At 43.6% G+C, this 144,179-nt stretch overlaps 1 protein-coding gene across 6 annotated transcripts; it reads right to left on the reverse strand.

Moving 5' to 3' along the window:
- Positions 1-4,454: 4,454 nt before the first annotated feature.
- ACSL1 (acyl-CoA synthetase long chain family member 1) lies at positions 4,455-65,218 on the reverse strand. Of its 6 annotated transcripts, none has more exons than XM_057696206.1 (22): positions 65,063-65,218; positions 44,732-44,958; positions 32,513-32,587; positions 32,231-32,345; positions 31,460-31,524; positions 27,797-27,898; positions 25,245-25,344; positions 24,867-25,045; positions 21,466-21,498; positions 21,259-21,310; positions 20,669-20,742; positions 19,236-19,313; positions 15,773-15,907; positions 14,310-14,444; positions 13,422-13,517; positions 12,463-12,535; positions 10,553-10,641; positions 9,484-9,600; positions 7,855-7,998; positions 6,634-6,735; positions 6,443-6,514; positions 4,455-6,066 (listed from the first exon to the last, which is right to left on the reverse strand). In XM_057696206.1, exons 2-22 carry the CDS (start codon positions 44,924-44,926, stop codon positions 5,926-5,928), a joined length of 2,172 nt encoding a protein of 723 aa, XP_057552189.1. In that variant the 5' UTR covers positions 44,927-44,958; positions 65,063-65,218; the 3' UTR covers positions 4,455-5,925. The 6 variants fall into 6 exon arrangements, with proteins under 6 accessions (XP_057552189.1, XP_057552191.1, XP_057552190.1 ...); XM_057696208.1 differs by lacking the exon at positions 65,063-65,218 and adding an exon at positions 64,245-64,265; XM_057696207.1 differs by lacking the exon at positions 65,063-65,218 and adding an exon at positions 46,629-46,678.
- Positions 65,219-144,179: the final 78,961 nt, after the last annotated feature.

Consider the following 144,179-nt stretch of genomic DNA (forward strand, 5'->3'; position numbering starts at 1 on the left):
ATCTGATTTCCTTCAAGGCCAAACTTCAAGACAGAGCTGTCCACCCTTCTTCCTGACTCCCTAGGAGTTCATGCCTTAACTTGCTCCAGCAGGCTTCTGGCCTCCCCTCTCTGCTGGACACTCATTGCCAAAGTTGACACCTCCGTCCCCACCTTATTCTCTGTTTCAACAGCAGACGACATAACTGGCCTGCTCCCTCCCTTCCTGAAACACTTTGCTCTGGGCTTCAGGGATGCTATGCTCTTAGTTCCCACCTTCCTCATGGCAGGTGACTCTCAACCCCTGTTGCTGGTACTTTCTTCAATGCCCCACTATGGAGGTCCCTCAGGGCTCCGTTTGGGACCTCCTCTATTTCCTGTCCAGGTTTCCCGGTTCCCCAGGTTGCCTGATAAAGCCCCTCGGCTTGAAATACCTTTTCTGTGCTGTGGACTTCGCAATCCGTTGTCTCCTTACCTGTCTTCTGAGCGGCAGACTCGTATCTACCTTTACATGGCTGTCCAGCAAAGAACCTCAGGTGGAAATTGCCAAAACCCAACCTCTTGATTCACTTCCCAAAGCCAATGCCCTGGAGTCTTCCCATCTCAGTAAGTACGGCTCTACCATCCACCCAATGGTGCTCACCCCCGAATCCTCCCTTTTCCCCACATGCACTGGTTCTGCCTCCAACCGCTTTTAAAGTTACTGTCTTCTACCTCCCCTGCCACCAGCCTGGTTCAGGCTGCCTCACTTACACAGGTAAGCCTGTCCTTACCAGATTTCCATGCTTCTCCTCTGATCCCTCTGCAGTCGTCGGGAGGGGTCATTCAGGGAACATCACTGCTTGTCTCAAAACCTTTCATTGGTTTCCTCCTGAACCTGAGAAAAATCCAGATTCCTTTCTGGGCTGCAAGGCCTGGTAACCGGCCCTCCTTCTTCTCTAACTTCTTTCAGTTCCACTCTTTCCCGTGTTTATGATGCTGCAGCTGCACTGGCTTCCTCTCAGTGCCTGGACTAGAGCGAGCTCTTTCTCACCTCAGGGCCTTTGCACTCACTGTTTCTTCTATTTGCGAACTCTCCAAACCTTTGCAAGGCTGGCTCCTTCTCATTCTTCAGGTTATTATCCCAAGTGTCACCTCCTCAGAGACCTTCTCTGATCCCAGCACTTGAAATAGGACCTTGTGGGCCTATAGCCCATAGTCAAGTCCACAACACCCATAGCTGTTACTATCTCTGTAAGTGATGATTCCTAGGACATCCAAGGGATCTCGTGTACCTGCCACATGTCTGTGACCCAGCTTTACACCTACTTTCCTCCTGAAATTGAGTGCCAGGTTCTACCTGACTCTTGGTCCTTGATGGACTTGGGGTTTCCAACATCACAGAGAGCAACCATGTTTAATTTCTGATGACCTGTAAACCAGAATAAAACTGGGACGTGGTACTAGCCTCTGCTATGACAAAGAACAGTAATTATGTAGGAATCAAACTGTTTGGACTGAAGCTTAGAGGCAGAACTGCTGGCACCAAGAAACAGCCCAATGACATGTTGTGTCAGGAAGTTACTGGTGCAGGCGGACACAGGGTGAGGGTGAAGGCTCGGTGTCCAGGGCCAGACTCCTCAGCTCCAACTCCATCCAGTGTGTGACCCTGACCCATGGGCGTGTGCCTCGATTTCCTCCCTGTACGATGGGGACAACAGGAGCACTTGGCTCACAGGGTTGCAAACGTGAAAGGGTCACCTGTGTACGAGGCTCAGAAGAGTGCCTGCCACGTGGCAACATTCAACAGATTTTAGTTACTAATATCATTCCGAGTAATCTAAAACTCGGAAGTGAGGCAAAAATATTGAACTACCAAATGCCAGATACTTACAAACATACTGTTTTTCGGAGTTTAGACACAGAGTGAGGGTGTGTCAGAGGGGCCTGCGGGGAGGAGCAAGGTGAACACTTGAGGGCAGCGGGACAGAGACGCCTGGGCTTGAGATGTGCTGGGGTTTTTTTTTGTTTTTTTTCTTGGCTGTACCACGCAGCTTGTGGGATTTTAGTTCCCCGACCAGGGATCGAACCCGGGCCCTCGGCAGTGAGAGCACAGAATCCTAACCACTGGACTGCCAGGGAATTCCCGAGGTGTGTTTTTGATTTGTGGGATGGAGCGCCATTGTATACAGTGCACCATGAAAGTTAAGAATTGGAGATAGTGTTTAGGGATTAATATCCAGAATACATAAAATACTCCCACTGCTCAGTAACAAAAATCAATCAAATTTTTTAAAACAGGCAAAGGACATTTCTCCAAAGAAGATATACACGTGATCAATAAGCACAGGAAAGGATGCTTCACCTTATCATCATTAGGGAAATGCAGATCAAAACCGCAATGGGATACCACTTCACACCCATTAGGATGGGCATATCAAAAAAACAAACAAAAAAACCCACCAGAAATCAGCAAGTAATAGTGAGAATGTGGAGAAAGTGGAACCCTTGTGCACTGCTGGTGAAAATGTAAAATGGTGTGGAAAACAGTGTGGCAGTTCCTCAAAAAATTAAACACAGAATCACTCCATAACCCAGCAATTCTGAATGTTTATCCAACAGAATTGAAAGCAGGGACTCAGATATTTGCACACTGACATTCATAGCAGTGTTATTCTCAATAGCTAAACAATGGGAACAAATGTCCACCAATAAATGAATGGATAAACAAAATGTGGTGTGATCATACAAACATTATTCAGCTATAAAAAGTGAGAGACAACACAAATGGACCTTGAGGCCATTATGCTAAGTGAAATAAGCCAGACACAGAAGGATAACACTGTATGATTCACTCATACGTGGCACCTAGGGTAGTCAAATTCAGAGACTGCAGGATGGTGGTGGCCAGGGACTAGGGCAAGGAGGGAACAAGAGTTATTGTCTAATGGGCAGAGTTTCAGTTTTGCAACATGAAAAAGTTGTGGAGATGGATGGTGGTGATGGTTGCACAACAGTGTGACTGCACTTAATGCCACTGAACTGTATGCTTAAAAATGATGAAGATGGTGGACTTCCCTGGTGGTGCAGTGGTTAAGAATCTGCCTGCCAATGTAGGGGACACGGGTTCGAGCCCTGGTCTGGGAAGATCCCACATGCCATGGATCAACTAAGCCCGTGTGCTACAACTATTGAGCCTGTGCCCTAGAGCCCGAGAGCCACAACTACTGAAGCCCATGGGCCTAGAGCCCATGCTCCACAACAAGAGAAGCCACTGCTATGAGAAGCCTGAGCACTGCAATGAAGAGTAGCCCCCGCTCTCCACAACTAGAGAAAGCCCGTGCGCAGCAATGAAGATCCAGTGCAGCCAATAAATAAATAATTTATTTAAAAAAATGATAAAGATGGTAAATTTTGTGTGTATTGTACTAGAATTTTTTTTTTTTAAAAAGAAAACAAAACAATGTTTTTATCGACCTCATTACAGAAGCTTGGTTCACAATTTCAAATATTTGTTCAAATGAGAGTTATTTACCAAACACCTGCTAGTTCCTAAGTCCTGTGCTGGGAGCTCAGAGAGGAGACAGAAAGGTCACGGTTCCCCAGTGAGGGGACAGGCAAGAGGGTGGCAGGATGGAAAACGATGAGATAAGGAACTTAATAACCTAAATAAAAAGGCAGACTGAATGAGGAGCCTTTTTTTTTTTTAAGATTTTTTTGATGTGGACCAATGTTTTTTAAAGTCTTTATTGAATTTGTTACAATATTGCTTCTGTTTCATGTTTTGGTTTTTTGGCTGAGAGGCAGGTGGGATCTTAGCTCCCCAATCAGGGACTGAACCCGAACCCCCTGCACTGGATAGTGAAGTCTCGACTTCAACCACTGGACTGCCAGGGAAGTCCCCTGGATGAAGAGTCTTACCAGGGAGGTGTGCGCAGGGCTTGAGCTTTAGAGGAAGAAAGCAGACATCAGCACCCCAAACCCAAGACTGAGGGGAAAGACTGATTTAAACCCGACAGGCTACAGGAGAAATTAGGAGGTGATTAACACCTCTGGAAAAGAGAATCTTTAAAATGACTGCGTAGGGAAGCAACAGAGGAAAAGACACAGTCGGCTGCTGTCGGTGGGCCGTCTTCCCCGGCAGCCTACAGGAAGAGAGTGACTGAAATGAAGCCAAGTGAAATCCACCCCAGAATCACCACCTGCAGTGATGCCTCCTGCAAGGTCCCCTTCCACCAAGAATCTGTGTTTTCAGGAATCTCTGTGTTGTTCACACTGTGACTCTCTTCTCTGTAACACAGCAGGGCTGTCGCCGGGAGCTGGCTGGGGCCCCGGGTCAGCGTCTGGAAGTGTGGGGGTGACTGCATCCTGGGAAGGAGACCCAGGAGGGAGGGTAGACCCGGCAGGGGCCTGAGGCTGAGGTCATTCTTGCTGTTCGCTAGTGCACAACAGAGGCTCCACATACAACGCCCGACGTGAAAAGGGAGGCTTCACTCATTCACTTGAAATGCAGAAATATTTATTTTGGTTTCCTTCATGGTTTTTGGAAATTCTGTTTTGGTTTATAAAACATAGAAATAGCCAACACTTAAAGCAAACATTCAAAACCCAGTGTGACAAATTATTGACTTCTTGTGCAATTAATAATACATGTATGAAGTTAGGCTACCAAATAGTGTTATTACAACGACAACTCTGTAGGGCAAACCCTGTTGTGCTTGTATAATACGGGTAATCACGTATCCAAAAACAACTGATTTCAACGTATACATGACAACTAAATTCAGTCACATGTGGCAAAGACTTGCAGTAAAGTGAAATGCTGCTAATTTCCCAAATTAACTTAAAAAAAAAAATCCCTTGAAAAGTTAATCCCAGGAAATGAGTTTTCCAGATTCCTATGTCCTAGAATTTTGGCTTGTCAAATACATTTATAGAAATCAGGTAGCATTATGATAGAAGAGCATTTATTTATCACCGTCCATTTCAATAAGTACCCTAGTGTATCTACTCCCTTAATATTTTTTAAAGACATGCCTTGCCTGAGAGTTTACTCTGGGGAGAAAAAGCCACTTAATCACAACGTACTCTTTTGATGTGAAAACCACATTGAAAACCATCACGGAGAGTGAAGGGAAAATGGACAGTTACTCAGGCGTCACAGTTGAACGTGGCTGATCCGGGTAACTGTTTCTTTGTTGAAATGCTTGTCTTCAGTGCAGAGTCTAAGGCAGATTTTTTAATAACCCCTGGGAAGGGATGGAGGGAGGGAATCGGGTCTGGAGAAGAGGGTCAGGGCATATTCTGCTTTGTGGGCGCCAGAATCCACCTGCTCTCATGAGCGGCTGTGCATCCGAGACTTGATACCTGCGTTGTTCTGAGGTCTATCCTTTGCTTCACTGAGAACCTTCTGCTCCGACAGGAATGATGGGGTTAATCAGAAGGGTCGTGTGAGATGGGGAAGGGAGCCTGGCAGGGATTAAAAAAAGAAACCTCTGGTCCACTTGCGACCTCCTGCATCTGGGACAGTTCCTGTTTATAAGGGACAGTTCCCTCCAGTGCACGGTACTCTTCGGAGCAGCAGACACCTGCAGAATTTGCAGCAAGTAGCAGACATCTCAGAAATAGCAAAGTCCTAACCCCTTGGTTAGCAAAACAGGGAGACAAGTTTTCACCCTCCTTTTTAACTGAGGAAGTCATAAATAACTTAGCACATTTACAGTTTCCCCTTTACAATATTTTAAGGCTCATTTTGGAAATTGTATATCACCGTGATCATGGTCTGCAACGCGAGGTGACCGTAAGGCAGTGTTCCATTCCCTCTAAGGTTCCTATGACGAGAATCTGAATGCATGAGGCAGACAAGGACGCTCCTTCCCTACTTGCTGTTGTCAAAACTACCCACTGAGGCCACGGGTGGAAGAAGACCACGGAGGCGAGCGGCCTCTTCCTGGCTTTCTTCCTCGCGTTAGATTTTGATGGTGGAATAAAGTTCATCAATTTGTGACCTGAAATAATTCCGAAGCTCTGGCCTTTTAGCTTTCATTGTTGGGGTCAGAAGGCCATTGTTGACAGAGAATAATTCAGGGTGGAGACTAATGCCTCTGACCTGCAAAGAAACCAGGCAGTTAAAGGAGGAAAGGAAGATGGAGGCCACCTGAGTCTAAAGAGCACTTAAGCCTCCGAAGGGATGAGGACCCTTCTGGGTGATTCAAGCCTGCCTATCAGGCCAGGCTGAGCTGCACCGGCTCAACAAAGGGCAGTGGCCTGCTGTCACGACAGAATCAGGTTTGCAGCCTGACATCCACGAAGAGAATTCATAGCCTTGGTTACAGAAATCCCCTCCCCTGCCAAACTACTCCACTATCCCTTCCGCATGGATGTCTTTACATCACCTCATCCTCTTCTATAACCTATTCACAAAAAACATTCTCCAGTCAAAAACCCGTTCCGTGGGAATTCATACACTTGGATGCAAGTCTTACCTGTTCAAATGATTTTAGGCCAAAATCCTTCCCAAGTCTCACCATGTCTTCTAGGATAGCCTTTTTGACATCCTAGTAAGGTAAGAAAAATCAGATTCTTACTCCTGTGGTGGGGGTGGGGGGACGTCCCTGAACTTTGCACTTAATGCAAAGGGAAGATCAGGAGGTAGGCTGCATACTTCAGAACCTACCTTGTTTCTGCACAGTTCTTCAAAGGAGCCTTTAAAGCCTCTCTTCTGGGCCCAGGAACCTAGCGTCTCAACGTCCGGTACCACAATTGCTATGAGAAATGCCTATAACAGAGACAAGTGAGTTATTACAGGGCTTGATCCGGATGCTCTAAAATTGTGGTTCTTTATTATCTGTATCTGGGCCCCTGGGAGAATCTGGTGGGAGCTACAGACCCTCCCTTCAGAGCATGCTACCAGCCCCAGAGTCCACGGGGCCCAGGTTAACAACTCCTGCCTCTGAAATACAGACAGCATTGGGAATTTTGCAATAAATGTTTTAAAAGAACCACTGGAAATCAAAATCTAATAAAACCCTATTTTTTACTTACTTTTCTTATATACTTTAAAAAGTAAAACAGGGTCAAATAAGCAAACAAGGGGATAGATATCAGATAGCTGCTTTATAAAAAGAGAAAATGTATGCAGATTCATTTAAAAAAAACCTCTAATACCTCACTCTTTACAATTTAGTGACAATGAAACTAAATAAAAATCAAAGGCATGGTAAGATTCCAGGTCAAAGAACATTAGGTGCATTTTCTTATAAGAAAATATCCTCCCAAAATTATTTGAAAATTTCAAGGTTTGTAGAAATATTAACCCTCAGGAAACCAGACCTCCTTTTCTTCCTTTCCACCATCTGTCCAAGATTTTGGCAAATGATATTTCATTGCAATACTGACGCTGGTTTTCAACTTCAAAATATGTTGGCTTAGAACTACCATTTGCTCAAAAATGATGCAAGAGGCATATCATAAATAAGTTGGGTTTAATATGTTTGAAAATTGTAAACTTTCTTATAATCCATGTATTAATATTTCCCTCATAATTAAATGAGAAGCTTATTTTACCCACTCCCTAGTATCCTTATCCAGCTTCCCTTGGAACAGCAGACTACTCTAGGTAAAATAAAAATATGGAAATTAAGGAGAAAAAAACTTTTCTGGACAAGAATTGCCAAGAATAAGAGGTACAAATTTCCCGTTACAAAATAGATGGGGGAAAAAAAAAGCAAACAAAAAAGAAATGCCAAGCAGCAAAAACCAATAACGTCAATAATATTCCAGCACGTCAGACACAAAAATTCACACCCATCGCAAACTTCCCACTGCACTGAAAGGCCCTGGACTTCTAGGCCTGGGCCACACCGGTCACAGAGCTCATGGCTTGGATAGTGCGTACCTGCAAGCTCTCTCCATGGACAAACACCTGCGCGACAGGTTCACTTCGCTGGTAGATGTTTTCGATCTTCTCTGGAGCTATGTACTCTCCTTGTGCCAGTTTAAAGATGTGCTTTTTCCTGTCGATGATCTTCAAGGTGCCATTCTGTTTGGGGGTGGGGATGGGGAGTGGGCTGTGAGCATGTCCCAGGGGGCCGCTTTCCCCCCAGCAGCAGGCATTTTCTGTACACTATCAATCAATCCTAATAACTTCTGGCAGGGGTCAGCTGTTAACCCATCTTACAGAGAGGCAAACTGAGCCTCAGACAGTTTAAGTAACCTCCCTCAGGCCACTAAGTCAAGTAGAGACACAGAGAAGGGACTCTGGAGCCCCCCTCACTCCAGTTTAGCCTCTCAGGGAGCACCTGGCTTGCTCCCTTCAGCTTAGGGAGCTTCACTTTGTCTCACATCCGAATCAGGTCCGGACACATCGGCCCCCGACGGGGTCAACGTCCTCGAGAGCAGAGACACGTTCACCCTCCCACGGGGCTTTGCGCCAAACAGGGGCTGCAGAGGCGGCAGCTCATGTCCCTCTGTCCCTGTGCCAGGGTGGGGGCTGTTGGTTGCCCCCTACCTTGATGACTGTGTGACCAGACTCATCAAATGCCAGTAGCACCCACCTCCTCACCTCTGGTAACCAAAACCCCCATCCCCAGCCTCGTCCACTCTCTCGCTTCGGAGAGCCACGTGCTGGAAAGTTCCTGGGGTTCCCTCAGCCCACATCAGTTCTCCTCCGTTTCCAAAAGGAGACAACTGAGGTCCAGGGAGATTATGAGGTGTGCTCCTTAGAGCCAGTCAGAATTAGAACGGATACACAATCCCTTCTGAGTCTGGAAAGAGGGACTTTATTTCTAAATAGCCTGGGTATTCTGAAATCTGAATTAATGGCGGGGGGGGCGCATTTTTCAAAGCAATAAAAATTTTGGAGTATTAAGCACCTTAAATCTGTAAGACTTGAACAATACACAATAATAAAAATTACACTAGCCATTTGAGTGCTTGCAATTAAACACAGTAACAACTTTAAAAAAAGCTGTGGTTGCCAGCACAACAAGCAAAAGTGGTGAGACCTGTGGGTTGGCTTCCTGCACAAGCATCTCACCCCCAAGATGGACTCTGCGTTTCTTTATAGTAAATGGTTCTGCGGCTAAGTTCAAGGGGTTGGCCTGATCCTCTAAGCACTTATCCAGTTTTTACTGAGATGACGATGCTAAGAAACACGTGTGTTCACAAATGCCCGCCTGTCACACATTCCTGGCAGCCTATGCAGTGCCCCCCGCAGGCTTCAACTAAGGCCTTAGCATCAAGGCACAGCACTAAAATGTGAAAAGCCAGACACAGTGTTCCTGGATTTCAAGCCAGAAGCAGCAACCGGAAAGGATGTCAAGCATCAAAACAAAACCTATTTGCTGCAGTTAGAGTGGAAATGCTACATGAGGATGCTAAGTATAAGCGGAAGACAGAAGGGTCCACGCTCCACTGCTTGGTAAGGAGAAAGAGGAGGGAAAGTTAGGGTGCCACTGCCACGTGGGGTTTTTTCTTCTGTACAGTGGAACAAAAGTGTCTGTGGACAGGGGAGGGGACCACTTACCGGTAACCACTTTCCAATGTCCCCTGTGTGCAACCAGCCATCTTTATCCAGAGCTTCCGCTGTTTTTGCTGGGTCCTTCAAGTAGCCTTGAAATACATTTGCCCCTTTCACACACACCTGAAGGAAAAAGATTGGGAGGGAGGTGTGGGCGTGGGAACTGGAAGAAGGTGGTCGAAAGGTACAGACATCCAGTTAGAAGATAGGACTGGGGATGTCACGTACAGCATGGCGACTACAGCTAGCATGGCGTAGGGAAGATTTTAAAGTTGTTAGGAGATCTTAAGAGTTCCCATCACAAGGGAAAAAACACGTTTCTTCTTTTTTTGTATCTGTACGAGATGACTCATCGCGGTGATCATTTCACAATACATGCGAGTCAAATCACGATGCACACCTTAAACCTACACCGAGCTGGATGTCAATTATACCTCAAGAAAACTGGAGGGGAAAAAAGATGAGCTGTAAAGAGCACTGACTGGGGCTTCTCCAGAGAAAAGTGTGTGTGTGTGTGTGTGTGTGTGTGTGTGTGTGTGTGTGTGTGTGTGTACCTTAGTCAGACCCTGAATGCCATGGTCCCGAGGGCCCTATCAGAGCCACATGGACGTAGTGGCGGCACCTCCAATGCCCCCACTTCCCTTCCTTAATGGCCTCAGCTACAGTCAAGTTCCAGGGCTCAGGCTCACCCTAGGCTCTGGCTCAGAGCTGCTGGAAAACCCCAAAGGGGACAAAATCACAAAGCAATTAGGCCTCCCTTCCTCCAGCCAGTGGCTCACTCACAGGCACGGAGGGCAATCAGCAGACAGGAAGCCACGGCCCAGGACGTCAGGCCCTAGAGCCTCTGTGCCGTCCCGGGCCCTCGACCCCAACGTGTCTGGCAGCAGAAGGCAGGCATTCGTGCCCCCAGCCCCCTCCTGCGAGGGAGGCCTAAATGCACCTTCAGAAGGAAGCCTGTGCGACTGCAGAGTCACCAGCAACACCAAGCTCAATGGCTCTGCGTGCCGTGGTGCCGGCCAGTGGCTGGTGACTGGAGAACACCGCCGTGAGGGGGTGCCTGCGGGACTGCACTCACCTCGCCCTCGCCCTTGGCAGCCACGTAATTCATTTCTTCCACATCGACAAGCTTTACAATGTTGCAAGGCATTGGGGCACCAACGTGGCCTGTACATCACAGAAAAGAACGATCACTCCTAATGCGACAACCATATCCTCAGCACAGAGTACTTTTATCACACACAAGCCCACTCAGGATGAGAACAGAGGGCATAAACCTCTGGTTTCGGCAATCACAGCCTTCTCCCCCTGGGAAATTAATTTAGAGAGTTTATTCTTAGAAAAGAGACAAAGACATTCAGAAGTCTCCTAGGGACCTTTCCCAAGTTTGATGCTCCAAATTACTTTCCGAAGTATAAATGGTTTGGCTGCTAATTTTCAGGGTCTCTTTGAGTACCTAGAAGGAGGTTTCCTGAAACTTTGATATGATGGCCCTGCTCTCCCTCATACAGATGTTACGTCCCTGTTCTCTATGAGAACAAACCTTGATCGGTCAGATGGTTCTGACCAACATGGCCTTATCCCCTTGATTATGAATGAACGTGTTTTACACGGAAGTTTATTAAGACAGGACGAGGTTTCTTTTCACAGCTCACTTAACTCTTTTGCCAAAGGGTGCTAGGATTGGGTTCTTTTCCCAAAACAAAAATACCAGAAATTAGATTGTTTGAAGAGTGTCACAAATCACTTTTCCTATGTTTTGTTAATTTTAGCTTAAAGAAGTCACTATTCCAAATTCCCTAGCTGGTAAGGCACCAAGGATTAAAAATTACACACCACGAAAAAGGTTCACAGACTGTTAGTGCCAATCCCAGCAGAATTATGCTACTAGAGAGTGCTTAATACTAGAATCTACATCATTAGATGCTCATATGTGTAAAGCAGCAAACATATCAGGGAATGCACTTATCACAGTGTAGAATACACTGCTGGTGTGGGACAGATGACAGCACAGGAGTTTTGCGGTCAGACCTGGGTTGGAATCCTGGTTCCAAAGCATAAAGCTGTGTAAATTCTTGTATGTTCTTGACATGCATTTTAGCCAACAATCAATCATGTCCTCTCAGAGGTAACAGGGCTTATCTCACAGGGATGCTGTTGGGATGAAATGCATATAACATGCACCCTACGTGCCTAATACAGAACCTCATGCAGGACAGTGTTTGTGTCTGTCCTCCTGTTTTTTCCCTCTTGGAAAAAAGGACTTGTGTTTCTTTCTTTCTTGGCTGCATTGGGTCTTTGTTGCTGCACACAGGCTTTCTCTAGTTGCAGCGAGCAGAGGCTACTCTTTATTGTGGTATGCGGGCTCCTCATTGCAGTGGCTTCTCTTGTTGTGGAGCACGGGCTCTAGGCACGTGGGCTTCAGTAGTTATAGCACACGGGCTCAACAGTTGTGGCTCATGGGCTCTAGAGTGCAGTTGTGGCCCATGGGCTTAGTTGCTCCGTGGCATGTGGGATCTTCCTGGGGCAGGGATCGAACCTGTGTCCCCTGCACTGGCAGGCGGGTTCTTAACCACTGCGCCACCTAGGAAGTCCCTTGTGTTTATTTCTGTCTAGAGTCTCAACACCTAGTGCAGCACACAGTGGAAATTTAATAAAAATTTACCACCAAGTGATTAGATCCCAATCAATTCCAGAAAGTTCTGTTGGGCCAAACATTCTGAACCTGGTATAAAGAGCACCATCTTTAGATGTGACCTTCAGGATCTACGTTTGTCTCTATTGCCACCTACCCAGTTTGACAGAGCCTCAATGTCACATCCCACTCTGCCACAGCAGATGTCATCCACACAGCTCCCTGGTTTCCAAGATCCTTGGCCCCAAGGCCAAGTGGAGACATAGCACTTGTTTTAGTTGGATACTTAACCCAATTCTCATAATTCCAATGCCCAAAGTAAGATCCCAATAAGGAAAGTCCCGCCATTGTACCTGCGGTCCAGTCCCCAGGCAAACTCAGGCAGCACCCGGCAGTGCACTCGGTCTGTCCGTAGCCTTCGTAGAACTGGGTCACCAAGAGATGGGACAGGAAGAGACAGGGACAGTCACACCTCTGTTGGAAGGGCTCAGTAACTAAGTTCCTCTAGCTCATTTGGTAACCTCAGCCCACACACTACAACATGCTTTATCACAGCACCTAACAACTTACCGCAGGCAGGAGACAATGTCATAACAGGTCACGCTGAGCACAACCTACCCAAGGGACACACTCACTCCGTCGGCTCCTGGCTACTTATCACCCAGTCTCTGCGGGCACCCCCTCCCCTTTAGGACAGGGTCTCTGCATGGTTTGCAGGTCGGCTTATCACTTACGAGCCATCCTCACGCCTGCACACCTGATCTAAGGCCATCTTTTGTGCCTTACCCTAGAGAAAATTACCCAGCGGTGGACACGAGCACATTTTCTGCCTGGGGTGGAAGATATATACAGGCACACCTCGTTTTATTCACTTTGCAGATACCGCATTTCTTACAAATTGAAGGTTTGTGGCAACGCTGCGTTGTCAGGTGATGGTTAGCGTTTTTTAGCAATACAGTATTTTTAAGTTAAGGTACATACACTGCTTTTTAGACATAATGCTATTGCACTCTTAATAGACTACAGACTAGTGTAAACATTACTTGTATATGCACTGGGAAATCAAAACGTTCGCGTGGCTGGCTTTACTGTGATACTGGCTTTATTGAGATATTAGCTTTATTGCAGTGGTCTGGAACTGAACCCGCACCATCTCCGAGGTGTGCCTGTACCTCTTTCTCCAAGCAGCCTAGGGATAACATGAGCTTCCGATGAAAAACACGACACACGCGGGCGAAGAAGGGTGCCTTCTGGAAAGCAGACTCCTGGGTATGACTTGGTCTGAGACACTGAGCAGAGGGAGGCTCCTCACCTGGCAGCCCAGCGCGGCTCTCAGGAAGGTCAGCACGGTAGCAGACACGGGTGCCGCTCCTGTGATCATCAGCCTCACTTTTCCTCCCAGGCTCGACTTGCAAGGCAGGGAGGGAGAGAGGGTGAGGGGCAAGCGGCTGGAAGGTGGCGGGCTTCTCAAAGATTCCTCCTTGGAACCCCGATGCTCTAGCCCACCAGCTCTCTGTCTGCAGGCTGCACAGAACTTACTGTGCATGAGAACACACAGGCGCTCCAAGAGGGACACCTGACTGGACGTTGGTTCCAGCTGAAACCACTCCTCTCCCTCTCAACGGGTGTGGAAGAGAAAGCAACACCTCTAGACTTGCAGGTTATACTTGCAGGTGTCTTAAGGAATTAGAACAAGAGTGTCATGGGTTTGTGGCAACCACCGTATAGGTGGCGATAAAAAATACCTCAAGAGTTCCAGGAAAGTAGAACAAGATGGAGACTCAGAAAGGCTATGCTACCTGATTCCTCTTCTGCCCTGGAGAGCTAAACACTGTTCAGATTTATCTTGTACGCTAAGGCTTTGCTAATGGCTTTGTCCTTAGTTTTCAGAAATGTGCCAGAAATTCTCTTTCTCTTACCCTGTCTTTTAAAAAACAGCCCTCATACAATATAGGGGTAGGGGATTAAAGAGGTACAAACTATTAGGTATAAAATCAGCTACAAGGATTGCACAACATGGGGAACAGCGCCAATATTTTATAGTAACTATGAATGGGGTGTAATCTTTAAAAATTGTACCCCTGTAACTTATATATTGTTGTACATCAACTATACTTCAATTAAAAAAAGAGCCTTCACAGAAAGTTTGAAATCCAAATTAGTTTACATGACAAATAACAGTTGTGAGCCAATGTGCTACCTGTATTTTGTGGAAGATCAGCTTATCCCACAGACTGTTGTTTCTAATGATGCCACTGCGAAGCTCAGCTTCTTTCCTCTTGGAGGCAAAGTCCAGCAGCCATCGCTTCAGTGTGGTGTTTGCCTGAGCAAAAATCTAATGAGTCAAGAAGCAAGAAGATTTCACAGTAAGTAGGATGGCGAGGTAATAAGAAGTCAGAAAATAATAAGTGTCGGTGAAAATGTAGAGAAATTGGAACCCTCCTGCATGGCTGCTGGGAATGTAAAATGGTGCAGCTGCTTTAGGAAACAGACCAGTGGTTCCTCAGTTAAACACAGAGTTACCGTATGACCCAGCAATTCCACTCCTAGGCACTCACCCAAGAGAACAAAGACACACGTCCACACAGCCCCTTGCCCGTGAACCTTCACAGCAGCATTATTCATAGTAGCCAAAAAGCAGAAACAGCCCAAACGCCCATCAGTAGATGAATGGATAAATAAAGTGTTGTATCCGTGCAGTGGAATATTATTTGGCCATTAAAAGGAATGAAGTATGGATGCATGCTATGACACGGATGGACCTTGAAAGCATACTAAGTGCAAGAAGCCAGCAACCACAGAACACTGCATGATTCCATTCATATGAAAATCCAGAATAGGGAAATCTATAGATTCAGAAAGTATATTAGTTTTTTGGGGGGTGCAGGGAGGTAGCAGGGCAGAGGATGATGCTACATTCTTTTTGAGGTGATAAAGGTGTTCTAAAATCACTGTAGTGATGGCTGCAGAACTCTGTGAATGTACTAAAAACCTTTGAATTATACACTTAAACAGGTGAATTGTATGTAATGTGAATTATAGCTCAATAAAGCTGTTTTACAGTTTTTTAAAAAAGAACCATTAGAAAAATGAGAAGGTTCTAATAGATGACAAAAGCCATGCCTCAAAATAAAGAATATTAAAACCGCCCAGTCCAAATTCATTCTGAAGACTCCTCCCACTACATGGGGTGCTGCCCAGCGGTGGGGTCCGTGCTCTCATGGCCCACCACCTTCTCTCGGTCCCTGGCTTGGCTTACCCACGTCTCTCAGTGTGGCTGGGTAGGTAATATTTGACATGTGGTGGAGCTTTACTATTTATAAAACCATTTCCTAGTTATTAGTTTTCATGTGCTATAATTAGCAACTTTATGAGATGGAGGAGGAGGTAACAGTCTATTATAAAGATGAGAAAACAGAGGCTCAAAGAGTTGATTGTGAAAACAAAGTCCCCTCCACCTCACGTGTGTACTGTGCCTTCCAGCTGATGAGGTGTGCTCACAGGTGCTTTCTCTCACAACCCTCACCCACAGCCCTGGGAGGTAAACACAATCAGCTTTAACAGAGGAGTAAACTGCAGTCCTGTGAGGGTAGGGGCAGCAGCTGTGGTCACACAGAGTCCCAAGGTCCCAAGCTCTGCCCCTGCTCTTCGCTTGGCACTTACTCGGTCAAACATCCGGTTCAGCAGTCTGGGGACCACAGGGAAGACGGTGGGTTGAAGTGCCTTGAGATCATCCATAAGCAGCCTGATATCTCCTTGGAAAAATCCTATCTTAGCTCCGTGACACAGCATCACACACTAGGGAGGTACACAGAAATGTCAAATGTGTCATCATTGCAGCAGGGGTTACACAACACACACCAGAAGGCTCTGGTTTCAGCATTTCAGACCAGTTTCCAGAAATCATAAAGTTCCTAAATGTAGGGAGCTTTTAAAACAACGTTCTCGTGTTCTCGGGTCTTTGTAAGACATGGGAATGTGGCATTGCTCTGGATCGCCCTGAAGATAAAGGGACCAGTAAGAAACCAGGGAATGCGGTTTTCAGTGATGATCAGAGAGGTTCTGCTATTTTAGCTTCAGTGATAAGTATCTGCTAAGTGAATGACATGGTATTCAATAATGCAAGTATTTTTTGCCTTCCAGAAACTTTAGGTCTAATTTATTCTCATCATAAAAGCTTAGCTACTTGCCTACAGTCCAAGCTTTTTTTTTTTTTTTTTGGCACACGGGCTTAGTTGCTCCATGGCATGTGGGATCTTCCTGGAGTAGGGATCGAACCCATGTCCTCTGCATTGGCAGGCGGATTCTTAACCACTGCGCCACCTAGGAAGCCCCAGTCCAAGCTTTTTAAAGTCTCATGTTTTCTATTTGAATCTAACTAAAAAATTCGGAGCAGTAATAATATGCTGCGGCTGAGACACTAGGCCATCCGTACCAGAGCGGCTTGTGCTCGGCTCTAACACATGCCTGCATTTTTCCCTGTCTGATGCAAGCTGCGCTGGCAAGCCACAGGCACTTGACAAAGAGTCTGCCTGTTTTAAATTTTAAAAAGAAAGAGAGATTCAAGAGACGATTCAACAGAAGTACAAACGGTCTCAGGCTTGAAAGCAGAAAACAATCAGAAAGGTACAGCTCAGTTCATCGCTTAAAAATTAAAGCTCGGAAGCTTCTGTCCAGTGTGGCCTGCCTCCTGGGCACACTCTGGAAACTAGTTAGGTACCTACGGTACACTGTCAACTCGCCTGCGATCACTCTGTAAGCTCACAAGGTCTCCTGAGGCGTGCAGGAAACAGAAGTACTCGTACCAGAGGGAAGATCCTTGTTCCTTTGGGGGAAGTAAATCCCACAGGGCGGCAGCTAGGCAAAGGGCTGGGTCTTTATTAGCCATCACTCTCTCTCCAGTACCTGCCCAGTACCTGCAACACGGCGGGTGCTCCGTGAACATGCATTCAACGAGTGAGCGGTGCTCACTGCTTCTCCTATAAGCATACAATCCAAAACTGTCCAAGAAGGAAACAACAGGGCTCTTGGTCAGTTTTGAAATTAGTCACACAGTTGTGTACAAGGAGCTCAGGCAGAGGTCAGCCGAAGATCATCCTGCTTTGCCAAGGGCGCTTGCAATACTGCTGACAAAATGAGTCGGAACTCAACTTGTGCCTTATGAACAAGAACAGTCAAAAATAGAGACTTCTAGGACTTCCCTGTGGGTCCAGTGGTTAGGACTGTGAGCTTCCACTGCAGGGGGCATGGGTTCGATTCCTGGTTGGGGAACTAAGATCTCATAAGCTGTGTGGTGTAGCCAAAAAAAAAAAAAAAAAGGCATATATATATATATATATATATATATATATATATATGGGGGAGAGGGGGGGGAGGGCGAGAGACTTTTTATAGAACTGAAGCCTCATCAGGCTTTGTGGGATGGTATTCATAAAAATCCTACATTCACAGCTCATCTTTCTGAATTCATGTCTGTATTCATGTGCTTCCAAAGTCTGAGCTTCTACCCAGAGATAAACTATAGTCAACTAATCTATGACAAAGGAGACAAGGATATACAATGGAGAAAAGGCAGCCTCTTCAATAAGTGGTGCTGGCAAAATTGGACAGCTACATGTAAAACAATGAAATTAGAACACTCCCTAACACCATACACAAAAATAAACTCAAAATGGATTAAAGACCTAAATGTAAGGCCAGACACTAGAAAACTCCTAGAGGAAAACGTAGGAAGAACACTCTTTGACATAAATCACAGCAAGATCTTTCTGACCCACCTCTTAGAGGAATGGAAATAAAAACAAAAATAAATAAGTGGGACCTAATGAAACTTCAAAGCTTCTGCACAGCAAAGGAAACTATAAGCAAGACGAAAAAACAACCCTCAGAATGGGAGAACATACTTGCAAACGAATCAACAGACAAAGGATTAATCTCCAAAATATATAAACAGTTCATCCAGCTCAATATTAAAAAATCAAACGACCCAATCAAAAAATGGGCAGAAGACCTAAATAGGCATGGCCAAGAGGCACATGAAAAGCTGCTCAACATCACTAATTATTAGAGAAATGCACATCAAAACTACAATGAGGTATCACCTCACACCAGTTAGAATGGGCATCATCAGAAAATTGACAAACAGTAAATGCTGGAGAGGGTGTGGAGAAAAGGGAACGCTCTTGCACTGCTGGTGAGAATGTAAATTGATACAGCCACTATGGAGAACAGCATGGAGGTTCCTTGAAAAACTAAAAATAGAGTTACCATATGACCCAGCAATCCCACTGCTGGGCATATACCCAGAGAACACCATAATGCAAAAAGACACATGCACTCCAATGTTCATTGCAGCACTATTTACAACAGCCAGGACATGGAAGCAACCTAAATGTCCATCAAGAGATGAATGGATAAAGAAGATGTGGTACATATATACAATGGAATATTACTCAGCTGTAAAAAGGAACAAAACTGGGACATTTGTAGAGACATGGATGGACCTAGAGACTGTCATACAGAGTGAAGTGAGTCAGAAAGAAAAACAAATATCGTACAGTAACACATATATGCGGAATATAGAAAAATGGTACAAATCAACCAGTTTGCAAGGCAGAAAGAGAGACACAGATGTAGATAACAAACATATGGACACCAGGTGGGGAAAGTGTGTGTGTGGCAGGGGTTGGGGTGGAATGAATTGGGAGACTGGGATTGCCATATATATATTACTAATAAGGAAAAAAAAAAATCAAACTGTACACTTTCAATATATGCAGCTTATTGTATGTCAATTGTATCCCAATAAAAGTTCTTAAAGAAAAAAAAAAGTCTGAGCTTCTAATTTTAAAATGAGTATTAAAGTTCAAGTTTCTGGACCCAGAAAAAAAATTATACGCTTAAATAATTAGCTCAATTTCTAAAATGGGGCTGAGCAAAGACCTCTCTACGTGGAGGACGGTATGCACACTCACACTTACCTGCAGGAACACATCAAATGCGTGTGCAAGTGGTAAATATGACATGTGTGTGTCCCTGGCATTCAAGACAACTGCTTTCTGTAAAACACAACAACTTAGCAGAACACAAACGCGTCCATGCAAACAAAATAAAATTCAGTGCCTACCTCTACAACTTTCTCAAACATGTGGGCGAGAGGCAAGAAAGAGATCAAAGTATCATCTGAGGTAGCAATGAATACATTCTGCAAGCAAAGACACCAGCGGACAGAAAAGCATTAGGATTTCCAGGAATTTTTATAAATTAAAATTATTATAAATTAAAAATTATTAACTTTAACATTAACTACAATCATTTACCTCAATGATTCATGAATTTTAAGTTTTCTTTGAAGGTCAATTGGGAAATTCAAACTTCACTTTGGTAAGGTACTAAATGTTGAACTCTGTTTATACAGTATATATCAAAAGGATTAAGAATGTGCAAGAGAACTCAACCTTCTGCAGCCACCGAAGATGCTCCCCAAAACCATTAAGCGCAGGCTCCTACCACAAAAAGCAGACCCTGCGGAGCCCTCCCAGACCCCCATGTGCCAAGGACATGAGGGAAAGACTTGCATTACCTTATTCAATAAGGACTTTTTTTAAAGGACAAGTTTGAAACAGACCTTTGGTGTTACAGACTGAACTGTGACTACCCCTCTCAAAGTCATATGTTAAGGCCCTAGCCCCCAGTGTGACTGTATTTGGAGACAGGGAAGGTCATTAAAGTTAAATGAGGCCATAAGAAGGTGGAGCCCTGATCTAATATGGCTGGTGTCCTTGTAAGAACAGGAAGAAACACCAGAACCTCTCTCTTATTCTCTGTGTGCACACAGAGGAGAGGCCGGGGGAGGCATGGTGAGGAGCCTGCGGTCTACAAGCCAGGAAGGGAACCTTCATCAGAACCAAACTTGCCGGCACCTCGATCATGGACTTTTACCCTCCAAAACTGCAAGAAAATAAATACCTGTTGTTTAAGCCACCCAATCAGTGTTATTTTGTTAACGGCAGCCCACGCAGACTAAGACACTTAAGATAGCAAACTTTAAAGACTGTAGGAATAACTAAAGTTCAAGGCTTTCATCCTTCTTATAAAGTGGAAGTCAAATCAACCATAACAAATAATAAAAACAATAATAATTCAAATAACCCTTGGCAGCATTTAACATTTCTTTATCACCTTAAAGAAATCAATTCTCTTCCACACACTAAAATAGGAGACAAAAGCACAAGAGAGTCAGTTCTTCTCTGTCCTTTCCTGGAAACATTTATAGGGCAGTATCCCAATAAACTTTTACTATATAAAATGTAATAAATTCAATCTGTCAACTCATCTTAATGGTCACAGTAGGAGTTGGGGATGAGGTCCACAGTAGAAACTATTTGGGAGAGGGTGACCTCAGGCCGTATAAAAGCTCAGACCTTATCTATATTTCAGATGGTGTTTCAAATACAGCCTGTGCTTAACATGATGGTGGGGGTCTTTATCACCTTCACTCTTGAGGCCTGATGCCAACCAATGGATATGAAGAAAGATGACAATATCCCCAAAATTTACCTCTGTCATTTTCACAAATGCTGAACAATCGCTCACTACATTTTGATGGGTGATCATTGCTCCTTTGGGGTTGCCTGGGAACACATACGAACAGAACAAAGTTAGAGGACAGAAACTCCATCCAAGAATGATGGACATGACAGCAGCCCGGAAATCCCATATCATTAGGGCCCCTGATGCCTCCAGTGTGAGGTACACCCATGAAAGCCGAAAGTTGAGTCACATTAAATTTCTGAGCAATCTGTAATCCTTTAAAATGAAGCTTATTATCTTAAACCATCTTTACTCATATGGGCAAGTTTTAGAGGGTGTGTGTAGCAATAAGAGAAGAAAACCCAGGAATTTTATTTCTGGAAACCATGTATAGTTTGTCCCAGAAAGATGGATGATTATACTGTCACCTTTCATACATGCTTGAGGACACGCTCAGATTCTGGGAATGTCTTACAGAGCCACTGGAAGACAGGTTTGAACACTTCTGTCTCTTCCACTTGTAGTCCATCTATAGTTCAAATAAGTCATGCACAAGAGGAGGCAGGGAATATACACTTCCAGATACCACTAAGAAACAATTCCTTTTCAAAACTGACCTGTAGTTCCACTTGTGAAGCAAATTATTGCAAGATCTTCAGGTTCTGGAGGCTATAGCACATTAAAAAAAAAAAAAGCCACTATAAATAGAATAGAATAGAAAACTTCAGGTCACAAGATATCACTCCAGATTTCCACTAGGCTCAGAGCTGACCAGACACAGAAGCTCACAGAGGCTGGGGCAGGGTTGCACACAGTGCACTCACCTTGGGCTTCTGTCTGTTGGCTCTTCCCAGGTCCTTAATGAGGAGAGAAAAAAAAAGTCTTACATGGAAACATTTTCTAAATGTAAAGAACAAAAGTCACATCAAGTCAGTTAGTTCAAGCTCACTTTTCTGTGGGATTCACTCACAGCCGACTCAAAGACAGCACAGATTTCAAATTAAATAAACTACAGCGATTTTAATTAACTGGAACCCAAATACTTACCCACTATTCTAAGAAGCCACTTTCTGGTTGTTTTCTCCCTTATACAAAACTATATTGATGGCACTAGGACTGGCCTTTGAGATAGGATTTATTCAAAAAACAGAAATCAAAGTCTTTTACACATACTTCTGGTCTCCACTCTCTTTCCCATCACGGCCTTTAATGAAGCTCAGCTCTTCACCATAATCAGAGAACCACAGCTGCTCTGCATCCTTCCAGAACCAGAGCTCGGCACAGATACGGGATCACCCAATTCTGCAAAACTGACATCTTCAATCTGGAGAGAGAAATCCGTCTCCACCAGATTTAACGGGGACCATCCTGGAGAGGCTCAACTCTCTGTCCTCCCCACACAGAGTGGAGAAGGATTTGGGCATCTCTGATTATAAAACAGGCCGTGACAGAAGCTCTAAGACCACTCTCGAATGGCCATGAAGGTTAAGGTTCACTTCTGAGGTATGGCATTTCCCAAAGGCGGGCTCCCAGTTACTACCAAGGGCTCATTCTGACGTTGTTACTGCATGAAGATGTCTCCGTGGCCACTTTAATATCTACTAATTTTTTTACTGAACTATTTATATGCTTTTCCTATTAAAACCAAACAGCTCGAGTGAACATATGGAATAAGCATGCAGAGAATAAATGGGAATTAGACGGGTGGGCTCAGGGCTCAGTGAGTTTCTACCCAGCATACAGTTTTAAACAGTTTTTAATCCCAGTCACACTTTCAATTATATGTATAACAGACCACTGATTAAAAATAGGAACACTGACATCCAGACAGAAGTCAACGAAGAGCTAAAGTAATGATAATTCCACCAATTTTTTTTCCAAAATAATCTTTATCAGATCCAAATTTCTACTCATCTTTTTAAAATTCTTACATAACTTCTTAAGATCTCTAATTCTTCAAAAATTGATGTTAAGGACTTCCCTGGTGGCGCAGTGGTAAAGAATCCGCCTGCCAGTGCAGGGCACACAGGTTTGAGCCTTGCCCTGGGAAGATTCCACATGCCACGGAGCAACTAAGCCCGTGTGCCACAACTATTGAGCCTGTGCTCTAGAGCCCGTGAGCCACAACTACTGAGCCTATGCGCCACAACTATTGAAGCCCATGCACCTAGGGCCCGTGCTCCACAACAAGAGAAGCCACTACAACGAGGAGCCTGCGCACCACAATGAAGAGTAGTCCCCACTCACAGCAACTAGAGAAAGCCCGTGTGCAGCAATGAAGACCCAATGCAACCAATAAATAAATTAAATTTAAAAAAAGAGTTAACTCTAAAAAAAGTTGATGTTAAGTAAAATAAAGCAAGCTATATGCAACTAGACTTTTAATTCATTAGAATAAAATTATCCAAATCAGTCCATTATTTGCCAAGAAAGTTTTATAGCCTGAAGCCTGACATGTCATCGTTTACGAAAAATTACAGCAATTATAAAAATCAAAAAGTTGCATCTTTAGGTTCCAAATGCCAAAATAAAAAAGAATCATAAACAGAAGGAAAACTGAATTCTACTTAATAAAGTATTTGGGGGTGATAAAATCTGTACCCTACTGAAAATGCATTAAAAAGGCAAACTGATAAATAAAAAGACAGAATGATTAATCTGTGATAAAGCAGATATATTAAAATGTTAATTGCAGACTCTTGGTAGGTATATAGTGGTCTACCGTGCAATTCTTTCAAATTGTTTGCATGTTTGAAAGTTTTCATAACAAAGTATTAGAAAAAAAGCAAAAATCCCAAATACCAATGTTTCTACTTTTGATACTATAAAAATATACATTAATAAAAATTATATCACATGATCAACCAAAAAGCTAGTTTTAAATTCATTGCTTAAAAATGTAATCTTTTGCTTATAAAAATTTTAAAAACTAAATATGAATGATATTATACAGGTAAGTGTAAAACAATGTCTTATATAAACTTTATATTATAATCTTTGGTCAGTTATTTATCTAAATTTTAACCTTAAAATTACTTTATATAGCAGTCAAAAAAGACCAAAAAAATGCTTGGGTATGTGTCTATGTTGGGGCGGGGGCAGGGGGAAGAGGAAAAACGGGGGAAAAAGAAATTATATTACTATGAAATGGGATTCAAGTAAAAAAACAAAAATAGGGAAATGCTAGGTGGAAAGCTAGCTAAAAACCCAATTTAACAATTCAGCACATCTATTAGTGCTTATGGACTTCTGTGGTGTGTGTGTGTGTGTGTGTGTGTGATTTCTGTGGTGTGTGTGTGTGTGTGTGTGTGTGATTTCTGTGGTGTGTGTGTGTGTGTGTGTGTGTGTGTGTGTGTGTGTAAGGCAGAAGCTCTGATAGAACAAATGACAGGTTCCCTGTGACTACTAAATTCCCCAGGAAAGCTTTCATAGATCCTTACTAGTAGCTCAAATTCTTGGTAGAAGGAGAACTATAAATAAAACAAAACCCTGTTTATAACAGTTCCAGGAAAATATTTATAACATTTTCAGAAAGAGAGTGTCTTATTCTATTGAGCCTATGACTTCCTGTGATAGGGAACATAACAAGAGCCTCCTCTTACCTACTGTTTTGGATTGAACTCTAATCCAAGAGCAACTGAGGGAACCAGCTTCTTGTATGATCTGATGTCAGACAACCAATTAAAATACGAACCACACTCCTTTTCCTAGAATGGTTACCTTTAAAGTTGTGATGATTGTGAATCTTAAATATAATACGAAAATACACCAAATCAAGCATCTACACTAGAAATTCACCAGGACCTCACAAAAGCAACCTGGGGAAAAGAATAATGAGGCAGATCTCTATGTCTGGCTCTGTTTTAGAGATAAATCAGTAAGTAAAAAGCGTTAAAGCATAAAGAGGACATACAAACTTAAATCTCCGCCGCCTGAATCTGAGTTCCCTTTTCCAGCATTTATTGGCGTGGCTTGTCAGTGCTCTGGAATGAATGTGTGAGCACTGCGACGCACTTGAGGAGAGCACTTTCTGTAGAATGTGATGGGTTAACACTGGGCATGCGTGTAGGATTCTTTTCTCCAGTAATGAGACTGAGATGTCTGCTTTCCATCTTCTCCAGGACCAGCCAGAGCTGGGACTTCGTGGTCGCACTGGACACCGCATCTGAGCCAAAGTGAGCTCAGGGAACCCGTGCAGGGAGGCGGACAGGGCAGGGGGGCTCACCTCCATCGCCGTCATGCTGAGGATCTCCACCCCGCACTTCCTGCCTCGCTCCCACAGGTTACTGCCGAAGGAGTCCATGAGAACGATCGTTTTAAGGGACGGTGTTAGTTTATTTTCTACACCTTCTAATAAGATGTTGGCCTTCTCTGGCTTGTCCACAAAAACCAGAGAGAGTTCGGCTGGAAGTGAAGAGACACAGTGAGGAACCAGTTATGGGATAGTAAAAGCTTGACTCTAGCATCTGACACCAGGTTAAGTACTACCTTTTTTGAATAGGAGGGTAGAGGTACATTTAAATGGAAAATCCCTATTAAATCATGTATCAGCAAATGTAGTTGCTGTATCTAACCAATGTGCCCCCAAAGGCCACAGACGTACCTTTGTTGATGATGTAGATGATGGCTTCAGTTCCGAGGGTATCGTAGAGGGGAACGATCACCATCGAATACGTAAAGCATCCCAGCTCAACGATCACCCACTAAAGAAAAAAGTTAAAGGTTGGGGCCAGAAAATGAGATATTGTGGAACCACTCCAGGGAAAACAATACTCTATAGAGATTCCATGTGGAAACACCAGATGTAGCAGAACTAACATCTGTGTATCTACTACTACGTGCCAGGCACCAAAGGGGTTACTAATGAGAGCAAAACGCTTGTCCACTTCTTAAAAGGAAAGTACAGTTTGCCTGAAGATTTGAGGCAAATATGTGAAAAGAGAATGAGTAACACAAGAGAGGCTGGGCTTAGAGGAGACAGAGCCTGCATGGGCCTCCTTGGTGGGGGAGGTAACCAACCGAGCTTGCGCTGTGCAACAGCAGCACAGCGTGGACAGGCGGAGAGAAAGGTAAGGGGACTCCAGGAGCGGGAACTGTGAGATCAAAGCAGGGAGGGTGGTCCACTGGTTAAGAATCTGCCTTCCAAAGCAGGGGACGTGGGTTCGATCCCTGGTCGGGGAACTAAGACCCCACATGCCGAGAGGCAACGGAGCCTGCACCACAACGACGGAGCCTGTGCGCTCTAGAGCCCATGTGCCACAATTAGAGAGACGCTCCCGTGTCACAATGAAAGATCCCACATGCCGCAACTAAGACCCAAGGGAGCCAAATAAATACGTAAAAAAAATTTTTTCAAAACACAGCGGGGTGGGGGGTGGGGGGTGTCATGGAGCCACAAGGTTGGCAGGGACAGCCCGGCAGGGCTGCGGGGACCAGCCAGGCTGGAACAAGGGCTGGAGCAAGCCTGAGGCCACCGGGAACCTTGCTCTACATCCCAGGCGAGGCACAGCCTCTGGGGCTTCTTGGGCAAACAGCGACTGGGGGCCTGCGGGAGAGCAATCTGCAGTAGGGCCTGGGACTAGGGGAAGAGGGACACGTTGTCTACTGGGAAAACTGGCCTGGACGTCTCCCCTGGAAAGGGAGGTAGGAAAGACGTGACACAGTCACTGGGCACCTTCCTCTAAAACTCACCGCCCACACGGCAAGGGACCCGCCTACAAGGCAGGTGCAGCAATCACGCGCTGGCTTGTAATCCTCAGTGGTGCCCATCGTCTGTAGGACGCACCGCGCGGATAAGGGCGCAGGGGACAGGGAGCACGTATAGCCCACTCACATTCACCTGGCCTGGAGCCGTCTCTCTCTCTCTCTCTCATCCTGCCACTCCACCCTCCACCACAGTGAAATGCTTCATCCCCCTTCACAGACATGCTGCTCCAGGCAAACATGCCATTATTCCTCTCCACCTTCACAGGCATCAAGACTCCACTTGGATTCCACCTCCAGGAAGTCCTCCTTGACTGAGCTCCCATAATCCTTCTGCCTTGTGCCCACACAACACATCACAGAGAAAATTTCGGCTTCTGGGGCTGTCTTCATGGGACCTCATGAACAAAAGCCAAGCCACTGTTGTGCCTTGATGCCTGGCATATAGGAGGTTCTCAAAAAACATCTGGTTGAACTAACTGATAAATACAGGAAGAAGCCCACTCCATCCGTGACGTAAGGAATATATGTCCTAGTCATAGACTCATGACTAGTAATATTCCACTGAAACAAAAAGTTTGGATGTGTTCACTTGAATGGGCTTCACTTTAAATGAAAGAAATGAAATCTGATGAGCCTATGGACAGCCCAGCTGTGGAAAGTGCTGTTTCTCCTTAGCAGTGCGTAAAACGCCAAGAAACCACTCTCATTTATAAAACAGTAGCACAGGGATCAAGCTAACATGTCTTTTGGAGCCAAGTAGGTCTAAGAATCAATTCCATTTCTTCAAGCCCAGTGCTTGAATTTTTCTGAGCCAGCTATGCCACTAATTTGTTTACTCACACTATAGGCAATAGCTCCAGGGGGCGTCTCATTTAAATGTGCTTTCATACAGTGGTTGACAGAAGCACCACGTGTGGGCCTGGATGGCCAAACAACAGCCTGCTTGTCTAAATTAAGGCCAGCTCCCAGTGAGGCCCCTGCCCCACGACCCTTGGGATTTTAAACTTTGTAACCTGAGCAGAGGGAGCCCAGACCTTTTAGAAAGAAAAGATGAGAGTTTGCTACTGACAAAAATGTATCCAAGTTTCTCTGTCACTTATTAATGCTATTTTTCTAATTACAGAGGCAGCCCTTAAAGTGGGAAGACTTCTCTGTTAGTCATTTGTTCTAACACTTTCTTTGCCAGTTTTTGTTTGCGGACCTGGTTTTAAAAAAACAAAACCCATAATTTTCTTTAAAAGTGATTTTTTTTTTTCTACCTAAAGGGTACGTAAGAAGGGCCTAGCTTGGGTTTTCATACATGTAACTCTCTAAGGCATAACACAAAGCCATGTTCTCAGTGGTAATCAGACCACAGAATCTGGTCTGAAGCAGAGGTAGGTGTAAATCCTAACTGGTTCTTCTGAGACCTCTCCAAACCATGTACAGTCGGTGCCTAACGGTTAATACCTCAGGTCTGTTCTGAGAAAAGATGCCGATGAACTGATCTGAGGCCGCCTTGAAGCCCTTGTGGAGCAGCGCCGAGCCCACACACTCTGACAAGTCTGCAACCTAAAACGGGGGAGAAAAAAATCAGGAAGAGCGTCAGGCCCAACTCAAGGAACACAGCTTTCTGTGATGGCTGAGCCTAACACCTCAGCCAAGAAGCAGCACTGCCCGGAGAGGGAGAACAGGGGCAAACAGCTATTCCTTTAGTCACACAGTTTCGTAAAGTTCAAGGTTTGACTCACCAGAACTCACTGTAAGGGAACTGATCGTACAGTTCCTTCTGCAAAGCAAATGAACGTCACCCCATCAGCTGCAGGTCACAGATGATACAGGTCAGAGCTTCTACTTTATACTTTAGTTTTATAAAATTCTAAAAGCAATCCAGGGACACAGAATTTTGTGTCTGTTTATAAAGAGCAACCAAGCAGCCAAAACATGTCCTTTGATATAAACACAGAAACAACAAGCTTGGGGAGATCTTTAAAGGAAAAAAAAGAACAAGCTCTTATCATTAGGCCCCACAATTCTATTCTGTTTTTTTTTTTTTTTTTTTGCCCACAATTCTATTCTGGAGAATTTATTCTTTGGAAATATCCCAATCCTAACCAGAGGTCTGAAAAAACTTTAGGTACAAAGATATGTATTTCAAAATTATCTAGCCACAAAAGTCTAGGGGAAAAAAGACCATTGGCTGGATGCTTAAGTAAATGATGGTAAATCTCTAAGAAAATGCTCCACAGCAAGTAAATCCTACAGTTATGAAAACCATATCAAACAGAGTATTTGTAACAATTTTAAATAAGATAAATGACTACAAAAACGCATACTATTATTACAAGTAAAAATAGGTAGATTCATAAAAATTAGGCAGGACTACATGCCAGCCCCCATCCCTCATCCTCTCCTCATTCCTACCCCAAATGAACTAAAAAAAAACTTTTAAAATCTTAATTTGGAATTCTTTTCTTTATTCTCAATTAATAAATTCTCGAGAGCACTTTAAAAACACATCCACACCCACAGAAAACAGAACCACACCTATTCCTGCCCCAGAAGCCTGTTGGTTCTGGCACACAGCTCCCCCCACACCCACCCCCCTGCTCTGCCAATGGCAGTGAGAGCAACAGTGGCCAGGCGACAGCAAGAATGATATTAACACACTTACTACGTCCATACCCCATGGACGGTCGCACAACTCCTGCCTGCCTGTAAGGACTGGGAACCTGAGAGTGCCTGGATGGTTTGCAGAGCTTACTGGGATTCTATATACGCACTTGTACCTCTAGAAAGAGGGTCTAGACCTTTCTCAGAAAAACCTTACAGGGGTCCCTAGCCCCCAAAGCTCAGAATCATTGGGCTAGGGTGGAAAATGATTTAAATATACAAATCCACAGTTAGCTTAAGTCTACTTTTTTATCTTCACCGGCCTCTTTCTGAAAAGTACAAAATACCTTCTGAAACCCAGGTGATGTCCAATCTGCCTTCAAACATCCCACCTGCAATGGACCTGTTTTCTCTCCTCCAGCCAACATATAACAGAAGCAATACGGGAACATATTACTATAAGTAACTGTAGGGTAAACCCCAAGGTCTGGGTTTTCTCTTTTTTTTTGTAATGCAAGTGCCTGCCTTAAGCTCTGACTGCTGACACATCACCCACCGTAGACTAGATGAGGAGCCAGGCCCCTCCCCACATGAGGCTCCTCTGTGTCCGAGGTCTTGGTTCATGTTGATAATTGACCACTTGGGTCAGTTTTTTCTCTTCCTGTGCTTTAAATTCCTGCTCTTGTGTTTTAAATTCATCAATAAGAGTAAGCCTGTGAAACCCAAGGCTTCCACCTTCGACCCCAATAAAGCAGAACTGCAGGTGCTCTGTGCTCTCTCTCCCCCTACCCGAGACCTCCCTTGTGTGTCCCAGGTGTGTTGTGTCATTTCCGTGTCCTGTAGTAAGACAGCTTTATTTTTTTCAAGTTTCCTTACGGCTATTGCTGAAGGGCGTCTTGCAATCATAATACGAACCACAAGGGCTGGCCCAGAGACAATACTGACTATTGACAGGCTGAGACCTGCACAAAACAGTAATGTGACAAGATGATGATGTAACTCAGAAGCACGGAAGATTCTGTGAGGCCTGAAGACCACTGTTGCAATGTTAAATTTCCACCACTTGTGAAATGAACTGTTTTTACACCACTCGTGAAAATAAGGGATCTGAAAACTACATTTGGCTCTGGTAAGGCAAAATAAAAACAGAGAAATCCCTCTGCCCACCGGACCTACAGCTCATTACTCCTACAAGCAAGGAACGCTGAGCTGTCTTGTCTCTCTCTGGCTTTTGCATTTCATTGATCCTCAGATAAGGGAGGACCAGCAAGCATTTTTTCCATGGGCTGGTTTTGCAGCTCCTGATGACAAGCCCCTTCACATCCACCCCCTGCCCCCGGGACACACAAACTACCCAGAGCGCCAACCCGACAGGGAAGCGGGCGGCTCCTCTGTATCCTGAATGCTGCCAGGTGACCTGCCCCTGCTGCAGGGAGCCGCTTCCTGGACAGCTCTGCTGGAAACAAAAGGCAGCAAAGTGGACGCTCCCTGTGGCTCCTGCATGTCCTGGGGGTGCTGCCCGGACTGCGGAGCAGCAGGGACATTTAGATTTGTTGTAATCATGACGCAAATAAAAATAAACAGCAAGTCTTCCTGCTCTGCTACCTACTATGCGCAAACTTCTATTTAAACAGTTGAGGGCATGGATCTGCTGGGACCACAGAGTGACAGCAGTAAAAACGCCCAGATTCCAGACGCCTCTGTGTTCAGTAACACACATGCCATCTCTGAACATCTCTGCTGCTCTCTACGCTGCCCTGGGGTTAAAGGTCACACCAGCCCCACGTTCTTCAGGATCAGTAGGATGCCCTAAAGACCCCCTACGCATGGACCTCCCTCCTGGTCCTGGTTCCGCCACTGACCAGCTGTGACCTTGGGTGAGTCCCATCCCTTCCTGGGGCCCATTTCTCTCATCTGTAAAATGAGAGGGTTACTCTACACTTGGCATCTAAATTTGTCTAGCACCCCTAAAGGCAGAGAGGAGTAACCCTCTCCCCACGTGCAGTCTAGGAGAAGAGTCACCTGCTTCAAGCACATTTCTAGAATTTTAAGAATTATACTGTAGGGACTTCCCTAGTGGTCCAGTGGGTAAGAGTCCACGTTGCCAATGCAGGGGGCCCGGGTTCCACCCCTGATCAGGGAACTAGATCCAGCATGCCACAACTAAAAGATCCTACATGCCACAACTGAAGATCCCACACATGGCAACAAAGATCCCGCATTAACAGGTAAGCAGAGCCTAATAAATAAGTATTAAAAAAAATATTATACTCCACAACACACCCACATCAGTTCTAAAATAAAGTACTTTGAGGCACCAGTTCAGTTACTTATTTAGCTTTCCCCCAATCTGAGTGTGAAACATCTCTGCTTGAATGCTGCATGTGCGTCCTAAGGCCCTGAGCTAGGCCGACACACACACTCGGTAGAAACCTTCCTGCCCATTATTCAACAGCTATAAGAACTGCCACGTTCCAGCACTACAGCTCACGTGAGGTGGCCACAGAGCAGGAAACTCACCTGTTTGTATGAAAGCCATTCATAGGGCTGGTCTGGTTTCCGGGAGCCTAAACAAGCGCCATTATCTAAAAGGAGAAAAGAATCAAAAAAACAAAGGACGGGCTTAACATGCAAGAATATTCCTAGATTCTCATTTGTATTCTTCATTCCACAAAGTGTCAGGTAGACTCTACTGCGGTCCTCAGATATGAAACAATGAATTCAGATTGGAAATGTCTTCTCCCTGGGTTTTGGTCTGAGTTTTTGTTTGTTTATTTCTGTTTTGTTTCTCGCATGGGGAAAGAGGGAGAGAGGCTGGAAGGGCGGGCAGGTACCCAGGGTCTCTCGTGTCACCCTCAGTGATGAAGGGCAGTCCCGTGAGCTGATACCCCCCGAGTGTCTCTGATGGAACCCTGTTTCCTTGGATGCTAGTGTTTATTTCTCAAAACATGGGTCTCCTGGCCAAGCAAGTCTGAGAAATGTCAGGTCAGATCCAATTAAATAGGTCTCTCTGCTGCAGGAAACATCAGAGCCTATTCTGAGCTGACGGATGTGTGACTCTCCATGAAACACGTATGTGATCACATATGGAATCCCCCTGGCCGCGGGCACACTCAGCGGGACCCGTGTGCCGTGGGACTCACTCTGCGGAAGCTACGGGAGGAGACAGGGAGCTGCAAGCCAGACTGAGTGGGAGAGAGTTTGTGAGCACATATGGCTTTCTGACGAAGACCCCTCCTTCTGAAGGGAATACGTGAGGCATCAGTCACACAGATTCAGTCAGATGCTTACTTGACACCTGCATGCCCCTCTGGAAACCATCGTATAACGTTCTGACGTCATCGTAGAAATACACCAAGGGCTCATCACTGTCCAGAAGCACGGATCTCCGGGCACCATCACTGCCCTGGGAAAAAGACAGGCAGACAGACAAACAGACAGACAGCATGTCAGGAGAAAGCATCAAAAATAAAAAGTCTACCATGTGTGCCTTCAATCCCCTCCAGGGCCCAGGAGCAGCTGCTGTGTGAACTCCAGGGCGGGATGTGCTGGCATCTGATATAAGTCATCCACCTGGAGATAAGCACAGGCTTCAGAGATGCAAGGCTGGGACCAGGTCCATCCAGGACCCTTGGGAGAAGGAAGCAACTGAGGGAGAAAGAAAAGAGGCTCACAGACCTACAAGCGCTGGTCCTGCCAGACAAGGCTGAAGAGCCCGAGGACTGGACACCGCCCCCTAAACGCGTGTGACGACGCTCACACTGTGGCCAGTAGCACAGAGGACTGATTTTGTCAGGTCCTGTAGAAGTGACACATCCTTCAGTTTTACTTCCTTCATGATATCTCTATTCTTTCTGAGATTATGTCGGCTGTTTTTTCTCTTGCCAACTGCCCTTTAATCTGTTAGGAACTTCAGTTTCTCAGGTAGCATCTACTAGTTACCATCACCAGCTATAAAATATAGGATGTATGCTGACACCTTTCCTAGTTTGACCTGCAGCACTTGTAAGGATGCAGAATTACTACTGCCGTGCCCCCTCCTCTAAGTTGTCTTCATTTGTTGGCTCAGCAAGTACATCCGTTATGGACAAGAACTCCTAACTGGCAAGTCACCTCAGGAGGCAGGAGTTTTCAACCAGTGAGCAGCTCAGCATGCTAGGGCCCCAGAGATACTGCAAGGGGTGCAGATGTATTTTTGTTTAAAATTTCTTGGGGGAAATCAGATTATGATACAAGGACTTATGGTACCACAAGAAAGCACTGTTCAAAAGTGGGAGAGATTATTTCTAGCATGAGGTTTGAAGGAAGAAAATAGGAAGGACCTCAGGAAGGGGCAAAGGGCGAAGTCTCAAAGAGAAGACAGTCTGGACAGGCAAAGCTGATGGGGAAATGGGATGTATTCCAGAGGAGAGACCAATGTGTAGATTCTTTATAAGGCAATGAGACAGCCAGACATGTTCTGAGGGATTCTTTTTCTTCTTCTTTTTTTTTTTTTTTTAAATAAGTATTTTTCACTCCTCCTCCCATAAGCTCTCTTTCCTTTCCGCATTAAGTTATCATTAATATGGGACTTCCCTGGTGGTCCAGTGGTTAAGAATCTGCTTTCCAACGCAGAGGATGTGGGTTCGATCCCTGGTCGGGGAACTAAGATCCCACATGCCACAGGGTAACTAAGCCCGCGCTCTCTGGAGCCTGTGCCCTGCAACTAGAGAGAAGCCCGCGAGCCCCAACAAAGAAACCGCATGCCACAATTAAGACCCGACAGAGCCAAATAAATAAATACATATTTTTAAAGCTATCATTTATATACTTATTAAAATTTTTAACAGTACAGAAGTATATCAAGGAAAAACATGACTAGCCCCTGTTATCAGTTTGGTGAGTTCCTTCTAGAATTTTTTCTTTGCTTATACATTTAGATACATCCTTTTAATATCTACTATGTGCTACACATGTGTGTTTAACTCTTGATCTACAACTGCTGATAGTCTTCTGGGGTAAATACCACCCAATCATATTTTCTAATCACCACACAGTCTTCTTACCTTGGCAGAAACTTTCTAAGACTTGTAGCCGTGATTCCAAACACAGTTATTAACTACAACATGCTACTTTATAAAGCAAAGAAGTTATTCTTCATGTGCATAAAGATGTAAAAATCTCTTCACTTGAGAATCCTGCATTATTATTACTTAGTCTCAGAGTCTGTTTTCTATTCTATACATTGGGGATACCATGTGTCCATGTGCAGGGTTAATTTTAGTTAAACAAGAACTTTCCTGTAAAACACAAATGTGTAGAATATTACTCAGATACCTGATAACATGTCTTAACTACAATGCAAGTCCTTCTTAGCCTATATCTTTTCTTCAACAAATATCCAGATTTAAAATTCAGAAGCAATTCGTGGCTTCATAGTAAACATCAGTAGCTTCTTCAACCCAGGAAGCCACCCCAAAGATCCAGAGCATCGTAGCTAAGATAGAAAGAGAGAGAGAGAAGCAGGAGACTGAAAGACAGAAAACGGGAAGGAGAAAACAAGCTGAGAAAAGTAAGAGGTATGCCTGGTGAAGAGGAGCCAACTGCCATTAAATAGCTGTCTCCTGGCCACCTGCCCAACCTGCTCTGCGTGTCACCGCATGGCCTGGAGGTGCAGGCAGCCTGGTGACCTGCAGAGAGGTCCTCGCGACCTCAGCCTAGCATGCTGCCACCTACACCTCTCATCAGGACACTTGCTCATCCATGGTACTACTCAGTGGTTTCTCTGCAAAAGCAATACTGCCCTCCCTGTGCATTTTGCTGAGCGGTGCCCATGGCTGCCAACAGAGCAGACGGGAATCAGGTGAATAAGACACAGGGCTTGTTCTGAAGGAGCCTGAATCTTATGCCTATGTGACCGGAGGGACTCCAAGGAGTACCGGCTGAGCAGAGGAGCATGGAGGGAGCAGGAAAGAGAGGAGAAGCCTAGAATCTACAGAGCTCAGGCTCACCCCAGAGCTGAGGCCCTCAGAGGATGGTCAAGGGAACACCTGGTCCGTGTAGGGAAAGCAGTTAGCGAGCCCTCTGCCAGATCTACTGAGTCAGAAACTCCGGGGGTGTGATCCAGCAGCCCATGTTTCAGCCGGCCCTACGGGGGCTCAGGTACACCAGCCAGGAGGCATTAAAGTGCCCAGCAGGGAAATGGTGAAGATTGGGTACTGCTTTAGAAGGAAATCAACATGAAGGGTGAGTAGTGTGCAGGCAGGATGGAAAGAGACCAGCTGATGTGGGCCTGGACTAGGGCAGGGGTACGTGTGACACGGGAGGCACTAGGCACTAATGAATGGGATTTGGCAGGTAACCGGATGCAGGAGAACAGGAAGGGAGAGGCACAAGCTTGAGAAAAATAGTAGTTCCGTGTTATCCAAAATTGGAAACTAGGGATTGGGGACAGGCTTGAAAAAAAAGAGCTTAAATTCAGCTCTGGATTTATGGAGACCCTATCTCCACAAGACAGTAGGTCAACTCCCCAGTTCCCACTTTGAGAACCACTGTTCTGGAGTATCGTTTTATAACAAACTTCTGTCTAAATAATTCTTTGGTTATGTTACCGTTTTGGTGGTATATGATCTTCAGGACTTTGAGAAATATGGTGGTAAAATAGCCAAATCAAAGTTAAAGAAGTTAACCACATCCCCAATAAAGCCATCATTTTGACAAAATCACCCAAGGACAAGATATTTATTATTATTCTAATTAGCAATTAGAATAAGTAGCAAACGTTTGGAGATGATGAAGCAGTAAACGAATTCTATGTCAAGATGGTACAATGTAAGGTACAGGTGAGACACTGGGTGACAGGTCACACTGTCACTTAAGTGTAAGGCGTTCTCTGTAATTTCAGGAGAGATGAATGAGATGAGGGTGGGCGAGACCAGGCAACAAGGTCTGTGTTTTGTTGCTCCAAGTGATCACACGAGCCTGTAAGGACTCATCAGTTTTGATGTGCATATGAGTTACCATTCATCCTGAACAAAAGTGTTATCCGTAAACACTGGGTGTTAGCAACCTTAGTTACACCTGCAAAGGCAAGGGCTTGCACGCTGAGTGCAATGGGAGCTCAAATGTACCTATGTGCTACAAAATTGAGCCATTTCAAAGGCAGGGCATTTAACTATTGGGTTATTTAAGTACATGCAGTTATTTCTAGGAACACCTACTTAAATGAGGAAATATTTTAAATCTGGCCTTTCTGGACTTCTGACATAACCTACAGACAGGGGGTGGAGGTGTGGGTGTCAGTTGTACTTAAGAAACAGGGAGAGCTATGCAGATAACCCCAATGGCATGTGCAGGAAATCAGCCAATAAGATTGAGTCAGGGAGGATTAAGGGTCTTTTATTTCCTCTTTAATGTGGTTTAAACAGTTTTCCCCGTTTAAAAAAAAAAAGACTCTGAGTCAGTGGGTAGTGACCACACTACAGTTAAAATCGAGATCACGAGGATACTCGGCAATGGTTACACAAACAAAGGTTCCTCTAGAGGTCAGTCTCCCCACGTGGGCTGAGTTGGGAAATAAAAGTTCAAGCTCCCCTGGGGGCAGTGAGGACTGGATGACCATGAACATCTGTGAATCGATGGTTCCCAGAACTAGAACTCTTGCCAATATTTGAGAAAAAGGAACACTTGCTGGTGAGACTCATTTTGCATCACTCTCACATTTAAATGCAAAAGCAAATTATTACATCCTTGAGGACTTCTCAGGGATAGAAAGGCCCGCGCTTTATAAATTGTGGTCCCATTTATCTCGATCTAGATAATGGAGAACTACAGGCCCCTACTGTCAACCACCTATTATGTTACTACTGTTTACTTCCTTAGGTTACTATCATTTATTTCCTCTAAGGAGACAGACTGGGGGAGGGCAGGAAGCAGGAGGGAGGGAGGGCGGGAGGAGGGGAAGGAAGAGACAGCAGAGAGGGAGCAGGGAGAACCCAGTACCATTTTAAGAGACTGCTAAAGACTTGGCTGGATTTCGTCTAACCTGTCTCTAGGGAGAAAAGCAGCAGGTGGACCCACAGTTCTTGGGGGTAAATGTGACTTTTTTTGCTTTTTCCAATATCCTCCATCTCCAACATCCTCTTCCAACATCCTCCATCTCCAACATCCTCTTCCCAGCATGTAACTGTCACGTGCATCTTAACCTGCCCAGACCACCATCACCTGCAGCCTTTTATGAACAGGCACAAAGCAACTTTTCCATCCAGGGATCTAGAGGCTCTCTGGCCATCAGTTCTCCTATCCAGCAACATGCGCTCTCTGACAGAACCAACCAGGGCCTTTATTCAAGAATAGCCAACAGGTGATGCCCCTGACCAGATATTTTAGGATAATGAACAGGGTATATTAAGAGCACCTAGACTCCTCCATTATGTTGACGTAAATGTAAACATGAACCCTCAGGTTCACTATTCACGTTCACCATTTAACAAGCCAACTTCCTGAGATCCTTTACACCAAGTGAGTAAAGAAGGGGCAGACGCATCTGTTACAACCAGTGCTGGGTGTTGTCATCCAAGTGCAGGGGAGATGGAAGAAAGTGAGCATTCACTTCGCAGGTGAGAAAGCAAACAGACGGCAGGGAGACCTTCCCGTCTCAGTCCTACATCTAAAATGTGGTGGAGAGAGCTTGCCCGCACGTGGTTCATCTCCGTCTTGGAGAACACAGGCCCAGATCCTGGTGGCCACCTGGGGGTCTGGTTCTCCACTGCTCCCCTCTAATCCTCAGAAGGCTTTTCCTGTCCCACCACCCCCTCACTCTCCAATTTCCAGCTTCCTGAGCTCCCCCTCACCCGATGGGAGAACCTAAGAGGTGGGGGAGGCTGACTCAGTACTTAGCAAACTAGTTCTGCGCTGCCAGACATACATCAATCTCTTCACCAGAGAAAACCAGCCAACTGCGCAAGGTTACATAGCTCCCTCCCATCTCCGTGGACGGGGAGAGAGTTCAGAGTCACAAAATCCAAATTCCCACAAACACACACTGGTCCATCAAAATCAGTCTGCCTGCAGCATCTCCGCGTGCCTGACACTTAGAACGTGCGAGGCATTTGCCCACAATCTGAAGGAAATGCGTCTGTTCCTCACCCTTGCTCAGTGTTAGAGGCTGCTGTGAAGGCGGGGTTTTTGTCGAGAGGCCCAGAGAGCCTACATCTGCCATCTTTCATTCCACAGGAGTGGACCTTGCTTGGGGGAGGCTATTTTTAAAGTTCAATAAACAGTACAGCACACACTTCCATCACGTATGTGTACACATATTCCCTTCTTCATGACACCTGTGAGCATCATTTGTACAAAATCAAAGTGTGTTTTCAGGCCTGTTTTCCCATAGTCCCACAGAGTAACTTGAGCTTTTCTTCCTGGCTGAAAGGAAGCCAGAAATAAAAAAATTTTTCTAAAACAATCACCTTTCTTTGAATTCCTAAAGGCAGCTCCTTAATACTCTCGTGGCCTGATCTTGGCACAAAGATTAGACCCTCTGCCTTCAGTTCTCTGGATCCCTGCCCCTCACCTCACAGCTCATCCTACCCAACCACAGCACTTTCCCCCACCCCGGACCAGCACGGATGCTTCTACAGCCTCATTCAAATCACCGGTTACTCTCAAGAGAGCAGACAAGTCTAACCACACTAGAAACTCAGTTAAGTTTCCCCTAATGTGAGTTTAGTTAAAAAAGTAAATTAGCAAGGTTTTTCAGAGTTTGCTATTAAGAAGCCCACTAAGTTTTAGAAATGGCGCTGAAATAACTACAGGTATAAAAATACCCCTAGAATAACATTTCTCAACAAAATCACCCCCTCCCAACACATTCTCTCCAACCCACCCTCTGTGCTCCCAAATGCTAGGACAGCTGGCTGAAAATGCCCTCAAATGTTGTGATGTTTCTGGAAAACGTGTGTGAAAATTCTCTGAAGATCACAGCAGCAAGGTCACCAGCGGTGAGGCTGAAAGGGCACATCTCTGCCCACCTCTTCACCTGACCACAGGCACAATCACATCACAGGGAGGAACCGGCCGTGGGAACAGTGACCGGAGCCTGCAATCACAAATGGTGAGTGAGTGAGTGCTAATGCCTAACCGCAGATGACACAAGGATGTCAGACGGATGTGAAGCCAGAGCCTCACGCCAAGAGACTCCTCCAAAGTCTCACACACCCTCTTCGTCGACTGTTCCCAGGCATCCCAGGGATGAGAACGAGGTTCACGTTTATGTTCGTATTTACACATGGCCGCAGGAACGAGGCTGCCCCTGCTAGTCCTCCCTTCCGCCTCGTGCGCACCTGGCTCAGCCTCGTCAGGCTAAGGCCCCTCGCAGATGGCCCTGCCAGTCCTCCGCGCGATACACAGGGCTGGTGTCCGCGGAGTGAGTGATCCCACCATCTGGCCACACCTGCCCTTCCTGGACAGTCTTCCTCCTGCTCCGGCCCTGCAGCTTCCCCAGAGGCTCTGCCCGTCCCGACAATGCTGCCCCCCGACCCTGCCCAACTCAACAACCACTCAAGGCCCTTCACTCAGGTCCAGAGGGGCATCCCCATTCTTGCTGTGTTTTTCCAGCTTTGCTGAGGTGTAACTGACAACACTGTGATATTCCCACAGTGGACAATGTGATGTGATACACACATGCGTTGTGAAAGGATCCCCATCCCCCACCGAGTTAATTAACACATCCGTCACCTCACATATTTACCCTTTTTTAATCTTTTGTTGGTAGGGACACTTAAGTTCTACTCTCTCAGCAAATTTCAATTATACAATACAACCTTATCAACTACAGTCACTGTGTCAGACATCAGATCCTCAGACCTTATTCCTCTGACAGCTGAAAGTTTGGATCCTTTATTGACCTCTCCCTGTTTCTTCCACCCCCTGCCACCCCAGCCCCTGGCAACCACCATTCTACTCACTGTTTCTAGGAGTTCAACTCTTTTTTTCCTTTCGGTACTATCATCACCCCTTTGTCTCCACAGGTCCAGGGTGAGGACGTCACAAAAACTTTTAAACAATGACCTGCTCTCTTCTCACGCGAAAACTGCTTTGCCAGTTGGCAAGCAGGTCTTTATACCCACACCGGTGTGTCAAATGTGTGATTCCACCAGCCACAGGGGAAATCCTACTCAGTGGCAGTCTCCACAGGCACCTGTGCATGGGGACTGAGAATGCCAGTCCCTGTCACAGCAGGCACCTGGGCTGGGAGGCATGAGGTTTGTCTAGATAAGCAATGGCATCAAGAAAGCTTCCAGAGGATGGGACTTTTGAATTTGAAAGCCTTGCTATTTACTGAGCGTGGCTTCTACAGGCTGGATTTGCTACATTTAGTTTGCTTCTTTCAAGTTCTTCCTGACAAGGAACCACGGTTCTAGTTTTATAGCATGAAAACAAGTCACTTGTATGACTCTTAGTTTGAGGATGGCCCTTGTCCTCTGCCAGGGCTGGAAGGAGTCCGTGGCAGTCCTTCCGGCTGGGCTGTATGCTCTGCAAGGGCAGCATCCTCTTCCTGTCTGGTCCTGTGCACACTACGCACTTGCTGAATGAATGCATCTCATACCTACCCTCTGTGACTCAGAGTGTCACAGCCTCCATATTCGACTTTCAGCAGCACAGGATTAAAATGCTAAGGCAAGCTCCTCACCATATATATCCCAACATACAAATGTTTAAATCTCAACCTCATGCAAAAGGGTCACCCAGCCAGCATGTAACCTGGATGTCATAAGGTCATTTGGGGTGGAAGTAAGTCATCCAACATGGCGACAGGCTGAGTTACACCCAGAGAACTGGTTCTGCATATAAAAAGGTAGGAACCCACGCTAAGCCAAGGCCTGGTAACAAGTCTAAACAGTGACTCTGTTATAGACTAACTGGTTGAGTTACCAGAGGTACATTTTAAACTAAGTTCTGATATTCTTCAAATGAAGCCTCTGAAAGGCTAAAGACTGGAAGGTATAAAAAAGTTTTTACTTGCTACAATGTATTCCCTTCTCTAATATTTAAGAATAAAACAAAACAGTTAACTTGGGTTTTTGTTTCAGTGCATTATAATCTTGTGGTACATCTCAAAAATCCTCCCAACGTAATTTGAGAAGATAGCCATCTCAAGGCCTGTAGGACCTCTTTCATCAATTGGAGGAATTTACATACTCATTCTGTCACCTCCTTCCAGTGGTTCTCATCTACACTTCATAATGCTTGGTTGCCTAAACCCCTTAAACTCTGGCCCACAGCCCCATCAGCACCGAGTTCCGCTCTGACCCGACCTGTGTCCGACCCGGTTCAGGGAAGGCAGAAGCTGACCACAACTCACCTGGGCTGCAGCTGCCCAGGCTCTGACGGCGCTCTGCCCACTCCCCCAGGCCCCACCTCCACCCCATCCTTGACAATTTCTGATTCTATCAGTGCAACCAACCTGTGTCCAGGATCCCAGACTCTGTTTCTTACCCTACCTGTCCCTTTTCCTCCTTCCATTTCTGTCACTGCCTTTGGACTCATTTGTCTGCAAATCCATTTTCAGAAGCGTCCACTCCTGGGTTCAAGGAGCTCTAGCCATTGACTCATCAAATTTATCTACATGGATCCAAAGTTTCCTTATTATCCCGCTTTATCATCCCCCCCCCCCCCCACAGAGTCCTAGTTATAAAATTTCAACTACCGTAATGAGGTAGCATAACAGAGCTCCAGATCTTCCACTAATGAATGGTATACTTTCACCTCTGTGGGCTCAGTTGTTTTCTTGTGTATAAAATGTGAGAGTTTAAAGAGAAGGCCCTTATGGAAGAAGAAAACTAACATTTACTGAACACTTCTGTGGGGCTGAGTGCCCGCTAACCTACATCTCTGCAGCCTCTTAACACTGCGGGAGGGAAGGTCCCGTCACTTCTGTTCTCCAGATGAGGAATCTGAAGGTCAGGCTGGGTGAGCCTGCCCAAGGCTGCCTGGTCCAAGGAGAGCGGTCAGGGCCAGCCTCGGCCACGGCTGCCCCTGCCCCTCTGGTCCCTTCTGGCTCCAACATGCTCTCCTGTGCCCTGACCAGTCCCGAAGGGTTTCTGGTCACTTGAGCAAAGTTTATCTTCATGAGTGGGACATGGGGCTCTCAATTCCAGAGAACAGGTTGAGGTTAGCTAAAACCGGAAAACTTGCACATCACTTGTGAATGTGATTTAAAACAAAAACAAAAACAGATATACACACAAAAACCTGCTTTCATCCCCTGCTCAAAGTTACGGAGCAGCAGCATCTCTGCTGCGGAAGACAATTCTTCCCCGACACACACTGATGCAAGTGGGGAGCTGCACCCGGAGACAGAGAGAAACAGCTTTCTAAATAGGGTCCTGATCCAACCAGGCTCAAAACCTGATGAGAGACTTTTGGGATTCTGTTGCCAACTCCAGTTTCTCTGCCCTATTCTATAAGCTTCTGTGTGCGTCGCCTTTTTTGCACAGGTCTATGGCACGGGAGCGAGCATCCTCTTTATTACCCTAATTTGTAAAAGGAAATGTTAGAAGCTTTAACTTATCTAGAACCTCTGTTCTGCTGCTTTATTTTTTTTCTTTTCTTCCTTTTTTTTTTTCTGGCCACACCACGTGGCATGTGGGATCTTAGTTCACCAACCAGGAATGGAACCCATCCTCCCTGCAGTGGAAGCGCGGAGTCCTAACCACTGGACAACCAGGGAAGTCTCCTCTGTGCTGCTGTTTTTTTTTTTTTTTTTAAAAAGTGTAACTGGGAAACAGCCAGTGTGGGTAGTGATGAGATGCAGCCAAACCCAAAAGGGCAGATTCCTCTCATTTTAATAGCCATGTAAAGTTTATGGGAAGAGGAGGGTGAAAAAACTGCATATGCAAAATGGGAGGGGGTGTGAGGGTGGGAACGGGCAAATGGTGCTTACTTGTTTGCAAAGTAGGAACAAAGCAACAATACTTTATTCTAGTGGTCAGTTCCTACAACAGCGCCAGACACACAGGCTCCTTATTAATACTTAATAACTTAAATTCCTCTTTCTGCCATGGAAGTCCATACGATGATGCTAGCTACATAAAAGCATCTAAAGTACTAAGTATCATAACCCCAAAGGCAATCTTAAGTTCGATATTTTAGTTCTTTTCTAGAAATGCAGAGCAAATTTTGTATCTCTTCCTAAGACCTATAAATTCTGAAAATCAGAGCTAAATCTAATGCTATAAGCAAATAGAAAAATCAGGAAGCCCATACACCAGGTAGTGGAATTAGAGAGTTTAATTTTCTTTCTGCTTATCTGCAGTTTTAAATTGTTCTACAGAGAACATGTATGATTATTTTAATAAGGGTCAGTGACTTTATGCTAAACTGGAACTTAAAAACCACATTGTAAGTACCTCTCCAATTTCTCATACAATAAGAATTTGGCTTTTTTATTTTTTTACAGTTGCTGCTAAATTATAAATATCTTAAATCTGCACTTGCCAAGTACTCTTTTCATAGTGATGGTAATGCTTCTATGAGACACTAGGTCCTCTGCCAGAAAGGAAGGGATGCTAGAAACTTCCCACATATTAGAAAAAATTAAATTCTATTCACTATTGGTGTATGACTAGCTGTTGTGAAGTACTAGAAATAAAGTACAAAGCCAACTTTCCTCAGCAGTAGTTCATTCTATTTTTACATTCTGGCATGAATTAGACTGACATATCTTTTATATATTTTAAGAGTTTCACATTAATGAATCCAAGAAATTGTCTGAAATGAAACAAAGAACTGAAACCCTAAAAATAACAAAAAGGTATTAATCAGGCCAGGGCTTTATTTGGAAGGACCCACTCTCCTCCTTGTGGCCCAGGTCCGGGGCGGGGGCGACTTTTCACCGCTTCATCTAGAAGTAAATGAGGTGATTCTGCATTTCACAACGTTCTTCTTTTGTGTGTCATAAATCCTGAGAGAATGCATTCTGCCTTGGGTAGGGGAAAGCAGGAAACTACAAAGCAGAGAGCACGTAAAGAGTTAAAGCACCAGTGATCACCTGGCTTCATCTTTTCTATTAACCTTGAGAAGAGATTTGAGAGGGAAGGAAGGTAGAGCAGGAGCACTGGAGAATCTTTCTGGAAGGACCTCCAGGTTTCCCTATCATCCACCCAGTAAGCCCTAATTATGGAACACCACTCTGGCTTGATTTTTATAACGATGAGAGCATGACCTTTCGTTTGCCCAAGTTAAACACAACCACGGCACCCAACTCGACCTCACACGCTTCTTGAATGTCCTTGTTTCTTTAACGCCCATCCTAAATTCTGTGGCCATGTTATTCCTGCAGGCTCCTAGTCTGGCCTCATCCAGTTAGAAATCCCCAAGTCCCTTTCAACCCCTGGGCGATGTGTTCCAGGTATCAGCCAGCCACAGGTGAAATCCTTCTCTCTCTCACGATTGACTACCCTCTTCTCCGCTGAGGGCAGGGGCCCTGTGCCTGTCCTCCCCTCTCGGGATCCTCCGGGCACAGCGCAGAGCCCGGCGCAGGGCAGAAGCCCCACGCGATCGCGGGACGAGCCTCTGCTCCCTGCGACGTGGCCAGACACCCCACCAGTGCCACCGCACGCGTCCCTCTGCCCTATTTTCTGACCTCCTCTTCTCATCACTGCCCAAATTCTGTCCGGGGAGCGCATTTCAGTTCACAAAGCGCCCCACCCAATATTCGCTTGTGATTTGATCTTGCTCGACGTTGCCTTCGATGGCGCCTGGAACCTGGGGAGAGAGAGACGGGCGACCTGGGGTCGGCCAGGCTCCACTTACCGCCACCTCCACCGACTGCATGGCCAGGTTGCATGGTGGCTTCAGGGCCCGTGGCCGCGTGGCGTACCAGAAGGTGGTGAGCGCCGCGAACGCCCCGAAGCCCATGAGCGTGTTGGTTGGAAGGGTGCGCACGTACTGCCGGAGGTCAACCAGCTCTGGCATCCGAAAGTACTGGAACAGCTCGTGGGCTTGCATTGTCCTGGGTTGGTGGCGCCCTACGCCAAAATCTGCCAGAGAAAAAAATGTCACGTTCATTCCAGGGTGGCGGGATGCTGCTTCAGACTCCCCAGGGCTGATCCTCAACTGGATGGCTTGCTGACCGAGTGGGGCACTAAAGCCCCAGGCTGATGGCCCAGGCCTTTTCCTGGCTGTCAAATCTCACGTTTCTAAAAACATTTTAGGAATTCATTTTACTCCTGTCATCTTGTGTAAAGTTTTGATTAGCCACGTTAAAAAGATTTCGTCACTCAGAATTCTTGCTGCAAAATGTTCACTCAAGGAGCATAAGTTACCACTTTCTTGCTTTATATTCTCTCTCTGTTCTCTTCTACCTAATCGGACTCATTCAACTCTCATTGTCACGGCCGACGCAAAGAAGAACAGAGAAGCAGAAACTAGCTCAAACCACCCGAGGGCCATCAGTTTCCATTTCTTCCCACAAAGCTCAGCACAAGCTCCCCAGCCGGTGAAACAGACCAGGCTGGGTTTTGAGTGGGCCCCTCACCTTCCCCAGGCTCTTTGTACCATACGAGCAGCCACATAAATGCAGGAGAACCTGGAGTTGGCTCTTCTGATAATACAACAGTGTCATTTATACTCCTCAAGCTATTATAGCTAAAATAAATAATAAAAGGGTGTGCATAAATATCCAGAGATATTTATCTAGCAAATATCTAGTTATAATACAGTATTTGAGAGGAAGTATAAAACAGTATTTAAGACCCCAGATTTTAGAGCCAAATCCCGCCTCCCCAGCTCATTAGCTGTATAACTGGGGACAAACCATTTGCCCTCTCCATGCCTCAGTTTCCTCATCCGTATCTCACAGGGCCTTTACAAGGACTAAATGGTTCACATAAAGACCTTAGAATGGTGCGAGGCACCAAAATGTGTTCAGTCAATGCTGGCATTACTATTATTTCCTCTACCGATATTCTGTGATTAATCCTACATGAAGAACAGTAAAGGACAGAGGTAATAAAAACTGACGCTTAACTACAAGGAGTTTACATACAAAATTAAGATGCCTAAACACACAGAAGAAAATCAGATGAACAACCCCATACATATGTGTGTGTATACATATGTATATGTCTCAAATTGAATATTACAATTTATATATATATATCAATGTAAAAAACTAATGTGCAGTACAGAGAACACATAAGAATAATTCTAATTAGAAAATGAACGATGAATAACTGCTCTAAAGTAATGTTTGCCAGTATAGAGAAGGAAATCCTAGTAAATGATCTGAAAGACTTTTCTCAAAAACTCCCTGGCAATGCAACAAGTATTCACCTTTATTATAAATTCAGATGGTATTTTTGAGCTCCTTATTACATGTTCTTTTAAATAGCTAGGTCCCAAGACTGAAAATAGTTCTTTTTCCCTCAAATATAGAAATAACTCTTCAAATTTAAATCTACATTATTGTATATATACTTTTACAGAGCTGCAGAATATCCGGAGCTTTCAGTGGCCACCAGTACTCCAGGAGGCAATGTAATGCAGTCTTGTGCTACCACAGCCCTGTGTAGGAGAGCCTATATACATACACACACAGACACACAGAAAATTCTGAGCTTTTACATGACAACAGAGAAGGAGCAGATAAGTGCATTTCTGCAGGTCATAACTGTGGAGAGAAAGCACCAGCACGTACAAAACCACTCACCATCTGTGCCACCGACAGCTGACTGCTGGGTGACGGTGACACACCACTGCAGAAACAGACCAGGCAGCGGGGTGGGGGCGGGGCAGGGGGCGGGCACGCTCAGCGGGTGCTTACCCGGCCTGCCAAGGTCTCGTAGGGCATTCGTCACATGCCCAGCCCTGTGCTGCTGCCCACTGGGCTAAAGGTAACTAGCAGACAAAATCCATACTTGACTTCCCAGGAGAACGCACGGTGGAGGATGGGCCAATGAGAAGCTGGGAGCAGTCACCCCACTGCTCCACCCATGGGCAGGGACAGGATCAGTCAGTGTTACTGCTGGTGCCAGTTCCGAAGACAGACACTGTTTTCTTTCTGCTCGGCTCTCCAATAAGGAGAGACAATGGGCGTATTTTTTTAAAACCACCAAAAGGAACGATCAGATGTTGGGTGGTCACGTCAAAAGCACATAAGACAGATCAAGAAAGGAACTGATGGTCAGGAGTACACTGACAGCAGATTTCTTCTAGATGAATTCACAGCTCGAACGGAGCCACCCCAGGCATGCAACAAATCTGAGCATCTAGTGTGGGCTGGGAGCTGGGAAGACAGTGCCCATGACCTGCTCTGGGCTCTCCGTGGGCTAACCAGCTAGTGGGGGAGATACAAACTTAAACAAGCAGCATCTGTCTGCAAGGTAGGGTAAGTGTCAGCACCCTTAGGCTCCAGGGATCAGGGAAGACCCCTCCAAGGAGGGGGTACTGACACCGAGACTTCAAGGATTTAGCAGACAAATCAAGCCCAGGTCCTACTGGCCCTGAGCAGTCAGATTTCACAAACAGTATTGCAGCTCCACGGATGCACAGAAACCTTACGCATAAAACGTGCACACCTGCCTTTCCCTCCAATCCTCCTGGCTGTCTTCATCACCCCACGGCACTTTCCCAGGCTGAATGGGAGGTACCCACCCTATTTATCTCTCTCTCTCTCTCTCTCTCTCTCTCTCACACACACACACACACACACAGACACACACACACACGCTTGCCCTTCCCTCTTCTTTCCCCCAAAGTCCCTTAAGTCATTTCCAGAAAACCTAGATCATGTGAATTTACAGGAGTTGTTCAACACTCACATCCCTGTGTGAGAATACTAAATCATTCCCCCATAAACAAACACAGTCGTAAGCAAGTGATTAATTTTTATTATCTTAAGCATCAGCAATGGCCAAGCTACAAGCAGACGGCGTTATACTAAGAAAGAAATAAGAAATAAGTCTAGGAAAGAAAACAAAAAAAACACAACAAACATAAAATTGTTGCTTCAGTAGCACCCATGCCAGAACATTTTATTAGGTACTAATCTGTAACGCTAAGGATTTAAATCCAGCTACATTCTTATCTTTACTGGGTGGCGATGGCAAGCTACTGCAGTTTAATTCATGCCTCTTAGCTGGAAGCCAGGTAACAAGCTGCAAAGCAACTCTGCTGAACAAATCGGTTAATGCTGTACATGGGAAAACTACAGTCCACGCAATGAAGAAGGGAGACAGACCCACGTAAGGGAGGAGGACTCTTAGATGTGAACGGGGAGCATCATAAATCCTTTCCCTTCTATTTCACTGCTGTTAAGGAAAAGGCACTTGGCCTATTTAGAAGTGGAGGCAGACCTATATTCAAAGAAAATGAGCCACAATAAATAGCCTTTCAATGCTCCAGGTGAATACAAACACCACGCTTTAAGACAGTCCCAGGGGGTCTCTAAGAAGTATCAAGACTCACGTACTTGCCAATAAGTGGTTAAAACCCAGATTTCATTCTTATTCCAATGATATTCTAGTTGGAATCTTTTCCCTAATTTTTTCAAAAGCAAATTTCCACATCATCATCTCAGGAAGTCTTTATAGCCCAGGCATATAATCATGGTGCTGTTTGCTAAGAACATGATTTAATCGGCTTAAAGGCTTAAGTGGCCAGTATTTCTTGAACACACAAGGCAGCCAGCTTCTCCTTCCCTAAAGCTACTCCCACACCTACAGAAACAGAACTCGCTCAGTTGAGACTTTCTAATTTCCTATAGAGCTGGAGTCTAAAACCACAGCTTGACAGGGAGCATACCAATGGTGGGGGAAGCCTGGCACAAGCTCAGTGCAAAGAACCAGAGTGGAGGACATCTTTAAATAGATCTGAGTGGACATAGATGTACAGGCAGGGGAATAGAAACCGGATTGCATGACTGTCAAAGAACAGAAATCCTGGCACCTCTCTGCCTGAACTTTGGGAAGGAGAGCAAAATGATACAATTAGCATCAAATTTGTGTTTTGGAAAGGCTTTCATGCTGTGTGTCTTATTTAAACATCATAATGTAAAATCTGATGAGGAAACCGAGGCTGGACGCTTACAAGGCTTCCTGAAGGTATCTCCTAAGACCAGGACACTAATCCAACTAAATTCATGCTTTTTCCTCTACAGGAGCAATTCTTACCCTCTGCTGGGCCGCTGACTCTCTCCACTAAGCACACACACGTACTTCTTCGCACCTCGGGCTCACAGGCCCCCTGCAGCCCACACCGCAGGTTAGGACCCATGAGAGCAGGTGGCCTCTACAGGTCCCTGCAGCACTCAGACATCACAGTATTAGAAAAGCTCAGCGTTTGAAATTCATCTCACTTTCCATGTCCTACAGAATCGCTCGCATTCACCCCTTTACCTTGGCCTCGGAGCATGTGGGTTCAAGGCCCACCGTACAAAAGGTTCACCTCTTACCAGTCTGTTTGCCCCAGGAAAAACGTGGTGCAGGGCCAGAGGTGACTCACAAGGGCATCATTCTCTAAGGACACACACACACACAAATACACACAGCTCCCGCAATTCTGCAAACAGGTACTTACATTAGCATTTTATTTTCTCCGTGTCATTCATAAACCCCCCAAATGGATGAGCTGAATGTTTTTCTCCTTCTAAAGTTCCTCAAGCTTTCATCCAGCTGAATAATAGCGGTTTGATGGACTACTTCACCAGGAATGCAGCCCTCAACAAACCCACATAAATAGCACCCTTGCCCCGGCAGCAGCAAATGAAGAAGTCCCGACATCTCGCCTTAAAGCAGCAAGCCAAGCTGGCGAGATGCTGCCATTCCTTGCTCCACCTCCTCCCCTGCACAATAGGCTATTTACAGAGGCCTGAAAGCACCCTCTTTGTCCGGCACTAGCTGGGCAGAGCTCGGCCTCGGGAGCAACAAGAGAGCAGCAGTCAGACCGTGTGCTGTTCTTTCAACAGGCCTCTCTCAACCTGTTGGATTCTTGCTCCTTAACCCTGGCTGGCAAAGTACCTAAAGCTAGATTTGCTTAAACCATCCCCTCTGGAACCAAAAGAGCATTCAGGCTCTCCCTAGAGAGTGGGAGGTACAGAAGCTCCACAGAGGTGCCTAAGTCCGCTGTCCCTACCCCATCCCATGTGGGAATTCCTGACTGCAGTCGCTGCCCCTGGACCATCTCCTCATCCTGAGCATGAGAAGGAGAAGGACCACTTGGGTCACTCAGGGATCCCAGGCACAAGGAGCAAGTAGTTCCACAGAGAATCATCCCCATCTGCTGCCTTGGGCCTTTCCTCCCCAATAAAGCACGGTAAACCTTAAACCCGCTTAGTTTTCGTTAAAGTGATTCTGTGGGTCCCCAATTCAATTTCCAAGAAGATTTTAAAAGGAGAAAGGAAGTGGAGATGCTCTGATTTACTGAAATAGTCAAGGCAAGTTGCATAAATCTATATTCAACCACTCCCTGCCCATCTCCTTAAAGCTGTCCATAAATGGGACACAAAGCTTTCATAGGCAAGCACAGGGCTAGACTGATTTTTAACCAGTAAGATTAGGGCCAGGCCTCACCCACTGACATTGGCCCCAGGCCACCACTACCACATATGCCCCCAAAATAAAGGCATTTCCAATATAACCTGCCCAACAGGAACAGGTAAACTTTCAGGGGTCGGATGAAACAGTCAAATGCCTACTTATAATAGTCTCTGTATTCACCAAGCTACGCGCATATTTAAGTCACACAACAATACACATTACTTTAGAAATATTTACTGTTTTTCTATTCACAATTTCACTTGTATTTCATTCAAAGTCTTTGAACATGCTTCTTCCAACAGGGTCTTCAGAATCTCCAAAGCCACTTTTTGAGGATTAATGGTTTTCTGTGGCCTATCTTCACATTTTTCTCTTCCATTTAAGCTAATTAAGTGGAAGCATTTTTTGAAGTCTCATCTGCAGCTATCACTGCAAAAATTCTCCCAAGTCACAGGAATACGTGTATAATGTTAGTTTAAAAACATCTGTCCTAGAAAAATAACACAACAAATATCTATTCCTTGTAACCATCCACTAGCTATATTAAAGTGTAACATTTTGCCATAGTTACTTCAGAATTTTTTTTTTTTAACGGAAACACCACAAATAGAGTAGAAGCCCTTGGTTTACCTTGTCCCGATTCCATTTTCTCAGTCCTTTCCTTCCTTCCCAGTTAGCCAGGATCCTGAATTTGGTGTTTATATTTTTCCTTGCATATTTTCATGCTTTTACTTTAATGTGCATTAATACAGAACAAATGTTGCTAATGCTAGTATATATTTTATATACTTACACACCCAACTATGATTTGTTTATCCCCACCTTATATTTGTGATATTTTCCCATGTGGATAAATTGTTTATTATCATTGCTGGGTATCATTTCACTGTATGACTGTATTATAATATCTGTAACATTTTTGTTATTGATTTGATTGCCTTTAGGTTGTTTTCAGTTTTTCCCTATTTCAGTGTTGCAAAAAATATATTCTTATACCTCTATTCTTCTGCATGTATGTGAAGATCTCTCTAGGGAATATACTAAAAATGGAATGGCTAAATCAAAGAGTCTGTGTATTTTAATCTTTACTAGAGTTTGCTAAATTGCTTTGAAAACTGCTTTGCAAAATGGTTGTACCAATTTACAATCTCACCAGTAGCGTAAGAGTTCTCCCCTCTCTCCATAGGCTTATTGACATTTGGTAACACCAAAATAAAAAAATTTCAAAAAAAAAAAAAAATCTGTCCTATGCATCCATGTTCACATAATCAAACCACATACTTCACTGCTTTGTAAACTGATGTTTAAAAGGTTTCTGTAATAATATCCAACGTTTGCCTTTGTAAAGTTTAACTCCCAGAAGCAATTACCCAGCCAGCGTTCAATTTCTTTGCCTTAGACTTTTACAAGTACCCAAGACTCAGAACGGTAGGGGTGGCTTCAAGACAAGGTACCCCCTCTGTTGGTGTTGCTCGAAATAACGTGTCTGCGCGAGCGCTCCGTTACGTGAAAGCCTTGGTGAGGCTCTAACGTGAGGACTGAAAGAGAGTCTGGGGGAAGCCGCACCTTCTCCCGGGCACCTACATGATTTAATATCCGCATGTGAGTACAAACGGTGAAAACTGGCAGGCGCCATTCATGAGGCTTGGAAGTGAACTGTGTAACAACAATATGGAGACACAACAGAGGATGACCAGGTGGACACAATCACAGCCCCTCGGGGAAGCTGCGTGCGGAGGCAGGAGGTGCTGTGGTCTAAGAAGACGAGCGCTAACTTCGCGCTCCCAGGACAGAGACACGAAGATGAGAAGCAACTTCCCCACCTCAGCTCTAGGATTTGGGGCAAGTTAACCTGGGCGAATGTCAGGGGTACGTTGCACAGGGGGCGGGAAATCAGCCTGAGGTTACGATGTCTGTGAGGCCACTGTGAGCCAAGCACGCAGCACGTGTCAGACCAGTGCTGAGCAGCTACACGCGAGCGCACGTGTACGGCTCGTACCAGTCCTCACTGCATGGAGTCCTTACCGTCAAGGCAAAGACTGGGAAACCGCGCCAGGACGTTCATGACCCCGCCCAGCTCCACACAAGAACAGGACTAGAGCCTGGGCTGAGGGCAAGGCCACTGGCCCTCGAGAGGCAAGTGCTGGGACCCAGGCAAGTGCTGGGACCCGGGCATGTGGCGATTCAAATCTCGACAAAGGTGGGACACAACGCAGAGCATGACAAAAAGCCAGGACACACAGGGCTTTAAAAAGCTGGCGTGTGACCCCCCATGTCCACCCACAGGTAAAGAGACAAGCAGAATGCGGTGCCTGCACACAATGGAATGTGCTGTCACCGTTACAAAAGGAGGAAATTCTGACACACGCCACGACACGCGTGAACCCTGAGAATGTTATGCCAAGTAAAAGAAGCCAGACACAAAAGGACAAATATTGTATGATTCTGCTTATACGAGGGACCTAAATAGGCAAATTCACGGAGACAGAAATAGAGGGGTGGGGGGTGAGGGTTACTGCTTCACAGGTACCGTTCCTGTTCTGGATGATGAGAAATTCTGGAACGAGAATGTGGTAATGGTTCTACAACACTGGGAATGTACTTCATGCTACGGAACTGTACACTTAACCATGGTTGAAATGGTAAATAGTATGTTGCTCACATTTCACCAGAATTTTTTTTTTTTTAATTTTAATCACTTAAAAAAATACCCACCAGGATTTGGTAACTAAGTGGATATAAATGGAAAAAAAGGGAAGGAACTGGAAGGCTGAGTGTTTGGGTCTGGAGAACGATGGTGGAACCACGACGTGGGAAGGTGGCTATGGGGGCTCTGCAGGCCCCCCTCCCAGGGTGAGTGGAGGGACCGTCCATCCTCTCCCCACACTCCTCTGACCTCCCCTGCTAACCCCCGGCCTCAGGGCCGCCACAGAGGCAGGTGTCACAGTGCATGCCACCTCCGTTCCTCCTCTGAACGCCTGCCCTTCCTGCACCTCACGGCCCCCCCAAGGCCCAGCAGAAGGTCCCTGTGCCTCCACGCCCTCTCCACCGTCCCCCTCACCTATATCTCTCCTCCCTGGCCCCGCTTTAAGATGTCCAAATCCTACCCAAGTAGGCCAGAGGCTGCTTTCCCGAATAAATTCTTATAGGACCCCCTCCGTCACAGAAGCGGTGAGTCCTTCCTCTGAATTCCAGGAACACCTCAGTTGTAGCCCTCGCGGGGTCCTTAGCACCTCCTGTTTTGTGCTCATGGTGAGTGCACGCTTCCCCTGGGGAGATGCTCCCCCTCCCTGTGGGCGGGGGCCCTGGCCCATCTGTCCTGAGATGCCCCCGGTGCTTAGCACGGCGCCCTGCCCAGACCAGGTGCTTCTTAGACAATTCCCGAGTCATGAACAACCCTCTGTGACGCCGCCCAGTTCTTTACCGCAAGCCCCCGGAAGATATACATACAGAGCTGTGATTCTCCAAAGAGAAAGGGGGTTTTCAAGGCATTTCCAAACTTCAGCCTCCTCCCTCAGCACCCATGCTGCTGCTGTGAGTCAGCGCGCTGGGAGGAAGCAGCACCTTGCAGGGGATGTGGGGGCGAGAGAAACAAACCAACAAGCAAGATGGCAAGCCACTGCCTGAGGGGCTCCCTCAGAGCATCCTCCTTCCCATCTTCCCATCTTCTATTTCTCCAACTGTCTGCTTATTTATGATGTCATCCCACGGTCACCTAAGCACAAGGGTCCTTGCTTCTCTCCTTTGGAGAAATTCCGACATCCGTTCAGACGTGTGACTGCGGGTTGCTTTAAAACAAACCAAGGCTGCCCATGGGGAAGGCGAGAGAGAAAATCCCTTTCTTAAACAGAACAGCCAATACCAGAGGGAGGGCTGAGTCCCGAGCGTGACCCCAGGGCTGGCCGCCGACTTCTGTAAGTGGGTTTTATCTCTGAAAGGAAAGCAAATCCTCCAAACCAGAGAAACTGCCCAGGGTCCAGAGTGAGGAGCCCCAGGAAAGGCCAGGAGCCCCGGTGGGTGGGTGGCCGTCCGGGGTGCAAGGAATGCTCAGAGAGGACCTGACCGCCATTTGCCAGAGGGAAAAAAACTCCACCAAGCACGCAGCTCTCCTCCCTTCTCTCTTCAACACAGACACAGAGACCTGCCAGGCACATCCACTCAGGACAACGATAATTATAGCCAGGCGCTGCCTGCTCACCTAAAAGCCTCTGGGTGGGACCCAAAGTGAAATGTTAGTGGCAGGGATTTAAGAGGAAATGTTTCCATTAAAAAAAATTCCTAAGAGAAGCAAGATTTTCCACTGGTCTTCAAACAGCGATTCACTACTGTTAAGTGGTATCTGGATACGTGTCACGATGGGGCAGGGACATTTCCTGCTAAGAGCCAGAGAAGGGAGCAGCCCTGGACAGAGCAGACCCGTGGTCAGCTGGCTCTGCTTCAGCTGCTGGAGACGAGAAGGCTGTTTGTTAGGCTGATTGCAGGCTTCTGCGAGAACCAAGACAGAAGAGGTTCCTGCAGGCGAAGCGTCCCGTTCATCAGTGGGTCTGACAGGCACATTGTTTCAGCTGATCTAGGCACAGGGAGGGTCCTGATTATGTCTGTGGGCCTGCATGTCACAGAAAATGACACCGTGGGCTGGGGCAGTCAGGCAACACAAGGAGAGCCTGTTATGATAATAGCTGGAGAAGAAATAAAATTCCTGTGGCCACTGAAACAATCCAGAAGAAAAGACTCTCCACCTTCCTGGCCTGCAATGAACCACAAAGTAAACCCTGAAGCAGGAGGCTCCCCAAGAGACGGGGACAGCAACCGAACAGGAAACAGGACCAATGTCTTTCACAACAGCCAGGGCTGGACCCAGCTGGCAGCGGCCCTCCTCTGAGTGTCTCAGGGCCCGGAGGAGGTCCATTTGTTTGAGAAACTGCACACAGAGTAGACACCGAAGTCCTGGGGTCCCCTCACATGCTCTGTCCAAAGCTAGTAACTTTCAGTAGTGGCTATGGGAGAAGGCAGAACAGAATCATGAAAGAACACTAGACCCACACGCACGGAGCTCTCTGTGCAAGTACTGGCTGTGCCCTGGGAGCTGCAAAACTCTGAGCCAGCCCCGCTGCTGCCTGCATGGGCCCCCAGGGGACAAGGAAGGGAGGGGGAGCAGAGGGAAGCTTTGCCCCTCCTGTCATCAACAGCACAGAGCATCTCCGAGACAATGCTAGAAGAGGCAAAAGCTGGCCATGCAGTCCTGGCATTTGGGACTAAATAACAGGATCCCACCCACCCAGAAACTCCAGGTAATGGCAGGACATATAAAGAAAATAATCCACTGTTTAAAACCATCAATTCTACAGGTGTTTATTTCATGGTTTTATTACTCTTTGTACTTTGCTGTATTTTTTTTTTTTTTTAAGCTTCTCAAGATAATGAAGCGATAAGTAGGTCAGGTCAGTTCATTTCCTCCTGTATTTATGTCTTTCCCACCTGCTCCAGAAAGGGACCCCAGTGTTAACCTGCCCTTTCAGCAGAGTGATAGATGGGGTGAAAGCCCTTCCCAGAAAATATGTATCTAAACTCTCACCATCTGCCCTAAGCTGTAAGAAGTAACACACCTACAGGAGTTAACACATCTGCAAGACTTAACACACCTGTAAGAGTTAACCAAACTCTACAGGGCCCTGGGCTCCAGAAGCCCGAGTGGGGAGAAAGCACTGTGTACGGGCTGGAGCACAGAGGGATGGTGGTCCAGCGAGCCGAGAGCCAGGCGGGAACAGGCAAAGGCAGGTGGGGCTGGGGAAACACCAAGGCCCAGCCTGTGCTGGAAGTGATCGGGGTGGCGAGTGGGTTAAGGACAACAGTGACATAAACCAGAGGGCCTGGATACTCCTCTCTCCCAGCAGAGCAGCCCAGCGGCAGGCTGAATAACAGCTGGCTGCAGGAGCCGGCGAAGAAGCAGGCCCAGTCCTTGCGGCTCCCAGAGGTCACGGCGATCAAGTGTCAATGACCTGGATAAGAAGGCTGAGGGGACACAAGGTTGGGTAGAGTTACTTACACCTCTGAAAATAGATCAAGGTTTCAGAGGGAAGGATAAACCAGAGCGATGGCTAACAGAGCAGAGGTGAGTGGAAGACAGAATAAAAGACAGGTTTCTACCCAGAGAGAGAGCAAGGCCAGCTACTCCCAAGCTTGGGAGAAAATCCACTTTTGAACGTTTACGGATTTCAGCTCTGGGGACGCCCTCAGTGGTGCTGCAGGAAGCAACGGGAGAAACAGAGAAAAGGTTAAGCAGGATTTGGTTCACTGTGTGCAGAGGGATGAGGGAGGCCTTGGTGAGCTAGGGTGATATGCAGAGTTCAGGTAACTGTAAGAAGAGGTGATTAACCCTGGGGAAGCTAAAGACAAAACGAATCTAACCAGTGGCAGAGGATTATAGAAGAATGACCCAGTGTTTAAAGAAGGAAGGGGAAAAAAAGAGATTGTCTCATCTGGCAGGACCTCCTCGGAACAGGTGACACTAGTTTTGGGTCTTTATTTTCCCTTTATGTTTGTTTCAATTTTTAATTTGAAAATTTCCAAATCTATTCAAAAGTATATACGGTAGTATAAGAAGCCACCATATACCCATAAGAACCCCAGCTTCAGTTTCAATAATGAATGACATCTTGTCAGCATTGTTTCATTCTTAAAAAACAATTTAAAAGCAAATTCCAAACATCTTATCATTCAGGTGACATTTCTGAGGCCCATTTTAGCTCTATGATCCTACAGCTTTGGGAACTCAGTTAAGAGGAGTAAAACTGGCACACATACTGTAACCTGCCATCGACCAAAGGTTTACACAAAGAAAGCCAACTCAAATGTTGACTTGAAGCGGCCAACCTAGCATGATGTGTAATTGTCATGCAAGAAAAAGGTACATATATACACACTTAGACTATTCAGGGAGCACCCCTCTAGATCAAGCACTGCCCGACGCACAGGGGTGAATAAAACAGAAAAAAATGAAATCCTTGTTCTAAGGATGCTTCTTTCTACAGTGTCAAGTTTTGGCCAAAAGCAAAGCATCTTCCAGATGTAACCTGGCTCTCCTAAAGACAGGGGACAATTTGACATGAATCACAATCCAGTGTTACAAAACAGTGTCTATCCCCCCTTAACTAACAAATTATTTTCTTTTAAAAATGGCTTTTGGAGGGGTCTTGCCACACTGATGGCAGAGAAGGAGTCAATTTTCTGGCTCTCTGAACTTTTGATGATGCATCAAAATCATAAGTAAATGTATCCCTAATATGTAGATACACTTCTTTATAAACTATATATATGTGCAAATATTTTCTGAATGTTATGAAACATACAATTATGAGTTTAAAAAGAAAGCTAAAAAATATCTACAGAAGTTCTAATACACCCACCTGCACCCTAATAGGTGGTTTCCCCACACCTGGGGCACATGCACCCCATCTTGGAGACCAGAGCTCCACCTCCTCTCTGCCACCTGCCTGGCTAGAGTCTTCATGAGTTCCGACTATGGGTGGCAATAAATACAACTGCTAACTGGAGCACCTGCTAAAGCCCGCCGCGCCCAAGAAGCAGGGTAACGGTGCTGGCCCAAGTCACACACGGACTTTCCATCCAGTGGGGAGACAAAAATACTCCACGTCACCCCGTGATGGAAAGAAGCGTGCTGGGGAGGGCAGGACAGCACAGGCCATGGGCACGTGGGCCAGGGTGGAGGCCAAGTGGACTGGGGCGGTGAGGGGTTCTGTTTGGAGGAAGGAGACGCCAAGCGAGGGCCCCCGGCAGGCTAAGGGGCTGGCTCAAGGCAGTCTGTCCCGGGACCCCAGCTAGAGTCCCTGAATGCCCTCTAGAGACGCCCTGGAGTCTGAGGCCTGGCACCGCCTCCAGCGTCTAGCCTGCTGGGGCTGCTGGGCACACCCTCTGCATCACGGATCCCGCCCCTGTGAGGTGGCTGGTTGGACTGTGTGACAGCAAGGTCCCTGCCAGCTGCTCAGTCTGGGGCGCCTCCGAAGCTTGCCTGAGGCACAATGTGGCTAACTGTCCTACAAGAGGAACAAACAGTTATTTGACGATTTCACCAGGGGCCCAAAAAAAGGCAGGATTTTAGGCAGGAATACCAGGTAAACGATGGCAACAGTACAGTTATGTAAGATTATCTAGAACTTGACGTGATCTCCTTCCTGTGAAGCCCACAACCACCTGCTGCTCAAACACAACTGCCCAGGGGGAGACCTCAGATGCCCTCTGGCTCACCAAGTTCAACCCAGGGAAAGCACAGGCTGTGGTATGGAGCTCTTCAACGCCTTGATCTCAGCTGCAAGATCTAAGCCTTGCACAGGATCATAACATACAAACCTGGGACAATGAAATGTACATTCTTTTCAGTGACACCGTCTATGAGACATCTGTCTACCTCAATGTCTCCTGGTCTCAATCAACCATCAGATAGTATTAAATACTTACTAGCAATGAGGCCCTGTGTTAAATGCTGCTAAAAACACAGAAACAACGGTGACTAGGTCTCCTAAATGCACAGGGCTTAGTGTGTGGCTGGGGGGCCTCGCTGGGGAATTGAGCTGTTGCACGTATGAAGAGGCAAAGGAAGGGCAGAGGGAGGGCGCCACTCAAAACACTGAATAACCAGTACACCCAGGCACCAACCAATTGGAAAAGAGGTAGGCCAATCACCAGAAAAGGGTTCAGGAGAGCCGGGCATTAACCCTTCGGTTTCTGAACTAGGGGTGGAGGCGCTTGCAGTAGCAGCTATTTTCTAACCAGTGTTTGGGAGTGCTTCAACGTTTAAACCACCTGTGGCTGTCAGCCAAGGGTTCCAGTTAGTGATATGAAGTCTGAGGATGGCGAGGGTCACTCCAGGGAGAGTGCCTCTGAAGAGCGAGACCATGAGCAAAGAAGGTGGGAAGAGGACTGTCACTGCAGACAGGAGATGGTGGGCACGCAGGCCCGGGAGGCCCTTCCAGCACCTAGGAAGGCGGGTTGGGCGGAAAAGAGAGCTCATGTACAAAGTCATGGGTGCAGAGGCCTTGATTCAACCCTATGCCACCAGAGTATCTTTCCAAAAGTCCCAGCATGTGGTGGTTTGGGAGACTCATGGGAAACAGCAGGTTGGAACCAGACCCCAGAAGCCTCCGACAGCCAAGCTACACAGAGACTTGTGGGCTTCCAGAGGGACCCTGGAAGGCTTCTGGGCAGAGGGACCCTGGAAGGCTTCTGGGCAGAGGAGGGATTCATTCAGAACTCTGTGTTAGGTTGTAAAGCAACCATACTCCAATAAAAATTAATTAAAAAAAGAAGAGGAAGAAGAGGAGGAGGAGGAGGAAGAAGAGGAAGGGGGAGGGGGAGGAGGGGAGGGGGAGGGGAGGAGGAGGAGGAGGAGGAAGAAGAGGAAGACGAGGAAGAAGAGGAAGAAGAGGAAGAAGAGGAAGAAGAAGAACTCTCTGTTAGGAAGAGTCATCATCCTCCCCCTTTCTTTTAACTAAGAACCTTTGTTGTCTAAACTAGAGGTGACAGACTCTGGAATAGGGCAGTGACACAGACAATGAAAGGAAGAAATGCAAGTGTGCTGGGCAGCTGGATCTCAGGGCACAAGTCAAGGATGACACCCAAGTCCTGCCATTCCTCGAACAGGCACAGGGCCCAGGAACAAACTGCACTGTGTGTCACGGCTGGAGGAGAACACAGCTTGTGTAACCATGGTAAGTCACCCTCTCTCCCGCACCAGGTACTGCATCCAGCGAAGAGTGAGTTAGGCTCGCTCAGGGACCCGGGGAGCCTGGAGTGTGCTGGAGTGTCTCCAAGGTGAGGAAGCAACTGCATCTCCGGTCTCTGTGATCTGGGATTCCCACCCTTCCCACCATCAACCATGGCAGCCCTGCTTTTATTTATTTCATATATTGGGGTTCTGCCTAAAACTGTCCTGGGGAAAGGAGGCCATAACCACTGGACAATCTCTGTGCCTTCAAACCCTGCAAATCCACAATTCTATTCTTTTGTCTATTAAAAGTTTCCAGCACGATCTAGAACAAGACTAACTTCCAGGGCAGGCAAAGCTTTTTACTCTTTAATTCTCTAGAAAGTCACAGCTGTGTAGCAGATGATCTTATCACTCGCCTAACGGAGCTGAATCAAAATCTGTTGTCATTTCAGCCTGCTGGTGGTAAAGAAAGTGTGTGAACGAGACAGGGGACCACCAAGGAGCAATGACACAGAAGAACCAGCTCTGTCCTCAGTCTTGCTGGATAACCTAGAACTTTCCAGGCCCCCCTGGACTCAGAACCCTTCAAGTTCGAGATGCAGTGCGAAGCCATTAGGTGCTCTGGCCCTGAAGCCAGACTGCCTAGGTTCAAACCCTGGTTTGGGAGACTTAATTCCTGCACTGGTTCCTTTGCCTTTCGTAAAATATGGGTAAAGCAGGACCTACCCTACAGGGCAGTTGGAAGGATTCACTGGGTAAACAGATCTGAAGCACAGAGAACAGCGCCTAGCGCTGTTAGCTGTCAACATCCCCCATCCTGTCTGACACTGCTTTGCTCTGTAGGTGACGAGAAACGAGCTCCTGCGAACTTTACTCTGGTTAACACAAGAATAAATGGTACTCAGGGCATTCTGGCCTTATGTATATGAACACTTTCCCCACAACAAACCTGTGGGAAAAGTGCCAATTTCTATATCGGCCAAATAAGTGTGCAAATGGACAGATAATACATTTATCAGAAGTCCCTCGAGAATGAGGAAATGGTGCAAAAGGCAGCCCACATTTCCTCCTCTGATGCCCTAACTTCTTTTCACTTATCTTTCCAAAGCATGAAATCCTTATTTCAACAGTTTTTGACTAGAACACATGAACCCAAAAGTCCATGAAAACCATCCATTAATAAAAAATTTCCAAACCTTTGTCAATTTCAACAGTTTTAAAGCAGAACGTGCCCTAACTTAAAAAAAAAAAAAAAAAAGATGTATTAAAAAATATAAGAAGCTTGGTGAACTGTTCTGAAATGGACAGTTGTTTTTAAACATTCAACAATAGGGAAAAGGTAAATGAATTATGGCTTCTCCCATAAACCACAGAAAGCAGTCATCTTTTTTTTTTTTGAAAGCAGTCATCTTTAAAACTAATTTTTTCAAAAGCATGTAACAACATGAAAAAAATGTTTACAATATAACAGGTGATTAAAATTAAATTACCAAATTTTATCTTTAATTAAAAATATACGCTTAAGTTTGGAAAAACACAAAAAAGAAACACATGAAAATGTTTATAGTATTTAATTTCTTGAAGAGAGGTTTTCTTTTGTTTTCTTTTTGGGCAACAGCACGTAGCTTCTGGGATCTCAATTCCGCAGGGAATGAACTTGGGCCACAGCAGTGAAAGCCCAGAATCCCAACCACTAGGCAACCAGGGCACTCCCAGATTTATTTTTTACAGTTCCCAAATTTTCTATAACAAGTATAGATTTCTATTATAATATTAAATGTATATATTATATAAATTATATATTATATATAATTATACATTTCTACAAATATATAATTTTATTTATACATATGGCTTTTCTGAGGCAAGTGGTTTTGATTTAGATATTAGACAGCTTTCAAATTTTTATTTAAAACTTGAAAACTGCATGGAGGCACCAGTCCTGAAATCTTAGATTCTGGAGACAAGACACTGGCCTCCAGCTGAAAGTATCCTTCCGCAGCAGGGGAACAGAGTCCTCACCTCCAAGTTTTTGGCCAAAGAATGTGCCATCCCTCCAAGCTGGCCAAATTTCAGGGAAGGCTCTGTCATATATCACCTCCCCTCTCAATCCCACAAAAGTTACAATTAATAACTGTGTCATCTCCAACACAGTCAAGAACTTCCAAATGTTAGGATGTGAAAAAGCAGAAAAACAAACAGAACTCAGATTACATGATCATTTTCTCTTGTCACTATGGTACAAATTTTGTATCACCTTCAGCTTACACAAACTAGGGTTTCTTAAGAGCTGGCATTCAGAAATCTAGGTGAGGAATGGGCGAGGAAATGACATGGAGTTGCAGACACAAGCACTGGTAAGTTCGCCTCTACTTTCTAGTTCATCGAATCCAGTTAAGACTTCAGGGCTCGTGTTTGATTAAAAGCTCTCCAAAGCTCCTTTAAGCACTGGAAGGCTGAAACTCAAACTCAACCCCTGGCAGCTTCAGATCAGCTCTTTTCACTGAGACTTGGTCTCCAGGCATGAGTGTCAAAACAAAGTGACTATAACGCGTTTGTCTGGACACCAAGTTGGACCAATAACCTTCAATAAAAACTCTTGCACCTTCCATCTCCCTCCTGAATGGCCACAGCCTGTCATAGAGCAGAGCTTGAAGAGGACTTAGGATACCTACAGCTCTGCGCTGCCTTAAAGGATGTTCTTTTGTATTTTCTAAGACAAGAGTCTAACCCATTGCATCATCCAAACAATACTATTCACAAAACATGATTAATTCTGTCAACACTGACAGAATTTGGTTATAACAGAGAGGAAATGCAAAAGAATAATGGACATAGGTGGCAAATTTGCACAATAAATTCAGCAACTGACTTTAAAAAAATTACCTCTTCTTCCAAGGTTATTGAGTATCACATTTAGAAACTACCACTATTCCTATAATCTCACTCTTTCCAGAAAAGTGAAACTTGGAGAGGAGAAATTCCCAGCTGTAATGACAAAACAACATGATCTTTCCTCAGCCTTTCCTCCAAACTTTCACAAGACAGCTACATCAAAAACCAAAGATGTAGCCAGCCCTGGACTTCAAGCAGGGCACTGTGGCATGTGGTTACACTATCAGCTATTCTAAAGCTCAACCGAAAGCAGAGATAGTTATGAATACTTGACCTGTGTGATATAAATAGATACCTGTCTCTACCTGCATTTGTCACAAGCATCTATCTCTTAAATGCCCCAAACTTAAAATCCCAGAGATTCTTTTTAGTCAGGCTGCCCACGACAATAATAAAAATACTGCCAAACTATGCACAACAGAGACAGGAAGGAAATAGGTCAACATGCTTATAATTGTGAGAAAAGGGTGATTGAAAAGTCTTTTCATTTTACAGCAAATGCAGAAAACTGAGGTCTGTAACACATGGTCTATGAATGCATCTATCTTATTTTAAGTGAGGGAGGGAGGTATGAAGTGTGCTGCTCTTCAGGGTTTGCTTTTTCTAATCACAGAAATTTAGCTCCTGAAAGACTTTAGACTAATGCAGTCTTTTCCAAATGAGGAGTCAAGTTTCAGACTGGGAAGGGATTCTCCTAGTTGAATCAGAACAAGAAAGAAAGTCTCCCAGGACTGACTCCACACTGATGGCAAGCAAAGGTTCCTTTAAAAGTCCCACCTTCTCAAGCCCACCCAACCAGACTGTCAACTCAAACCCAAAGTTTTAAGCCAATCTAACCTGCCACCTCCATCTGAAAATGCTGAATCAAGCCAGAGGTTTTGACTGGCTTTTTGTTTGTAAGTGTTAAGAAAATAATTGTTTACATTGAGATAATCATAGGTGAAATTCGTGTCAGAAACTGTGAAATTTAACCAGTTTCTCATATGCTATGCAAAGGTGAAAAATAAAAGTAAGGGTATTAACAGTTGGGGCCCTTTGGATACTCCTGCACCAACAAGAAGCTTAAAAGTCTGAACTTTCAAAGGCAAGGGCACTTTTATAATGGTCTTAATTAAGCTCCATAACCTTGAGAGTGGGTGGGGTGGGGACGGGGTTTGCAATTCTAACTTACACACTGATCAGCAGAAGCATCTGTCCCGAGGTTCTCGTCCACGTGTTCATGCAAGTCACCTACCACCACTCTCCTTCTAGGCTACAAGGTGACAGGCATTATGATTTCTGCTTTCTAATTTCAAAACATGCCAGGCTCTTTCAATGACTCCCTCACGGCCAGGTGCAGCCGCTACAGGCGCTCCCGGGCAGGCACCGCGAGAATCTCCACATGTGGCAAGCGGCTTCTAGTGCTGCCTTTAACCCTCCGGCGGGCGCGGCGCGCCGGGGCCACCACACGCCGCGGCGGGGAGACCGCCGGCTCCGACGCCTCCCCGCGCGGTCCGGGCGCGCCTCAAACCCCGCCACGCGGGCAGGAGGGAGACCGCGGCCCACAGAGCACCGTCACGGCCCCGCGGGATGGTCGCCTCGAATCCGCAGCTCCGGGTCCGGCTTCCCGCCGGACCGGTCCCCACTGCCACACAAACGAGGACCCGGTCCCGCGGCGCGCGTCACCCGCACCCCGCCGTGCTCCAGCCCCGCGCCCGCGCCGCCCGCCCGCGGGGAGCGGCGGGCCCGCATTCCCGGCTCCGGCCCAGGAAGCGGCGGCGGCGGCTCCGGCGGCCCGGAGGCCTCCGCTGCGGCGGGAACCCGGGGAGCCCCGGGGCAGAGGCCGGAAAAGCGGAACATCGCTGCGACCCGAGGGCCTGTGTGCGCGCCTCTGCTGCAGCCGCCACCTTCCGGGCTCGGGCCGGCAGGGCAGCCTCAGCCCCGCGCCCCCGCCGAGACCCCGGCGCCGCAGCGGGCACGGATGCGGCCCCCCGCGGTAGGAACACTCACCTCCTCCGCAGGCCCGGCCGTCCTCCGCCGGCTGTCACCGCAGCCCACTGCCGGCCCCGCACGCTATTTAAGGGCGCCGCCGGCACTGCCGCGAGCTGGCTGCGCCCAAGGCCCTGCCGCCTGGAGCAGGGCTGCTGCCGGTGCGCGTGCCGCGCCCTCCCCGCCCAGGCCCCGCCCCCGCCGCAGGCCCCCGCCCCCGCCGCGTGCCCCCGCCCCCGCCGCGTGCCCGACTTCCCTTCTTCTGGTCGCGCGCATGGCGAGCGGGCGCTGGGGCGCCGCCGGCGAGCGCGTCTTCGGCCGTCCGAACTGCCCTGGATTTCATAACGAGTCCAAGGAAGGGCAAAGGGTAAACTGTGGTGGCTCAGCCCACAAGTCAGCGGTGCCGCGGGGGCCGGGAGACGCCCTTTCGCGTCTTCCACCCGCAGCCGCGTGCCCCGCTGACCCCTTGGCGGGCGGGAGGGCTTTCCTTTCCTATTTTCTTTGGCTGCGGCGCGCGCGACCCGTTTTCACCGGGTTTCACCGCGGCCCCACATGAGGTTTCGCCACAGCCCCTGGCTGGGAAGGCTGTGCGTCTGGGCTTCTGCAGAGCCCTGGGCGTGAAGCAGCCCGGGCAGATGAGCCCGGCGGTCGTCGGCGCGGAGCGCAGGCTGCACGCCGCTGGAGCGCAGACTTCACCTGCCAATTCTTGGGGCCTGTCCGCTGCTCAGCGCTGGCTGTGCAGTTTTGAGGGCTTCTGTCTGCGTGCCTGCGATGCCCATTTGGGGCTTTTCGAAGCCGACGCAATTTTTTTTCAGGCTTGTAGCCCAAATGCTATTTTTCCTCTCAGCCCCTGAGGCCTGCCAGTACCTTTGCCCTCTAATGCCGGCCGTCCCAGTCACAGTGGCGCTTGTGCCCAGCAGTGCGGGGAGCGCGCTTATCTAGTACTGCTTTGAATTGGAGGCAGGAGAAGGACTATTGTTATAATAAACGCCTTTAATAATGACAGATAACTTTTACTGAAGCATTTCGCACATATTACCTTACTGAATCTTCATCATAACCCCATGAGGTGGGTGCAGTCATTATTTCCTTTTCACAGATGAGCAAACTGAGGGCCAGAGAGGTTGAATGCCAGTGAGGACAAAAGTACACTGGGAACTCAGGCAATCTGCCTCCAGAGCGCGTCCGTGATAGGCAGGCGACGTGCACTTGTACTTCCATTCGGTGGGCTTGTGCTTGTCCAGGCCTCAAGCATACTCCCGTTGAGTTCATGATAATATCCTAAGGACTTCGCCTGGGCTTCTCTGGCCGCTCTAGAACATCTGAACGTGGCGGCAGTCCTTGTTTCCTGCACTGTGGTCCAGTGATGGTGAGGCAGCCCACACTCCAGCGGCCTCTGTAACAGCTCACTTCTCCTAGGCCCCCTTCTCCATCTAGACCTGCTAGATCTTGACTCTCCGTTTAAAAGAAAAAATGGACTCTACTTTCATTTGTATCGGTTTTCACTTGGCTAATCCTGGGTTTAGATCTCTGCCTGGGACCTTCTTCTCCCCACCCGTAATTTCATCATTTCAGCTCCCCCTTTGCCCCCTGACTTCTCCAGCCTGTCCTTTAGCCCAGGGGCCTCAGATGCTTCCCAAGGTCTGTGGTGCATTACTTAGTTGGGGCATCTGTAATAAAGTGGCACAAACTGGGCGGCTTAAACAACGGAAATGTATTGTCTTACAGTTCTGGAGGCTAGACGTTCAAAATCAAGGTGTGAGCAGAGCTGGTTCCCTCTGCAGGCTGTGTGGGGACACTCCATTCCAGGCCTCTCTCTATAGCCGTCTTCTCCCTATGTCTCCTTGTGTGGTCTTCCCTCCATACTTGCCTGTGTCCAGATTTCTCCTTATAAGGACACTGGATTAGGGTCCACGGTAATGACCTCATTTTAACATGATTTCCTCTATAAAGACTCTATCTCTAGATAAGATCACATTCTGAGGTCTTGGGGGTTAATAATTCAACATATAAATTGGGGGGAGAGGCTCAATTCCACCCATAACATGTCACAGTTGTCACTGGCTGTCTCTTCTTACCCCTTCCATCTCCAAGACTCTTTTTCTCCTAATGAGCATGCCTGTCCCTGGGTTCTAGACCTTAATGCAGGCTCTAGACTGGGATGGCACACAACCAGGGATTGCATCTCAATTCCTAGCCCACTGGCAGAAGCTACCATGTGATGCTGGGAAGCAACTTCCACTCTCCAGAAGTTCAGGTTTCCCCTCGGGATTTAAGGGGGCTAGATGAAATCATTTCTCAGGTCCTTTTCAGCACTAACACTTTTCTAAAAACCTTTGCTCCCTAATCATTTCGAAAAGTTTCACAGTTTATGGGGTTGTCCTGTGACCATCAGGTAGAGACTTGATAGGCGGCAGTATTGCACAGAGGTTGAGAACACAATATAGGCTTTGGAGTTGGGCCAACCTGCAAGAAGCCCCATTCCACCCTCTGAAAAAGAGATTAAGAGTACGTACCTTACTTAGAAGGTGTCGTGAGGACTGCCAGCTTATGGCCTCAGTCTTCTCATTAAATGAAGGTTTCAGGCTCCACAGTTGGGGGCTCCATTTTGTGAGTCACGGAGAAGAAGGAATCCAGTCTTAAACCTCTTTTCTCCTTTCTTTCTTGCAAACACCTCTCTAGCTGAGCAACCAAGAGTCAAATGGATGTTTCCATGGAACGAATTTCCTAACTAACAGAAGCTTGAGTCTTTTCAGTTGTTCTCACCCCCACTACATTTTGGCTTGATTAGAATTTTGTGGCTAATTCCAGCCTGATCCAAATCTACATCTGTCTGGAACTAATCCTTCAAGCTTCTAGAAACACTAAAGAGAGTCAAAGTCCTCCTTCAAGGACAAGCTGAGGGGTAGGTTGACAATGGCTTTGTCTCCAGAGTGCTCACTCCACTTGCAGTTGGCCCCTGCAAAGTGGTGATGATTATTAATCGTCTACATCTATTGCTTTTCTTTCATTTTTTTTTTTTGTCTACATCTGTTGCTTTTAAGCATGGTCCTTTGCTGTCATACAGAGTGAAGTGAATCAGAAAGAGAAAAACAAATATCGTATATTAACACATATATGTGGAATATAGAAAAATGGTACAAATCAACCGGTTTGCAAGCCAAAAATCGAGACAGATGCAGAGAACAAACATATGGACACCAAGTGGGAAAAGTGGACGGGGTGGGGGATGAATTAGGAGATTGGGATTGCCGTATATACATTACTAATAAAACAAATCAAATTGTACACTTTAAATACATGCAGTTTATTGTATGTTAAAAAAAAAAAGGCATGGTCCTTTGAACTAAGCCACATCAATTAATAATGGCCAACATGCTTTTACTTCCAGACCTTGGGAGGTGAATGGTTAAAGAAAGGTTTGGCCTCAGTGGCTGGGTGTTTGTCACTCAGTCTGTTTGGAGGCTACATCTACGTTAGGTATATAACCGTCTCCCCCATGAAACCAAGTGTCTGGAGAGCAGGCACCGTATCCTGTTAATCTTCATAAACCCCACCACCATGCACGCCTCTGCAAGTCCTAGCGTAGTGTTTACACACAGTATGTACTCAGTTGTTGAACTGGACATATTTTTCTAACTATTCACATGTGATCACCCAAGCACGGATCCAGGTTTTTGTGGAACTGGAAGTTTACGTAATTTAAAGGGACTCCTTAAGAAAATTACAAAGTTGGATACTAAAGAAAATGTTTCTTTAGATTGAAAACAGAAATCATAGTAAATTTCAAATTTTAAAAGTTTATAACACCATACATTTCACAAAAACTAGGAAAAAACCTAAATATTTTATTAATTTTATTATTTTTTCCTACCTCTGTAAGTTTCCCCCCTACCATTTTAGCCGCATACTCATTTAATTGCTTCTTTTTTTTTTTAAGTACTTTATTCACTATTACAGATTTCTTATATCTATTTATTTTATTTTTGGTTACGTTGGGTCTTTGTTGCTGTGAGCTGGCTTTCTCTAGTTGAGGAGAGCAGGGGCTACTCTTCGCTGCGATGCGCAGGCTTTAGTAGTTGTGGCATGTGGGCTCAGTAGTTGTGGCTCGTGGGCTCTAGAGTGCAGGCTCAGTAGTTACAGCGAACAGGCTTAGTTGCTCTGTGGCATGTGGGATTTTCCCAGACCAGGGCTCGAACCTGTGTCCCCTGCATTGGCAGGCGGATCCTTAACCACTGCGCAACCACGGAGGCCCTCATTAATTGCTCCTTTTTTTTTTTTTTTTAATAAATTTACTTATTTATTTATTTATTGGCTGTGTTGGGTCTTCATTGCCGCACATGGGCTTTCTCTAGTTGCAGTGAGCAGGGGCTACTCTTCATTGTGCTATGCAGGCTCCTCAGTACAGTGGCTTCTCTTGTTGCAGAGCATGGGCTCTAGGCTTGCGGGCTTCAGTAGTTGCAGCACATGGGATCAATAGTTGTGGCTCACGGGCCCTAGAGGGTAGGCTCAATTGTTGTGGCCCACAGGCTTAGTTGCTCCTCGGCATGCGGTATCTTCCTGGGGCAGGGATTGAACCCGGGTCCCCTGCATTGGCAGGCAGATCCTTAATCGCTGCACCACCAGGGACGCCCTCACTAATTGCTTCTTTATATGAGATTTTTTTTAAAGTTTCTATTTTAGAACAGTTTTAGATTTACAGGAAAATTGCAGAATTTTCATAAACCCCACGCCCAATTTCTGCTATTATTAACGTCTAACAATTGTGTGGTACCTTTTACATTGTGAGCCAGCATTGATACATTTCTATAACTAAAGTTTATACTTTGTTCAGATTTCCTTATTTTTATAATGTCCTTTTTCTGGTCCCAACCAGATGCTATATTACATTTTGTGGTTGTATCTCCTTAGACTCTTCTTGGCTGTGACAGTTTCTCAAACAATTCTTGTTTTTGACCTTGACAGGTTTGAGAAGTACTGGTCATTTCATTTTGTAAAATGTCTTTCTATTTGGATTTGTCTGGTGTTTTTCTCACAATAAGCCTGGGGTATGGATTTTGGGGAGGAAGACCATATGTGACATTTTTATAATATTTTCTATAGAGAAAATAGAAGGAAAGTTCATTCTTTTTCTTCAACATGGTTGATGGTTTTTATTTAAATGATAGTTTTGATTAGCTGTTGATGAGAATCAAATCCAGTGCTTTCCATTTTATTTTATTTTATTTTATTTTATTTTATTTTTTTTGTGTGTGTGGACTTTTTTTTTTTTTTTTTTTTTTATTTTCTTTGGGGTACACCAGGTTCAATCAACTGTTTTTATACACATATCCCCATATTCCCTCCCTTCCTTGACGCCCCCCCCTCGAGTCCCCCCCCACCCTCCCTGCCCCAGTCCTCTAAGGCATCTTCCATCCTCGAGTTGGACTCCCTTTGTTATACAACAACTTCCCACTGACTATTTTACAGTTGGTAGTATATATATGTCTGTGCTACTCTCTCGCTTCGTCTCAGTTTCCCCTTCACCCCCCGCCCCCTCCCATACCTCGAGTTCTCCAGTCCATTCTCTGTATCTGCAACCTTGTTCTTGTCACTGAGTTCATCAGTACCATTTTTAGATTCCGTATATGTGGGTTAGCATACAATATTTGTCCTTCTCTTTCTGACTTACTTCACTATGTATGACAGATTGTAGTTCTATCCACCTCATTACATATAGCTCCATCTCATCCCTTTTTAGAGCTGAGTAATATTCCATTGTATATATATGCCACATCTTCTGTATCCATTCATTTGCTGATGGGCATTTCGGTTGCTTCCATGTCCTGGCTTTTGTAAATAGTGCTGCAATAAACATGATGGTACAAGTTTCTTTTGGGATTATGGTTTTCTTTGGGTATATGCCCAGGAGTGGGATTACTGGATCATATGGTAGTTTTATTTGTAGTTTTTGAAGGAACCTCCAAATTGTTTTCCATAGTGGCTGTACCAACTTACAGTCCCACCAACAGTGCAGGAGAGTTTCCTTTTCTCCACACCCTCTCCAACATTTGTTGTTTCCAGACTTTGTGATGATGGCCATTCTGATTGGTGTGAGGTGATACCTCATTGTGGCTTTGACTTGCATTTCTCTGATGATGAGTGATGATGAGCATCTTTTCATGTGTTTGTTGGCCATCTGTATGTCTTCTTTGGAGAAATGTCTGTTTAGGTCTTCTGCCCATTTGTGGATTGGGTTATTTGCTTTTTTGGTATTAAGCTGCATGAGCTGCTTGTATATTTTGGAGGTTAATCCTTTGTCCGTTGTTTCATAGGCAATTATTTTTTCCCATTCTGAGGGTTGCCTTTTAGTCTTGTTTATGGTTTCTTTTGCTGTGCAAAAGCTTTTAAGTTTCATGAGGTCCCATTCGTTTATTCTTGATTTTATTTCCATGATTCTAGGAGGTGGGTCAAAAAGGATGTTGCTTTGATGTATGTCAAAAAGTGTTCTGCCTATGTTTTCCTCTAGGAGTTTGATAGTGTCTGGCCTTACATGTAGGTCTTTAATCCATTTGGAGTTTATTTTTGTGTATGGTGTTAGGAAGTGTTCTAATTTCATTCTTTTACATGTTGCTGTCCAATTTTCCCAGCACCACTTATTGAAGAGGCTGTCTTTTTTCCATTGTATACTCGTGCCTCCTTTGTCAAAGATAAGGTGCCCATATGTGTTTGGGCTTACTTCTGAGTTCTCTATTCTATTCCATTGATCTTCCTTTCTATTTTTGTGCCAGTACCATACTGTCTTGATCACTATGGCCTTGTAGTATAGTTTGAAGTCAGGAAGCCTGATTCCACCAACTCCATTTTTCCTTCTCAAGATTGCTTTGGCTATTCGGGGTCTTTTGCGTTTCCATACAAATCGTAAGATTTCTTGCTCTAGTTCTGTGAAAAATGCCATTGGTAATTTGATCGGGATTGCATTGAATCTGTAAATTGCTTTGGGTAGTACAGTCATTTTCACGATGTTGATTCTTCCAATCCAGGAACATGGTATGTCCCTCCATCTGTTTGTGTCGTCTTTGATTTCTTTCATCAATGTCTTAAAGTTTTCTGCATACAGATCTTTTGCCTCCTTAGGCAGGTTTATTCCTAGGTATTTGATTCTTTTTGTTGCAATGGTGAATGGGAGAGTTTCCTTAATTTCTCTTTCTGCTCTTCCGTTGTTAGTGTAGAGGAATGCAAGAGATTTCTGTGCATTAATTTTGTATCCTGCTACTTTACTAAACTCATCAATGAGTGCTAGCAGTTTTCTGGTAGAGTCTTTCGGGTTTTCTATATATAATATCATGTCATCTGCAAAGAGTGACAATTTTACTTCTTCTTTTCCAATTTGGATTCCTTTAATTTCCTTTTCTTCTCTGATTGCTGTGGTTAACACTTCCAAAACTATGTTGAATAACAGTGGTGAGAGTGGACACCCTTGTCTTGTTCCAGTTCTTAGAGGGAATTCTTCCAGTTTTTCTCCATTGAGAACAATGTTGGCTTTTGGTTTGTCATATATGGCTTTTATTATGTTGAGGTAATTTCCTTCTATGCCCATTTTCTGGAGAGCTTTTATCATAAATGGATGTTGAACTTTGTCAAAAGCTTTTTCTGCATCTATTGAGATGATCATATGGTTTTTATCCTTCAATTTGTTGATATGATGTATCACATTGATTGATTTGCGTATATTGAAGAATCCTTGCATCCCAGGGATAAACCCCACTTGATCATGGTGGATGATTTTTTTAATGTGCTGTTGGAGTCTGTTAGCTAGTATTTTGTTGAGGATTTTTGCATCTATATTCATCAGTGATATTGGTCTGTAGTTTTCTTTTTTTGTGACATCTTTGCCTGGTTTTGGTATCAGGGTGATGGTAGCCTCGTGGAATGAGTTTGGGAGTGCTCCGCCTTCTGCAATATTTTGGAAGAGTTTGAGAAGGATAGGTGTTAACTCTTCTCAAAATGTTTGATAGAATTCGCCTGTAAATCCATCTGGTCCTGGGCTCCTGTGTGTTGGGAGATTTTTAATCACTGCCTCAATTTCTGTACTTGTGATTGGTCTGTTCATGGTTTCTATTTCTTCCTGGTTCAGTCTTGGAAGATTGTATTTTTCTAAGAATGTATCCATTTCTTCCAGGTTATCCAATTGATTGGCATATAGTTGCTTGTAGTAGTCTCTCATGATGTTTTGTATTTCTGAGGTGTCCGTTGTTACTTCTCCTTTTTCATTTCTAATTCTGTTGATTTGCATCTTCTCTCTTTTTTTCTTGATGAGTCTGGCTAATGGTTTATCAATTTTGTTAATCTTCTCAAAGAACCAGCTTTTAGTTTTATTTATTTTTCTTATGGTTTCTTTCCTTTCTTTTTCATTTATTTCTGCTCTGATCTTTATGATTTCTTTCCTTCTGCTCACTTTGGGGTTTCTTTGTTCTTCTTTCTCTAGTTGTTTGAGGTGTAAGGTTAGGTTGTTTATTCGATCATTTTCTTGTTTCTTAAGGTAGGACTGTATTGCTATAAACTTCCCTCTTAGAACTGCTTTTTCTGCTTCCCACAGGTTTTGGGTTGTTGTGTTTTCGTTGTCATTTGTTTCTAGATATTTTTTGATTTCCTCTTTGATTTCTTTAGTGATTCCTTGGTTGTTTAAGAGTGAATTGTTTAGCCTCCATGTGTTTGTATTTTTTGCAGTTTTTTTCCTGTAATTGATATCTAGTCTCATGGCATTGTGGTCTGAGAAGATGCTTGATATGATTTCAATTTTCTTGAATTTGCTGAGGTTGGATGTGTGACCCAAGATGTGATCTATCCTGGAAAATGTTCCATGTGCACTTGAGAAGAAAGTGTAGTCTGTCGTTTTTGGATGGAATGTCCTATAAATATCAATGAAGTCGAGATGGTCTAATGTGTCATTTAAAGCCTGTGTGTCTTTATTTATTTTCTGTTTGGATGATCTGTCCATTGATGTAAGTGGGGTGTTCAAGTCTCCCACTATAATTGTGTTACTGTCGATGTCCCCTTTTATAGCTGTTAGCATTTGCCTTATGTATTGAGGTGCTCCTATATTGGGGGCATAGATATTTACCATTGTGATATGTTCTTCTTGGATGGATCCCTTGATCATTATGTAGTGCCCTTCCTTGTCTCTTTTAATAGTCTTTACTTTCAAGTCTAATTTGTCTGATATGAGTATTGCTACTCCAGCTTTCTTTTGACTTCCATTTGCATGGAATATCTTTTTCCATCCCTTCACTTTCAGTCTATATGTATCCCTTGGTCTGAAGTGGGTTTCTTGTAGGCAGCATATAGAAGGGTCTTGTTTTTGTATCCATTCAGCCAGTCTGTGTCTTTTGGTTGGAGCATTTAATCCATTTACATTTAAAGTGATTATTGACATGTGTGTTCCAATTACCATTTTCTTAATTGTTTTGGGTTTGTATTTGTAGGTGTTTTCCTTTTCTTGTGTTTCCTACTTAGAGAAGTTCCTTTAGCACTTGTTGTAAGGCTGGTTTGGTGGTGCTGAATTCTCTTAACTTTTGCTTGTCTGGAAAGCTTTTGATTTCTCCCTCAAATCTGAATGAGATTCTTGCTGGGTAGAGTATTCTTGGCTGTAGGTTTCTCTCTTTCAGGACTTTCAGTATATCCTGCCATTCCCTTCTGGCCTGCAGAGTTTCTGTAGAAAGGTCAGCTGTTATCCTTATGGGTTTTCCCTTATATGTTGTTTGTTGCTTTTCTCTTGCTGCTTTTAATATTTTTTCTTTGTGTTTAATTGTCGTTAGTTTGATTAATATGTGTCTTGGTGTATTTCTCCTTGGGTTTATTCTGTATGGGACTCTCTGTGCTTCTTGGACTTGGTGAATTATTTCCTTTCCCATGTTGGGGAAGTTTTCCACTAGAACCTCTTCAAATATTTTCTCAGACCCTTTCTTGTTTTCTTCTTCTTCTGGGATGCCTATAATTCGAATGTTGGTACGTTTAAGGTTATCACTGAGGTCTCTGAGGCTGTCTTCTAGTCTTTTTATTTTTTTTTCTTTTTCCTGCTCTGTGGCGTTTATTTCTCCCATTCTATCTTCCAACTCACTTATTCGTTCTTCTGCCTCAGTCATTCTGCTGGTTATAGCATCTAGAGTATTTTTAATTTCAGTTATTTTGTTATCCATTGCTGTTTGTTTTTCTGAGTTCTTATGAACTGTTTCTTGTACTTTCTCTATTTTGTTATCGAGATTTTGTATCATTTTTACTATCATTACTCTAAATTCTTTTTCAGGCATTTTTCCTATTTCCTCCTCATTTATTTGGTCTTGTGGGTTTTTTTCCTGCTCCTTTGCCTGCATGGGGTTTCTTTGTTTCCTCATGGTTGTCCAAGCTTTTGGGGTTGCTTGTCCTGGTGATAGAGGTGTTTATAGAAGACTGTCCAAGCCTCAGACTAATGTCCAAGTATTGGATTAAACGAATATTCAGTCTAGGAAACACATACATGTATAAGACACACAATTATTGAATCCATTAGGACATAAGGCTCTGGAAAGACCTGACAGAACCCCAGTGTGTTATCAGATATTCAAAGAGAAACCCAGCAGAAATTGACAACTGAAACAGAACAAATCAGAGACAAAAGCAAAAGCAAACAAACAACAAATAACACCCTACACATACAAACATCAATCCAGGGAGATTTTGTAAGCTAGGATCAAATATAGAAATGAGCTGGAGTACCACCAGAGAGAATGGAGATTCTCAGAATGTAATTAGACAACTGTACTAAGAACTAAGATAAAGACAAAAGCCTAAGATTAATACCAAGGCAGTGCATCATCTGGAGAATAGAGCAAGGAGTCTGAGCAGACCGATAGTGTTGCTTATAAGTATGTTAAGATAAAATACACTTAAAATGGCTGGAAGAAAGGGGAACAGAAGAGCGTAATGTGGTTGGAAATGTGCAAAGAAAAAGAAAGGAATAGAAGTGTATAAAAGAAAGGGATGAAAGGAAAGTATGAGAGATATTTTGTCCGTACTACCAAAAACTTAGCTAGATATAGAAGTATATAAAAAGGCAAAAAAAAAAAAAAAAAAAAAAAGAATAAAAAATATCCTTAAAAAATTATGTTATAAAACTTGTAGATCCCTTAGGGCTAAGATCATATTTAATAAATCAAAAAAAAAAAAAAAAAAAAGAGAGAGAGAAAGAAAAAAAAAAAAAATCCAGAACTGATCCCAGAATGGACCAGTTCAATAGGTATTGATACTACTATTTCTGTTTCCTTAGCGTCTCAGCTGTAAGTGTCCTTCTCCTTGCCTTGGGTTTTTTTTTGCGTTATTCTGTGACCAGCAGAGGTTCCTTTATTGTTCGTCTGTAAGCCTCGGTGTGTGGGGAGGGAGAGGGTACAATAGTGGCTCCTTCTCCTGGGAGTGAGTGAGCAGTGGCGCACTGTTGTTTCAGTCGGGCTTGGAGGTGCCTGTTGCAGAGGGCACTGGTGGCTCAGGCGTACACAGAAAGTCTTAGAGTTGGGCCTCTCTCGGTGTTTTTTCTTTTTGATGCTGGTTTTTTTTTTTCTCTTGGCAGCCTCCCTGCTGCTGGCGTTGCAAGGGGTTTTAATCTAGCCCCGCCCGAGTGCCTGAGCGTGCCTGTTATCCCTGAGCGCCTTAGATGGCCCGCAGGGCGTCTCTCCACTGCCTGTTGCAGAGGCACCGAAAGAGAGGGAGAGGCTATGCGCGCGGCTCCTCCCCCCCGCCCGGGAGCCTGCAGCCTCCAGCCGCCATCATGGCCGGGCAGCTCTCAGGGACGGGCACTCCTCTCCGCGGACCTCCTCCCTCCTGTCCTCTCGGTCCGTCACCCTACCGGCAACAATGTTTCTCCCCCTGAACCAGCTCTCCGGTTCCCACGCTCCCGCTCCTGGACCCTCCGTTCAGCTGCGGATCGATGTCTCGGTCCGGGAACGCTGAGCTGCGCTGCGGACCCTCCGTATGTTTCTCACTCCCTCCCGTCTGCCACAGCTCCGCCGCTTCACCCTCTTTGAGCCCTCGTAGATGCCTCCCTACCGGCTATGTCGGGCTCCCCGCAGCCCTTTCTGGTGTCCGAGGCCGTCTGCTGGTGTTCAGCTGGTTCTCTGTGGGAATGACTGCGTCCTTCCGTGCATTCCCAATGCATCTGTGGAGAGGGATGCACTCCATGTCTCTCTACTTCGCCGCCATCTTTTTTTCCCCCAGTGCTTTCCATTTTAAACGAGCACTGATCAGAAGAATTTTCAGTAGTATAGCTTCTGGCTATGTACCTTTCACCCCATGGTTCTCTTTCATCACTCACATACTTCCAGATGCCTTAAGACAGGTTGATAAGGAAATATGACCACTGGCTCTGAACTTTCCCGCCAGGGTGCTGGGTGAGTTGGCAGAGAGAATAGTGCTGAAGGCTTTCTTATGCTTGGAGGTTATAAATATGCATGCAAGTGACTGAACATCCCATGTATATCTCCCCAAGCCCACAGTAATATATGTCCAACTCCAGTTCCCCATAGCTAGGTGCCAAACACTACCTGACAACTTCAGCACTGCCAAGGGAGGTGTGGTAATAGAGGGACTTGGAGTAGAGAGTGGCAACAGTGTTAACTGATTGCAGCTAAATTATCTTACTTTTGCAAATTTTGCAGAAATATTGAACTATATGAACACATCACTAGAGCCCCTTCCCAGGTCTTATAAGGGGCTCCTGTAAGGGAGGGGCCCTGAAAATTAAGCTATGTTAGCTTCACAGTTGGCAGGACTTTTTGCAGTTACTATGCTACTGCTTAGATTTTCTAGTGCAGCTCTCTTGGGCTTCCAGCAATAGGGAGGGAGGATATTAAATAGAAATTATAAGTACCCCAATCTTCCAATTCAACTGGCTTCTCATTGTCAACCAATAAAATTCAAACTCTTTATCAGAACTTCTAAGGTGCCCTTCTTAAGATGCTGGTTGCTTTCCTCACCAATCGGCTCTCTGACCACTCCCCCCTCCAGCTGGATGGAACTACTTGCAGGTTAAGAGCAAAGGTTTCAGAGTCAGACTACTTAAATTCAGATTCCACAACTTACTAGTTATAGACCTAGGGCAAAGAACCCTCTAGGCTCTAGCTTTCTTGTCTGCCAAATGAGTATAGTACTGTATTTCATCCAATCTAAATCACAATCAATTCTAAGGTGCACCATTACTTTATGTATCCCTGAAAAAGAATTAAAAAATGCTGCCCAGTCTACTGCAAAACATCATCAATTGTAAGATGCACCCTATACTGATTAGCTTTCATAGCAAATCACTTTAAAACTAAGTGGCTTGAAACCGTAATGGTTTACTAGCTTATAATTCTGTGAGTTGGCCTTGGGCTGGGTTCAGCTGAGCGGTTCCTCGGTTGGTCTCGCTTGGACTCTCCTACAGCTGATTAGCTGGTGGGTAAACTGGGGCTGGATGGTCCAGGGATGGCCTCGCTCACATGTTTGATGGTCATCAGGCTATTTGCTGGCGTCCCTTAGTTCTCTTCCACACGGCCACTTCAGTAGGCTAGTTCAAGCATGTTCAGTTGGTGGCCTCAAGGCTCTAAGCTCAGCAAAGGGGACAAGCCCCAGTGTACATTTGCTTTTCAAACCTCTGCATGCATCATATTTGCTGCTGTTTCATGCGCCAGGGCAAGCCACTTGACCACCTCAGGAACCCATGTGAGAAAGAACTATCCAAGGACATGGCTATAAGGAGGGGAACTACGGTGGCCAGTTTGCAAGCAATCTACCATACATCCTGATTCTAGAGATGTAGAAAATAAAAACTAAAATCTGGAAAATTACGCATCTAAGAATCCACAAAATATAGTAATAGTGATGGATGTTAACTAGACTTATTATAGCGATCATTTTGCAATATATACATATCAAATAATTGTCATACATCTAAACTAATACAATGTTATATGCCAATTATATCTCAATTTAAGAACATAAAGGAGAGAAGAAACACATTTGCTAAAGGGAACATAGAGTTTAAGAATATTTATTTTGTTTGTCACTTTAACTTATAAAGATAGGAGAGATTAGAGCACGTGTAAACCTATAAGCTTTGAGTCAGAAGCCAGCAAAATGGAAGAGATTGAAAATAAAAGAGGAACAGGGATTATTGGTGGAGTCAGACTTCAACATTGGAAGTGATGGGAGGCAAATGTTTTTGAAAACAGGGAAAGCTTCTACAAGAGGAAACGACTTTTTTCTGGGGCTGGAAGGAAAGAGGTACAAGAGGATACAAATAAAGTTGGAAGATGTAGAGTTGAAAGAGAAAGGAATCCCACCCTTCACTCTTATGACTAAAGTAAGTCAAGTATTCTCCATTCTAAACAGTAGATACTCACAAAGCCTTCCCCCCACCCCGCATTTCCTTCAGAGATTACAATCCTGCAGTCCTTTTGTTTTCGCAGAAAAAATAATGCTTTTAAGGGAAAAATAATACTTCTGTGGGTTTTTGTCAAGGACATAGTTCCTTGATCAACCTGAAAACATGTAGGACTGTCCAGTTCAGCGGACGGCAGTGGGATACACTGCTTTCCCTGTGGGGTTTCTGCTCTGGAGCATTCCTGCCAGGGCCACCATTTGAGCCCTCCAGCCATACATAAACTTTACTGAGTCCGCAGGGTTTATAGGACTACTGCTCCCAATTCCAAACCACTAATGCTCTGATAAACCACAGATTCCTGGAATGTAACTTTAAACAGTTTAGGGTGGCAAGATGAAATATATCACCCAAAGAGCTTCTTTCGGGGTATTTTTTTTTCGGGGCATTTAAATATGAATCACAGCTCTGTCTTCCAAACATGGTGCTCAGTACTCACTCAGCCAAACTAACAGAGGAATACCGAAGCCAATACTTTTGAAAATGTGTTTTCTGCTTATTAGAAGAAAACTATAATTTCTGAAGAAAAGAAAATCCTATATCTGATTCCTGAATAAACATTAGGAGAGGTATGCATAGACAGGTAGATGATGAAGATAGATAAATAGGTATGGATGGATGGATAAATGGATGGATGGATGGATGGATGGATGGATGGATGGATGTGTTTGGAGTATGGTAGGCCCTTTTGGGACTGAGTGTCACCTTCTAACCAAGAAAGGACCATTATGTAAAAAAAAGGGGGGGGATCTCTCTATGACATAATGTCTACAAAGCACTTAGTATAGTGCTGGGCGCCAAGTGAACACTATAATAACTAGTATCTTTGCTTCTCTTTGGAAAGGCTTTGTGTCTATTCTTCTTTCTACCTGCAACCCTTAAATTCTTATTTATCCTCCAAAACCTAACTGAGGCATCACCATCTCCAGGACACGTGCGCATGTGCACACACACACATTTGTTGTTCCCAGAGCTGTGCTACCCTGCACTTCAGATGCAGGACCTTTGTTGTAGCAGGTTCGTCTATGCTTCTAGGCCTGTGGCCTCGCTTTGAGCTCCTCGACAGCAAATACGCAGTGCCTAGACATCTTCCAGCCCCGTGCCTATACAGTGCCTGGCACTTGATACATGTGTATTTAATTGAACTGACGTCACCTCCAATAGAACTGCTTCTCATTCCCTTAGGTTCCTTCTCTGGAGGTGCTCCCACAGCTCTTTATAGTATTTCTGGTATAGGACTTGTGACATTCAATTGTGATCACTTGTTTGTGTAACAAACATGCAGATAGACTGTGCCTTATTCACCTTTATATGACGCGGAGCCCCCAACACCATGGCTGGTGGCAGCGGTGAATTATCTACAAACAGCTGTTAAGTGAATAATAACAGCATTTCGAATCTCCATTCCTCTTATACTCAGGAAGGCAGATGGAGGAACTGGCCTGGGTTAGGTAAGCCTGGAGTGGGCCTGGGGAGACCAAGTTTCCAATTCTGGCTTTTTCACCAATTAACTGTGTGATTTGGCCTCCAACTTGGGCTTTAGCTGTCTGGGCCTTGTTGGTGTCATCTTTAAAATGCTTTGGATAGGTAAGATAATTCTAATGTGGTCCATTCTACCTTTAAAGTTCGAGGACTTCGTTTAAAGGTACATTGGAGTATGCATATAAAAAGCCTTCACAGGACTCCCTGGTGGTCCAGTGGTTAAGAGTCTGAGTTCCCAATGCAGGGGGCATGGGTTCGATCCCTGGTCCTGGAAACTGAGATCCCACAGGCTGCACAGCCAATAAATAAATAAATAAATTTTTTAAAAGGCCTTCAGTTTTAGGAAAAAGGCATTTTACTACTCATTGATTTATTCAACAAATATTTATTGAGCGTTTTCTGTGTCGGGCACTGCTCAAGGTAGGCTTCAGGGAAAGAGCAGTGAAGAAGAAAGGTCTTCATCACCGTACGAGAGCTTATATTCTAACAGGGAGGGGGTAAGGTGGCAATATGTGCTATTCAGAAAATTAAAACAATAGAAAAATAAAAGTTGGGGATTGAGAGTGACAGAAGGAGAGAGGCGCTCTTTAAGGGAAGGCTTCTGGAGCAAGTGAAAGAGATTTTGAGCAGAGGTTTAACGGAAGGAAGGGATCGAGTCCCATGAAAACAGGTGGGGAGAATTTTCCAAGAAGCGTGATCAAATAAAGGGCAAATGCAAAAGTCTCAGGGTGGTATGTTTAAGGAAGAGCAGGAAGGTCAGCGAGGACGGAGCCCAAAAAGAGATGGTTCAGGAAATGGGACGAGCAAATGCAAAGGCTCTGAGTCAAGTTTAAGAGAAGACAAGGCTATCAACATGATATAAGAGCGAGCCAGGAAAACAGATAGGGATGATTTCAGAGAAGTGGCCAAGGGTCAAACTTCATCCACAAATTGTTTATTATTCTATTATTTCTGGGTGGCAGGCAGTGTGCTCAGCTCTGACTGGCCCTCCCTCAAGGAGCTTAAGTCCCTTCTAATGGATTCCCAAGTATGCCAAACACGTTTTCCGTCATCAACCTTATTTTCTATCACTTCATGTCTTGCCAACTTCAGTCAAACTCTTCCGGTCCATCAAGCTTTTGCTTAAGATGCTTGCTGTGCCAGGTTTGACCCTATTACCATCGCACACATGGAATGCTTCCTCAGCCTTTATGGCACAGCTCAAATACCAGTTCTTTCAGGAAACTTCCAACTCCCTAGGCTTCAGGAAATCTCTGCTGCTCTATCCATCCATCCATCCATCCATCCATCCATCCATCCATCCACCCATCCATCCATTCATCCATCCATCACATTCATTGATTCTTTTTCTTTCTAACAGGAAGCAGGCCTGTCCTGGGCACTGCTGATGCAGCAGTGGGCAAAACGCAGTCTTACTTTTGACAACATCAGAATGGAATAGCGAAGTTCAATAAGAAATCAACTGCTGTAATACAGGGAAATGTTACCATCAATCGTTTTTTAATCAGGCACTTGCTGTATGCTCAATGCCATATTAAACACGATGAGTAGTAACAAAAAGTAAAACAGGAAATCCTGACTTTAAGCATATCTCCTGCTTTACAAATAGAATTTTTAAACAATTTTTCAGTGTAGAGAATAGGTATTAAATATGTGTATATTAAAGATTTAATATAAAGCTCAAACAATAGAAATTCAATTAGATAATTTACGATGACAATGAAAATATCTATATATGACTTTCACTGATAATGAAGTCGATCTCTCAAATAATAGATTTCTATATAGGTCAATCAATCAGAAAACATTGCAAAACATTTATCAACTGGACTCTGTGCGAGAATGCCTCTCAGGGTGTTTATATTTCTACTTAACTGTGGGGAGAAGACCTACACATACAAAAAGATAACTGCATTTGAATAATAAGACAGTGAAGGATAGGAAGCAAATCAGTAAACGATGTAAATTCAGAGAAGCATTGGGGGAAGGCTTTGAACTGGTCCTTTCATGATGACCAAAATTCACAGCATGAAAATGAGCGAAGGCGGAACTCCAGTCTGGGGAAAGAGTGACAGCAAAGGCGTGTCTGAGAGATGGTCAAGCATCACAAATCATACAGAAGAGTGTGGAGTTCACCCAGACGCGGGGCGTTAGCGCTAGGCTCTTTCGTTCATCACCCTCCCCAGCACCTAGCATACGACCTGACATAAATATTTGTGGGACGAATGGATTTTTTAAACGAATGAATAAGCCATAGGGAGCTACGCAAATTCATATTCAGGAAAATGACTTAGAGAAAATGGTGCTTCTGGAGGATCCACCTGGCAGAAATGGACATGAGGAGTAGGAATGAGTAGGGAGGAGCATGAAGAGAGGCCCACCCCCAGGGAACCATGTAGTCACAGAAGAACGTCTGTGGATCTGCTCCAGACAGTGCCAACAGGTCTAAGAAATATCTGGAGGACTCCCCAAGAGTTGGTGATGGATGTGAGGGGCCAGCTAGAAGGAAGAGTCCAAGGATGACAGGAGACGGTGAAATTTAGGGGCTCGGGGAGGGAGGCCATGGAGATGTAGAGCCTCAGTCTAATCACAGAGATGAGCAGGGAAGGTGCCTGCTGTCCTGTTGTGGAAGGGAACAGGCCGAGGTCCCTGTGAAACATTCCTGCTCAGCATGTCCCTCTTCCCTTAAGCTAATTTCCCCTGCGATTCTGTAGCAATACAAGCTCATTAAATAACCCAGTCGGCAAAATGTGCCTGTGATTTAGTTCCGTGAGTGTTCGACTTCTTCATCCTTTTACATGTGATCCAGCAGTTGGAGGCTATTTGTGTGTGTTGTATGTTCTAAGTGGGGGGTGAGGGCTCTGCTTTGCTTGCCTCTGAGCTGGGGAGCATGGTGGGTGAGGGGCCCCAACGTGCTGGAGTGGAGAGGGATGCTGCTTTGGGCATTGTACCCACCACCAGGGGGAAGACCAGGGTCGAACAGTTAATAAACAGATGGTCAAGCGGAGGCCCGCCTGTGTCTGGATCCCACAGCTGTGGACCGCTTTATTAATAGAGTCGACTTCTGTCTGGACCACCCTCACGGAAGACTTGCCTGAAGGCAAGTGTATATTTAAATGACTGCTCCACCTGTTTCCATCCCGCACTTTGTGTGCTTGATTGAAGCACATTTGTTAAATACAGATAAAAGTGTTCTTACGGTCAAGTTTATGGGGTATCCATTTCTTTGTCTTTGTCAGAAGGATAATAATGGTTCACAGAGTTTTGGAGGACAGTGGCAGCACTATTTGGACCCATTAGGAACTGTAGTGCCAGGGAGAGACCAAGGTGGCTTGGACCAAAGGGGTAGCCGTGATGGAAAAAGTGGATATATCTGGAATATATTTTGCAGTAGAACCAATAAGACTTGTTTCTTGATAGGATGGGGTTGGGTGGTGTTATTAATGGTGGAAATAGCGTACTTAAAATGATTCGGCTTTTGCCCTGAAAAACTGGGGGATCGTGGTTCCATTTATTGAGAGTAGAAGGACTTTGGCGGAAACAAGTTTGAGAGAAAAAAAATAAAGAATTTTGCTTTGGGAAATTCCTTGATGGTCCAGTGGTTAAGGCTCCGAGCTTCTGCTGCAGGGGGCACAGGTTTGAGCCCTGGCCGCAGAACTAGGATCCCCACATGCTGAACGGCACGGCCAAAATTTAAAAAAAAACAAAAACAAAATTCTGCTTTGGAGATGTTAAGTTTGAGAGGTCTACTACCCATCTAAGTGGAGTCTCTGAGTGGGCAGTCAGATGTATACCCAGGGGACTTCAGGGGTGGAGATTCAAATCTGGAAGAGAGAGTTTGCAAATCTCCAGCCTCCTCCTCAGATGTTAGGTTTAGGTAAGGAGGAGGAAGAAATGCTTCTTGGCTTCAGAGAAATGAGTAACTGATGTCTATTTGTTAATTTATATTTTCATTTGTTCCTCAAATATTTATCAAGTACTTTTCAGTGCTAGACAGTGTGCTGAATTCTGTGGTTACAGTGGTAATTAGGTGAGTAAAAATAGATACAATCACTGCCCTCATTGAACTTGACACCCAGAGCAGCACAGTGCAACATAATCTGAGCTTCATACGTAAGTTTAAATTTTCTAGTAGCCACATGAAAAAAGTAAAAAGAAACAGATGAAATTAATTTTAATAATATATGTTTTTTAACCCGATTTGTCCCCAAATAACATCATTTCAACATGTAATCAATATCAAAATTATTGAGATATTTTACTTTTTTTTTCCATTAGGTGTTCAAAATCCATCGTGTATTATATTTTACACGTGTAATCTCAGTTCAGACTAACCATGTTTTAAGCGCTCAGTAGTCACACATGGCTATTGGACAGCTCAGATCTAGAGGGTGTTGTATGACTTTGCTCCTCAATATGCAAACCCCTCCCTCAGCCCACTGACCATCTCAGGACATCTCAGGACATCTGGAGCCCCAGGATGCTGTAAAATAGCGAGGTGGAACCTCTGAGGATCACAGCCCCAGAGCAAAACCGTCAGTTTCATGCTACCTGAAAGGCCAGCAAGGGCAGCCTGATGACATAGGTGCTATCATTCCACAGATAGGTATCCAGCTGTCCCCAGCCACACCTAGGTTAATTAGTGACCCACTGGAGGATAATAGCTGTATGCTTTTAAAATGGCAGCATTGCCACCATGGTAAATATGTTTACTGGCAAGGTTAAAAAAAAGTTGGTTTTCAGTGAATCAGGCTGACTCAATCCCAGAGTCTCTGTGGACAACCCCCCTTGTCATGTGTCCCTGACACATGGTAGTGACTCAATTAGGAGGTTTTTCTCCTCTGAATCCTAGCACCTGGCCATGGTAGGGCTCAGTATGTGTTCATCAAGTGAACGTGGGAATGGTATGCTTTCTCTGTGACTCAGGGGAGGAGAGTGTGTTGTATTTTTTTTTTTTGAAATTGTTCCTTCTTGAAATGACAGATACAGACAAAGACTAATGCCTTCTCTGACATCTGCTTCTCACGAGGAATCAACATGGGTATTTCTTTCTTTAACAAGTACACATCATAGCTGGTTGCCTCTTCCCCATCACGTGCAGTTCAAAGGTCAATAAAAACATGTCTTGGACTTCCCTGGTGGTGCAATGGTTAAGAATCCACCTGCCAAGGCAGGGGACATGGGTTCCATCCCTGGTCTGGGAATCTCTCATGTGCCATGGAACAACTAAGCTTGTGTGCCACAACTACTGAGCCCACGTGCTGCAGCTACTGAAGCCCGTGCATCGTAGAGCCCATGCTCGGCAACAAGAGAAGCGACCGCAATAAGAAGCCCACTTGCACGCAGCAACGAAGATCCAAAGCAGCCAAAAAAAAAAAAGATCCTTTAAAAAAAAAGAAAAGGTCTTGAGGACAGCAACTTCTGAAACCTAAGAGATGTGCAGAACCTCAGACAGTGAGATAGAAGTTCATTGGGAGCACTGCTGCTTAGAAAAAGAACTTCCTCCCAACCATTCAAGAAGACTGGCCATGCAGATATGCCTGTGGCATGTTTCCCTGCTTAACTTTTCCCCTGAAGATTCCATGTCTAGGGACTGATTCAGCCCAGCGTGGGCATGCACATTAAAAATTGCCCAGTCTTTTTATCTTTTACCTTTTTGGTTCATCTGCTATTTCACTAGTCTGAACAATGGGTGCTCCCCTGACTTCCAGAGCCTGGAGATGTGTCTTGCAGGGGCAGCAGCAATGAAGGAATGAGACAGGCTGTGATAACCCAGGGCCTTTGGGAAGCAGAAGCCAAGGACTGATCAGGGAGCTGGAGAAGGGCGGGCCTGCCATCTGCCTTGAAGGAAGGAGAAGAAAGAAGCTGGAATGGACTCTTCTTGGCTCCCGTGAGATCATAGGAAAGGGAGCCTGAGACAAAGTCACCAGCCAGCCAGAGGGGTTCCATGTCTCCCAGGAAGGGGCTGTGCCTAGTACCCCTGCTACCATCAGTCATCGGCAGGGAGCTGCCTGCAGGGTAGGAAGACCTTGGCCAAGGCAGAGATGCTTTTTTTTTTTTTTTTCAGAGATGCTTTTCACAGCAGCAGCTGGTCCCCCAGCCAGTGATGCCCCTGGTAGCTGGAGGTCTGGGAGGTGCACCCTCATGGCCGCTTTCAGGCCTGTGTCCAGTCTTTCTCATGAATAAGCTGTGTGGGCCCTGCTTGGTTCATGCATAGAGCAAGGGCCGCATGACATGGGGGGCTGTGCCTTGGAGCTGGCACTGAGGTCCTAGGTCAAGTTCCTGATCACCACTTATTAGCTCTGTGACCTTAGATGAGTCACTGAGCCTCTCAGAGCCTCGGTTTCTGGATTTTAAACCAATACCTGTCTCACAGTGTCGTGTAAAATGACATGAGCTCACATGGGAGAGAGTGCTTTGTACAACGTTGATGCAAATGCTCAGGATGTTCGTGTTGTAACAAAATCAACAATTATTAAAGGCCAATGACAGGAAGTCTGGAATCTTGCTCTAAGGAAAGTCTGTGGCAAGGAGGGAGATTTGTCCATCTTTGTGGTTACATTTGTGGAACACTGCACCCTAGCCCAGTATGCAAGTTCCACAGGGTCTCCATCCTTTAGTGGATGCAGTTTCTAGACTATGTTCTAGGCAGATATTTGTGAAAATTATAAAACGCACAAGAATTGGGGAAGATGAAGAGTGTTTTCAGAAAGCCCTCAAATGTTATAGAAGATGGCTGTTCTGAGGCTCCTGAACAATTCACGGTGGAGGATAATTCGTGTGAGTCACTAGTAGCTGCCTACTGCTTCCCTGCTTGCCTCCTCTGCCCTCTAAGATGAGGAAGATGCTGGGGACGATAAGCTGTCTCAGTTAAAGGTCTTCTGGCAGTTTTTATTCTAGGGCAATATTGAGATTTGAAAAGCTGAGGCACCAGTGAGCACACAGGCATAAGCAGTGGCTCAGAGACCCTCTCCAGAGACTCGGATTCTAGGCAGACTCGCTCATTGTGTGAAGGATTCTAGAAGATGGTGAGAGTGAAGCTGGAAGAACAAAGCTGGGAAGACTCTGTGACTTTATTTCTAAATAGTTGAAGAACTCAGAACTGCATAGATTTTACTCTGAAAAAAGGCATTGAAGTAGATAATCTGATGTCAAAATTGGGGCTTCTAATGTTGGTTCTGAAGTTGTGAGTAAATTAAATAAATTAGACATTGGACTGGTAGCAACCAGGTACCAAGGGTGGAAAATGAACTGCATGAAGTGATTCACACCATTAACAATTTACTCAACTATGAGGAAACAGGTCACCCCACCCGAGGACACCCCCAGACAGAAGACTCCCCAACCAGGCTACTTGCCTCTCTGTGGATCTCTGTGATGTGTTTTGTTTCATTTTGGCACCACCCAGAGATTAAAGGCCGTGATTTCTCCTTCAAAGACAGCCCTGAAGTTACAGCTTTCCTAACTTCTCTTTCCTTCTGGCCACGCTACCTCTTTCAGTCCACGGTGGCCAGCAGCCACGGCCAGCTCAGACGGCACAGGATGCAGCGTGAGCAAATAAACCAAGTACTGATGGAGTGGGTCTGACGAAACCAGGGTTTCCGCAAGTGTGGTCCGCAGACCACCTGCACAGAGTCCCCTGCAGAGCTCACCAGGGAGGAGATTCCATCAGCCCCACCAAGACCTGCTCATTCAGAACGTCTGGGAGTGGAATCCAGAATCTGCATGCTATCCCCACAAACACACACTAGTTTCCCCCAAGCCATTCTTTTGCACACAAGAGTGTGAGACCCAATGAGATGATCACTAAGCTCTCAGATCAAAAACCCTGTGACTTCATGATCCTGATTTGAGAGAAGTTATCTTATTTTTCAGTTTTTTACAGTTTTAAAGTTTAAAGTTCTTTTTCCCCTGTGTATACTCTCTGGACTTTCTTTCATTAGTCAGGGATCTATTTCTAAAGTCTCAACAAAGTATTCATAAAATAATATATATAGTATATTACACGCAAGACCCTATGTTTTGCATGAGGTGTGGGGACACTGACAAAACATATATGAGGCCCCCTGCCCTAAAGGTTGATATGAAGGCTGATATACAGGCCACAGGAGGAGCTAAGACTACGTGGAACCAACTTTTCTGCAAGTCAGAGGGTCATCAAATCACAGGATAGATAATTTAAGAGGCCCCCTTCTGACTGGTCGATACTTGGCCTTGCCAGTAGTGAAATAAGCAGAATATCAGTCATGGCAATAAGTACTATATAAGTGGTAGAAACAAAGCTCTTCAATGTTCTTGAGAAGAGGTAGATATCACAATTAACTGGGGCAGCTAGGGGAGCTTCATAGAACATTTGGCAACTAAGTCAGCCACGGATAGGTAAGATTTCATTGGGAAGAGGACATTCCGATGGAGGAAATGGCACGAGAAAGGCATTGGGGCAGGGAGTTGTGAGGTGTGGTCATGGAAGGGAGAGAAGTTCAATCTGGAGTGAGTGGGGAGGGGTTTCATTGGAAAGATGAATGGTTCCTGTCATGTCAAACCACTCCAAAACCTAAAGGCTTAAAACAACAACCATTTATTTTGCTCATGAATCTGTATCTTGTCTTTGTTCCACTCAACATCTGCTTAATTGGGACTGGGGGATCCACTTTCATGAGGACCTCCTCACGTGGCTGGAGGGTTAGAAGTGGCTGTCTCTTCTTTTTTTTTTTAAATTAATTTTTATTGGAGTATAGTTGCTTTACAATATTGTGTTAGTTTCTACCTAGAGAGTGTCTCTTCTTCTTTATGTGGGCTTCTCTATAGCTTGGGCTTCCTCACAGCTGTTGGGTTGCAAGAGTAAACATCCCCAGAGAGCCAGGTGGAAAACATATCACCTTTTATGACCTAGTTCTGGGAGTCATAGTATCACTTCTGCTGTGAGCACAAGCCCAGATTCAAAGAGAGGGAACAGAGACTCCACCTCTCAATGTGAGGAGCATCAAAGTTTTTTGTAAGAAGAGAAGGTGGGAAGGGAGATGTGATAGCCAATTTTAGAAAATATATGTGAGAACCATCTCTAACGATGCACTAAATGGTAATATAAAGCACTTTTAGAAACACAGATGGTTTCATTATATATATATATATCTATATCTATCTATCATGATGACCTTTCAAATAGGCAAAGCTATTATTATTCTTATTTTGCAGATGAGGAAACAAAACAGAGAGACAAGAGTAGAAAGGTGGATTTGCCATGAATTTAATGAAGCTTTAGTTTTAGAGTCCCTCACAAGCAATGAAACCTTCTTCCAAGGCCCTAAGAGGGTCCCAGAATTGTGTTCACTGGGTCATATGTTTTGTAAATTTTCAGAGATAAGATATGTTAACTGCAGTCGGTTAAATCTATTGTACTTTTCCACTTCGGTCTCCTCCCCATCACATTTCTCCTTGTGTCAGGTGTCATTAGAAAGATTATAAGCATTTTGGAGATCCTGTTAAGGGGACAGTGGATTATGGATACATCTAGTTTTAGTGGAGTGGGATTTATAGATGTCGTTTTCAGTAACTTCAACATACAGTTATTACTGGGCTTCCCAAAGCAGAAATGACTTCCAGGAATACTCCTATGGTTTACCGGAACTCATCCAGCAATGTGATGCCAAAGTCCAGGGCCAGGGTTCATACTGTGATATGATTATGTCCTATAGTATCTGGAATTAGAATGAAAACATATGCGTGGTGGAGGAGAAACAAAGTTTGAAACGTACATAACTGGAAGCTAGTCTGTGGAGAATTCTTCCAATTAGAAAATAATTGTTGTACCTGCACAAAGGCAGAATACAATGCAAGGAAAGCAGAAAAACATTATGATACAAGTATAAAGAGAGAAACTCTCTGAAAGGAAGACTGGAACTCAGAGCTGCTGGCAACCGAGAAATTTAATGATGCCTGCAGTGCGTTTGCAGGAAGCTGAAGAAAAATGAGGCTATCTGGTTGTCACCATGAACTCACTGAAGACGAACTCATTGAGAGTAGGAATGGGGTCGAGATCATTATCAACTCATCAACAAAAAGCACCAATAAAGTACCATCTCGCACATTACACTGTGCACGGATACTGGAGTGTAGAGGATGGCCTTTAGTTGCACATGCTGGATTAGGCCTGGTTTCTGACCTGTATGATGTAAGGTTACATAAAATGACGCTAACTCAGGCTAGCTTATCGGATTGAACCAACAACAAAAGGAAAATAAGACATTACTTATATGATGCAGTAACTGTATCTGTGTTGTTCATTGGCACATAATATTTGTTACTTGAAATGGAATGCAGGTAGCATGTTTGGGAAGAGGAAAAATGGGAAATAATTGTGGAAGTCCCATGCTTAACCAGGGCAGGAATCAGAGAAATCCAACTGCAGAGGCTTTGTGGAGGAAACAGGACTCTAAGAATCACCTACAAAGTGGGCTGGGCAGGGAGGTTATTCTCTGTGCATGCTCCAAGTCACCGCTGGGTACCGCTTATGATGCAATTACGGTGTAAGAGGTAAAGGAACTTGGAGTGTACGTGAGAGGAGTGATCTGAATAACAATGGCTATCATATTTTAGGTACATGTGTCAAAGCAGAAGAACATAAATTAGGTAACATAATCTTCGTTCCTGTGGATGCCTTCGAAAGAGAAGCAATCTTAGATGTGTTTGTTAAAGGTGATAGGCTCCACAGCATCATCAGAAATGGCGGGTTTGGGGTCCAATGGATGAGCTTGATGAGTGCAGTAGCAACCGTGAGACCTAAAGGAGAAGACGTGCGTTAACAGAGGTCAGAGCAGGACGGTGGCCATGGGAAAAGGCGGCAGGTCCACGACGAGATGAGCAGTGCAAGGGGTGGAGAGGAACGGAGGCTCACTCTGAGGATTACCTCCTCTGTCTGTCTCGCTACTACTTCTAGCCACAGCCTAGTTCTCTCTGTATGTTTACGTCTCCAATCAATGGGCGGTGCCTGCTGACGTTTATACCCAGTCTGGGTTACTCCCAGCCTGGGTTCCGTGCTATCACTGCAGAAGTCTTTTCCTAATCCCCTCAGTCTTTTCTCCCCACAGGAGTCCTGGGCACAGTGGACCCCTCTCTCCTTCTGGAACATTCCTTCCCTGATTTGTGATTTCTGTAACCTGCATGAGTGTCTTCTCTCTCTCTCTGCTTCTTCCTTACATCTTTCATTACTCTTCTTCCTTATCATGCTCCTCAATTGTGGGCACCCACAGGTGTCAATCCTAGTCCTCTGGTCTTCTCTCTTTATACTGGACTCTTGTTCATTTTTACTTTTCACCTAAATACACTTATATCTCCAAATCTGCATTTCCAGAGTCAACCTTTTGCCAAAGCTTGTAGTATATACTCCTTGATGTAGTACCATCATTTCAGACTCAAAACATCCCAAACTTACCTCATCATCTACCTCCCAAAACTAACTCCCTCCCTCATTTCCTAATTTCTGACCATGTTATCACACTTCACACTCAAATTCTCCTAAATTTGTGTCTTTGGGCTCTTGTGTTCCTTTGCCCCTTATATCAGTCACCGAGTCCTGTGGACTCATCTTTGCCATGTTTGTAAATTCATACCTGTCTCTCCTTATCCCAAGAAGCCCAAGCCATCTCATTACATCTCCCCAGGAAATAGAATGTTAGCTGTTTTTCTCTAAATTATCTTCCTCAAACACTGCTTTGGTAGCAGTGGTAGTAGTATCATATACTACTGAGCACTTACTGTATGTCAAGTATTTTAGGAGAAGCTTTAAATATATTACCTCATTTAAGCCTTTCAACTCTATGAATTGATACTACTGTTAAACACATTTTACGTTTTATATTTACTGAATCTCAGCAAGTTTAACCATGTTTCCCAGAGACACACGGCTAATGTGGAATGTGGCCTTGAACTTGTATCTTGTCTAACCCTAAAGTTTGTCATGCTATGTATGTGCTAAAAAAAAAATCTACGACGGTCTCCTGCTACTGTCAAGTCCAGCACCCAGTGTCTCCACAATCTAGCCTCACCAGTCTGTCCAGTTTACTGCCTTCTACTCTCCAGAGTGGTACCCTTCTTCTGCATGTAGTAGGTGGAGCACAGACATTGAATCGTGAATCTGATATCTACTGCTTCCCTACATCTGAGTTCTCTTATTTGTAAAATACCTGCCTCATAGTCCCAAGATTGCTGTGAGGATTCAATACAACGAATGTAAAGGGCCTGGCATGGTGCAAGGCATGTAACAGGTGAGTAATAAACAGGACCCACTGTGGCTGTTACTATTATTTCTGCTTCTGGGTCTCTGTTCATGATATTTCCCACATAGGAAATGCTTGTCCTTCATGTTGCTCTAGCCTAACAGTTCCTAAAGGCCAAATCGCATTTTTTATTTTTTAATCATTTTTATTTTTTATTATCTATTTTAAACATTGAGTATAGTTGACTTATGATATTATAGTAGATATATTAGATCGATGTTAGATTAGATTTGATATTTTTATAGATTACACGCCATACAAAGTTACTATAAAGTACTGACTATATTCTCTGTACTGTACATTACATCCCTGTGGATTCTTTATTTTATAACTGGTGGTTTGTATCTCTTAATCCCAAATCCCATCTTTATTAAAGTTTTCCTTTACTTCAGCACACGTTGATATCTCACTTCCACAATTCTGAATGCAGTTCTTATATAACTAGACAACTAGTATCCTATACTATCTTATTCCTGAATAGTTTTGCATAAATCAGTCTCACAAGTTACTTGTAAACTTGTTTGTGTTTATTCTGTTCTCATCTCAAAGCTCTTGGTAAAGTGTACCAAAGTGATTTGTTAATTGATTGATGGGGAAATTTAAACAATAGGAGAAATGTGAGAGGAAAAGGAGCAAACTGGATATTCTCTTGTTTGATTTGATTTAGCAATCAATGATTGGTGTTTTGATTATCCTGTAAGAAGCCTGAACCAGAAGAGGAGGTACAGAAAAAGAGTTGGTACCAACTGCAATACAGGGACAGAGAAATGGTAGATCTCTCTATTATTGATCTCTTAAATTCTTTCTCCTACAGAAGAGATGAACCCAAGAGGAAATGCTGTGAGATACATCTTCAGGCAGTGAAAGAGACAGGATGGTGTGAAGATGCACTGAACTGGAAATACTAAAGAGGGGGTCCAAGGCATTCACTTTTGTAAATAACATAGCAAAAAACAGGAAGCACATATAAACAGAAAAACCAAGGTTACATTAAAGAAGGGAGATTGTGACTAATGGAAGAGTAAGAGGCATAGCCTTAAATGAACTCAAGGACCCGTAAATTTGTGGAAGGCCAGAATCATTGCTTAACTAGCCACTAAGGGAGGAAATCAGATAACCATATTATTTTGAAGGAAACCAGATTATGTTTTTGAGTGACCTGGAAGAAGTGAAAAAGGCAAGATATGGATGCTTTGTTTTGGTTTCTGAGATTGAGTCACACCAGAGAGCCCATTTGCTATATTCATAAAATGCCAAAATAGGGGGAGGTCTTGACAAGCGGATGAACTCTGACAGGTGGGACTGGCCACCATGGATGAGCAGCAAAGGAAAATTGAAAAGAGAGCATGCATTCATGGTTTTGAACCTCCTTATCATTCTTCAGAGGGGATGTAAATTATATTGCAAAATGTGGAGGCCGAGTAAGTAGTAAGTGTGTTGTAAATCACTTGTAAAGCACCTCTTTGACCATGACATGTTGTAAGGCTACTTACTCCAAAGAGTCTGCAGTCACTAACTTGTTCCGCTTAATGGATAAGAGGGGTGTGTTCACCAGGTGTGCAAACTGTTATATCAGACAATCCCAGAACTCTAATGAGTTGGACCTCACTAACCAATCAGGTGTTAGGCAGGTGGCCTTCCACGTAACTCAGGGAAACAGCTCCTTCAATGAAGTTCTGCTGTCTTCAACCCAAGATGTCAATATCATCTTGGAATCATCCAAAAGCATATGGGGGAAGTGGGAGGAGAACGTCATCAGTCCCTAAGTGGCAGGATCACTTCCTCTACACTCTATTGATGAGAACTGGTTGTAAGGCCTCACCTAGATGTACTGGTGACTGGGAAATTCATTTGACTGTGTTCCTAGGAGTATAAAATAGGAAGGGTGAGTTAATCCCTGTGGTGGAAAATATAATATTGGGTTGGATTTTATTTAATTTAATTAATTAATTAATTAACTTATTTATTGGCTGCATTGGGTCTTCATTGATGCATGTGGGCTTTCTCTAGTTGCAGTGAGTGGGGGCTACGCTTTATTTCAGTGCGCGGGCTTCTCAGTGCAGTAGCTTCCCTTGTTGTGGAGCACAGGCTCTAGGTATGCAGGCTTCAGTAGTTGTGACACACAGACTCAGTAGCTGTGGCGCACGGGCTTAGCTGCTCTGTGGCTTCCTGGACCAGGGCTTGAACCTGTGTCACCTGCATTGGCAGCCAGATTCTTAACCACTGCGCCACCAGGAAAGTCCCTTGGTTGGATTTTTAAAAATCCAAATAATGACTCAAATTTTTCTACCAATCCACATGCCTATAAACATGGAATGATTTAATTTTTCATTTCAAACAGATGTTTTGGGTTGTGAAGACCCAAAAAGCATATGGGTTTCATGTGCTTTTCAGTAAAAGAATTTGAGTAAATAAAGATTGCAAAAGTTTATTTGTTGAATCAATGAGTTACTAAATTAATGAAGCTTCTATAGGGATATGGTGGGAGCTAATTCTGTCCCACCAAGAAACAAAGAAATAAAAAAAAAACAACAACTAAGAAACAGAAATGAGAATTATGAAAATTAATCATTTAGCCAACAATTACAACATTTATCAAGAGGCAAAAGTACAGCACTTTGAAATAGCTGAAATCCAGTGACTTCAATGTTTCATTATAGCATCAAGAGTGACATTTCATTTCAGAGGTTATTTTAGGTCTCCAAATCTGTTTCAGATTGAAGGAAATTATCATGTTTTTCATGCAAGCAGCTTAATGTAGCAAGTTGAAGGTATTTTACAGAAGTGTCAAAGGTAGATTTGAAAGTTAAAAAAAAGAAAAGACCAGCATGATACAGGTTATGCAGAGAGAAAAAGTCATTGTCAAGCAATAGCATGAGGGATTGAGTCGGGAATAAAGACTAGAGCTCTTTGTCTACGGCAGAGAAAACGTGCAGAATCTCCCCCTGGCAGACAGAGAGACAAAGTCATTAGACCAATAACCACAGTTTCTCTCTCAGCATTCTCAGGTAACAGAAAAGATGTTTCAGCTCTAAATACACAGAGTTTTATAACAGAAAGATATCATCTAACTTCATGCCCACTATAAAACTAAAAGGAATTAAAATCTTGAAGCAGTAAATGCCCAATGTCACAGTTGGAGCGAATAGTCTAATTCTACTCCATAAAGAGGTATTAGCAATCCTATAGTTGTGTTGAAATTGAGGCTACTTGGATGCAAAATATCACGGGTCCTTTGACAAAATGGGTGGCAGGAAGTAAGAACAGTGGGATGGGAGGCCCTAGTTTCTGGAGCAGTAGGTAAAGAAAGTGTCTATCAGGTGAGTAAGGCCTGGGAATGGGGGACACAGGCAGCCTTCAAGTGCTCAGGAGCCAAGAGGATGAAGCACTGTTCCCTGACAAAAAACCCCAGAGCTGGGGCTGGGCTGGATGCCAAGTCCACTGACAGCTGAACCAGGATTCAGAATAAGGCTGGCCTCCCCATGGCATAGAGACTAGCTAGGGAAACAGATCAGACTCAAGGAGGCAGTACTTAGCTAGAGATGGGCACAGGGAGAGAGAGGGCTGCAGACTAGGTGAGCACCCTGGATGTTTCTGGAAACTGCCAGGTCTTACACAAGGTCCCTCCAGGAGTCACCAGCATGTGGCAATTGTGACCAGGCCGCAGGACCCAGTATGAGCTAGTGGCTTATCCTCAAGCCCCCTAGGTATGTGTGAGGCGGGGTGGAGACACTCGTGTTTTGCATCTGTGGCATCCAGGACTGACTCTGGGCTGGGAGGATGAGAGGATATAGCTGAGGGATGATTAGGAAGGAAAGGCCCCTGGAAGCAGGGTCATTTACATGCAAATATGTTGGATCGAGTGGATATGAAGAACAGACCCAGCAGCTCTGTGTCTCCCAAAGGTCCTAGGTTGGTCCTCTGAAGACCTGGAGCCTCAGCTCCGCTTTGCCACTCAGTGGTTGTGTGCCCCTGGCAAAAGATTTGTATCTCTAGGTTGCAGCTTCTTCCTGTTAAGGGAGGCACTGATACAGCTGATAAGGAGGGGGACCAAATCTCAGCAAGCTTGTGCAGATGGCAGGGATGCTGGAGTATCAGGGGGTCTGAGGCACACGGAAGTCCTCCCGGAGCTGGAAGGCGCTGGGCAAGTGTCAGCTGTCACTCTTCTCAGTCACCTCTTCCCTGGGGTCATTCTTCCAGACTTGCCCTCACTGGTCAATGATCCATTTTCTCCTCATAGGATCAAGTCTAGAGTTGGACAAAGGCCACGAAGGGAGGACTGCCCACCTAAATAACATTATTCCCTACACCCATTCAGGCAATACCACTACCAGTGAACAGTCATTGAGTCCTTCTTCAGTTGCCAGATTCCACACTAGGTGCCCTGCATTCCTGACCCCTCCCCTAACAACCCTATCTCATGGTTTCTCTAATTAGCCCCAATTTATAGATGAAGTCACTGAGGCACACAGAAGCTATAAACCAGTGGTGCAATCAGAATTTGAATTCAGGCAGCCTGTGCTTTATAACCACCAAACCACACGGTCTTTCCTAGACAAGGCTGCTAGATCACAAACAAGTAGGAACAGAGAGTAGAAAAGGAATTTTCAATGGTAAGAACTTGTAACTAGAGATTTTGGGGAAAGAGAGATGAAAAGAATTGAAATGGAGAAGAAAAAAAACATCATTTTTCTTTGTGGGGAAAATAGAGTAAAATTTGTCTTGAGAATAAGATGAAAATGAAGCCATCAAAGCTGATTTTACTCATGCGCCATAGACTTATAAATTAAACATTCCCTGAATAGCTAGAATTAAACATGACATCAGCGTTTAGCGGATTCACAGTCTAAAAACCAGATGTTCATACACCTCCAAAATCTAGTTCAGCAACAAGAGAGATTTCTGACAGCGTGTGGAAACAGCTGCCTAAAATAGATCCCTAGGCCAAAGGTCACAGAAGAATTGTAAGAAGGGGTGGGGGTGGGAGGGGGGAGGTTCTTGCATCATCATCAAGCAAGTCAAATCAGTTCCGCTCATTCAGGTCAAGCTCCCTCCACTAATCCCAGCCACGTCAGACAAGGAAGAATAAACTTCGGGGCAATTATTTGGGGGCAGAGAGAGGATGTAGAAATGAGGCCACCGGGGACTTTTTACATGGAAAAGCCGTGGAATTATCTCCGTTTTGCTCTGTTGTAAGAGGAGCCAAAAATTAGCAACCATTCCTTGGTGGAGAGGTGCTGAACCAGTTAGTCTACTGACCTCTGTCTGATATTTTCAGATCAGCTTTATGAGTCTCTAGAAGACACTTCATGGCCTTTTGTAAGTAGAGGGAGGGCCAACACAAGGATTCAAAAGTTATGATAAGACTATTTTCAAAGGAATAAAATCCTGACACTAGAAAAGTGAAGTTCTTAATCTTTCAAATATGAATGTAGACCATCGGAATGGGATGGAGTGGGCAGGATTTATAGAGTAACTGCAGTCCAGATGCTTCAGGAAGCTGGAAAGCCCAAAACATAACAGGAAGAAGAGTGGGATGGCAGCCTGAGAAGGAACCACAGGTCTCTCTGGTTCTGTAAGTTCTGATCCCCCCTCAGCCCCTCACCCATCATCAGACCTGTTCCTCTCTGTATGGATGGGGTATGATTTTACACCAAGGGAGAAAGTCCGCCTCAATTGCTTCTCTTCTCTCACTTATTTTTTCCCCAAATATAAAAATAGCGTACTCAAAGAGAAGGATTTAGAAAAAATAGAAAAAGATAAAAAAAAGAAAGAATTTCTTGTAATCTCAATATCTGTTACCCCCTGCACTAGAGCAAGGGGTTACCTGTCTTGTTTACCAAGTTCTATCCTCAGATCCTAGAAGAGTAACTGACACATAGTAGGTGTTTAATTCCACACCTTTTCTGTAGGAATCAATCCATACTTTAAAAATGAATCAATCAGTATCCAGAGATTACATCTTAATATCAATTGCACATCATCCCATATTTCAAAGCATGCATTTTTTGTAAACTTGTATATATTTTTCCTGTGCATGTTTTTATTGTGGTAAAATACACCTAACATAAAATTTATCATTTTAACTATTTTAAAATATACAATTCAGTGGCATTAAATATATTCATAAGATTGTACAACCATCACCACTATCCATTTCAGAACTTTTCATCATTCCAAACTGAAATTCTATATTCATTAAATAGTAACTCCCCATTCATTCCTTCTCCAGCCCCTGATAACCTCTGTTCTACTTTCTGTCTCTACAAGTTTACATATTCTAGGTACCCCCTATAAACAGAATCATGCAGCATTAGTCCCTTTGTGCCTGACTTGTTTCACTCAGCATAATCAGTGTTTATTCATGTTGTAGCATGTATCAGAATTTCATTTCTTTTAAAGACTAACTACTATTCCAGTGCATGTGTGTGCATGTGTGCACGCGAGTGTGTGTGGGAGTGTGTGCATGCGTGTGTGTGTGTGCGCATGTGTGTATGTTTCACATTTTATTTATCCATTCATTTCTTGATGGACACGTGGGATTTTCCAGTAGATGTTTACAGTTTTGCATCTCCTTTTTTCACTTTATAGTATCTCACAAGCATTCTCCATTTTATTAAAATGTATCACACATTATATATATTATAAATATATTTACATACATAATAATTATAGTTATAATTGTTATATATTTATCCTTTTTATTATTTTATTTTGGCAGACACATTTTATCTGACTGAGTGATAGTGTCACTATAATTGTTCTCTTATGTTTGAACATTTAGTTTATTTCAGACTTTTGCCATGGCAAGTAAGGCTGCAACACCCTTGGACATAAGTCTTTGTCCAATTTGTGTTAGTGATATTATTGTTTTCTAAGGATAGATTCTTAGAAGGTGAATTACTGTGACAATTATGTTATCCAAACTTCTCTTGATGGTTTCTTTCCAATTTGCTTGGCAAATGGCTTTCCAGAAAACAGTATGGTTGTTTCTCAAAAAATTATAAGGAGAACTAGCATACAATCCAGCAATTCCACCTTTGGGTATTTATCTGAAGAAAACAAAAACACTAATTTGAAAAAATACCTGCATCCCCATTTTCACTGCAGCATTATTTGTAATAGATAGACCTGGAAACAACCTAAGTGCCCATCAATGGATGAATGGATAAAGAAGATGTGATACACACACACACACACACACACACACACACACACACAGGAATATTACTCAGCCATAAAAAAAGAATGGAATCTTAAACCATTTGCAACAACATGGATGGACCTTGAGGGCATTATACCAAGTGAAATGTCAAATAGCCAAAGACAAATACCGCATGATTTCACTTACATGTGGAATCTAAAACAAAACAAACAAATCAAAAAGGCAAGCTCATATATACAGAGATCAGATTGGTGGTTTCCAGAGAGGGGATGTGAGGGGTGGGCAAAATGGGTGAGGGAAGCCAAAAGGTACAAACTTTCAGTTATAAAATAGATGAGACTCGAGGATCTAATGTACAACATGCTGACTACAGTTAATAATACTATAGTTAATAATACTATAGTATTGTGTATTTGAAAGTTGCTAAGAGAGTAAATCTTAAATCCTTTTTCATTATGAGAAAAGATAATTTTGTAACTATGATGACAAATGGTAACTAGACTTATTGTAGTGATCATTTCGCAATGTATACAAATATCAAATCATTATGTTGACTACTGAGCCGGTGCTCTAGAGCCCCTGTGCCACAAGTACTGAGCCTGTGTGCCGCAACTACTGAAGCCCAAGTGCCTAGAGCCCGTGCTCCACAATAAGAGAAGCCACCACACTGAGAAGCCTGAGCACCACAACAAAGAGTAGCCCCCAGTCACCACAACTAGAGAAAGCCTGTGCACAGCAACAAAGACCCAACACAGCAAAAAAAAAAAACCAAAATCCCCCCAAAAACCCCAAAACAAAACAAAACAAACACTTTCTGTTGTACTTGAGACTAACACTATAATGTTATTTGTCAATGTACCTCAATAATTAAAAATAAAAATAAATTAAAAAAATAAAAAATTTAATTTTTTCTTGTTGGGATAGAAGGATACCATTGATTTCTGTATATTGGTATATCCAGCAACCTTGCTAACTAATTAAATTTAATAATTTATCTGTAGATCTTTGTGGATAGTCTATGTATACCACCAAATTGCTTGTGGAGCAACTAAGCCCCCTCGCCACAACTACTGAGCTCTAGAGCCCGAGAGCCACAACGATTAAGCCCACATACCACAACTACTGAAGCTCGCATGCCTAGAGCCCATGCTCTGCAACAAGAGAAGCCACCGCAGTGAGAAGCCCACACACCACAACGAAGAGTAGCCCCCATTCGCCACAACTAGAGAAAGCCCGTGCACAGAAACGAAGACCCAATGCAGCCAATAATTAATTAATTAATTAATATTAAAAAAACCCACATTAAGCTTCTTAGTTCAAATCCCAACCCAAACTTGTTACTCCCTTCACTGACGTTCCTTCCATCAATTAAAGTGAATGCAGTCAGTTTGATTCCTGGGCAAAGTGTTCGAGTATGACATAGTACAATCAGGCTGGCATGACTTACTTTAGCAGATAGAGAAGTTCTATAAGTCACTTTGCATTTCGAGGTGATGTCAAAATGGGTATCATTAACCACCAGCGATCCAAGAGAGGTTCGGTGACATTTCAATCTTCTCCTTAGCCTTCTGGTGGATAGAACCTCCAGATTCAGTGCCATGGTCCACATAAGCGTGGAGCGGGAGCCTTGTAACCCAGGGCAAAATTATTCTGTGACAGTTTGGACTTGGCTGTGTCAAAACTCATCTGACAGTCAGCAAGCCAGGCTTCTAAGACTAGCACAGCCCTCTCACAGATGGTTGGTTCAAAAAAATCTATCAGTTAGTTCACTACCTAGTTCACTCACTAGGTACGGTTGAGTGATATTCTATTGTGTTACTATTCCACAAATTGTTTATACCTTCACCATTTGATGGACATTGGAATTGTTGGGTCACATGTAAGTGTATAATTAACTTTTCAAGAAACGACCAAATTGTTTTCCAAAGTGGTTTTGCCGTGTGTTTTGATTTTCATATATTTAAAACCCCACAAGACTTCATTATTACAGTTTCAATCCTCAATATTCGTTTATATTTTCCTCTATGTTTACCTTCTCTTTCTCTTTTCACTCTTTTTTGCATCTCTGAGATACTCTCTGGAATCATTTTCTTTCTGGCTGAAGAACATCTTTTAGTATTTTCATTAGTGTTGATCTGCTGCTGATGAATTTTTTCATTGTTGTTTGTCTGAAAATGTATTTGCTTCACCTACAATTCTGAAGGATATTTTTGCTGTCAGTCTTATTGTTGCTACTTTGAAGGTCATTTTTCTCCTTCTGTTAGCTAATTTTAACACCTTTTTGCCCTTCATTTCCAGCAGTTATACTGGGGTGTGCTCAGGTGTGATATGTTTTATAGTGACCTTCTTGGTTTCAGTGTGCTTCTTGAATCTGTAGTTTGATATCATCCATCCATTTTGGAAAATTCTCAATTTACCTTGGCAAATATTTCTTCTGTCTAATTCTCTCCTTCTTCTTCTGGCCCAATTACTCATACAATTTTCACTATATCTCCTATGTTTCTGAGCCTCTTTTCTGTGTTTATTATTCCTTTGTATCCTCTGTGCTTTTATTTTGGATGTTTATTACTGATCTTCCAGTTCACTATTCTCTCTCCAGCTGTTAAACACACTATAAAATTTTTCTGTTATAGAAGTTTCATTTTAAAAATCATTTCCAGTTTTCTACATAAATTCTCAATTTCACCTTTTATCTCTGTAAACATATTAAGTACAGTTATTTTAAGGTTTGTGTCAAATTATTTGTACACTCATAAGTCTGTTTTTATTCTTGTTCGCCCCCTTGGTTATCTATCACATTAACTTGTCTCCTCATATTCCTGATTGTTTTTAATGAGTAGCAGATATTGTATATGAAAAATTGGGAGATAAAGTGGAGTCTAAGATGATGGTATCTTTAAACAGAACATTTATGTTTTTCTTCTTGTTAGTAGCTGAGATTATTTGAAGCTTGCTTTAGTCCCTTTGAAGGTCAGTCCATTTAGAGTTCACACTTAGTCCTAGACGTGTAGCTTATCCATAACTTAGAGGGGTCCCTGGGGTCCTCTTCTTCAGTAGCTTATGAATTCCAGGCTTTTCTCCTAACATCATGAATTTGTCACTACCTCTGTTGAGCTGCTTAGCCTCTCATCTGCCTCTTCTGGAAGCTCCAGAGAACCAAATGCAAAGACCATCTCTTTGTGTTTCCTTCTTTTTTAAGATTGTGAATCCTTGATTCTTCACTAACTTCATAATAGCTTGATGACTTCAAACATTAAAAAAATAATTGTTCAGATATTCTAGTTCTCAGCAGGAGGATTAATCCAAATTATATAGACTATCACATTCAGAATTGGAATTCCCAAGAACAAAAATGTTTAGGTATAAATGAAAAGAATCAGAGTGAAGGAAAAGGCAGATTACAAAATAAAATATTAGAGATCGTATGTACATGAACATAAATATGAAGAACATAAAATGAACATAAGTGAAACATAGCTATAGCCTCTTAATATTCCTCAATATTTCTTTTATCTTTGCCATATACATATGAATATTCATATATAAAATGGATACATATTCGCCCCTGTGACTATTCATCTCCTTATTTTGGTACATTTGCCTGGGAAATGTAAGGAAATTTGTTATATAAACCCAAACTGTCAAGTTATTCCTGAGAATATATAAGAAATTTAGAGAGGGAAAAAAATGATATACACTGCAGTTACTTAGTAATAAAACAATATAATAAGGTGCAAATAGTAAATCAATTCTTTTTTTTAAGCTCTTTATTGGAATATAATTGTTTACACTCTTGTACCAGCTTATGAGGTACACCAAAGTCAATCAGCTGTATTTATACACATATCCCCATATCCCCTCCCTCCCGAGACTCCCCCCCACCCTCCCCGTCCTGGCCCTCTAAGGCATCACCCATCACCGAGTTGATCTCCCTTTGTTATACAGCAATCAATTAATAGGGACAGAAAGTTGCCATTCAAAAATTAATTACAGTCATTCCTCAGTGTTCACAAGAGATTAGTTCCATGATCCACCCCTCCCCCATCCTGCTCTTCCATATCAAAATTCCTGAATGCTCAAGTCCTTTATATAAAATGGTACTGCTAGCATATAACCTATGTACACCCTCCCATTTACTTTGAATCATCTCTAGATTACTTATAATACCTAACACAATGTAAATGCTATGTAAATAGTTGCCAGCATGTGGGAAATTTAAGTGCTGTCTTTTGCAACTGGCATTTAAAAAAATATATTTTCAATCTGCAGTTAATTGAATGCGCAGTTGTGGAACTCATGAACATAGAGGGCCAAATGTAGTTGATAAAAATATGTGTGAATAGTAAAGACTTAAAATATAATAATTAGGATAACTATGATTCTTGGGAGGGGGTGAAAAAACAAAGTAAGAGCAGATTAGTGTTACCAAAATAAAAGCATGGCAGTATTTAATAAAAGAAAAGAAAGAAAGAAATCTTAAACAAACTTTATCACCAAAAAAAAAAAATAGAAAATGAAGTGGTGGTAGAATAAAATTTAAGGAAATAAAAATTCTTAAACAGAAACCTCCTTTAAATATAAATTCTTATTGAAAAATCAGTTTTACATAAATTAATCTATTATTTCCTGCCTCAATAGTCACAACGCATATTATATATTTCAAGATTTTTTGTTGTTTTAGGACTTTACAATCTGCTTTTTAGGATCACTACTTTGAACACAGTCTTTATTGAACAGATGGAAATATGAAATGTGTATGGGAATAGAATGAATCTACACAGACCCAATTTATCCTGGACTATGTTTTTGGAAAAAATTCCTGATATAATTTTTGTTTCCTTGTACTGGCTTCTTTTTCATGAGAACCTGCTTACAAAAGGGTTCCAGTGATGTGGTTAATCAATGACTTGAAGTAAAAGTACAACTTTCAGAGTTGTAGCAATTCAGTACAACAGTACAAAGTCAAAAGATGCACTTTAAAATGCAGGAGAAGAAAGGAAACGGAATTACTGAGGATGGAGATTTAGAAGCAGTTGAACGAATATTTTAGCTTGAAGTCATTTGTTGGTTATAATGACAAGAAAGTCTGCTGAATGAGGTTGAAAGCAAACCAGCCGACCAAGGCTAGGACTTGAAAGTGTGATAATTCATTTACTTGAGAATGAAAGAGTACACCAAGCACAGCACTGCAGGCACTCAAGCTTAGTACATTCTAGAAATCAGCATGGAGAAGAAGATGCTAGATAGACACAAGAACATTGAGTTCTTTTAGTCCTGCTTTTATAATTGGAGAACAACTTGAAAATATGGAGCGTATATTACAGAAAATACCTAGTATTGTAGAACACAAACCTTGTATATGAAAACTGAAAATCGGGTCTAGAAAGACCGTGTCCATACAAGCCATTAAAATATGAGGCCAAAATATAAGTGAAAATACATAGATTTCACTCTCAAAATAGGATATATTTTTCTTAATCTCGCTTTCTGACTCAGGGTGGTTCATGAATTATTATGAAATGGTTTGATGAAACCATCCACTCATTTGATCCAGAAATCCTCCTCTTGTTTTGAGTTATCCTAAGTTGTCTTGAAGAATGACATGAAATCCCTAAACAAGTGAACTACCAGTTGTAATTTGCTTTAATTAAAAACTAAATATAGGGCTTCCTAGGTGGCGCAGTGGTTAAGAATCCACCTGTAAATGCAGGGGACACAGGTTTGATCCCTGCTCCAGGAAGATCCCACATGCCTTGAAGCAACTAAGCCCGTGCACCACAACTATTGAGCCTGCACTTTAGAGCCCATGTGCTGCAACTATGGAAGCCCACGTGCCTAGAGCTCGTGCTCTGCAACAAGAGAAGCCACGGCAATGAGGAGCCCACACACCACAATGAAGAGTAGCCCCCACTCACTGCAACTAAAGAAAGCCCGCGCACAACAAAAAAGACCCAACACAGCCAATTAAATAAATAAATAAATATATACCAGAAGGGATTAATGAAGATTACATGGGGTGTGGTAAAACAAAACAATCCAAGAGTGCATCTTTCTAAAAAGTTTGGTAATCACTGCATTATCTGAAGTGTATCTAAAAACACTAAGTTCCAGTCTGAGGCTGCAACATATCAAAAAAAATCAATGAATTGAGGGAAAAAGTCATGGTTCCAGGATATGTAATGTAAACAATTGGTTAATTTATGTTTTTTGCTTTTCATCAAGTTGAGTCCTGTGCCACTTGTAAAGCTATTGTCTCTCGAGTTCCACCTTACTTTCTGTGTCCTGTTTTGTAACAGTGGGGCTGGGACTCCACGTAGTTTTGCCAGCTGGCTCCCTCTTGGTGCCAATAAGGAGCCCTAGAGGGAGACTGGTGGGAGGGAAGGAGGAAAGGGATCTACTCCTTCTGGTGGCTTCCTGTTTGCTTCCTGTTCTGGTCGGCATCAGAGGCCTTGCTTCTTCCCCACTGCAGCTGTGCTTGTTCCGGATGCAGGAGTTTGCAGCTCTCCTAACCTTCCGAGAACCTGCCTCATTGTCCCTTGCAGACACCAGCACTTGCCTCCGGCATCTGGGCCTCAGAGCCCAGGTGTCTGCTCTGTGGGCCCCTTTTCTAAGCATCTACGTTTTAAACGTGCTAACATCTTCCCTTCATTGGAACCCTAGGGGGGTTGCTGCTTCCTGCACTTGCCAATTCAGTCTATGAAGTGTGATACCTTACTGTTCTCTTTTTGCCTTGTCAGTTACTTTGATGGGTAGAATAATGGTCCCTCAAAGATAACCGTGTGCTAATCCCCCACACCTGTGAATATGTTACCTTACATGGCAAGAGGAAATTTGTAGTTAATTTAAGGATCTTGGAATGGGAAGAGTATCCTGGACTATCTGTAAAGTAATCACAAGGGTCGATATGAGAGGGAGGCAGGAAGGTCAGAGTCAGAGAAGGAGACGTGACAATGGAAGCAGAGGTTGCAGTGATGCGGGGCCAGTGAGACAAGAAATACAAGTGATCTCTCAAAGCTGGAAAAGGCAAAGAAACAGACTCCCAGCCCCAGAGCCTCCAGAAGAAACAAAATTCTGCTGGCACCTTGATTTTAGTCCAGTGAAGCTGATTTTGGACTTCTGACCTCAAGAACTATAAGATAATAAACCTGTGCTGTGTTGAGCCACTCAATTTGTGGTAATTTATTACAACAGCAACAGAAAGCTATGGTAGTTACCTAGTTAATAATGTTTTATATTAAATTCTGTCTGTTAAAATAACTGCTGTGGGGAATTCCCCAGCAGTTCAGTGGTTAGGACTCCTGACTTTCACTGCTGAGGGCCTGTGTTCAATTCCTGGTCAGGGAACTAAGATCCCACAAGCTGCGTGGTGCAGCCAAAAAACAAAACAAAACAAACAAACAAAACTGCTGTTGTTTGTACCCACTGACTTGACCCTGACTGATTCAAGCAGAATCCACACATTTAGTTTTGTATTGTTAACTGCTCAGTTAGTTTTTTAATTTGAAATCTCAGGTCTCAATTGTATTTTCCAAGTTTAACATCAGTTTGTGTTGACATACTCAGCAGTGAATTTTTTTTTAAAGATCTTTTTGATGTGGACCTTTTTTTAAAAGTCTTTATTGAATTTGTTACAATATTGCTTCTGTTTTATGTTTTGTTTTTCTGACCAAGAGGCATGTGGGATCTTAGCTCCCTGACTAGGGATCAAACCCGCATCCCCTGCCTTGGAAGGCAAAGTCTTAACCACTGGGCCATCAGGGAAGTCCCTAGCATTGAATGTTAGAAAAATAATTTTCTTTTCCTATTTGTAAAATTTCATCCTTCTTATTCTTCATATTCTAGAATATAACATTAAAATATATGAACTAAATTAGAAGTGAAAACAAAGGACACAAATATAAATTTGTAAGGTTGTCATGACAATTAGGAAAAACGAGTCTAAGATCTGTGGTGTTCACTATGGTCACTGGGTGGTAAGCAGGACACAACACCTGGACTGGCTGGGACTGGGAGTCCAGTTAATGATGAAATGAGTGAATATTACTTATCCAGACATGAAGGCACGATCCAGTGAATGGGAAGCCCAGGAAGACTGGGAAACAAAAGCAAATGCAAATTCTAGGAGTTTAATGAAGGTATGAAGTCGTAGCTGTGCATAGTGATTCCAGAAATTGAGCTGAATCCAAAATCCAGGGTATGCCCGATGGACTAGAAGCAAGGCTGCCATCATGGCTTTTAGTAGACAAATAGAGTTCACAGTCCAGGGGAGTCTACAAAGGCAGTAATGAGCAAGTGGATCCCAACAGGGTCTCTAGAGAATGGATTTTGACCTCTTCTCAAAGCAGATACATGAATATGTGTAGTGTTTACTCTGATTTCTGTAACATATACCCATCAGTGTGAGGATATGCAAGGACTCCAAGTCAATTTAGGGGTTAAAAAATATATATGTATATTATATAACTGATTCCTTAAATCTATTTTATTAGATTTATTCCTTAAAATAAATAAATAAATAATAAATAAATAAATTTACTTTAAGGAATCAGTTAACACTATTATGCATTCTGGCATGTTCAAAATCTGCAGGATGGGCCAGCAGCCTGGAGACCCAGGAAGAGTCAATGCTTCAGTTCAAGTTGGAAGGCCATCTGCTGGCAGAATTCCTTCTTGTTTGGGGGGGGTGGTCAGTCTTCATTCTATTAAGGCCTTCAACTGATTGGATGAGGCCCACCAACCTTATGGAGGGCAATCTGCTTTACACAAAGTCCACCAATTCAGATATAATCTCATCCGAGAACATCTCACAGAAACATTCAGATTAATGTTTGACCAAATATTTGCACGTCATGGCCCAGCCAAGCTGACATATAAAATTAACCATCACACTTTTTGCCTAGCTACTGAGGTAGAGGAGAATATTATATTTTAGGCTCAGAGGATGTTAACGCAGCTTTTCTTTCTTCCCATACCCTGAAGATAACAGAACAATTCGAGAAGAAAATTATACAGTGCTCTCTTCAAATATAGCTCTCAGCTTAAACAAAACCAATTTTATTTTGCTTCAAGGCTTAAGAAATTATAACAGAACATCACATCTTTAGAAAGAAATAATCTGGGGAACTTTTTCTTATATAATGTAATTGCAAAAACAGAAATCTTCTCTCCTGGTGGGGAGGGGTGGGGTGGTATTGAGAATCAAAAGCATTTAGAACACACTTTTTTTTTTTTTTTGGTCTAAAGAAAAGGCAGCTGTATGAAACATAAGACCACCGAGACAGTGAAGGAAGTGAGAAGTGAGAATTCATAGCTAAAGCAAACAATAACCATGAGACCTCTGATTGTTTTCTACTTCTTCAACAAACAATTGAGTGTCAATTAGTGTTTGGGTATAGTGTGCCACACATCTCAATAGCCCCTGAAGGTATTTTAATCCTAGAGCACAGGACAATAATTAACAAAATAACTGAGTTATTAAATTGGCTTATATTCAGTACCACAGTGAATCTATAAGAAAGAGAGAATACATATTGAATTGAGATGGAAAATTGAGTGTATGTTTCTACCCCCATGGAAAACATCCAGAAAAAATACCTTAAAACATTAAAGGAGTGAATTAAAAAGAGATCAAATAAGAAGCACAACCAGAAAGCTTAAAACTTTGAGAAAATTCATGAATGATAAAAAGCAGATGGGATCATATTAACTGAGAAAACCCTAATCCAAAACACATGCTATGGGGTCAGGAGAGCTTCTGGCAGAATTCCAAGCTCAAAGTCAAGGAAACAAGGACCAGAAGTAATGGAGGAAATAAGCAAGTTGGCAAGTGAACAACTGAGGGAGGTTGATCCCTCCTCCTTCCCGCTCCTGTGCAGAGCAACAGCATCAGCAGAGCTTAGCACCTGCTACAGCAGGGCTGGCCAGGCGGAGCACAGGATCTGTGCCCCTGTCCCCAGAGAGATCTGAGGTGTGTGTTAGATGTCCAAATGGGATATCAAATAGGCCATTGCAAGTATGACTGTGGAACTCAGGAAATGTAAGGGATGGAGAGACAAATTTGGAGTCATCGTATTTGGATGGTATTTAAAGCCAAGAAGAGAGAGAAAAGATGGCGGCGAAGTAGAGAGACGTGGATTGCATCCCTCTCCACAGATGCATTGGGAATGCACGGAAGGACGCAGTCATTCCCACAGAGAACCAGCTGAACACCAACAGACGGCCTCGGACACCAGAAAGGACTGCGGGGAGCCCGACATAGCCGGTACGGAGGCATCTACGACGGCTGAAAGAGGGTGAAGCGGCGGAGCTGTGGCAGACGGGAGGGAGTGAGAAACATACGGAGGGTCCGCAGCGCAGCTCAGCGTTCCCGGACCAAGACATCCATCCGCGGCTGAACGGAGGGTCCAGGAGGGGGAGCGTGGGAACCGGAGAGCTGGTTCAGGGTGAGAAACATTGCTGCTGGTAGGATGACGGACCGAGAGGACAGGAAGGAGGAGGTCCACGGAGAGGAGTGCCCGTCCCTGAGAGCTGCCCGGCCTTGATGGCGGCTGGAGGCTGCAGGCTCACGGGCGGGGGGGGAGGAGCCGCGCGCATAGCCTCTCCCTCTCTTTCGGTGCCTCTGCAACAGGCAGTGGAGAGACGCCCGTGGGCCACCCAAGGCGCTCAGGGATAACAAGCACCCTCAGGCACTCGGGCGGGGCTAGATTAAAACCCCTTGCAACGCCAGCAGCAGGGAGGCTGCAGAGAAAAAAAAAAAAAAAAAAAAAAACAACAGCAACAACAAAAAAAAAACCCGAGAGAGGCCCAACTCTCTAAGACTTTCTGTTTACGCCTGAGCCACCAGCGTCCCTCTGCAACAGGCACCTCCAAGCCCGACTGAAACAACAGTGCGCCACTGCTCACTCACTCCCAGGAGAAGGAGCCACTATTGTACCCTCTCCCTTCCCACACACCGACGCTTACAGACGAACAATAAAGGAACCTCTGCTGGTCACAGAATAACGCAAAAAAACCCAAGGCAAGGAGAAGGACACTTACAGCTGAGACGCTAAGGAAACAGAAATAGTAGTATCAATACCTACTGAACTGGTCCATTCTGGGATCAGTTCTGGATTTTTTTTTTCTTTTTCTTTTTCTCTCTCTCTTTTTTTTTTTCTTTATTAAATACGATCTTAGCCCTAAGGGATCTACAAGTTTTATAACATAATTTTTTAATGATATTTTTTATTCTTTTTTTTTTTTTTGCCTTTTTATATACTTCTATATCTAGCTAAGTTTTTGGTAGTACAGACAATATATCTCTCATACTTTCCTTTCATCCCTATCTTTTATACATTTCTATTCCTTTCTTTTTATTTGCACATTTCCAACCACATTACGCTCTTCTGTTCCCCTTTCTTCCAGCCATTTTAAGTTTATTTTATCTTAACATACTTATAAGCAACACTATCGGTCTGCTCAGACTCCTTGCTCTATTCTCCAGATGACGCACTGCCGTGGTATTTAATATTGGGTTTTTGTCTTTATCTTAGTTCTTAGTACAGTTGTCTAATTACATTCTGAGAATCTCCATTCTCTCTGGTGGTACTCTGGCTCTTTTCTATATTTGATCCTAGCTTACAAAATCTCCCTGGATTAATGTTTGCATGGGTAGGGTGTTATTTGTTTGTTTGTTCGCTTTTGCTTTTGTCTCTGATTTGTTCTGTTTCAGTTGTCCATTTCTGTTGGGTTTCTCTTTGAATATCTGATAGCACACTGGGGTTCTGTCAGGTCTTTCTAGAGCCTTATGTCCTAATGGATTCAGTAATTCTGTGTCTTATACATGTATGTGTTTCCTAGACTTAATATTCATTTAATCCAATACTTGGACATTAGTCTGAGGCTTGGACAGTCTTCTATAAACACCTCTATCGCCAGGACAAGCAACCCCAAAAGTTTGGACAACCATGAGGAAACAAAGAAACACCATGCAGGCAAAGGCAAAAAAACCCACAAGACCAAATACATGAGGAGGAAATAGGAAAAATTCCTGAAAAAGAATTTAGAGTAATGATAGTAAAAATGATACAAAATCTCGATAACAAAATAGAGAAAGTACAAGAAACAGTTCATAAGAACTCAGAAAAACAAACAGCAATGGATAACAAAATAACTGAAATTAAAAATACTCTAGATGCTATAACCAGCAGAATGACTGAGGCAGAAGAACGAATAAGTGAGTTGGAAGATAGAATGGGGGAAATAAATGCCACAGAGCAGGAAAAAGAAAAAAGAATAAAAAGATTAGAAGACAGTCTCAGAGACTTCAGTGATAACATGAAGCGTACCAACATTCGAATTATAGGCATCCCAGAAGAAGAAGAAAACAAGAAAGGGTCTGAGAAAATATTTGAAGAGGTTATAGTGGAAAACTTCCCCAACATGGGAAAGGAAATAATTCACCAAGTCCAAGAAGCACAGAGAGTCCCATACAGAATAAACCCAAGGAGAAATACACCAAGACACATGTTAATCAAACTAACGACAATTAAACACAAAGAAAAAATATTCAAAGCAGCAAGAGAAAAGCAACAAACAACATATAAGGGAAAACCCATCAGGATAACAGCTGACCTTTCTACAGAAACTCTGCAGGCCAGAAGGGAATGGCAGGATATACTGAAAGTCCTGAAAGAGAGAAACCTACAGCCAAGAATACTCTACCCAGCAAGAATCTCATTCAGATTTGAGGGAGAAATCAAAAGCTTTCCAGACAAGCAAAAGTTAAGAGAATTCAGCACCACCAAACCAGCCTTACAACAAGTGCTAAAGGAACTTCTCTAAGTAGGAAACACAAGAAAAGGAAAACACCTACAAATACAAACCCAGAACAATTAAGAAAATGGTAATTGGAACACACATGTCAATAATCACTTTAAATGTAAATGGATTAAATGCTCCAACCAAAAGACACAGACTGGCTGAATGGATACAAAAACAAGACCCTTCTATATGCTGCCTACCAGAAACCCACTTCAGACCAAGGGATACATATAGACTGAAAGGAAAGGGATGGAAAAAGATATTCCATGCAAATGGAAGTCAAAAGAAAGCTGGAGTAGCATTACTCATATCAGACAAATTAGACTTGAAAGTAAAGACTATTAAAAGAGACAAGGAAGGACACTACATCATGATCAAGGGATCCATTCAAGAAGAACATATCACAATGGTAAATATCTATGCCCCCAATATAGGAGCACCTCAATACATAAGGCAAATGCTAACAGCTCTAAAAGGGGACATCGACAGGAACACAATAATAGTGGGAGACTTGAACACCCCACTTACATCAATGGACAGATCATCCAAACAGAAAATCAATAAAGACACACAAGCTTTAAATGACACATTAGACCATCTTGACTTAATTGATATTTATAGGACATTCCATCCAAAAACGACAGACTACACTTTCTTCTCAAGTGCACATGGAACATTTTCCAGGATAGATCACATCTTGGGTCACAAATAAAACCTCGGAAAATTCAAGAAAATTGAAATCATATCAAGCATCTTCTCAGACCACAACGCCATGAGACTAGATATCAATTACAGGAAAAAAACTGCAAAAAATACAAACACATGGAGGCTAAACAATTCACTCTTAAACAACCAAGGAATCACTAAAGAAATCAAAGAGGAAATCAAAAAATATCTAGAAACAAATGACAACGAAAACACAACAACCCAAAACCTATGGGACGCAGCAAAAGCAGTTCTAAGAGGGAAGTTTATAGCAATACAGTCCTACCTTAAGAAACAAGAAAATGATCGAATAAACAACCTAACCTTACACCTAAAACAACTAGAGAAAGAAGAACAAAGAAACCCCAAAGTGAGCAGAAGGAAAGAAATCATAAAGATCAGAGCAGAAATAAATGAAAAAGAAAGGAAGGAAACCATAGCAAAAATAAATAAAACTAAAAGCTGGTTCTTTGAGAAGATTAACACAATTGATAAACCATTAGCCAGACTCATCAAGAAAAAAAGGGAGAAGATGCAAATCAACAGAATTAGAAATGAAAAAGGAGAAGTAACAACGGACACCTCAGAAATACAAAACATCATGAGAGACTACTACAAGCAACTATATGCCAATGAATTGGATAACCTGGAAGAAATGGATACATTCTTAGAAAAATACAATCTTCCAAGACTGAACCAGGAAGAAATAGAAACCATGAACAGACCCATCACAAGTACGGAAATTGAGGCAGTGATCAAAAATCTCCCAACACACAAAAGCCCAGGACCAGATGGGTTCACGGGCGAATTCTATCAAACATTTCAAGAAGAGTTAACACCTATCCTTCTCAAACTCTTCCAAAATATTGCAGAAGGTGGAACACTCCCAAACTCATTCTACGAGGCTACCATCACCCTGATACCAAAACCAGGCAAAGATGTCACAAAAAAAGAAAACTACAGACCAATATCACTGATGAGTATAGATGCAAAAATCCTCAACAAAATACTAGCTAACAGACTCCAACAGCACATTAAAAAAATCATACACCATGATCAAGTGGGGTTTATCCCTGGGATGCAAGGATTCTTCAATATATGCAAATCAATCAACGTGACACATCATATCAACAAATTGAAGGATAAAAACCATATGATCATTTCAATAGATGCAGAAAAAGCTTTTGACAAAGTTCAACATCCATTTATGATAAAAGCTCTCCAGAAAATGGGCATAGAAGGAAATTACCTCAACATAATAAAAGCCATATATGAAAAACCAAAGGCCAACATCGTTCTCAATGGGGAAAAACTGGAAGAATTCCCTCTAAGAAAAGGAACAAGACAAGGGTGTCCACTCTCATCACTATTATTCAACATAGTTTTGGAAGTGTTAGCCACAGCAATCAGAGAAGAAAATGAAATTAAAGGAATCCAAATTGGAAAAGAAGAAGTAAAATTGTCACTCTTTGCAGATGACATGATATTATATATAGAAAACCCTAAAGACTCTACCAGAAAACTGCTAGCACTCATTGATGAGTTTAGTAAAGTAGCAGGATACAAAATGAATGCACAGAAATCTCTTGCATTCCTTCACACTAACAACGGAAGAGCAGAAAGAGAAATGAAGGAAACTCTCCCATTCACCATTGCAACAAAAAGAATAAAATACCTAGGAATAAACCTGCCTAAGGAGGCAAAAGATCTGTATGCAGAAAACTTTAAGACATTGATGAAAGAAATCAAAGACGACACAAACAGATGGAGGGACATACCATGTTCCTGGATTGGAAGAATCAACATCGTGAAAATGTCTGTAGTACCCAAAGCAATTTACAGATTCAATGCAATCCCGATCAAATTACCAATGGCATTTTTTACAGAACTAGAGCAAGAACTACGATTTGTATGGAAATGCAAAAGACCCCGAATAGCCAAAGCAATCTTGAGAAGGAAAAATGGAGTTGGTGGAATCAGGCTTCCTGACTTCAAAGTATACTACAAGGCCATAGTGATCAAGACAGTATGGTACTGGCACAAAAATAGAAAGGAAGATCAATGGAATAGAATAGAGAACTCAGAACTAAGCCCAAACACATATGGGCACCTTATCTTTGACAAAGGAGGCACGAATATACAATGGAAAAAAGACAGCCTCTTCAATAGGTGGTGCTGAGAAAATTGGACAGCAACATGTAAAAGAATGAAATTAGAACACTTCCTAACACCGTACACAAAAATAAACTCCAAATGGATTAAAGACCTACATGTAAGGCCAGACACTATCAAACTCCTAGAGGAAAACATAGGCAGAACACTCTATGACATCCATCAAAGCAAGATCCTTTTGGACCCACCTCCTAGAATAATGGAAATAAAATCAAGAATAAACAAGTGGGACCTCATGAAACTTAATAGCTTTTGCACAGTGAAAGAAACCATAAACAAGACTAAAAGGCAACCCTCAGAATGGGAAAAAATAATTGCCTATGAAACAATGGACAAAGGATTAACCTCCAAAATATACAAGCAGCTCATGCAGCTTAATACCAAAAAAGCAAATAACCCAATCCACAAATGGGCAGAAGACCTAAATAGACATTTCTCCAAAGAAGACATACAGATGGCCAACACACACATGAAAAGATGCTCAACATCACTAATCATCAGAGAAATGCAAGTCAAAGCCACAATGAGGTATCACCTCACACCAGTCAGAATGGCCATCATCACAAAATCTGGAAACAACAAATGTTGGAGAGGGTGTGGAGAAAAGGGAACTCTCCTGCACTATTGGTGGGACTGTAAGTTGGTACAGCCACTATGGAAAACAATTTGGAGGTTCCTTCAAAAACTACAAATAGAACTACCATATGATCCAGTAATCCCACTCCTGGGCATATACCCAAAGAAAACCATAATCCCAAAAGAAACTTGTACCATAATGTTTATTGCAGCACTATTTACAATAGCCAGGACATGGAAGCAACCTAAATGCCCATCAACAAATGAATGGATACAGAAGATGTGGCATATATATACAATGGAATATTACTCAGCTATAAAAAGGGATGAGATGGAGCTATATGTAATGAGGTGGATAGAACTACAGTCTGTCATACAGAGTGAAGTAAGTCAGAAAGAGAAGGACAAATATTGTATGCTAACTCACATATACGGAATCTAAAAATGGTACTGATGAACTCAGTGACAAGAACAAGGATGCAGATACAGAGAATGGACTGGAGAACTCGAGGTATGGGAGGGGGCGGGGGGTGAAGGGGAAACTGAGACGAAGCGAGAGAGTAGCACAGACATATATATACTACCAACTGTAAAATAGTCAGTGGGAAGTTATTGTATAACAAAGGGAGTCCAACTCAAGGATGGAAGATGCCTTAGAGGACTGGGGCAGGGAGGGTTGGGGGGACTCGAGGGGGGGGGAGTCGGGGAGGGGAGGGAATGCGGGAATATGTGTATAAAAACAGATGATTGAACCTGGTGTACCCCCAAAGAAATAAAGAAATAAAAAAACAAACAAAAAAAAAACTGCAGGTCAAATTTGACACCATATCTAGAAAGAAAGAGAATGCATAAAGTTGGCAGGTTTTGTTTGAGTTTAGGTGCTTTTCTTCTTTTCTCACAAAGGCCCCAGCCATGTGAGTAGTGAACTTTAAGTGCCATTAAAAAAAAAAAAATCAGTGAATAGGGGTTCTCAAGAAACTTAGATTAGCCAATGTGAGAAGTCTGGAAATTCAGTAAAATCTCCGATGCAGTCAGGGACATTATGCACACTGAACATAGATGCGATGATTTTGGAGTCCTTTGAGGTCCATCTCTCATAAAAGTATTTGGCTGATAACAACACAAATAATTACAAAGTTTTGGCGTCACTCTTTCTTAAAGTTTTCCAGAAAAGGAATTCTCACCTTTCATAAATAATATTTTATATTTACAATGAATGTAATCTCTTGTTGTAGTAGGTTAAATTAATTTTTTTCTTTTTGTGATCAGAGGACTTGGAGCACAGTTGGCTACATTTTAATCACAAAATAAATCATTGTTCATGATCCACAAAAAAAAAAAAAAAAAAAAACCAAGAGACTAGATGAGATCACCTAGGGAAAGAATGTGTACAAAGAAGAGAAAAGGGCCCAGGACTGAGAACCAGGACACCCCAACATATGGAGACAGGTTATGTCTGTGTGACACTAAAACAACCAGTCAGTTAAATTAGTTTAAATATGTGAAAAAATGAGTGCAATGGATCAATGATAGTTATGCAGAAGGGGGCCTGCCCACTTAGAGCTGAACTGAAACACGGTCTTGTCCTCAATCAAATCCAGGACAGTTTGAGTAGGAGCTTTTTGAGAAGAGGCTATTTGCTGATCTTTATATATCTACACAATCGGTACTTGATAAATGTTTAATGAACAAATTTACAAACAAACTTTGCATTATTTGGGGAGAATTTAGATTTTAAATTTCTAATTGTTGTCAAGCATTTTCTCCACACACCTTGATGTTTGCTCTTCATTTTGGTCCCTTTACAGGTAATGTCTAGAAACATACCTTTTAGATTCAAAGACTTTTAAATAACAAAGGACCTCCTTCCTTTTTACCTACCTCAGTATTAAATTAGCAGTTTGTTGCTTTATTTCTAATTTTCCAGCTTCACTAATTTCAAGACCTTTTTGAGAAAAATATGGGATAAGGGAACATTCACTCCATGGACTCCTCGAAGGATGATGATGGAAGATGATTATCTGAGGAGAAGAGTTGGGACTACGTGGTTCAGCTACTTTTTCCCAAAAGAAAGTCTGACCTCAGGTGATGACATCCGAATTTGACTTCATTAAAGAAACCAGCAGGTTTCCTTGTACTATTGTAGTGAAATTGAAACAATATTCATATTGTTTCAGAATTCTAATGTCTATTTAGATTTCAACAGAGTGGAGTACCTGACTGTTTATTGATGTTAATTATAGCTGATGGTAGCATCCATCATTGCAAAGAGGGGGGATAAAGAATACAAGAAATATACGCAAAAGAAAAAAAAATGTACTGTCCAATATTTCCATGCCGATAAATATAGCTCTACCTCATAATTTTTTAGGACTTGAGAGATTTCCATTTTACAAATTTATAACAACTCACTTAACCCAATCTACATACTTGGACATTTAATTTTCTCTTATCATAAATATCTGTTGCAGACAGTTTCAAACTCAGTCTGATTATTTTCTTGGGAGAGAGATTAGTAGATTAAAGGATATGCATTTGAAAGCGAATTTGACAGGTCCTGCCAAATTGCTCTTCAGAAGAGCTGTACCAACTTAAACTTCCATTCGTTACCAGTGACCTCCTTTCCCACACCATTGCTAACTTAGAGCATTGTGATTCTTTGAAATTTTGTCAATTATATGGGTGGAAAATGCAGCTTATTGTTGTTATAATTTACATTTCTTTGCTTACATTTTTTTCCCGTTTTTATTAAGGTGCGATTTATCAAGCTGTTAGAGAGGCAAGAAGAAAAATGGAACCTGGTGTCTCTTCTTTGCTCCAGGGTGCCTTGTACAGTGGCTGATTTCACCCGAAAGGCTTCCACCAAGTGCCCTCGGTCCCAAGCGCCGGAGCCGTCAAACAGCAAGGTGCTGACTAGGCTGAGAAATCTGAGCCCATGTCCCAACCCTTTGCATTTTGCATCGAAACTACAGTCTTTCACAAGATTGTAGAATGGTGTCTTAAGGATGAAGAAATATGTCTCTTTTAAACAGTTTAATGATGAAAGACCTTTGCTGTTGGGAATGTGTTGAAGTAAAGAAACAAACAAAAAACAAAACAAAGCAAAAAAACAAAAAAAACACCTGTAGAAACCAGAATGTGAAAAGCAGTTCCAGCAGCAAGAAGCTCTTTGCTTTGGGGGACAAAGATCAGTCAGGAGCCTAATCTTCACACATCCCCTCTCAGGATTTAGTAGGAAACTATAACTCTGAGATGATGAAGAGGCTTCTTTTGGAGCACCTGCAGTTCAGGTTTGTGGTTCATTCTTGCCACCTGTGTTACTGCCCTGAGAGGTGCGGGTTTGGTCTCCCCATTGCCTGCTATATGCTCATCTCCGTCAGAAGCGCAACAGGGTGAAGCCTTTTAGGGTTTTTAGAGGACTGCTGTACCAGTGATAGCCGACCACAGCTCCAAAAGCATCAAATGGCAATTTGTCACAGTCAATGAAGTACTTGGGTTTTCTCCATAGGAACAGAAATTATTATATTGCATAGGGCCAGCTTTTTCTTTCTTTTGCATGGGGCGGAGGGAGGGGATCCACTTCCAATTCAGGCAGAATATTGAGGATTGTAGAGGAGTGAATGTTTTTTGGAATTATGCGCTTGTGCAAGGCAAGGGAGTGAGGACAAAATACTGATGAAATACAGAAACCAAACCTATTGAAGTGTGGAAAAGGTCTAGCATAATCTTCAAGCTGCAACAAAGCACTTCGCTTATAGCAAAAATGCACTTAGCCGCAGATGTTCAGTGGTGTCCACATCAGGAGCACTTCTCCCCAGCCCAGGGCATGGCCTCAGTGAATGCCCTCGTGTCTGGCCCTCCAACAGCCCAGCAGGGACAGCCCCCTCAGGAGACAGGACAGAACTGCGTCTTAGAGCCGGGGGACCCCAGAATGCTCCTCATACAGACTCCTCATGGGAGGGTAACAGCCAGCCCAGAGGAGATCCACCCCACTGGGCCATTGTCCCTCCAAGGCTCTCCCTTCATCTACCCGAGGCCTCTCCATTCCCCTCTCGTATCGGCTGCTCCTCTACGGGGGCAGGAGAAACTCTCGATATGTACTACAATATATTTACAGATTAAATAAGACGTCTAAGATTTCTAGCAATGGGGAGCCATTGTTAGGGACAGAGATGAAACGAAATGGGCTACGAGTTGATAATTGCTAAAGTTGATCATGGATACGTGGAGGTTACTGTACTATTCTCTCTATTTTCACCTACGTTTGAAATTTTTCATAACAAAATACTTTTTTAAAAATCAGGAGACAGTGAAGAAACAAACAAACAAAAACACAAAAAAACCAAAAAGGAAATCCTCTCTAAAAATCAGGGTGAGGGGAGCTAGGGGGTTCCTACAGAGCACTGGTCTGGTGTCCTGTACATGGTTTTTGGCAATAATTATGAACAATAGTGTTCATGACCAGAGCAATGATGTGAGAAGCTTGAAACTGTGAAACTCAGTAGATATAAAGCCAGTCCAGGGATCTACCCTTTGAGCAAGCACTTCAGATGACTCAGAAGTAGGTGGCCCAAGGGCCACAGTTTGAGAAACTCTTCACTAATGAACCTGATTTTGAGCTTCCAGTTGGGCTCATTTTCTTTATTCTAGCAAGACCACTCTGAAAGTAGGGTATGGGCAATTAACTCAACAAACTGCATTTGCCCAAAGGGTTAGGAAACTATGATGATGGTAAATGCTGCCCAAGTGCTACGTATATGATTAATGCATCCCAACATAGTTATTGACAGAACAATCTTCCACAATTCTTAGAAATCAGTATGTCTCAGACTAAAGGGTCACTGGTTAGAATCATGTTGTTAGGAGATTTAATGGGAAAACTATTAATTATTAAGGAAAAGAGATAGGAAAATACTGAAAGTTCTTAGTATTGATGAAAGCCCTTGATTTATAGATTTCTTTTTTAAACTTACATCATTTTATCGAAAGAAAATATTAATGCACTAGCATTCCTTTTTGCAGGTCTAGGGAGCAAAACCTTTTTGCAGGTTCTGGGGAAGGGATTAACCAACAGTGTTCTCCTCTAGGTCACAGTTGCTAATTTGGGATCAACTCATGTAGTCTGTGACATCTGAGAGCAAGGTTTTAGGAAAACAGGATTTCTCATGCCTTGTTTTAAGATTGCAGAATGTCACAACCCCAATGAAGGGAAATTTGGCAATTTCTATCAAAATTACAAATTAATGTGCCATTTGACCCAGCAATCCTGCTTCTAAGTATTTTCCTGTAGACACAACTTCACACATGTAAATGATACAGCATTGGGACTTCTCTGGTGGTGCAGTGGTTAAGAATCTGCCTGCTAATGCAGGGGACATGGGTTTAATTCCTCATCTGGGAAGATCCCACATGCCGAGGAGCAACTAAGCCCAAGTGCCACAACTATTGAGCCTGTGCTCTAGAGCCCAAGAGCCACAACTACCGAAGCCCAGGCGCCTAGAACCCGTGTTCCACAACAAGAGAAGCTACCACAATGACAAGCCCGGGCACCGCAACAAAGAGTACACCACACTAGCCACAACTAGGGAAAGCCCACGCACAGCAACGAAGACCCACGCACAGTAATGAAGACCCAACACAGGAAAAAAAAAAAAAGATACAGCATTGCCACATAGATTGTAATAGCAAACAACTGGAAATAAACCAACTGCTCATCAGTTTCAGAATAGTTAAATAAGCTATATATTAATATATTTTGCATGACTTTGCATAAAGAAGAGCTTGAAGGAAGCAGAGAAAGTGGTTAACTATAGCTAGGGTAACCAAATTATTTTTTGCCTAAATGGGAAATTTTTGAGAGTGAAAGGGGTCCCTATTGCTATTTATAGCAAAACAATAAGTACAGTTTGGGACTGTCCTAGACAAACCAGTCTGTACCTAGAGGGGTGGGAATGGGTTCTGGGGGACAGAGTAACTGGGACCAGGTGGGAGTGACACTTCACAAAATCACCTTGTTATATTGCTTTGACTTTGGAATCATGCATGTATATTACCTGTTGGAAACAAGAAACAAAATTGAGAAAATATTTGAGAAATTATCATGGTCACTGTAAAATTTGCTACTGGATTTTAACGGTCTTTAATGGTGGACAAGCATTTAATAATCTATCAACTCCCTATTGGCAGTGTTTGAAGACAAGACTGGAACATGAAAGAATATAGAACTACGTTCTCACAGGGAAACTTTCCAGTAGAGAGCTGAGGATATTTAACCTTCATTGATTCATCTATCCATTCAGTCACTCATTCAAATTTCAGCAAATGTTAGTTGAGCACCTTTTATGTGCTGGGCTAAGTAAGAGCTGAGAACTCTCTGATGTTCGCGATAGATCCTGACCTCCTCATGGACCTCTGGACAAGTACACAGGACATAAGAACAGCGTGGTGAAGTGCAGGTGCCAGAAAAGTAGTGATGCTGCGTGTACATGGGCTTCCCTGAGGAGATCACTGAGCAGTTGAAAGTGAGTGAAAGAATGGATGAATGAATGCAATCGTGCAAAATGACCTCTTACATCTCTTCCAAATGTGCAATTCACTTGTTGTATGACACACAGAGCTACTACTATTTTGGAAGAATGGGAATGGAGTAAACTCAGTTGTTTAGCATAATGAGAGGGTTTGGTAACAAAGAATAGTCCGGAGTGCTGGGTTTTAGTTACCCGCTTCCACTGGCCTCTGTGAGATTTTAGGGAAGGTAACGAGACTCTCTTGAGCTTTAGAAAACATAAAATAATGCTGTTTGGCAAATTGTTTTTGTGGTTCTTCTAGATCCCTAATTCTCTGTCCGACGTGCAGATTTTTATCTTGATACTTTCTTCTACTTCAATAGCAGACATTTAACTTTCCCATCTCAGGACCTTTGCACACGCTGTTCTCTCTGCTTGGAATGGCCTTGATCTCAATCTTCACATCCCCATCTGTTAGGTCTCAATTTCACCTTTTCAAAGATCACTTATCAAAGTTGTGTCCTTGTTAGTTTCTGTTTCCTTTCCGGATCTTATCATAATTTCCAGGTATTTAATCTGAAATTGTGAGCTTTGTAAATCAGGAACATTGTCTGTCTTATATCTCTAGGGTCTAGCCCCTGGGAAGTAGTGGGTTCTCATAAGGATATGTTGAATGACTTGGTGACAAAGTCCTTTCAACCCCTCTTATTCTAATTGCTTGAGCTGAGTGGGAGGTGGTGGCATAGATACCCGCTAAGGTTCCCTTTTCTGGCGTAGACAACAGCTGTGTCTTGTCCAGACCAACTTGGCGCAGTCTCCCTGGCCTCCCACGGGGGAATGGAGTGCTTGCACTTGTGTTGCTGCAACACTTAAGTGATTGCAGGCTGTGGTGACAGGTTTTGGAGGCAGTTAATCCTGTTTCCAAATCTGGATATTGCAGAGACGTAGCTCCACATGACACTCGCTTTTATGCCTGGATATAATTTTTGCAAAACCGATAATTATTTATAGCAGTTTACACAATTGGCATATAATTCTGCTAGGATGAAAGTAGCAGAGTTGACAAGAAGCTTGCCAATTACGTAGTATTTCAGACCCCTCGGTGCAAATCTATTCTCTAACAGACCGAAAATGATCTTCCTTTGGGCCTCTTCCTTTCCTTGACTTTTTTTTTTCACTTCTGCTTTTAAATTCAACTTTAGAGGCTACAGCTAGCTTAATTTAGGAGTTACCTTGAGGACCTATCACTCTACTCAAGCACTGGCTTCTCTCTCCCTTCATTTTATCAATGACATCAGCACAGGCTGGAAATAAATGCCAATGAAAAGCCAGCTAAAGGGAACAAAGTTTTAAAAATTGTTTAATTGGGCTCTGTAAATTAAGAGTTATTTGGAAAATGTTTTCAAGGTCACCATGTGATCAAATGTTTTCTCCTCTTGCCTTCCGCTGAGGTTAAGACCTCTGAGAATGCTGTAGAGCAACAGAACATGGAGAGTTGGCTGGAGCTGGGGACAAGATTCACTCCCCCAAGTTCACTTTGCAGGGGATGATGTGGAGGCCCAGATGGTGGAGTGATTTGCCTGGAGCCCGGGGCATGGGTGTGGCTGAGGTGGGAACCAAAACCCTGGGCTGTGCTGCCCCAGCCCATCTTTATGAGGCTCTTCTGCCCCTCAGGGTCAGGCCCACACCCTCCACCTTTATTCCAGTTCATCTCCACACCCACCTGTCAGCATCAGGGTGAAATGAGGCCTGGGTTTTCTATTTTCTGCCCAAATCAGGCGGACTGCCTGGTGAAGAGGAGGCATCCCATCTGTATTAATTTTCCAGGGCTGCTGCAACAAAGCACTTCAAATTAGGTGGCTTCAAGCCAAGGAAATTTCTTGTCTCACCGTTCTGGAGACCAGAAGTCCAAGACAGATCAGGTGTCGGCAGGGTTGGTTCCTCCTGGGGCTGCAATGAGACTCTGCTCCACGCTGCTCTCCCAGCTTCCGGAGACCCCAGGAACTCCTTGGCTGTGGGAGTATCACTCCAGCGTTTTCTTCCATCTTCACATGGACCCCCCTGCCCCCCCTCCCCACGTATGTCTTCACATCATCTTCCCTCTGTACCTGCCTGTCTCGTGTCCAAATTTCCTGTTTTATAAAGACATCAGTCATATTGGAATAGGGCCCATCCTAATGCCCTTATTTTAATTTGGTTACCTCTGTAGAGAACCTATTTCCAAATAAGGCCACATTCCGAGGTACTAGGGGTTAGGACACCCTATCGCTTTTGGGGGGAACACAGCTCAGCTCACAACACCATCTAATTCCTTTTCTCTGTCAACAGAACTGCGAAACTACCATCTGACGAGGCTGAACAGGGAGAAGACAGACGACGAAACAACAGCTAAGGGAGTCTTTCTAAACCCAGGTGGAGCTTACGTAAAGAAGCAGATATGAGCTGAAACTGAAAAGCTTTGTCGTTCTTATTAGTTGTTCTTGTTATCCGCTTTAAACATTCTCCCTGATCAAGTTTTCTATCAGTCAGTCATCAATTCATCACAGAGTTATTGCATTCCTACCATGTGCTAGGCGCTGTTTTAGGGACTAGATACACAGCAATAAACAAAACACAACTCTGGTCCTCATGGCGCTTAGTTCTAGTTGCCAGAGGTAGACATAAATATGTCAGATTAGAGTATATTTTATGAAGAAAAATAAAGCAAGGAAGGGTAAGAGTGCCGAGGGAGAGGAATAAAACAATTTTAGGTTAGATAGTAAGGGAAGAGCTTCCTGAGGAGGCGACCCTGGACAAAGATGTAAAGGAGGTGCGAGAAGGCCATGTTGACACCAGGGGGAAGAGCATTCGAGGCAGAAGGAGCAGCAATTACGGAGGCCCTGAGGTGGGAGCTTGCTTGGAGCCTGGGAGGACCAGCAGGGAGCCAGCATGGCTGGAGCAGAGGGAGTGAGGGCAGATGGGCAGGAGGAGGTGAGGCTGCCGGGGGTGGAGGGATGCCCACGGGACCATCAGCCTTACAGGACACTGCAAGGATGCTGGCCTTTCACTGAGACATGGCAGCCAATGATGGGTTTTGAATAAAGGAGTGGCAGTATCTGACTTGCAGCTTAAAAGAATGCCCTTGGCTGCTGCACTGAGAACAGACTAGAACAGCAAGGATGGAAGGAGAGAGATCAGCCCAGAGGTCACTGTGGTGATCTTGGCAGGAGGTGCTGAGTGAATAGGTGAAGCGGGGCTGCCTTCTAGAATCTAGAGACTGTGAAGGTGAAACCATGCACCTCAGATTGGGACTTGAACCCATGTGCCAGGACTCAAACCCAGCCAAAACTCAGGTTGGGACTTAATGAAGCTCAGGTTCTTGATGTCTCATTGCAGAAAGAATTCAGTGAGGGACAAAGTGATAGGTAAGAAGTGGATTTATTTAGAGAGAAACACACTCCACAGACAGAGTGTGGGCCATCTCAGAAGGTGAGAAAGGCACCACGGTATGGGGTTGTCAGTTTTTATAGGGGTGGGTCATTTCATAGGCTAATGGGTGGGAGGAGTGCTCCAGCCATCTGAGGAGGGGCATGGACAGTGAGAGGAAGTTGAGCCTCTCTATCTTGCCCTCAGAAAGTGAAGTGTGATCGCACACAAGGTGAGTAGTCGCTAGAAGGACCAGCCACCAAGTTCCTGCGGACAGTGGTGTGGTCCCAAGCCTCAGCCTGCAGAGGCCAGATCAAGTGGAGTCCTTTCTCCTCACCGAGCCAGGAGTATCTGAGTCTCGAAGAAAGAAGGAAGGAATTAGGAACTGAAATTATAGAAGACTGATTCTTTGCAACCTTCAGGGCACTTGCAAAGATGTGATCCCACGCACTCCTCATCCCTGTCCAAGGTGTACAGTCCCCGGGTCATAGATGAGGACATTGCCCAGAGCAATTGCAATGGCAGAGAACCTGCTAGGAAGCCAGGTTTTCCAACTCCAAGAGCAGTATTCTCCCCCGCCTCTCTCCTGCCTCAGATATGGGTCTCAATCCCCCTCTTCCTGCACAAGCATCCGTGACAATCACCTTGCTGACTGATTCCACATTTTACGCCCTGCTTGACTTTTTAAACGGATGACTTATGCTACACTATTAAAGTGCTCATTTTCCTAGAATTTATGAAGAACTTGAAGCCTGGCCACAGGAGACTCCGGGGGCTATGACTTTCCTTTGCTTGAGTCCTCCAGTATGTAACTGCCAAATCTGGGTAAATACAACTGCTTTCCCCCAACAGGCAGGAGCGAATCAGAACCTCGTATCTCTTTACCCTTTTTTCATTTATTTTTTAGGTAAAGGGTGAAAAAGTTTCCAGCTTGACAGAACTCCTAGCAGATAAATAATTAATAGAGAAGTGCACTGGGCTAAAAGTCATTGCAAAGTTCTGCCTGATCTTTGTCCCTGAACCACCCCCCTTTGAATGTCCCAAATCTGCAGACTCAACCTCAGTCTGGCCTCTGGGGCCAATCCTGTCCACAGCGTAGTGGATAGAGCCCAATGCCCTTTTTCTGGCCCCTGCTTGGTACGCTCCTGCTTTACTTCCCGAAATGGACGCCATCGTGGACTTGATCGTTGGGGTCTCGCTCCATTTCTTAACCTTGAATATCCACATATGCGTCTTGCCAACCACTTCAGTCCTTACAGGGCTGAGTTTATGAGTTTCTAGTGCCAGAGACCCGCCCAGGAACATGAAACCTGTTCTTGAAAATGGGCCCAGTGCCTGGGGCCTGCTGCCTGCCACCAGAGTACCAAATACCACCTGCCTGCAAGATCTCCCAACAGCACCCACTTCCAGCTTCTCCTTGGGTTCCAACAGCTGTCGATTATACCATCTCTTTCTGTAGCCACAGCCTTCAGAGACCTCATTCTGTTTCCCAGACTGTCCCTGCTCTTAGCAAAGGCCTCTCAGTGTGTTTTCCAGCTGCCTGTCCCATTCGGGTAGAGATACCTAGTCCCAGGTTCTAATCCTCATGTCCTTTCCCATCTGACAGGTAACCAGGTCATGCAAGCCATGTCATGTCCCCAGATAGGAGAGTACAAAGAAACAGTTCTAGCCCTGGCTCTTCTACTAATTGGCTAAGTAGCTCCAGGCAAGTCACATGACCTCCCTGAGGCCCCCTCTTCGACCTCAGAATGGTAAGTACTAAAGGTGCTAAAATGGGGGATGGGTGGGGGGGAGTGTCTAGAGCTCCCCTGGATCATCTGCAGTTTGAGGGTTTTGTGAATTACACGTTCACACAATTCATTTATACTGTGAATAAGATGGAAGGTCCTTGTTCTCAATGCACAAACACATACAATGATGGTTAACTTTATGTGTCAACCTGGCTGGGCTTAGGGTTACCCAGATGGCTGGCAAAACACTATTTCTGGGTGTGTCTGCAAGTGTGTCTCCAGAGGAAACCAGCATTTGAATAGGCAGTCTGAGTAAAGAAGATTGCCCTCACCAATGGGCATTATCTGCTGTGTTGAGGGTCTGAATAGAACAAAAACAAACAAAAAGCAAAAAACAGGAAGGGCAAATTTGCTGTCTCTGAGCAGGGACATCAGCTCCTGCCCTTGGACATAGGTGCTCCTGGTTTGGGGCCTTTGGACCAACGGACCCCCATTCTCAGCCTCCGCAACCACACAAGCCAGTTCCTATAACAAATTGCTTATCTATCTGCATATATTCTTTTTCTATGGAAAACTTTAAAATTAAACACCCTTGCCTTGTGCCCAGTTCTGGCGTGTTTAAAATAAAACAAAGAAGTTCGGTTGCTGCAGGCTGCCAGCCGCGACCTTCCCAAGGGAGCCTGAGGCCCAGGAGGAAGGATGCCGCCACCTGTGACGGGTGCTCACTGTTCTGTGTCCTTTTTAACGTGGCCCTCCAGGCAGCCTGGATCAAAATGTCACAAGACAGAACGTATTGCTGTCCTTCCCTGGAGCAAACCCCAACGTGTGTAACCATTTCCCACAAATCTATGAACTCAGGTGAAACTCCATGCACACTAGAGACAGCCTGGGAAAGAGGGGCTGGGCCCCCAAGGACAAGGTGCTGCCTGGTGGAGGCTTGGGAGAGGAGAAGGGGCCGCTGCCTTCTGTTCAGCCCCTTCCCCAAGGCTGTGAGTGTAGGAGCGTCGAGCCTTTTCAGGCCTGGCTGACACGGCCCCTCCTGCTCCCCTGTGTTACTTGCACAGCCACACAGTGTTTTCTGTTTGACAAGGACAAGTCCCCTCCTGAGTCTTTGGTGTGGCAAATCTCTGCCCTAGGCACATTTCAGGGCAAGGAGAGAGGATTCGTCAAGAATGCATCCAAGTGACCTATTCTGGGCATTTTCAAAATAAAATGTTTTGAACTGATTTCACTTCTTACACCTTCATAATTTTATAGATTTCAGTTTATAGACCAGAAGAAGACACAATTTCCTATCTGTAAAAACAAAGTAGTTTTGCTTATAAACACGTATTTCAGTTTCTTTGGCCAGCTATCATATTTGTTATTTGCTCTCTGCATCTGAAAAGCTGAGTTTATTTTGAAAAATAAACAACAACAACAACGAAACCCTGCCCATGCCCACCAGGGAGCAGGTGGAGGGCTGGATGGGTGGATGTGTTGGCAGGTTGGGAAGGCTTCCACCAATGGGGACACAGGCCCTTGGGTCTGTCCCACCCTAGGTGGCTTGTGTAAGAAGGAAAACAGCCCCCTCATTCACAACAGTCTTGAAAGGTAGTTTGGACAAGTGTTGTTCTTATTTTGCAAATAAGGAAATCAAGGCCCAGAGAAGGCTTGTCCTGAGATCTCCTGATTAGCTCTGGCTGGAAACCGACCGCAGTCCCCTGAGGTTCCCTGCTGCTCTCGCTGGGACCTGACGCTATGACAGTTCTGCTCTGACAGGCTTGAGCCCCTTCCCTCCTCCCCTCCTAGAGACACACTTCAGGCACTGAACGTCAGTGCTCACAGGGAGCTGGACCCAGAGGAAACCTGCCTGAACCAAAAGGTTCTCTGGGGAAATGGTTACAGGCCCACAGTCACAACTAGTGCAGGAGGGACGAAGGGGCCTGTGGGAGGAGGTCATGAGGGGAGGTGACTGCCAGTGGACTCACGACCTGGACCCAGGCGACGGGGGGCTCCTCTCCCTGTCCTGGTCCTCAGAATGTGCATTCAGCTTGCCATCTCTGCTCCCAGCAGCTGCCCCAAAGACAGACTTGAGACAGTGATGTGGGTTGAGACCATCTGGATGACATATGTGACTGAGCCAGTGAAAGCCTCTATATAAACTTCTGAGATCTGGCAGTGGGTGTGGAGACCGACTGTCTTGGGGGGCCCAAGGCAAGCCTCCAACGTCAGCTCCCTTGCTTGTTAAATCTGTCACCCACCAATCTGGAGTGTCTGCCTCTTTCTTCGGTCTCTCCTTGCCCTATGAGTACAGGGACCAGTTTGTGAACCAACAGAGAGAGGTTCTCAACCTCCGTGTTGTTAGACCATGCCTATGTAAGGAGGGAGGAGTCAGATTTAGGACTTCAAAGGAGGCAAATGTTAGAAGTCCATTTGGAAGCCCATAGGTTCCCATTTCAGTGGTCAATCTGACAGTTTCCTTACCTACCATGCCTTGCTAAGTGACTGAGCAAATCAAGGAACCTAGACCCCGGGTTCTGGTAAAATGGAGAAAATAAAACTCACCTCGTAAGGTCATTATGAGGGCAAACTGAGACAATCCGCTTTGTAAACAGAGAACTTTCATAGCAACGTCATCATGATTATTAGTAGGTAGTTGTAGTGTGGACTATGCAAATAGCAGATGGTTTCTGCTTCCTCTCAAAGAGATTGTAATCTGGAAGGAGTATAAACTATACTCACATGATGCTTTAAAGACAACGGCATTCCTGAAGAACTACATCATTTAAAACTTGCCTAATTCAAGTATAATTTTCTTATAGTTATAATCATAAAACAGGTAGGGGGAATATGTTCTCAGAGTACACAAATCTACAATCATAGTAACATATTTTTGCTTTAATGATGCTTTAAAAAAATGTCTTGGCAATATCTCTTTTATTTTGCAGTTTTTCTCCCAAATTAACAGCACTGTGGATCATGGCCAGCGCCTTCCTTATCTCTTGCATCTAACTTCATTTCATAGCAATTTATAGCACATTTTTCCAACAGTACTTTATAAAAGTTTAGATGGTACTATTATAGGATAGAAAAGATGGCAAACTATCAACACAATGAATGTTAAAATAATATCACTATCGCCACCAAAATCACTCACAAAACCCTCTGTGCTGGATTCACAGAGACAAGGCCCGTGAGGACTTCTGTTTACCGCTCAGGTTGGGTGGCCTCCAGACAAGGCACTAAACTCGCCGTAAATTTCCCTAAGTTGGTGTTCTGGATTTGTTACGCCATTCTGGATCAATCATATACATCTGAAGAAATTTGCACTATTTCATATGTTGCCCATTCCATGATATTTTATGACTATTTTACACAGCATGATTTAAAATTTGCATAATTCAAATTCACATGAAATTTGAGTGCATTGTTTCAATGAGAGCAACTCAGAGCAAAAAGCGTTCAAGTGGCCACTAAGCCCTCCGAATAGAATAAAGGTGGGAACAACTGGCTGGGGGGTGGGGGGGTGGCCGGGAGGGCAGTGCTGGCTAATTGGGAAATACTTTTTGAAGAAGGAACATTCTGAATACGTTGAATAAAAATACATTTTGAATATATTTGAATGGAAAATAATTAGGAATGTGTTGAATAGAAGACAGACTCTAATTACTATAATAGGCCAATTCTTTGGTCCCACTGGAAATTGCTCAATTTCAGAGTCAATAGTTCTTCTGATTGCTGCACTTTTGAAAGGACCTTGGATCCTTTCTATTTTGAAAAACTCTGCCATTATCATTTGGCTTCATTCAGAATCATGGTAAACACCCAGGGGCAGGGAATGAAGCCACCCCTATAGGGTAAGGCGTTCTGCCTCAGATTCCTGGGGGTCCCAGAATTTAAACCTACTTTTTCAAGTACGGGGTATGGATCATGTAATATTTCTCAATAACTAAAAGTAACCATGGATATCTGCTGGAAAGAAGCTTGAGTGGGAGTTCTAGCTTCGGTTGCCAAAGGATACATTAAATCCTTTTTGGTGCTTATTAGAATAATGGAATAGATAGTTTAGGTTGCTTAGGGCAACACAAATTTTTTGTCTTTTTTCCCTGAATGGGCAATTAGAAACCCTGACTTTATAACAGCACAAAATTCCTTCTCTGCTTGAACTGGCACATCAATGGATTAATTAGCAAATATTTATTAAGTTCCTGCAATGGAAACTTTAACTTCCTTGTTTAACAACTCTTGACAAATTCTCTAATATCCTGTCAAAGGAAAGATTTCTTCTACCAAATCATCTTAAAACATGTTTATTTTTCCATTTCATCTTTGCACTAGCTAAAAGTGTTTGTTTGGCTATTATTGTTCATTTTTTCCCCCCAAAGAGATGGATCAATTCAGTCCTCCGTCCCTTTCCAGTTCTAAGTTCTACAACCTTAGGTCAGGAAAGTAAACGTATGTTTCCATGTTATAAAAGATGGACTCATAGGTTAAGGTCACCTTGTCCAGTGGTTCCCAAACCTGGTTGTGTATCAAAATCACATGGAGGACATATAGACACATATAGACACAGATATGTACCTGAATGGTAGCCAATGTTCCATTAATCTATAGAATTTCACTTGGGAACCACTGTTCATCTTACAGGCAAGGAAACTGAAGGTCACAGTTTGTGGCAGAGTTGAGCCAAGAGATCCCAAGCCTCCCGACTCACTGGCTTGTTCAAGTTCTACTGAAGCTTCCATTACATTCAATAACTGCAGGGATTAAAGAGATAAACATCTCTCAGAGAAATTCCAAATGGATTTGGGGGCATATCTATTTTATCTCTTTCCTCTAGATCTCCTCTTTTTATAAGAATATTGGGTCTCAAGTTCCTTAATAGTAAGAACCTTAATTAAAAGTGACTAATAGCGCATAATCCTATCCAAAAGTGCTATTGGAAACAAACCACGAAGGCTCAGTTTCAGCCCATTAGGAGCTTGTTGAATCTATCATTCAGCATTTACTGAAGGCTCATTGTGTGCATGGCTCTGTGCTAGGCTCTCTGGGGATATAGAAAAAAATTTTTTTAATTAAAAAAAACAAAAGATGAGTTCCAAAGGAATTTGCAGCTTAAGAGAGGAGATCCAAACATATAAAAAGGTGATGACACCAATTTGTGCAATAATGAATTCTCCTCTTGAGTGTGTTAGGGCAGATTAACTGCTGTTAACACACAAACTCCCAAATATTTAACATAAATTCCTGGTAGGTGGGCGGCTTTCCTGCAGGTGGGGGCTCAGGCTCTCTGTCTCTTTCCCATCTTTTAGCTCTGCCATCTTCACTACCAGTTTCCACGTGGAATCAGCTACCTGTTGATAGTGCTTTAAAATGATTAGAATCATAAAGAAGACTCCTCACTGAATCAGTTATAAGGCAGCTCTTCTGTTTGGGATTCTCTTTAACCATTAGAGAGCTCACCGCTCAGTGTCAGACCCAATCTTTGTAACTCAGCATGACCTCATCACAGACATCCTGTGCACGAAACTTCCATCCAGTCTCCTCCTCCTCTGCTTTTGTTTTCCCTTTGCTTTGATTTGTTTCCTTATTTTTAAAAATTTTATTGATGTATAAATTTTGGAAAACTCCAAATTATAAATGTAATAAGTGAAATCAAACCTAAGAATATAAGTGCTGTTATGCCATCTCAAAGTCTTTTTAATGCACATGATATAATACAAACTGCACGTGAAGATATGATATCCTGCTGCTGAATCTAAAGAGGAAAACATAGCAGCTTTGCCAGCTTCTGTGATATTTTTTAGAGACGGTAAGGTTCTCTTCCTAGACTCTGTGGTGACAGCCCTCGGACCCAGCTGCCCGCCCATGGAACACAGGGCAGAGGTCTTGAACGGGCCCCCCCTTTGTGGCCAGGCAATGGGATCCAGCCTCACCAAGAGAACTGCTTTTAAGACAAACAAACAACAACAAAAATCTTCCTTTCTATGGGATGGGGCAGGGCAGAAAGGAGATAATTGACAATACAGATTAAGCACAAGAAAGCCCATTTTTAAAAATCGTGTAATAAGAAAAATTTTCACTGCAAATATGTGCCCAGCCACACCTGCTAATCTTTAACAAGATTCCACCCTCTTGCCTTCCTGGCACCAGGTTGGGCAGAAAATTCAGGGAGCAGATATTTTCTGAGGATTCCTTTCGGCTCCTCCATGGGCCCTGCATGATCCTGACACAGGCTACCACCCAAGATCAAATGTAAGATGACTCAGGATTCTCTGACCAGATGGACTGGTGCTGGGCAGACCACATGAGAAAACAGTGTATGTATACACACATCTACATATATATTAAGCTTTCACACACATATACAAAGTGCTTTTTTTTTTGCAATTTTGCAATATATACTTACTGTTAAAAAAAAAAAACTCACAGAAAATTTAGAAAACAAAAAATCATTCCTCACCCATCTCCCAGGAGCAAATTGCACTTTTATATATCTCTCTCTTACTTTCACATATGTGTGTGTGTGTGTCTGTGTGTGTGTTTATATATATACATATATATATATATCACATAATTGGGTTCATATTATATATGTCATCTTGTAGTCTTTTTTTGTATTCAACATTGTATCATGAGATTTTTGTCCATCTCACTGAAAAATCTTTAAGGACAGTATCAGTAAAAGCTAATATGACTGGACCATGATTTCCCCCAAACATTTCATATTATTGAACATTTCAGTTTGCCCAGTTTTAAGTGTAATAGAAGGGAGAGTCATGCATACGTGTGTCACTGGCTGAGCTTCTGTGACATATCTGGAAGGAAGCATGTGCCCAGAGGCCCTGCTTTAAAGCCCTTGGGGGGACTGTTAAGGATGGATCTGCTTTCAAATATTGTAAATCAGTGGCTATGTGTTTGGTGTGAGCCCTATTTTAAAGACTATTGTATCTCACTGCCTCTAGATAAGGACCAGCTCTCTAGTTGGAGTTAGAGGTGCCTCATTCCATATGCCTTATATCCGGTGGGGAGCATATATCCTGATTTGCCTGGATGGTCCCAGTTGATGCTGGTTATCCCTGTGCAATTAGTGATAGCTCTCCTCTTCACCCTTAAATGTGTTTACAACTGGAAGATCAATGATATGGTCACCACTATACCCTGCCTGCTTCACTCACCTAAGTTCCTCTCACGGAATCTATACCCTGCTTCATGTCATAGAAGTTCCTGTCATAGAAGCATATGAGTTGACAACATGCACCTGTGATTCCTGGTCAGTGGTCTCCAGGGCTGCAGAGATTAGAAGGAGCAGCAGGGCCTTCTGGATCTCCCTAAAACTGCACCCCAAGGACACGGGCTCTGTGGGGGGTGCATAAAGCTTTCTACCTTCCAAACACATGCAGCGTGTGATAAAAGCATTTCTACTGAGGTTGGTGGAAATTTGATTTTAGATCTTATATTTTTACGTATATTACATGGATTTTTTACAACTCAAGAGAGTAAATATTTACCCATCTTATTTGTAGTTTTCTAACAACAGCATTATGCACACAATAGATGCTCAATTAATGTCATAAATTCACTGTCTTTAAGATTGACATTAAAAAAAAACCTTAATACAATTTGTGACAATTTTGATGTAGAAAAACTTCCTGCTAGACGGACCTAGAAGAAGGGATGGTTGAACTGGAATGTTGACAGTGTATTTTGAAACAAATACTAAAATAGAATATTTTGTTATTTTTTTATCTGAGTAATCAACCTGGCATTCATTTTTCAAAAATAGAAATAGTTCTATTTTTGTATAATATGAAAGTAAATGTCACCAATAACTCCATCCTCCAAAATAAGCACTGTAAACATTTTGGTTCATATCTTTCCAGATTATGTATTATAAATGCAATCACCAAACAGTTGTGGGATGGTCCCCCCCATCCCCTCCGGGGGGTGGGGGTGATAGGAGGCAGCATTTTCTATGCAGAGAAGTAATTGGAAATTGGCCACACTTTCTCTCCCGCAAATGTCTCTGCCCGATGTCCCTCTGCCATCATGGGCTTCCACCATTGCCCATGTTGCTGTGTGGGACTCTGAGCTGTGGTCCCTCCAGCTGGAACCTGGGTGGAGGTTCTAGGTGAAAGTGGAGGGCTAGGACCTCCCCTTTGCCACTTGACCGTTTTCATCTCCACCAGAGTAGCACTCCAGAATGCAAGGTGAGGGTAATTATGAAAAGGGATTATAATTACTTGCCCACCGATGTTCCTAGCAGCACCACTCACAACAGCCAAAAGGTGCAAACAACACACATGTCCGTCAACAGATGAATGGATAAAACATGGCATATATGTACAACAGAATATTATTCAGCATTAAAAAGGACTGAAGTTCTGACACAGGCTACAACATACATGAACCTCGAAGACATTATGCTGAGTGAAAGAAGCCAGATAAAGGATTCCAGAATCAAGATGGCAGAGTAGGAGGACATGTGCTCACGCCCTCTTGAAAGAGCACCGGAATTACAACTAACTGCTGAACAATCATCGACAGAAACACACTGGAACTCACCAAAAAAGACACCCCACATCCAGAGACAAAGGATAAGCCACAATGAGACAGTAGGAGGGGCACAATCATGTTAAAATCAAATCCCATAAATGCTGGGTGGGTGACTCACAAACTGGAGAACAGTTATACTGCAGAAGTCCACCCACTAAAGTGAGGGTTCTGAGCCCCACGTCAGGCTTCCCAACCTGGGGGTCCAGCAACAGGAGGAGGAATCCCCAGAGAATCAGACTTTGAAAGTCAGCGGGATTTGATTGCAGGACCTCCACAGGACTGGGGGAATAAGAGACTCCACTCTTGAAGGGCACACAAAAAAGTGTGCTTGCCAGGACCCAGGGGGAAGAAGCAGTGACCCCATAGGAGACTGAACCAGACCTACCTGCTGGTGTTGGAGGGTTGACTGCAGAGGTGGGGGGCAGCTGTGGCTCACCGAGGAGACAGGGGCACTGATGGCAGGGGTTCGGGGAAGTGCTCATTGGCGTGACCCCTCCCAGAGTCCACCATTAGCCCCACCAAAGAGCCTGTAAGCTCCAGTGCTGGGTAGCCTCAGGCCAAACAACCAACAAGGTGTGAACACAGCCCCACCCATTGGCAGACAAGCAGATTAAAGTGTCACTGAGCTCCGCCCACCAAATCGGATTAAAGTTTTATTGAGCTCCGCCTACCCAGCCAAACCCACCATCAGTCCCTCCCATCAGGAAGCACCCACAAGCCTCCTAGACAGCTCCCTCCACAAGAGGGCAGACAGCAGAATCAAGCAGTATCAGCAGTATTTCGTCTTGTGGAACTGAAAACCACAGCCACAGAAAGAGAAAATGAAAAGGCAAAAGACTTTGTGCCAGATGAAGGGACAAGATAAAACCCTAGAAAAACAACTAAATGAAGAGGAGATAGGTACCCTTCCAGAAAAAGAATTCAGAATAATGATGGTGAAGATGATCCAGGACTTTGAAAAAAGACTGGATGCAAAGATCGAAAAGTTGCAAGAAAAGTTTAACAAAGACCTAGAAGAATTAAAGAACAAACAAACAGAGATATGCAACACAATAACTGAAATGAAAAATACACTAGAAGGAACCAATAGCAGATTAACGGAGGCAGAAGGGCGAATAAGTGACCTGGAAGACAGAATGGTGATAATCACTGATGCAGAAAAGAATAAAGAAACAAGAATGAAAAGAACTGAAGATAGCCTAAGAAACCTCTGGGACAACATTAAATGCACCAACATTCGCATTATAGGGGTCCCAGAAGGAGAAGAGAGAGAGAAAGGACCCGAGAAAATATTGGAAGAGATTATAGTTGAAAACTTCCCTAACATGGGAAAGGAAACAGCTACCCAAGTCCAGGAAGCACAGAGAGTCCCAGGCAAGATAAACCCAAGGAGAAACATGCCAAGACATAGAGTAGTCAAACTGACAAAAATTAAAGACAGAGAAAAATTATTAAAAGCAACAAAGGAAAAATGACAAATAACATACAAGGGAACTCCCATAAGGTTAACAGATGATTTCTCAGCAGAAACTCTGCAAGCCAGATGGGAGTGGCATGATATATTTCAAGTGATGAAAGGGAAGAACCTACAACCAAGAATTCTCTACCCAGCAAGGATCTCATTCAGATTTGATGGAGAAATCAAAAGCTTTACAGACAAGCAACAGCTAAGAGAATTCAGCACCACCAAACCAGCCCTACAACAAATGCTAAAGGAACTTCTCTAAGTGGAAAATGTAAGAGAAGAAAAGGACCTACAAAAACAAACACAAAACAATTAAGAAAATGGTAATAGGAACATACATCTCAATAATTATCTTGAATGTAAATGGACTAAATGCCCCAACCAAAAGACACAGACTGGCTGAATGGATACAAAAACAAGACCCATATATATGCCATCTACAAGAGACCCACTTCAGACCTAGGGACACATACAGATGGAAAGTGAGGGGATGGAAAAAGATATTCCATGCAAATGGAAATCAAAAGAAAGCTGGAGTAGTGATACTCATGTCAGATATAATAGACTTTAAAATCAAAAATGTTACAAGAGACAAGAATGACACTACATAAAGATCAAGGGATCAATCCAAGAAGAAGAGATAACAATTATAAATATATATGCACCCAATATAGGAGCACTTCAATACATAAGGCAAATGCTAACAACTATGAAAGAGGAAATCGACAGTAACACAATCATAGTGGGGGACTTTAACACCCCACTGACACCAATGGACAGATCATCCACACAGAAAATTAATCAGGAAACACAAGCTTTAAATGACACAATAAATCAGCTGGATTTAATAGATATCTATAGGACATTACATCCAAACACAGCAGATTACACACATTCTTCTCAAGTGCACATGGAACATTCTCCAGGATAGATCACATTTTGGGTCATAAATCAAGCCTTGGTAAATTCAAGAAAATTGAGATCGTATCAAGCATGTTTTCTGACCACAATGCTATGAGACTAGAAATCAATTACAGGAAAAAAACTGTAAAAAACACAAACATATGGAGGTTAAACAATACACTACTAAATAACCGAGATTACTGAAGAAATCAAAGAGGAAATCAAAAAATACCTAGAAACAAATGACAATGAAAACACAATGAACCAAAACCTTATGGGATGCAGCAAAGGCAGTTCTAAGAGGGAAGTTTATAGCAATACAATCCTACCTCAAGAAACAAGAAAAATCCCAAATTAACAATCTAACCTTACAGCTAAAGAAACTAGAGAAAGAAGAGCAAACAAAACCCAAAATTAGTAGACGCAGAGAAATCATAAAGATCAGGGCAGAAATAAATGAAATAGAAACAAAGAAAACAATAGCAAAAGTCAATAAAACTAAAAGCTGGTTCTTTGAGAAGATAAATAAAATTGATACACCTCTAGCAAGACTCATCAAGAAAAAGAGGGAGAGGACTCAAATCAATAAAATTAGAAAGGAAACAGGAGAAGTTACAATGCACACCACAGAAATAAAAAGCACCATAAGAGACTACTACAAGCAGATATATGCCAATAAAATGGACAGCCAGGATGAAATGGACAGATTCTTAGAAAGGTATAATCTTCCAAGACTGAATCAGAAAGAAATAGAAAATATGAACAGACCAATCACAAGTAATGAAATTTAAACTGTGATTAAAAATCTCCCAACAGAAAAAAGTCCAGGACCAGATGGATTCACAGGTGAATTTTATCAAACATTTAGAGAAGAGCTAACACCCATCCTTCTCAAACTCTTCCAAAACATTGCAGAAGAAGGAACACTCCCAAACTCATTTTATAAGGCCACAATCACCCTGATACCAAAACCAGACAAAGATATTACAAAAAAAGAAAATTACAGACCAATTCTTCACTGATGAATATAGATGTAAAAATCCTCAACAAAATACTAGCCAACAGAATCCAACAACACATTCAAAGGATCATACACCAGGATCAAGTGGGGTTTATCCCTGGAATGCAAGGATTCTTCACTATACGCAAATCAATCAATGTGATACATCATATCAGCAAACTGAAGGATAAAAACCACATGATCATCTCAATAGATGCAGAAAAAGCTTTTGACAAAATTCAACACCCATTTATGATAAAAACTCTCCAGAAGGTGGGCAGAGAGGGAACCTACCTCAACATAACAAAGGCCATATATGACAAACCCACAGCAAACATCATTCTCAATGGGGAAAAACTGGAAGCATTCCCTCTAGGAACAGGAACAAGACAAGGATGTCCACTCTCACCACTACTATTCAACATAGTTTTGGAAGTCCTTGCCACAGCAATCAGAGAAGAAAAAGAAGTAAAAGGAATCCAAATTGGAAAAGAGGAAGTAAAACTGTCACTGTTCGCAGATGCTATGATACTATACATAGAAAACCCTAAAGATGCCACCAGAAAACTACTTGAGCTAATCAATGAATTTGGTAAAGTTGCAGGATACAAAATTAACACACAGAAATCTCTTGCATTTCTATACACCAACAATGAAAGATCAGAAAGAGAAATTAAGGAAACAATCCCATTCACCATTGCAACAAAAAGAATAAAATACCTAGGAATAAACCTAACCAAGGAGGTAAAAGACCTGTACTCAGAAAACTATAAGACACTAATGAAAGAAATCAAAGACGACACAAACAGATGGAGGGACATACCATGTACTTGGATTGGAAGAATCAACATTGTGAAAATGACTATACTACCCAAAGCAATTTACAGATTCAATGCAATCCCCATCAAATTACCAATGGCATTTTTCACAGAACTAGAACAAGAAATCTTATGATTTGTATGGAAACACAAAAGACCCCGAATAGCCAAAGCAATTTTGAGAAGGAAAGACGTAGTTGGTGAAATCAGGCTTCCTGACTTCAGGCTATACTACAAGGCTACAGTGATCAAGACAGTATGGTACTGGCACAAAAACAGAAATATAGATCAGTGGAACAGAACAGAAAGCCCAGAGATAAACTATGCTCAACTAATCTATGACAAAGGAGGCAAGGATATACAATGGAGAAAAGGCAGCCTCTTCAATAAGTGGTGCTGGGAAAACATGTGAAAGAATGAAATTAGAACACTCTTTAACACCGTGCACAAAAATAAACTCAAAGTGGATTAAAGACCTACATGTAAGGCCAGACACCATAAAACTCCTAGAGGAAAACATAGGAAGAACACTCTTTGACGTAAATAACAGCAAGGTCTTTTGTGATACACCTCCTAGAGTAATGGAAATAAAAACAAAAATAAATAAGTGGGACCTAATGAAACTTCAAAGCTTCTGCACAGCAAAGGAAACTATAAGCAAGACGAAAAGACAACCCTCGGGATGTGAGAACATATTTGCAAATGAATCAACAGACAAAGGATTAATCTCCAAAATATATAAACAGTTCATCCAGCTTAATATCAAAAAAACAAACAACCCAAGCAAAAAATGGGCAGAAGACCTAAACAGGCATTTCTCCAAAGAAAACATACGGTATGGCCCAGAGGCACATGAAATGCTGCTCAACATCACTAATTATTAGCGAAATGCACATCAAAACTACAATGAGGTATCACCTTACACCAGTTAGAATGGGCATCATCAGAAAATCGACAAACAGTAAATGCTGGAGAGGGTGTGGAGAAAAGGGAAAGCTCTTGCACTGCTGGTGGGAATGTAAATTGATACAGCCACTATGGAGAACAGTATGGAGGGTCCTTGCAAAACTAAAAATAGAACTACCATATGACCCAGCAATCCCACTGCTGGGCATATACCCAGAGAACACCATAATTCAAAAAGACACATGTACTCCAATATTCATTGCAGCAATATTTACAATAGCCAGGACATGGAAGCAACATAATGTCCATCAAGAGATGAATGGATAAAGAATATGTGGTACATATATACAATGGATTACTCAGCTATAAAAAGGAACAAAACTGGGACATTTGTAGAGACATGGATGGACGTAGAGACTGTCATACAGAGTGAAGTGAGTTAGAAAGAGAAAAACAAATATCGTATATTAACACATACTTGCAGAATATAGAAAAATGGTACAAATCAACTGGTTTGCAAGGCAGAAATAGAGACACAGATGTAGAGAACAAACATATGGACACCAAGTGGGGAAAGCGCGGATGGTTGGGGGGGAATGAATTGGGAGATTGGGATACCAAACTGTACACTCTAAATATATGCAGTTTATTGTATGTTAACTGTATCTCAATAAAAGTTCTTAAAAAAAAAAAAAAAAAGAAGCCAGACACAAAAGGACAAATACTGTATGATTCCATTTTTATGAGATACCTGGAGCAGACAAATTCATAGAGCAGAAAGTAGAACAGAGGTTACCAGGGCTGGGGGAAAGAGGATTGGGTAGTTGTTTAATGGATACAAAATTTCTGTTTGGGATGATGAAATAATAGTTCTGGAAATCGACAGTGATGATGGTTGCACAACAATGTGAGTATAATTAATGTCACCGAATTCCACACTTAAAAAGGGTTAAAATGGTAAATTTTGTTATGTATATTTTATTACCAAAAAAAAAAAGTTTGGGGAAAAAAGAGAAATTACAATGTAAGAGAGTGCCAAGTTCTAAGTTCTTGAGTGCTAAGTTATTGAGTGCTAAGGTTCTGCCTAAAGACAGTCCCTCTCATGGCCCCTGGTGACCTAGTCTCCCATGGGGGATGCCCAGGGCCCTTCCTACCCCTGCAAACCTTATTTCCTCATCCTCAATTTGCATCCATGATCCTCTCATTCCAACACAGCCCCCACTGCTGCCAATGTCTCTGTTCATAAGTTCCCCCACCCTCTGAAAAACGCCACTCCTTCCCAACTGGTCTGACCATGGTGTCACAAGCCATGGCTTGGGCAGCCCTCTCCCCAGACAGATAAGGGACATAGTAAAGGAGTCCCCAGGGAACCAACAGGGCCAACAGTTTGCAAGAGAAGAAGGAGCACAGAGGGTGTGATTTCATCCCAGAATTTCATTAGTCATTAGCCAAGCTGTGTAGTTGCAGGAGACCCTTCCCACAGCAGGTCTGGCTGAGCCACAGGCAGTTTCTAGAAACTCCAGGGTAGAGTTATTGTGTTAATCTGTCCCCATACCAATGCCCACATGAGGCATGTGCTCTCTGACTTCTTAACTGGACTGACAGCCAGTGCTGGGAAGTTGGCCAAAGGGGTCAAAGGAACAAGCCACGAATGCAGTTGATATAAGCTGGTGCATGTGGAGCCCATTTACAGCACATCAGGATCCATTCTGTTCCACCATTAAAGACCCCTGCCTTTGGGGCTCAGGAGAGAACGTGGCTTTTATGCATGTTTCAGCATCACGTCTCCCATAACGCCTGGGTTGCCAGATGTTGGTGTCCTGGGGAGTTGCCCTTGTGTCTTAAAAATGTTTTATTCCTCATTCTAGAGAAGAAGGAGACTGTGGTTACAGGAACAAAAAATGTATCAAATGGGAGAAGGTAGCAGGGATGTCCCCTGGAACTGAACAGTGGCATCTACTGTGTCAATACTGGCTATATGGGCTTCCTAGGTGGCACAGTGGTTGAGAATCTGCCTGCCAATGCAGGGGACATGGGTTTGATCCCTGCTCCAGGAAGATGCCACATGCCACGGAGCAACTAAGCCCCCATGCACCACAACTATTGAGCCTGCACTTTGGAGCCTGTGAGCCACAACTATTGAGCCTGTGTGCTGCAACTACTGAAGCCCACGCACCTAGAGCCTGTGCTCTGCAACAAGAGAAGCCACGGCAATGAGGAGCCCGCGAACCACCACAAAGAGTAGCCCCCACTCGCTGCAACTAAA

This window comes from Hippopotamus amphibius, chromosome 10 (genome assembly GCF_030028045.1).
Source record: "Hippopotamus amphibius kiboko isolate mHipAmp2 chromosome 10, mHipAmp2.hap2, whole genome shotgun sequence".
NCBI classification, from domain to species: domain Eukaryota; kingdom Metazoa; phylum Chordata; class Mammalia; order Artiodactyla; family Hippopotamidae; genus Hippopotamus; species Hippopotamus amphibius.

Coding starts and splice junctions, on each gene's coding strand:
- ACSL1 (XM_057696206.1), bottom strand. CDS start 44,926: ATGCAAGCCCACGAGCTGTTCCAGTACTTTCGGATGCCAGAGCTGGTT. Junction 20,743..21,258: donor CTTCACAAGTGGAACTACAG/GTCAGTTTTGAA, acceptor ATGTGTTCCCAG/GCAACCCCAAAGGAGCAATG. Junction 14,445..15,772: donor TGAACCGGATGTTTGACCGA/GTAAGTGCCAAG, acceptor TTGACTCATTAG/ATTTTTGCTCAGGCAAACAC.